Source organism: Myxine glutinosa, chromosome 1, assembly GCF_964187855.1.
Source record: "Myxine glutinosa chromosome 1, kmMyxGlut1.1, whole genome shotgun sequence".
Taxonomy (NCBI): Eukaryota; Metazoa; Chordata; class Myxini; order Myxiniformes; family Myxinidae; genus Myxine; species Myxine glutinosa.
In genome coordinates this window covers 436,942,054-437,086,232 of record NC_136261.1, presented here as the reverse complement: position 1 = coordinate 437,086,232, position 144,179 = coordinate 436,942,054, and the positions used below count along the sequence as shown (strand labels likewise).

Here is a 144,179-nt window from a genome sequence, read left to right as displayed (position 1 = left end):
ACATGCATTAATCCGCCATTGCGGACAGAGCAGGGCTCGCTCGCCCGTGGCTCATTCCTAACCCGGAAGCAGTCCCTGCTTCCTCTTTATCTTCGTTTTTATTTTCGCACTGTAATGTGGCGGCTTACAAATTGCCGACGACACAAACAATCTTCTTTAAAAGAGGAAGAGGAACGATGTGCGTAACCAGGAAGTATTTAATAATGTTGAAGAACTTCCGGGTGATCTTGCAAACCTCGTACTGGAGGCCTAATTGTGACAAAGAGGTGAACGGATCTGCAGAGGTTTGTTCAGAGATTCTCATTTTATTATTAATCCTGAGAAAGATCTGTAAAACGTTTATTTGAAGATAAAATAATTTTCTGTTCGTTGATGACGGGAATGAAGATAAGTTAAACGAGTTTTTATTAAATGTACGATGAGGTATTTGATTGTTCATTTATTTTAATGAGGTGTTTTTCACTCGTTTTGTTTTAGTCACTGCATTGTTTTATATGACGTCATCACTAAATTCATACAACGATGGTTAAACCTCATTCTTCCTTTTAACTACAAACTAGATAGAAAGTTTTTATAATTAACTTGTACAACCAATGTCACCTCCAAATGAGGAGTTATAAAGGTTGTAGATGATGGATGGATGAGGGATCTATGTAGCGTTGGTATGGAAGAAAATGTCGGCCCATCTGCGACATCCAAAACTAAAGTTGGACTATCTTCTCTAAAAAGGCGTTTAAGCCGGAGATTCTCAACCGGTGGGTCGCGGCCATCATTGGGCCGGATGGTGCAACCTTGTGGTCCGCGGACATCGTATCCACCTGAGAAGGCAGGTGATTAGTTTAACTCACAAGTGTTTGTAAAATTAACCTCACGGAAAAATAGTTATCTTCATGCTATTGAAGACTATATAATTATAACCAGGCTGTCACATTTTAGTCAATTCGAGAAAAACGTGAAAAATATTTTGAAAAACGTGAAAAATGTGCAAAACGTGCAAAACATGAAAAACGGGGAAAAAAATTAAAATGTGACTTAGCCTGGTTATAATTCTATGGTCATCTATTGTATTAACTTATGATTGCAATGATTCTGTTTAAAATGAAAATACAGAGAGGTCGAGATTAAATGTGAATTAGGAAATGACGAGGGTTTTCATCCGTAACATTCGCACATTCGGTATTTGCAGGTTCACCATTGACCGTATTTGGTTGATCGAAGGTGTTTCCGGTATGGAGAACGTCTCGGGCACCTCGTCTGCACAAGAAAAGGCAAGCTGGTGTATTTTAATTATACTGTATTTTCTTTTGACAAACATGGACCGTTAACTGAAAATATAACCCGATGATGGTGGCAAAACTTCAGGAGTTGCTAAAAGGAGGTGAAACGCATTGTCAGAAAATACAACCCCGGATATATTAAGTTCTAGTTTAGAGTGGAAGGGTATTCAGTCAGAGTGGGCAATCAAGTTCCTGTTACCTTTCACCACCACATACCTGTGTGAGTCTGGGTTTTCACTTGTGACTGGCACAAAATCAAAGACCAGGAATAAACTGAAAGCAACTTTGAATGGTACTCTGCGAGTCGGCCTCTCACCTATCCCTCCTCAGATTGATCTGATTGGTTCTTAGAAGCAAACCAAGTATCTCACGAATGTAAGCAACACACTATATTTAAGGCTTAAATGTTTGTTAGGCCAACACATCGCCTTCAAACTAGGATAGCATCCATGTTCTTCTACTCAGGTCTTTAAAGACAGCTTTTTGGTCACAAATACATGGAATTAGAGTGGCCAATCGAGCTTACACCCTTATTTTTGGCTCATCAGGATAACGTACTGGCAAATTATTTATTTGTGACCATGCTTCACAGCTTAAAGGTGAGTTTGGCTGTCTCTTACATATACTGTCAGTGTAAATGTGGTGATCAAGCTGGATACATTTACCGTTTAGCTGGATACATGATTAAATTGGATAAGATAATAGCTCATAAAACATTCCAAACTGAGTCGAGAAAATAACATGTATATATTTTCTGTGATTAACATAAGCATTGTATCTTTGGCACGTCATCGGTGAAATGGAAAACTTCTTGGAATGGCTCAAGTCCCAATAGTGGGATGTCCAGACACTCAGTCAATTCAAATTGATGCAAAAGTTTCGTTTTCAGTACCAATTTGAAGGTAAGGGCCTACAGAACAATTTTGGTTCGAGTATCAAGCACTCGTATAAATATATATTTTTGGGAGAATTTGGAGGATTTGTTTCGTCACTAATCTTCCCCATACCCACCTGCGTTGTCATCCAAAGGGTCCCTTAACTCCTGTACCAAGTCAGATTTGTTGGTATACATCGTGGAAGCCAGTACGAGTAGCGCCATTTCTGTTGACGAGGAGCTAGTTGCACCAGATGTTTATGACTTTATTGTTATTGACAGTGGAGTACTGATACACTCACTTCCTAGTACAACTGTCCAAGGAAACACCTTTGATTCATATTTTGACAAGGTATTCTGCCCAAGAGTTCGCCACGACTTGAAAAGATCGACAAGAGCACACATTGTCTGGGACCAGTATCGTGCGCTGACGATCAAAGGAGGCACAAGGGAAAAACAAGGAACGGGCATCCGACAACGCGTAGCTGGTACTGCCAAAATCCCAGGAAATTGGCAGAAGTTTCTGGTGAATGTTGATAACAAGGAACTGTTCTCATTCCTGTCAAAAAAGATAACATAAGGACAGTTACCAGATGACAAGGATGTCTCCATCACTGCAGGTGATCAAGTCCACCATGTTGGAAACATTCCACCAATGGATCAATGTAACCATGAGAAAGCTGACGCTCATGTCCTAGTACATCTCCTCCACGCCCTCCATACATTGTCACTTGGGATGGTTCATACTGAAGACACAGATGTTGTCGTAATCCTTCTGAGTAATTTTCCATCACATCAAGGCTCTGAATCCAGCCACAGAAATCTGGATCTCCTTCAAAGTGGGAAAGACAACCAGAATGATCTCCCTGAACACTATTGCCACAAACCTGGGCAGGAAAACATGCAAAGCCATGGCCTTCTTCCATGCATTCACTGGCTCAGACAGCACGTCTTCCTTCAAGTTTAAGGGTAAGCGATACTGCTGCAAGTTGATGCACGAAGTGCCATCCCTCATGGAGGAACTTGCAGCTGTCGTCGACACTCCATTCTAAACATCGCCAAGGCTGAAAGAAGTGGCAACGAACTTTGCCTATAGGCTGTGCACCAATGAGTCAAACGAGGACAATGACGTTGACCTCGTCCGAATGAGGGTGTTCTCACAGAAGACTAGGGACGAGGAGAGAAATCCCCCAATGAGTGATGCTTTAGATCAACATCTCAAAAGGAGTGTCTTCCAAGCGAGCATCCGGACAACAGCCCAAAGGTTTATGATGCCTGTCAACAACCGCACTAATCATGGGTGGAAGGTAGAGGACGGCAAGCTGATTCCCATTTGGACCTCGCTGCCCCTCGCCAAGGATGTATTCCACCTGGATGCGAAGTAGGTGCACTTGCACAAGTACCTGCGCTCTAGGCAAGTGCATGAGGGCAAAGTTGAAGTGCACACATCTGTGCAAGTGAAAATGCGAGAAGTAGCTGGACCAGAACAATTTCCATTACTGACATGTATATATGGTTGATTTGTTAGCCACTTTCTTATTAAAACTATTGTTCAAGGAGTTATTCAAGCAATTATCTAAGCAGTTACTCACCATCTTATTGTAGCACAGTTAAAAGATAAATAAAAATGTCACTATATCATTGGGTCCGAGTATAATTATCCAGTTTATTTTTTTTAAACGTGTTTCAGCTTACCGGGCCGATAACCCTTGGTCTTTTTTTGTGGATATGCGCCGATACCGGCAAAATTATTGCTTCTATTGGCAATATGCTTGAAACACAAGTTGCTACTCCTGATCCTGAATCCATACATACCTCACATGTTCAGATTGGATCATCCAATCAAAAGTTATAAACAGTTTCCATATTTCGCATGGGCCGGTGGGGGGTTGCGAAACACCCACATCCCCAGAAGCCCCATTTTTAATCTGAGTGCTTGACACTTGAATCCAAAATTGTTCTACAGGCCCTTACCTTTAAATTGGTACTGAAAATGAAACTTTTGCATCAATTTGAAATGAAAAGAAAAAATGGCCCATGCACGGCCCCCCCACGACACGGCCTGAGAGCAGAAACAGCCCAAGCAGTGATCGATATTAAAGCTTGGAATTGAGGATCAGAAAGTTATTCGAGCTCGCACTGAGTCGGATCCATGGTGGACCGAGCTCCTCTCTCTCGCCAAAGAGTAATTTGCAGTGTGTCTTGTGTAAATTTATGAATTATTTTTCGAATCCGCAATATGTCCAGATTGCATGGTCTTTTCTATTGGGAAGTATTTTTGTCAACTTAGAGAATGTTATTCGGGAACTTGCCAGTTTCTGTGAAAAGATTTTTGAATCTAAAAATGTGCACCGGGACAACCTTTTCTGGTTTCTGTGGAACCGGGCTCAGTGATTTCTGCAGTCTCCAATTTCAGAATGATGGATTAACACCCAAGTCTGGTACGTGACGTATTTTTTAAATACAACATCGCATGTCAAGAAGTAAGCTTTGTGTTCTGTGATTGATTTTTTTTATTTTTACCTTTGCCACCAAAGGTGGATGGAGGTTATATTTTCACTCATGTCTGTTTGTCTGTGAGCAGAATATCTCAAAACATTATGGATTGATTCTGACGAAACGTTTTGGAGTGACAAGGAAGGTTGCGTGTGTGACGAGGACATATTGGTTACATTTTGGTGAAGATCCGGATGCGTGTCCTATAATCAGCCCATCTGCCGCGCAAGGGAGACGTGTGTGTGTGTGTGTGTGTGTGTGTGTGTGTGTGTGTGTGTGTGTGTGTGTGTGTGTGTGTGTGTGTGTGTGTGTGTGTGTGTGTGTGTGTGTGTGTGTGTGTGTGGGTGTGTGTGTGTGGGTGTGTGTGTGTGGGTGTGTGTGTGTGGGTGTGTGTGTGTGGGTGTGTGTGTGGGGGTGTGTGTGTGGGGGTGTGTGTGTGGGGGTGTGTGTGTGGGGGTGTGTGTGTGGGGGTGTGTGTGTGTGGTGTGTGTGGTGTGTGTGGTGTGTGTGGTGTGTGTTTGGTTGTTTTTTGTCTCCATATGCGGGTTTCAGAAGGTGGAATGGAGCCTCCCAGTCTGAAAGTATCCACCACTATTTCAGTAATAGTATGAGAACCAACTACACTAAAGTGGCTTATATTGTGATTTTCATTCATGCATATGTGTACATTTATACCTTAAACCCATGTATTGTCGAGAGGGTACATTTAGCGGACAAGAAACGCCCAGTTGTCATTATCTGAAGGTTTACACAATCGAGTTGTAATCATATTCACAGGGCTCATCATGTACGTGATTCGCGATATTTCTTAATTTGTTAAATTTTACATAGTCACTCTTATTTACTCAAGATATACACAAATGGTAACAAATTGTCGACAGTCACGCCCCTATGCATAAAAAACCCATATATATGGTCACAATGCTTTGTTTTCTGTGCTCATTGGGATAATTAGGTTGTACCTGAGCCAGGGATTGCTTCATCGTTTTCCAGGATTGCATTTGGATAATGTTTCCATGAGTTTTCTGGAACTGGAATGTTGAGACTTTTGCAGATGGGTTAGTGGATTGCTCCACATTTCTTCTTTTTTGGGGGGGTGTTGCCCAAACAGCATTTTTGTTTATCAGTTGTTTTCTCGTATAGTTGTGGTCTTTCCCCAAATGGGGCAATCTCATCTCTACTTTTTTGCTTGCCAGCTCTTAAATCCAGTTTTTGCTGTTCCTCCTCGTCCTGAAACTCCTTCTTTCCTTCACCTCCCTGTTCCTTCTGTCCTGTATGTTATCATCCACCATTCTCATTTTCATCCCATTCAATTTATGTTGGTGTTTTCACTCGGTCCACAATTGAAAGTTGGGTCTGTTTCCCCTCCCCCATTGGAGTGGTTCTTTGTCTCCTCTACCTCTGTCTCACCACGCCTTTGCTGCGAGGTCCCCAGTGACGCTCCTCATTCCAAACCATTGCTTCATCGTGCAGTCCCTCCCCGTGCCATTGTGGCCACTTTTGCACCTCTCCTCTGTCCATATCTGATGACCATGTGCCTCCCATCCTCCATTTCTTGTGCATGTCTTCTGCCTTTCACCAAACCTTTTATTTTTATTTTCGGATTTATGTGCCGTCCACTCAACTTTTTCAATTTTTTTGGTTGGCACCATCCCTACTCTGGTGGATAATCTGGTGGGCTGGGCTGGTTAATCAGCTGGGCCATTAATGTCGTTCTTCTGCTGGCTAATCCCCACTGTTGATGTCTTGAATCGACGTTACAGTAGTAAATGGACTCTTTCTCCTCCTTGCTCTAAGGTTCTTTTTTTTTTTTTAGTTCTGTTTTTGAGATGGGTAGTACCTAAACAGCCTCTTGGCTTGGTGCAAATCTCGATCCAATTTTGAGTTGGCGTTTGTTCCCACTGGAGAATGTGCAGGCTTCATTCTTTGGCGTGAACTCGGTGCCGCCACATAGACTAATACCACACGGTGGTCTGTGTCCCATAATTTCATTTCTTTTCCTTTATCTCCAACACCATTTCATTTGTCGAAGTCTCTGACCTTCCCCCGGCACTTCGCCCACCCTACTTCAGCCCATTGGAAGTAGTTTCTCACCTCATGGATCTCCGAGCTGGCGACTCAACATTACGTTCGTCTATTGCTTCTCTGCATAATGTTTCCAGTACACAATCAACCGCAAGGCCTTGTTTGGGCTTCCAGACCTCCACGCCCATTGTATCTGTCAGTGAATTGCTTTTCCTTGCCATTCTGAGAATTTCCTTCCCAGCCAGGTCGTCCTCATGTTCTCTCGAGACCGGAACAGTCTGAGCATCGTCTTTGGTGGAAGCAGGCCTTCAATCCACATTTCCCTACTGTCGGGCTTCATCTCCGCTCCTTGATTATCCTCCTTGTCCCGCTCAAATTACCAGCCATGTCGTTGTCGATTCTCTCACATCAAAGCCCAGGAAACCACACAGTTCCCCAGAGACATGAACCATCTCTGATTGGGTCTGCAATCTACATTCGCCTCGTATAGTGCTTCATCTCCACTGCTTAAATACTCCCGTAGAGTACCAGTAGAAAGTGGGCATGGCGATGGGTTGCCATACCTGATCTAACCTGGCCCGCTGTATTTGTTGTACTTTCAGATGGGATGAAAGTCACTGAAAAAATTTCAGTTTAACTGTGGTGTCAGCAAGTATTTCTGCAAATTGTGACATGCAGTCCATAATATTGGCATTTCTTGTGTCTACGACAAGAAAGACTTCTAGATTCCCATGTTGTGCTTGGAGGTAGCTGTTTAATTACCCTGCAAACTCAAAGTGATCGGTGGGATTAAGCAATTGGTTCATGTCTGTCTGTTTACAAACGTGGACAACTTCTTTAAATTATTTTACATTTTGAACACGAATCGGAACATGAATCTGTGAACAAACCTGTCGTTTAACGGTACTTTGGCTGTGAATTTTTACCGACCACACATGTGCAGAGAGTGAGGTAATATTGTGATGGTTATGAAACCTCCCAAGGAGTGAGAGCATCCATGAACATGTAGAACTGTCTAGAATCGGCCATGCTGTTAGTTTACGTGCGCAGATAGACCTCCACCTGTTCAGAGGGAAATGGGACAAATGCGATGGGTGGGTTTAGTTAGGTTTTCCCCTTTCTACAATTATCTTGCACAATGCTCTCGCATCTTTTAAACAAAACCACATTGCAGACAAAAACTCTTCACTCACTCAAAAGCACTAGGAGGGAAAGATCGTTGGCTGTACGGGAAAAACCATGACAAGAAGTGCGGCCGACCCTGGGGACGAGCCGGACATTAGGAATGATTGTTGTTGCGCGAGAGTGAGCTGGTTTGTGGTGCGCCGAGTCAAGGGGCACGCCATGACCTCTCCTTCCAGGAACTCCACTTCCCAGGCACATTACTCCCTCGTATATCCGCCCAACCCATTTGGCTTAAAAAGCCGGAATGCCAGAGTTTCTGCTGTGTTACAGATTCGTCACTTCCGTCGTTGTGGTTTTCATCTACTGTAAACATTTTTAGTTCCATGTACAATTCTTGGTATAGTTTGAGTGAAATGGAAATAACTGTTTTCAAAAGGGAAAAATTAGTGTTTTAAAAGAAAAATGAAAATGGATCAGGAGAAACCGGAAGAGAAGAAGAGGAAACGAAAAGCGGAGCAAGTGAAGTCGGGGGAGAACGGCGGATTGGCTTTGAGGTCTCGAGTAGACGCTGGCGAACGTGGGTCACGAGCGAAGACTGGTTTCCCGGGAAAGGGATTCCTGTGACAGTCGTGATCGCTGTGACAGGTTTTGCGGTTGGTTCCGTGGAGAATCTTTGATGGAGAGCAGTATGCCTCCATTCCATTACGGGCCCGTCTGCCATTTCGCCTCTCTTCAGCCTTTTGACCTCGCTCCAGCCATTTCACCGCACCCAGCAGTTTGCCTGGTTTGTGTGTGTAATGTGGATTTCGATTGTGAATTTGCAGTTCTCCGTTTGGGTGCCGCTGAATGTTCATACCAGCATCGTTGTCTGGTGAAACGAGGGTGTGTATTCCCAGTCGCCTTTTGGGTGCACTTTTGCCTGACCGAGGTCGGCCTGACACCCCCCCCCCCCCCACCCCCCAGAGGCTTGTTGGCAGCGTTGACTGTCAGCCACCCGGGATTCTGGTCTCAATACGACCTGTTTCTTGTGATCACAGTAGCGTGGATCGACTTTGGCCTGGTGCCGGGACAGAGACTTTGGGGAATGTTACTTTTCGCTCACGTGGAGCACCATGAGTTAATGAGTAAGAAACTGGTGGTACCATCATAGGAATTATATGGTATTTTTGTTGTGTAATTGAAACATATTGTACTTGTGCTGTTATTATTGTGCAATACTAATACAATACTTGTTTTTTGGTAACAACTGATTGGTGTGGTTTCACCATTGGTCATTGGCACACATAATAGCACTTCTTTCTGCTGTGATTCCTTTTGGGGCTGGGAGGTACACCGTGACCGGGGTTTGGGGAGAAGCACGTAACAGAAATTGGGGGCTCGTCCGGGATAGAATTCCTTAACATTCCGAAAATTCCCAAATTTGGAATTTACTAACATTCCCAATTTTTTCTGAAAATTTGGAATTTTTTGTGTGAAGGTTAACAGGTCCTAACTAATAGTCACCATGGTGTTTGACGCAGAAATGTTTGCGACATCCCCTAATGAGGCACAGTTCCAGGCGTTAAAAAGATCGGAACTCATGATATTGGCCAAATATTGTAACTTGGAGGTCCGAGTTAGGATGAAGAAAGCAGAGATTCAGACATTGGTGATAGAATCTCCAGTGGGACAAGGAACATTGGAAGAGGTAGCCTTGGATTGGTTGCCAGAGGAAAAAGGAAATATGGAGCTCTGGAAAATGGAGATGCAACTGCAGAGCCAGGAAAGGTTAAAAGAGTTGGAATGGAAAGCGGAAAGGGAAAGAGCAGAAGGGGTATGAGAACTCGAGGAGAGAAGAGCCGAGGAAAGAGCAGAGGAAAGGAGAGTTGAAAAGGAAAGAGCAGAGGAAATGAGAGCTGAAAAGGAAAGAGCAGCGGAAAGAGCAGAACAGGAATGAGAACTAGAGGAGAGAAAACAGAGGAAAGGAAAGCTGAAAGGGAGTTAAAGGAACGGGACATGGATTATCAGAGGGAACTTAAACTCAAGGAGCTGGGCTGTGCAAATGCTGCGTAAATGGGTGTGGGTGACATGCAAGCCTTCATGGCGCAAATCAAGGCATGCTTCGTGGTGCAAAGTAAAGAAAGAGATGAAAAGATGGACAAATCCAGGAGAGAAATGAGATGGGTTAAGTAATATGGAAAACAGAATGGGGGAGCAATTGGGAAGCCAAATTGGGGGATTGAGTATGGAGATGGGAGAAATGAGGGCCAATAGTGAGTGAATGGAAAATAGAATGGTGGAGCAATTTGGAAGTCAAACTGTGGGGTTAGAAAGTAAATTGAGGAGATTCGGAAGCAAATTAGGGGTCCAGTTGGAGTACGTAAATGGCCAAGCCCGGGAAATAAATGAAGGGTTGGCGAGGGAGAAAGCCACGTATGAGATAGGGCAGATGGGGAGAGACAGAGACCACAGATCGGGCGGAAAGGTTGCGGGGGTACGCGATGAGGTAGCGTGACAAGCGGAGCGTGGGTTGAGCGAGGTTGAGCAAGGCATAGTCACATGGACAGGTGTAGAAATCGCGACTCGGGGTGTGAAAAGCCCGACGGCCGCCGAATTGGGCAGGGCAAATTCATATGTGCCGGCCGTCATCGAGGACAAAGAGAATGTAACGGTGATATTGGAAATTGGGATTGGAGAGACGGCAGGTATGGAGGATATATCGGAGATTGAGATGGAATGCAGGCAAAGTCCGTATTCGCATCGTGATGCCGTGCTGAATCACCAAAATGAAAGTTTGCCGGTGGTGGAGGAGCGAAGAAGAGGAAGCGCCAAGGTGAGTCGGGCTGTATATGGGGCGAAAAGGTTTGGCGCGAAAGGATTTTTCGCGCGCTTAGGATCCAGACGTCACCCGGGCGTTCATGGAAGGTCCTTTGTGCGCTGTGTAAAAGTTAGATGTACGAGAGAAAATGGCGCGCATGTGAGAGAAAAGTGTGCGCCGGAGCGAGAGTGTGATACCGAGTGCGAGAGCGAGTGCACATCGGAGTGTATGTGTGATGAATGCGACACAGAGAGTGCGACACAGAGAGAGTGGAGTGGGTGTGTGCAACACAGAGTGTGTGGGAGTGCACACCAGAGCGCATGAGTGGGTGTGTACCGAGAGAGTGCACACCCATGGTGAGTGTTACAGAGGATGTAACCGAGGCGTGGGTCGCGAGGTGTGCATGTGAGAATGCGACTCAGGCATCGACCCAGACCAGGGGGTTAGCGTTTCGGCCGACGCGAACCCTCAGTACGTGACGGGCTTGGTGTGCAGCGGGATCCGGCAGGGATCGTTGCTGTGGTAATCTCGCAAGGAGCGCCATGCACGATGCGGGCCGGGCCCCGCCCTGCACGGTCGCTGCCACGTTTTGCCGGGCAAGGTGACCGGCCCGGTTTGAGGGGAGGTAGGAGGGTTCGGAGCGGTGCCCCCTTGCGGTGGCGGTGCTCCGGCCGGGGAAGGCTGGGCCATCGTGCTTGGGAGTGCAAAGCGTTGCGCCGAGATGGTGCTTGGAGCCTTAGCCCTACAAAACCTCCTCCCCTGTATCCGAATGCTGGATGGACCCAACCTGCAGGAGACAGACCACCCGTATACATGGCTCGGCTTTTCAAAGCCGAGCTGTGATGAAAATGTATTCGCACCGAGAGGCTCAAGTGTAGTGAACGGATGGTGATAGTGATGAGAGATGGTATCCGATGTAGAGGGATGGTGGCTCTACCATCCCTCACATCCATTTTTGGGCAGAGGAGCAATAGATTATGGGGTGGCAGTACAAACTAGCCCGGGAGGGTTAGGATAAATGTATAGGGACCGAGAAATGACTGACCATAGGTGACCGAGATTTAAGTAGTGACATTGTACCTGTAGTGGGGACGTAGAGTAGAGTAGTTAGTTGATAATGACATGGGATGTGCAGTAGTATCCAGGGATGACGGGGAGCACCAGTATTAGAAGGGAGTAGATAGTTAAATGATGCTGTGTGAATGAGATTCCTGGTAGTGCTGGTGAAATGAGGAATTGAGAGGGTGTGTGTGTGTGTGTGTGTGTGTGTGTGTGTGTGTGTGTGTGTGTGTGTGTGTGTGTGTGTGTGTGTGTGTGTGTGTGTGTGTGTGTGTGTGTGTGTGTGTGTGTGTGTGTGTGTGTGTGTGTGTGTGTGTCAAAGTGTGTCAAAGTGTGTGTGTGTAAAAGTGTGTGTGTGTGTGTAAAAGTGTGTGTGTGTGTGTGTAAAAGTGTGTGTGTGTGTGTGTAAAAGTGTGTGTGTGTGTGTGTGTAAAAGTGTGTGTGTGTGTGTGTGTGTGTGTAAAAGTGTGTGTGTGTGTGTGTGTGTGTGTAAAAGTGTGTGTGTGTGTGTGTGTGTGTGTGTGTGTAAAAGTGTGTGTGTGTGTGTGTGTGTGTAAAAGTGTGTGTGTGTGTGTGTAAAAGTGTATGGATGGAGTATTGAGGATGTGTGTCATTGTGTTGAGTGATTGCTTGCTTTGTGTGCAAGTAGAGATTTGGTGAGTGGTAATAAATGGTGTGGAGTGCTTGTTGGGTGGAGTGAGTATTGTGGAATGAGTGGAGTGTAGTGGATGGTGCGAAGGAGTGAATGGGGGAAGGATGGACCCCTTCACGAGTACCCTGGGTGGGTAGTTTAAAGTTAGGTAGAGGGAGTAGGTAAATTGGTTGGATATTGACATCTGTGGTGCGGAAAGTAGCAGAGTACTGCTTGGATGGGTGCATTAGTGTGTGGAATGGCTGGGCGTGTGGCCTGTTATTGCGTATGGTTGGTTGAGCACTCCGCCACTGGTAGTCTGTCGGCCAGGTGAGGCCACAGGTAGGCTCTGGGAGCCAGGTTCGAGTTCAGTGGGGCCCGAGGATCCAAGGGAAGGACCCGGGTTGCCCGATGCCAAGGAGGGCAGTAGTGGGGTGAGAGAGCCAGGAGGGCCTTCCCCAAGGTAGGTCGGGGTGTGAAGGAGCTAGGCAAGCTCCAGTGGTGACGTTCAGTGGCGGAGATGCGCAGGTAAGTAGGACCTGCTAGGGGAGCCACATGACCCAGGTCCGAAATTGTGCGAGGGCACAGTATAGAAAAATCGGGGGAGTGAGACCCCAAAAATTGGGTGCGCACCACAGTATGGTCAATGGGAATTGGTTTTTAGAACCACATAGTTTAATGATGACCAATGGGATTGTCAGGGTAAGACCCTGCCAGGGTGGCAGGGTAGTTTAACTGTGTTAGTCATTTAGAAGATAGTTAGGAGAAAATCTCTTCGCACCATCCGCATCCACTCACCTGGGTGATAGAACTCCACACCATGTTTTGCAAACATTTGGAATGAAAGACGCATCTTGACGTGGGGAAGACATTGTAGTTATTCCATCTTTTCCTCCTTAGGAATGATTGATGACGAATTTGGATTAGGGGATGGGAAAGACAAGACGTAGCGACGAATTTGTAAAGTTGTAGATTGTGTAAATACGGGGAAGGGCAAGGGCAAGGGTAGGGTAGGTGACATGGGGGGTGATGAACGTTAGAGATGAGCTTTCTCGGCTCGCTCTCCCACGCCCCTCATCGTGCATTCCCTTGTTTGATGTGTACCCTTGCACCCTTGCCCCCTGCTGACTCTGCTTGTCTTCCTTCCCGACTCATGGACCATGTTCTTTTGTGTCCGAGTGAAGTGTGCAGGTGTCCGCAGTTGTGCACCCGCACCCTTGCTGCCTCCTGCCTGCACTGATGCACCATATGGACCACACATTCTGTGGCCTGGCACCTCTGCTGGGACCGACCATTGTTGCCAGCGGTATCTGGTTTGCAGACCACTGTTTAAGTGGCATCAATGCCATGCAGGTGGACCACCTGAGTTGGCCCTGATGGCCCTATAAATAATAACAAGTGGACGCGGTGTGTGCCCTTTTAATTGAAATAACATCAAGCAAGAAGACAGCCGGAAACATTGGCCCAGCAGAGCGAGCGCAAGAAGAAGACATCATTTTTATTATTTTTAAAATGTTTGTTTTTGTGCATTTTGGTGCATTTCTTTATTGGTGCATATTGGTACATATGGGTATGGTGTATCGGTGCAGTGCATGGCAGTGGCATTTCCCCTTTTCAAAAGTTCTTCGCTTTTCCTACAATAGACAGGTCCTGGGTTGCAGTGTAAATAATTAGTAGTCTTGTAAATAATGCTCCCCACCAGCTCTATGTTTAGTTTGAAGACCAATTCCGTGATTCAGTTAATTGTGGGCATGGGTCAGTTAGGTAGGATGCAATGCAGCAGGTGGGACATATCTAGTGTTAAAACTGTCGCACTCAGGGTGAGGTTAAAAGTAGAGGGTAACCACACCTAAGTGTCACATTAATTTAAAAGATAGTCCTTTTGTTTCGGCTCGGGGCGAGCCTGGAAAAAGGGGAGGTGCAGTGTTGCGGTTTTGAGAACCCACACTTGTATATAAACTCTTGTAAATATCCCATTATTAAAAGGTTAAAGGTAGCACCCCTAGTTAGGCCACCTTAGAACTTCAGTTATTTCATTAGCATGTGTTTTAGATAAAGCTGTGTTTCCAATAGTTGAATCTGCATTGCGTCAATCAAATAAGATTAGGCCCTTTCAATCATTTTGCGACCTCTCTCTCCAAGCGACGCCATTACGCGCCCCTACAGTCAGTGCCTTATGTCTCTCTCAATTTTTTACGCACCTTTGATAGCAGTGTTCGCTGCCTTGAGCTGAAGCTCGCTCAAACGCCGCCATAAGCCATACGGTAAGGCCTGAGAAAGGGGGGCGGAACGGCAAGAAGAAGGTGTGGCCACGTCATCCAGTCATCAAAGGCGTGACCGGTAAGCCCTCACCAGCCAACCAGGGCTGAGGTAACGTCACCGACGGGCGTGGCTTTGAGGAGCGTGGAGTGATCGTGTGGTGCATTATATAAGCGTGAATGCAAAGCCCTTTGACGGAATCAGAGGGACTCGTACTTACTGCGGGAGAGAGCTCACCTTCACCACGGGACTTGCATGCGCACAGCATTGATCACAGAACTAATTGGGAGAGCGCACCTTATTAAAGGAGGACTTGAGAAAGAGAGAGAGCGCTTGGCACAATTGTGCACGAATTACGTACGCAGTGTCCCAGCCTCCCCTGTGATATAAGCTGTCCACCCGCGTCCAACTACACGCAGAGCTGCCTGCCAGGTTTCGCCTGCTGGACTGGAGCTGACTGGAGCCAGGACCCCATCACCGGACCCTCTACCTGGCCATCAACCATCTACAAATCCCCTTGTGAGTGTGTGTGTTTGTCCTGGGGTATTAGAATATGACTGCTTTAAGTCTGCCTGTCAGGCAGTCATCAGCCTGTCATCCTTCTGAGGTCGGCTAATTTGAGTACCAGTTCACTGGTAATTCCCTGTTTGTCGTAAAAAGTGACCAACACGGTTTGCGGCAGGAAGGGCATCCGACCATAAAACATTGCTTCAAAAAGGGGACCACGGTTTGAGACAGCCTGTTTGAGACACAAATCCAGGATCTCCCATCTGGAACAATAACAGCCAAGCACCAGGGAAAGAAGTTCACAGAATCAGTAAATCAGTAAATCAATTTCGCCATCCACCAAGCTTCGTGGAAGGCACCAGGACGCTGAAATGTTGTAGTAGGGTAGTCAGGATCGAGATAGACTGCACACAGCTGTAGAAATTATTTGTAGTCGTCCCGTTTCTGGTCAACTTGTGGTGTCACGAGTTGCAAGGTTTCTGCACGCCATTCATCAATTAGATCTTTACCGTCCTCGGGAAATGACGCTAACTGTATTCGGTGCAGTGGCTGATCGCTCTCATGGGGAACCAAGTTCCAATTTTTCCTGAGACGAGTGAACAGCATGACATCTGGAGACTTGGATGTCTCGATCTTGAGATCCTCAAACACGTGCGTAAGAATGACTTCTCCTACGTGATGCCGACAACCAGACCACAAAAGTGGATGTTCTAGGGTTTCCTGAATCTGAATGCATGCTGTGGACACATGCCCTGTGTTGCTAGCGGTCGTATCAAACACCATGTTGCAAATGGAGTCTGTGCAGTTCCAACTGCACAGCAAATCAAATGTGAGCTTTGAAATGATTTCTCCAGATTTTTTTTTTATCAGTTCCAGGTTTGTAAGCAGGCACACCAAGGACCTTGATGTCTGTCACATCTCCAACCGCCACAGTCAGCCGCTCCTCATTTTCATATTTATTTGTGAGCGAGGGAAGCAGCTTGCCATCCCAGTGAAGAGAAGCAAACTGTGGAACATCCCACTTCTCCTGGTAACTTTCAGCTATTTGCTTTCCGATTTCTCGTCTGGATTTATCAGCCACAGCATACGATGTATATACTTTGGACACATCCCCTCCAGCTTCCTGGACGAATGCCTCAGTGAAACCAGCCTGTTGTGATGGAGTCATCTTCATTCTGGTAGCAAGTGCAACCATTTTGGGGGATTTCATGATGTTATGAGGTATGATGAAAGCCTCTGTCCCAGAATGTACCACTCATCTGTGCTTTCTTCTCGGATGTGTATCCATAGAAGTTCCTGGCAAGAGATCCACTCCATCATCGGTGTCACCAGGATCAGTATCAGAACTGCTCTCAAATGTTGCTGTAGCAGTTAACTCCGCCATCTCAGCTTCTGCCTTTTCTTGCCTTCGTCTGTCCAGAAGCTTGCGTTGTTCTGATCTCTGTTTCTGTTTCACGAGGGAAGCGTCAAAACCTCCAAAGCTAGCAATACGATCTGTCTTCATGGACTGCAGGAATTTGATGTCCTCAGGAGTTTTCATTTTCTCTTCAGCATCAAGCGGCCAGAGTGGGAATGTTTTGGAAAGATCCTGCTCATGTTCATGGACTTTGCTCAAAACAGTTGGCATGTCACGGCGACTTTTGGGGATTTGTCTTCGTTTGGAGTTCTCATCGTGCAGCTTCAAGATCTTTTCACATGCTTTGCGATCACAATATCAAAGGAACGTTTGCTTTCTCATAAAAAGGCTGAATCTTTGCAAGCACCAGCTTGGAACAATCCCACTTTGTTTTGTTGGTAGAATATCCATCCTGTATATGGAATATCAGACACCGAAGGACCTGTAGTGCTGTTAGTGGGGCGGTTTACCTCGGATATTCAAACTTATTGTGCATTTTTTTGATAAAAGCACCAATTTTGGCACAGAGGTAGACCAATATATTATGAACAAATTTGGATGTGGAGCCATCGCCCAACTGCCCCCTGGCGGCCGTGGCGGCCATTTTGGAAAATGGCCGCCATGTGGGACAGCGGACTCCTTCCTGCGGGCATCCCATGTCAGTCGAACCAGGAGGGCTCATCAAGTGACAGCAGCAGCCCTCTTCACCCTGCAGCAGCACGCCTACAACCACTACATTGACCAGCTGGGTGACACATGCAACGAGCAGCTGGAGTTCGACGATTGGTGCCAGCAAAAAGCGGAGACCTGCCCCCAGTTCGACTCCTGGGCAACTGTCCTGCAACTGGAGGTGGCGGTCCTGGTGTACGGCGCTCTCTGCGCCAAGCGTCGTTTGCGATGTACCTAGATGCCCTGCCAGAACTAGCAGTGTGGTTCCATGCCCTGGATCACACCAACTATGCGCGCTGGATTCCTGTGCATCTGCGAGACATGGTGGAACTGCCGACGACACACCCTGAAATAGCCCAGGAATTCCAAGCTGGGAACTTCACCGTCCAGAAGACGAACAGGTCGTTCTCCGCCATCCCCGACGAACAGGTCGTTCTCCGCCATCCCCGTCGATCAGGCCCACAAGCAGAACAATGCTGCCATCAAAGGAGACGGAGGTGCAGTGGGCCTGACTGACAACCCCAGCGCTCTACGATGGTGGATGGTGGCAGGACCAGAGGTTGCCACGCTCATCGAACAGTTCCACGATGAAACTGACCCGGGGAACAAACCACAAGACACAAGGCACCATGAGCAGTCAGCAAGTGTGCAGACTGCTTTCCTGAAAGATGTACAGTTGATGGTCAACATGATGGAAGACTTCGGGAATCCATTTGAAGAGGAGAGTCAAGATCTGCTGGTACTCGACACCAAGGAGATCGCGCCACCTGGAGCTGTAGATGCCCTCCGTCATGCACACGAAGTGGGTCAGCTGCAGTTTGACAACTTCGTAAGAGAACGCCTGGTGGAGAGAACGAAACCCATAGGAGATGCCATCCACAGAAACAAGCTGAAAATCTTTGGTCAGCCTGCTTCAAAACCTCCGGGAAAGGGCAAGCAGCAGATGAAATCCCTCAAGAATGACGTGGACCTGTTCTCTCGTCTGTATATCGGGTGCCAGATCCGGGATGGGAATCTAGAGGAATTCTTCCAACATGAAAACCAAGCCTGCCCCCCTGCACTATCAGCTGGCGGTGGCATCCGGCTGGGTGTCAAGAGTGATCTTCTCGCTTGTCTAGTAGACCTCAGTCAGCTGAAGTCTGAGGTTCCTCCAACCAGCTGCATTGTGCTAGATGGAGCGGTCATCCAGATGCTGAAGCCAGCTACAGCAAAAAGCTTCAACGAGTATGCACAGCAGGTCTTTGTGCCGTACATACACTCAAAACTCCATCAAGCCACGTGACTGGACCTGGTATGGGACCGCTACAATACAGACTCATTGAAATGTACAGCAAGAGCCAAGCACGGAAAAGGGGTGAGAAGACGGGTGGTGGGTGGTGCAATGATCGGCGGGAACTGGGCCAGCTTCCTCAGATTCTACGAGAACAAGACTGAGCTGTTCAGCTTCCTCTCTGGCATCCTCAACGACTTATTCCAGCTTGCAGACAAGGAGCTGGTCATCACTGAAGGAGATGATGTCTTGAGCAAGCCACCGCTCCTAGATACTGCAGCCCTGGCTCCTTGCAACCATGAAGAAGCCGACAGCCGCATGATGTTGCATGCCGCCCACGCTGCTCACAATGGCCACAAGAAGATCCTCATCCGCACAGTTGACACTGATGTTGTTGTCCTGGCAGTGGCTCTGGCACGCACCCTGGAGGAGGATGCCGAAGTGTGGGTGTCCTTCAGCACGGGCAAGGCTTTCCGGTTCTTGGCGGCCCATGAGATGGCGCGGGCTCTGGGCCCTGAGAAAGCACAGGCACTACCGATGTTTCATGCTTTGATGGGCTGCGACACGGTCTCCTGCTTTGCCGGACATGGCAAGAGGACAGCATGAGCAGTGTGGACAGCTCTACCTCAGCTGACCCAGACACTCACTGACCTCTCCACTGCACCGGATCATATTGATGAAGATGCCATGCACACCATCGAGAGGATCGTCATCCTGCTTTACGACAGAACAAGCACCACAACCGATATCGACAAGGCACGCCGCAAACTGTTTGCAAAGAAGAGCAATGTCCAGCTGATCCCACCGACAAGTGCAGCCCTGAAGCAGCACGTCCGATGAGCAATATACCAGGGCGGACATGTCTGGGGTCAGGCCCTGGTTCCTGCACCAACATTGCCATCACCAACCGACTGGGGTTGGATCAAGACCAGCGACATGTACGAACCTCTCTGGACAACGCTTGCCGAGGCATCCAAGGTCTGCCGGGAGCTTGTCTCCTGCAAATGCCAGAGGGGCTGCATCAAGAGATGCAAGTGCAAGAAGGCCAGTCTGGAATGCACACCACTGTGTGCTTGCGACGGGGAGTGCTCTCAGAACTGAACTCGCAAACTTAAGATGAAGATTATGAACTGTTCCAGACAGTACACAGGTACTGTAAAACAGTGAACTTATCTGCATATTGCATTTAGCAGATTATGTGTTAATTAACATGATAATTAAATGTAGTAGTGTCCCTTGACCACAGAAGTATAACATTTGACTTGCCCAGGATTGATCTGATGAGAGCAAGCCACCATAATTATCACTATCTGGTTCTGTTATTGTTGTTGTATTATCTATCTATAATTCCACTAATCTCTGTGTGTATGTTTGTTTGTTTGTTTGTATGTTTGTATGTTTGTATGTCTGTGACCGCTGTTTCTCGACAACTACCGGTCCGATATACTTTAAACTTGCCAGGTATATTGCTGGGGACCCGAGGATGTGCCTTTTCAAGGTTTGAAATTAATCGGACAAGTAGTTACCGAGCTATGGCGATTTAGCCGTTCGCCGTTCGCTTTGGCGTTGCGAATGGACCAAACCATTTCATGTAAATAGAGGGGGGGGGGGGGGGGGGTTCTGTGGTCGTTGCGAATGGACCAAACCATTTCATGTAAATAGAGGGGGGGGATTGTCACCGTACTCGCAAGCCGTTCGCCGTTCGCTTTGGCGTTGCGAATGGACCAAACCATTTCATGGACCAAACCATTTCATGTAAATAGAGGGGTGGGGATTGTCACCGTACTCGCACCCACGTACCCACGTACCCACGTACGGGCATTGCACCCACGTACGGGCATGCCCTAGTCTATCTATAATTCCAGTAATCTCTGTGTGTGTGTGTGTCTGTGTGTTTGTTTGTTTGTCTGTGACCGCTGTTTCTCGACAACCACGGGTCCGATATACTTGAAACTTGCCAGGTATATTGCTGGGGACCTGAGGATGTGCCTTTTCAAGGTTTCATATTAATCGGAGAAGTAGTTACCGAGCTATGTCCAAAAAACGATTCAACCAATCAGAGAGCAGCGAGCTATCACGTGTGCCGAAAGTGGCGAACAGACTCTGCCTCGGACGGCACATTTGAGAGCGTATTCATTTATTTCACGTTGGCAAACTATGTTGGCGCTATGTTGGCGTTAAACTATGTTTTAAAACTAATTAAAACTAATTTGCGATTCATCGTAACTGCGATATGCGACCTTCCGGACAGTCAAATGAGGACGTAACTTCCGGACTTACGGATAGTCATAGTGACGACGTACTGAATGCTGAACGTGGCGAGCAGACGCTGCCTCGGACGGCACATTTGAGAGCGTATTCATTTATTTCAAGTTGCAATCTGTGTTGATTGTTGTAAGGTACGATCGATTGTAGTACACGTTTATAATAACTCTGCCGATACAGGCCCGATTAACTGCAGCGCCATCCGAGCTGCGGCGTCGGGAGGATACATTCATTGTACGGTCACATCACGCACTTACGGGCACGCCCTAGGGATCCTAGGGGATATAATTTTAGATATATATATAGTACGGGCACGCCCTAGTCGATGTAATTAGCATAATTGTGTTAATAATTTTGTTAATTGGCATCTTAATTGGCATGGGCAGTGTCCATGAATAGCTATTGGCAGACAGAGGAAGAAGGTCAGATAACATTTCCACAACTTAAATGAATCTAGCCTATTCACAAGGAATGTCAGCATTTGATGCCTGATCATGGGTTTCCTTGTCACCATTTCATCTGCAATTAGCCTAAATATGTTAATTAATATCAGCAGCATCTCCCAAAATGTGACTAAGAGCTATCTGGCATGTCTTGATTCAAAACATTCAATAAACATTCACTAAAACCTTCAGCAGCAAACTTTATCTAACTTCTGTGTGTCTTTTGGGTGTCTGCTGGCGGCCATTTTGGAAAATGGCCGCCACGGCCGCCATTTTGGAAAATGGCCGCCACGGCCGCCAGGGGGCAGTTAGGCGATGGCTCCACATCCAAATTTGTTCATAATATATTGGTCTACCTCTGTGCCAAAATTGGTGCTTTTATTTAAAAAATGCACAATAGGTTAGCTTACCCGCTGTACTATGTAGGCAAGCAAGATCCAGTTATTTCTGAATCAACGTCCGTGATCGATTGACCTAGTGCAAATATCTCAGAAGAGTTTCTTGTTTTCATTCTACTAGATCCTGCTGCAGTTGCTGGTGAGCCTGGCGTAGATTCATGCTGGAGTTCATCAGTTGAGCAGATATCAAGAACACCAGCATCTTGTGATGATTTATCCTCCTCCATAATATTTCCTCTCTGCTAGTAATTCTGGCAGCGCACACAAACGTATCACAAATGTGTGTCAATATCTACAACTGGATAATAGCATCTGTGTCATGACAGGCCAAAGGCAAACATGTCAGCTACATCAGGATCAGTTCCTGCATAATGCATATACTTGCTACAGAGCAGATCAGTCAATCAGCTCATATTGTGACTGCATTGTTATGTCTAGACAATGTCTGGACTGTGCATGTCTAAAAATAGCCCAAATCTAGCAGCAGTTTCCATAGCAACTGTCTGGACATTTCATCCCTGGCATTTCTATTTACAACTTTACACAGGTAAATCAATTCACATTGAACTCTCAAGAAAAAAACAGCAAATAATGATACGAGTGCTGGAATTAAAGACAGCCTATTTACCATAATATTGTTATAATGGTGGCTTTTGGCCATTTTTGTGGAAATATTCAAGTGAATGGTGGGACACATAAATAGAGTCCAATTTTCAGAAAAAATTGACTAGGACTATTATTTTAATGAGTGGAACAAAATAGAAACAGGGACAGGGCAATATGCTCATATGGGGGCACCGTGTGCACCCTAGGGGGGGGGGGGGTTATGTCAATAACTTCCAAGTTCCAAGAATAAGAAACAAGTTCCATGGGACGAACCAAGTAATGCTCTAGAAAAGTTCATATAAAGGGCCCTACATCTGGCAAATAAAACACATTTACTTCTTCATGCAGCTCTGTGAAACAAATTGGCATTTTTCCCAAGAATGTCACTTCTTTTCTATAGTTTGCCACATGGCATATACCATATAAAGGGGGCTTTTCTCTGCCCCTGGCATTTTCCCCAAGAATGAATGCTAACAGAATGGACAGCCAGCTTAACATGCATCCCTGGGCCCAGACTAGTCAGCTCAAAAGGTGAGTGTGCATATCTATAGACAATACTACAAACCCTTACCCCATTGGACGAAATAAATAAATAACCTTCACTGTTTCTTAAAATAAACAGTTTTGTTGAAAAAAAGGAAACGGGATGACTTTTATGAAAAAGGGAATTTGTGTGTGTGTGTGTGTGTGTGTGTGTGTGTGTGTGTGTGTGTGTGTGTGTGTGTGTGTGTGCGTGCGTGCGTGTGTGTGTGTGTGTGTGTGTGTGTGTGTGTGTGTGTGTGTGTGTGTGTGTGTGCGCGTTTGTGTGCATATATATATATATATATATATATATATATATTGTTGTGGATATGAGAATGGTTTGTTTTTTTAATTGTGCTGTATTGGTTGGTATTGAAAATGTGATGATTCCTTGTAAATACCTCCGTAGTGTAAAGGTCAAAAGGGCGTCCCGGTAGTTAATTCCACAAGCATGCATTGAAGGACCCTATAATATCCCTTTGTTCAGCAGTTATATCTTTATTATGTGTTTCAGGATAAGGCCTTGTTTTCCATTAAAATGACACTCCATTGCACCAAGTTAAAGATATAGATTCCCTTCATCCTTCATCCCCATTCCCAAAAACCTCCATTTCCCCTCTCATCATTGCCAGGCCTCAAGGGCCAATTACACACACCCAGGATTGAAGTCTCCTCGCACCATCTGCATCCACTCACCTGAGGTGACAGGTACCTCCACACCATGCCATGTTTTATTATTTTATGATGCAAATGTTTTGGATTGTGAGACGCATCATGACGTGGGTGTGACATTGTGCTGAGTTTTCCATCTCTTCCTCCTTATGAGGAGTGATGATGAATTGGGTGATGGCAAATTTTGAAGAAGAGGGATTGATGACGAATTTGGTGTAGAGGGGGAATATGGGAAGACAAGACGTAGTGACGAATTTGTAAATGTGTAGATTTTGTAAATATGGGGTAAGGGCGGCAAGGATAGTGTAGGTGACGGGGGGGAGGGGGGGGGTGACGTACGGTAGGGACGAGTTTTTCTCACTTCGCTCTCCGTACGCACTTCACCTTGCATTACCTTGTTTGATGTGTACCCTTGAGACCTTACCCCTCGCTCATCTGTCTTCTCCCCTTTTGTCTCCCACATGAGGACCTGTGCGCCATTGGACGCCGAGGGGAGCATGCGTGAGGCGGCCATTGTGCGCCCGAGACTCCCAGAACCAGCTGTCTGCATCGATGCACCACATTATGGACCACGGGTCTGTGGCCGAGCACCACTTATGGACCCATGGGTTGGGGCATGGCCCCTCTGCTGGAACCGGCCATGAAGGCCCGAAACCTTGCTGGCGGACCTTGATCACAGGGCACCGATGCCCCACAGGTGAACCACACTAGTCGGCCCCTGTGGGCCATAAATAAAATGGACACGTTGGGCGCATTTTTTATTACAAATAGGCCGCCAGCAAGGGAAGATGACAACAACTGGAAGATAATAATAGCCAGCAGAGGGAGCCGAAGAGCAAGAGACCACCTGCAGGGTTAGGGGTTGTTGGTTTATTTTTATTGAACAGTGGTGACTGCACCGATTGGTGCTTGAGGGTGTTTTGGTGTGTTTATGGGTGCTTTCATGGTGCGTCGATGCAGAGCAGACTGTCTTCCCCCCCCCAGAAAGAACATTCACAGGTCCTGGGTTAGTTTTGTAAATAAAAGCAGAGTCATTGTAAATAATGCTCCCCACCGTAAATGTATAGTTTGAAGACCAATCCGCGATTCGGTTAGCTGTGGGCATGAGTCTGTTAGGTAAGGTGCAATGGAGCGGCGGGACATACTTATTTATGTTTTAAAACTGTCGCACTCAGGGTCAGGTTAAAAGTAGAGGGAACTACACTTACGTGTCACACTAAATTAAAGTTGTAGGCCCGGGACGTGCCTAAGAGGAGGAGGGTGCAGTGTTGTGGATATGAGAATGTTTTTTTTTTTTATTGTGCTGTATTGGTTGGTATTGAAAATGTGATGATTCCTTGTAAATACCTCCGTAGTGTAAAGGTCAAAAGGGCGTCCCGGTAGTTAATTCCACAAGCATGCATTGAAGGACCCTATAATATCCCTTGTTCAGCAGTTATATCTTTATTATGTGTTTCAGGATAAGGCCTTGTTTTCCATTAAAATGACACTCCATTGCACCAAGTAAAAGAAATAGATTCCCTTCATCCTTCATCCCCATTCCCAAAAACCTCCATTTCCCCTCTCATCATTGCCAGGCCTCAAGGGCCAATTACACACCCTCCAATAGCCGCCATTGGCCATGAGGCAAGGACGGGGAAGAAAGGTGTGTCTCCCCCTCATCATAGAGGGGAGGAGTAAGTCAGCCCCGCTCATCCAATCCAGAACGAGGGGTTCGGCTTGAGAGGGCGGAGAGAGAACGTTTGGGGGAGGTTCAAAAAGGGTAAGGGCGGGGCCTATATAACCCGCAGCGCGACGCTCCCCAAGGAGACGAGCTTTGAAGAAGAAAGAGATGAGTACTGAGCATTGAGATGAGAAGAGGCTGCGCTTTTAAAGAGAGGCGCTGAGAGGAGGGAATGAGCAGGCGTGACCGCAGCTAAAATCCGCAGCACGACGCTCCCAAAAGAGAAGCTGAGACAAGCTTTGGCAGAGATGAGCTTTAACTGAGACGCGCAAGAAGAGAGTTGGTTGGTTGCGAGTTGAGTCGGCAGTGGTTGCAAGAGTAGTGGTCGGTGGTGAAGAGTGTTTGGACCAAGAAAGGGAGAGGAGAGAACCCGTCACGCCAGACCTCCCCCCCCCCCCCCCCCACCAGCGCGTCGGCTCCACCAAGCAGCTCCGACCCGTGATCCCGCGCACACGACAGGATCGGTGGCATCAGCGGCCGTCGAGGTCCAGCCCGACGTCCCGTGCGGGATCAAGCTCCAGCCAGCTCTGTGCCTGCCTCCCTCCCCAGCCATCCACCTCCGCCATTCCTATCATCTGTCCCCGCGTGAGTCCGTCTGTTTGTTCTGTCCTGGGGTTTATTAATTAAGGCAGTAGTTAAGCTAAATTTGCACTGTGTCATCTTGATCCCTTCTGTATATTATTTTATTATCTTTCTCTCTCCTTGGTTATTTTGAGCCTGTAAATAGTAATAAATTATAATCGTATTTCAAACCTTTTCTGTCTTCCACTTTTTCTTCCTTTTCACATCCGTCGTCTTTGTCTTTTCCAAATTGAATATCTGTGGCGCGATCTGGCCAACGCTCGGGTGAATCGGGTAAGCTGGGGTAACTGTCACGGTCGCGGTATGACCTCCGCTCGGCCAAAGTAACATCTTGTCCATGAACCGTAACAATATATATATATATATATATATATATTGTTACGGATCGCGGTTTAGATGTTATGATGGGCCGAGCGGATGGTCCAACCGCGACCGTTACAGGATCCCCAATTGGCCCGATTCCACCCGACGTTGACCAGAGCGCACCACAGATATTCAATTGGGAAACCTCTAAAGCGACCAAAAGAGAAGGAAAAGAGAAGAAGACAGAGTACGGAGGAAGAACAGATTTATTATACACACACAAGCAATGGATGGAAGAAGCAGTCACACAGTGAATCGTTAACTTATACTATTCAATTTACTTAACCCCAGGACAACATTCAAGACAGACGACGTTCACACTTACACGGGGGAAATTGCAGGCAGGGATGGCGGAGGTGGGTTGCTGGAGAGGGAGGCAGGGTCAGGTCCCTGCAACCGGCAGGGCTGGAGGTAGCAGCTCCCAATTTTTCGCGTTTTTGGCGGGAAAACCCTTGGTCGCGTCGACACTGCTGATGCTGTAGACGTCACGCGCTGGCTCGGTCACACCTGCTCCTCTCCTTCTGGTGGAGCCGTCTCCCTCCTCTCAGCGCGTCTCTCCAAAGCTGGTTTCCTCTCCAAGTACCTCTCCTTTTTGGCTTGGAGCGTCTCTCATCTCACCGCTCACAGCTCAGCTCACAGCTCCTCTCGCATGTCACCTCTTCTCTCATCTCCCGAAGCAGTCCCTTCCAGTCGCTTTTATTACTCGGGGCGGAATCAAGCCACCGGCTGCGAGGGCACGCCTACCGGGTCGCTAACCGCGGTGCTGGTTGGCTGTTAGGGCTGTCCGATTCCTCCTTTGATCATGACGACGTGCCACGCCTGTGAGTTGGCGGCTCCTACCCCCCTCTTCTCCGAGATGAGCACATGGGCAATGGCGGCTTGCGGGATTGAACACCACTCGCACCGCTTTTGAAAGGAACTTTGGAGAGCGGAGATGATTGGGGAAATTGAAAGGGGCCTACGCTTATTTCGTTTGATACAATGCAGAGTCAATCTAGTGGGAAACACATATTTAGCCTACATGGAATAAGGAAATAAACTATTTAAAAAGATATATCGTGGCCTGTGTGTAAGTTTCATGGAATTAACTAGGAGGACGGCTGCGACCATTATTTACATTACGAGGGTGTTACACACAACAAAACCATACTTTTCACATTCGTTACACTTTCTCCAAAATTGTTACACTTCTCCAAAACCGTTACCCTTCTCAAAACTGTTACACTTCTCAAATTCGTTACAATATATATATATATATATACTAGACGACCCATGACCCGTTGGGTCAATGTTATTATATATAATTAAGGGGTTACCATGGTTACAGTGGGGGTCAATGGTCAACCTATGGTGAAGATATATAATTTTCTCACACTTTCTAATAGAGAGGCAAAATGCCATAAAAAACTAAATTTACTGGTTCTAATTGCTTTTATTTATCAATCCTCACATAGAAGAGCAGTTTTTAGTAATGAGCAGTGAGGAGAAGACCCCTCAGCCAATGATGCCACCCCGCAGCCAATGATGTGACCCCTCAGCCAATGATGATGATGATGATGCTACCCCTAGACGACCCATGACCCGTTGGGTCAATGTCAGTTTGAATAGATATGAGAATAGAACTAAAGCGAACGCTGGACATCATCAGGGAGATTATTTGGGCCAGCAAGCCATAAGGCTCACCTCTCCAGCTTTCTAAATCACTTACCTGTGACACGTGATTTCGGCCCTTATCTCCGATCACGTTGACGGAAATCACCACAGCATATCGTCAAGATCCCTCCAAAAGGCTCGTCTTTGTCACATACATCACGCAACGTGCGATCCACAGCCTCGAAACTCTCTCTCCTGATCATAGGACACTCATCCCACACGATGGGTTTTGTACTTCGAAAGAGGTCTGCGATAGTAGAATTTTTATCGATGTTGCATATGCCATCTTCCCTCGGTGTCAGAGGGATTTGGAACCTTGAGTGCGCTGTTCTTCCACCAGGCATGAGGGTAGCAGCTATGCCAGATGAGGCCACCGCAGGGGGCAACTTCTCCACTCGCTCTCACTTTAGAGAGAATCGGGTTAATAAGAAACGTCTTCCCTGTGCCTCCAGGCGCGTCAATGAAAATCATTGATGACTGATTCGTGCGGATGTTGCTATTCGCGTCCATAGACGTGAGGTGTGATTCATTGTCCGCGTCCGTAGCGCCGTCGGAGGGTTGATACGACATTCTTCCTGCAAATAGTATTGTGTTTGTGCTATCGTTTTGCCGATCATCAAATGACAAATAAATTACATTGTGAAAATTAAAGATTTCAAATAAACCTATTTAAAGTGTATGCGCATATAAGTAATTAAAAAAATCGAAGAAATATCTCTTGGTAATTTCCTGAAACATATTTTACTTCCGGGTAATAATGTTGAATGAAATAACAAAGATATATACTGTATGCCTGTTATTTTAGGCGGTGTATTTTCGTATATCAACGTGGCGCGATTTTAAAAATATATCTGCAATTTCCCGTGTGTGCGTGAATGTTCTCAATTATTTCTTTTACCGAGTCTAAAACCATCGATAAAAATGAAATCAGATGGCGACTTACATTGAAGATAAAGGCGTGAGACAGACTCAATGGACTTGAAGATACAAGCCTTTCAGAATTCATTTCGTTCTATAAACGGAAACTTTCATCGGATTTTCTTCCCGCTTTTTTTCAACCGAGTCTAAAACTATGTTAGCGACTGTGAAAAATGAAATGATATATCGAATTTGATTTGAAATAAAACTGAGAGAGAGAGCAAGACACCACGGGCCTACAAAACAGGCCTCAAAGCTATGCGAGTTAATAAAATGGTGGATATTACCACTCTCTCAAAGGGGTAAGCCACGCCCCCGGACCGATCGAATGTTACATACAAACACGCAAGATTTCAATTTTATAATTATATAGATAAATATATATATATATATATATATATATATATATATATATATATATATATATATATATATATATACAGACTTGGCATTTAATATGGAATTTTTTTTTCTTTCTTGACTTGGGTTTACTTTCTTAACTCAGTATAACAAACTGGTGAGTTTCTTTTAAACTTTGGTGATTTATTTGTTAAAAGGACCATGTCACTGATTGTCTGTCGCAGAAAGAAGTCAACAACAGGATTTTTATCTCACAGGCTGCGTGGCAAAATGTACGGACAGGTACATTTGACAATTGGCTTCACAGTCGGGTATACAAGGGTTGTTGCGTTCTGTATTAGTGGAAAACAACTGCTGCACGTCTCCAAAAGTTATTGCCGCTTCCTCTGGAGATGGTCCGTCAACTCGGCAATGCTGTTTGTCATGGAGTGGTGGCTTTACGAAATTACGGCATGAAAGAGCGTGCTATTGCTCGGCAGTATGGCATCACTCATGGTCAGGTGTCAAAGATCCTGAAACGAAATGCTCAGAGGGGTGTCCCTACTCCAATACTGAGGCCAGGACGTCCTCGCAGAACCACAAGGAGGGATGATCGCCAGCTGCACCGGTTAGTCCGCAATGGCCGTACCAAGTCAGCTAATCGGTTTAGGGCTGAGTGGCAGCAACTGACAAATGTGCCTGTATCCAGAAGGCTAGTCAACCAACGACTGGTTCAAGCAGGCTATCGTGCCAGGCGTCCCTTGAGAAAGCCACGCGTGACCAGACAACACTGCCAGCGCCGATTGCAGTGGGCCAGAGAGCACCTTCAATGGCAGCCAGGACACTGGAATCATGTGATCTTCAGTGACGAGTCTAGATTTCTGATCTATCGTCAAGATGGCCGCGTCCGAGTGCGCAGACAAGTGCATGAAGCCTACAACAAAGATTGTATAGTGCCAAGAGTCCAAGCTGGGGGTGGTGGGGTGACCGTTTGGGCTGCTTTTCATGCAGGGGGCAAAACTGACCTGGTTGTTCTGAATGGAAACCTGAACCAGTTCAAGTACAGGGCCATTCTGGAAGAAACATTGCTTCCATTTGCTCGTGCAGCCTTTCGAGGAAGCTTTGTCTTCCAAGATGACAATGCACAGCCTCATCATGCTCGCATGATCCAACACTTTCTTGCTGACCGTGGTGTAGAGCATATGGAGTGGCCTGCCATGTCCCTGGATATGAATCCGATAGAGAACTTGTGGGCAGAATTAATGCGTCAAATCGACCACTTGGACCAGCAGCCGACCTCTGTGCGTGAATTGCAGCAGGCTATTGTCACTGCATGGCAAGCGATTCCTGTCCAAACCTTGGCAAATCTCGTGAACAGCATGCCTCAACATGTACGTGCTCTCCTGAATGCTCGTGGGGGTTACACGAAGTACTGAACTGTAATTTTACTGTCGGTAATCCCAGTCGTAATTTAACTTTTGTTTTTGTTAAAAAAAATTTTGGCTAATGTGCAAAATCAAGAGATACTTCTGGAAAACGTACAGAAGTTTAACACAGTACTGTCCATGAATTGATTTCGATATCGGTTTACATCACTTTCAAGGATCAATTTATTTGTTTCGAAATGTCAAATGTGGTTTTTGTTTCTTTTAAAGGTCACATTAACAAAATCGAGAATAATTTCAACATAATTCCAATGAACTTTTGGTTGTAAGACATCTTGAAAAGTAAGTTCACCCCCACCAAAAAAATATTCCATATTAAATGCCAAGTCTGTATATGTATATATGTATATATATATATATATATATATATATATATATATATATATATATATATATATATATATATTGTTACAGATCGCGGTTTAGATGTTATGATGACCGAGCGGTGGTGTATTACCGCGACCTAACAGGATCCCCGACTCACCCGATTCCACCCAAACGTTGGCCGGATCGTACCGCAGCTAGTCAATAGGGAAAAGACAAAGGCGACGAATGCAAAGAGGAAAACGAAGGCAAAGAAAGGTTTGGAAATACTACTGAATTTATTGACTATTTACACACAAGCAAAAAGAAAGCAGTCACATTTATTTAGAAGCACATAAGACGCAGGTGACAGGGAAAATACTAGCTTACCTACAGTATTAATTAACCCAGGACAGAACAAACAAAAGACAGACTCACGCGGGGAATGACAGGAATGGCAGGAGGTGGATGGCTGGAGGTGAACGCTTGGTGGAGCCAACGCGGAGCTTGGTGGAGCTTTGGTGGAGGTGAACGCTTGGTGGAGCCAACGCGGAGCTTGGTGGAGCCTTGCTGGAGGTGAACGCTTGGTGGAGCCAACGCGGAGCTTGGTGGATTGGTGTGACGGGTTCTCTCTCCTTCCTTAGTCCCACCCAGTCCAACAACTTCCTCTCTTGCTTAGTCCAACTCAAGGCCTTCCTGTCTTCTGATCTCCTCCCTCCTCGACTCCTCACCGCAACCAATGCAACCACTGACCGCCACCACCGACTCCTCACCGCAACCAACTGACCACCGACTCCACTGACTGACTCTTCACGACTCTCTCTTGACGACCAACTCTTTGTGACCAACTCTTTGTGACCAACTCTCTCTGGCAACCGACTCACTTGCTTCCTGCGTGCACGCCTTTTTATAGCGCCTCCAGCGATTAAGCCGCCGGCGTTTTGGACACGCCCATCGGGGTGCTCACCTCGGCCCTGGTTGGTCGAGCGACCCTCGGGCTCCGCCCTGGATGACGACGGGCGGGCACGCCCCTCTTCCCCTCTATGCCGAGGTGGAGACACGCCTTTCTTCCCCGACTCGAGCCTCGTGGTCAATGGCGGTTATTGGGGGGGAGGTAATTGTGAATCGAGGGCTCAGCAATGACGAAAGGGGATGTGATAGGAAATGGAGGTTTTGGGGATGGGAATGAAAGGGGATCTATTCTCTTTCACTGGTGCAATGGAGTACTTCAATTAATGGTAGACACAGCCTTACCCTAAAACACAGAATAAGAGATAACTATCAACAGGGGTATTCTATTACCTGGCTGATGTGTATGCTTGTGGACTAATTATGGGATGCCCTTTCACCTTTACACAGCTCCGGAGGTAGGGGGGCGCAGAATAACCAATAATAATAATAGTACAGCACACAATCAAAAAATATACAGTCCTCATCTCCGCAACAATATATATGTGCATGTATGGTAATGTGTGTGTTGATGTGATGTAGATAAGATCAGGTGATGATGTCACGGCTGACACATTTTTGCATGGCTCCGGTACCTCAAAATTTGGCACAATACCACTGGACATTACTCGTAATGATGCTGAAAATCAGGTTTAAGAATGAATACGTTTTAAATACGAACAAATTGCATTTTGTTCATCGTACAAGACTTTATTCAAGACTATATCAAGACAATGATGAAAGAATCATCATTGGCCCAAAAACGCTCACCAAATCCACCCATAACTTTGCCCTCAACATCGACGGTTTCCCAGTATCCACCTCCCCTCACATCCGGAATCTTGGCATCATCTTTGACCAAACCCTCTCCTTCGACAAATCCACTAAACAGATCACAAAGACAGCCTTCTTTCACCTGAAAAACATCGCCCGTCTCCATCCATCCCTCTCCTACACGGCTGCAGAAACCCTCATCCATGCCTTCATCACCTCCCGTCTGGACTACTGCAACAGCCTCCTCTTTGGTTCACCCTCAAAAATCACCAATAAACTCCAATACTTTCAGAACTCCGCTGCCCGTCTACTCACCCATTCCCGGACCTGTGACCACATCACCCCCATCCTTTACAAGCTTCACTGGCCCCCCATCCCCCAGAGAATCCAGTACAAAATCCTCCTCTTGACCTACAAAGCCCTCCATAACCTGGCCCATCCTACTTGGCTGACCTCCTCACCAGACACACTCCCACCCGCAACCTCCGCGCTGCTGGTACCAACCTCCTGACCCTCCTCCCCCCCCCCCCATGTGGACCAAATTCAGATCCTGGGGGACGGGGCCTTCTCCATCGCTGCTCCCACCCTCTGGAACTCACTACCTCACACCATCAGAGACTCCTCCTCACTCACCACATTCAAAACATCACTCAAGACCCAACTGTTCAACACTGCATTCAACATTTAACCCACAGCATTTAACCCCTGACTATCTCTTGTCCTTCTCCTTCCTTTTGCTTTGATTATTTACCTGTTGATTTTTGTCTTTTTGCACTTGTTTTTTTGTACTCTGTCAAAGCGTCTTTGGGCTTCTTGAAAAGCGCTACATGAAATAAATGTATTATTATTATTTTTATATGAAAGATTTGAAAAAGAAAGAAGAAAAAATTATTCAAGCCAAATGGGACTTGAACCCACAATCCCCAGCTTGGAAGTCTGATGCCTCATCCATTAGGCCAATAAAGGGGTGCCATTCAATTCTCCACCACATATTTCCATAGAAGATGTTACCAAAAAGGCCCGCTTGCATGTGAAATCCCCATTTCCAAACACATCACAATAATAACTCGATCACAGTTCATTTCCAACCTCATGGCCACACAAAATCACAATACCTTTTCACTTTACACAAGAAGAAGTAAATGTGTTTTATTTGCAAGATGTAGGGTGCCCCTTTATATCAACTTTTCTGGAGCATTCCTTGCTTCCTCCTAAGAACACGAGGGCAGTCCAGCATGCACATAAACATTTTTGAATGTCCCTTATTTTCTGCTTGGCATTTTCTACGAGCTATGGAATGTCCCTTCTTTTCTATACTTTGCCACATGGCATATCTCTATCTATAAAGGAGGAGTGTCTGTCTGTCTGTCTGTCTGTCCGCTTATAACTCAAGAACTACACATCAGAGAAAAGTTTTAGACATAGATTCGGAATCGGTATAAAATGCCGGTGGTTATAGGCTACGTTTTATTTTCATATCAATGGTTGAAAAAAGCGGGCCAGCTGCAATTCCATGGTGTAGTTTGTGGCGGCGCTATTGCCCCTTTCCGATCCCATGACGCATTGCGGTTCCAATTTGCGATAAGGTCTATGCGCTATCACCGACACTTTTCCACCTTTTCCATACCTTTTAATCAGATTTAACTTATCGTCCATCGTCACCACATTATGCTTGGAAACACTAGCATTATCCTTCTTCGGACCCATGGCTAACACACACAGTAAAGGAATACTGTACGTCGCCTCTGTTTGTTTTGAATGAGAATCGGCAGTTGCGCGTACGTACAGTATAATGTACGTACATATTTATATATTTTTAATGTGCTTTTTATTGTATTTTAAATTGTTTTTTTAGCTTCTTTTATTTATTTTAAATATATATTTTAAGGAAAACAAATGTTTTCACGTCCGTAGGAGTGACGTAAAGTCGCACATAATGACAAAATGCGCGCCATTTTTTCGCGCCAAGAATGAATAAACGGTCGTTTTTTTTTTCGTTGAGCTTTTATTCGAATTCGAATTCCATTAAATTTCAACTGTTGGAAACAATAATTATTTCAACTGTTGGAAATATTTTTTTGGTTAACCAATGACGGTCGATTTAATCTCGACCTTCCCCTAGCAAAACACGCCCACTTTGCAACAGTTTCGTTCTGCCTGTGGTGATTTTTCATCACAAGTAGATCATGGCCTGCGTTAAAGTAATCGTTGCTGGAGCAAGGATCGTCTGCTGAAACGTAATTATTGTCATTGTATGTGTGCATTTTCATACGAAATGTACAAATACAGGATTTTCGTTTCTCCGTGTCGATTAGCTCAACATTTTGCGAAAGATGACAAACATTTTCATTTATGCATGTGATCTTTTCTTTTTATATAATGACATGACGATCAGGCAGTAAACCTCCCAACTGAGTTTCTCAACAGTCTTCAGCCTCAAGGACTCCCAACACACAGGTTGATTCTCAAGGTGGGAGCACCAATCATGCTTCTAAGGAAACTTCATCCACCAAAGCTGTGTAATGGAACACAATTGACAATCCAGCAAATGATGCCGCATGTCCTAGAGGTAACCATCCTCTCAGGACAATGGAGGAGAGAAAGTATTCATTCCAAGGATACCACTTATTCCACCTGACCTTCCATTCTCCTTCAAGAGGATTCAGTTCCCCATCAGGCTATGTTTTGCTATGTCCATCAACAAGGCGCAGGGGCAATCAATGAAGGTTGTAGGCCTGAACTTCACAGAACAAGTGTTTGCCCATGGCCAGCTGTACGTGGGCTGCTCGAAGGTTGGAACACCAAACAATCTTTATGTCTTGGCACCAAGTAAGAAAACCAGAAATGTTGTATACCAAGAGGTTTTGAGAAATTGAAGAATGGCAAGACGGAAGCCACTCCTGAGAAGAAGGCACATGACAGCACACCTGGAGTTTGCAAAAGGGCTTATGAAAGACTCTGGGAGCAGGAGGCAAATTATTCTGTGGTCTGATGAGACGAAAATTCAATGCTTTGGCCTGAATGCAAAGTGTCATGTCTGACGGAAGCTGAGCACAGCTCAACACCCATCCAACACCATCCCTACTGTCTGCATTGAGGGAATGGCTCAGGAGCTTCTGAGGGAAACAAACTACAACATGGAAGAGCTGACCACATTTGTAGAGCAGAATGTCCCAAGAATGGTTGAGGACCAACAGCAAGCCTTTACTTCTATCCTGAAGAGTGTTGATGATGATGCTGGCAAGATATTCTTCCTCGATGCTCTTGGCGGGACAGGAAAAACATTCTTCATTAATATCATCCTGACCAAGGTTCGTCAAAAGTCGGAAATTGCTCTGGCTGTGGCCTCAAGTGGAATTGCAGCTACACTTCTTGAAGGAGGAAGGACAGCACACTCAACTTTCAAACTGCCTTTGTATTTGACCAAGCAAGACACCCCAACCTGCAACATTAGCAAGAATTCAGCAAACGCCAAGATCCTTCAACAGTGCAAAATCATCATCTGGGATGAGGCTACTATGAACCACAAGCAGGCATTCGAAGCAGTGAACAGAACACTCCAAGATATTCGCAACAACAAGAAAATCATGGGTGGTGTGACAACTGTTGTGGCTGGAGACTTTCGTCAGACTCTCCCAGTCATCCAACAGGGCACAAGAGCAGATCAATTCAAGGCCTGTATCAAGTCTTCTTATCTCCTCTGGCCACATGTGCAAAGACTTACCCTGAATACCAACATGAGTCCACCTTCTTGGTGAGAACACTGCAGGGGAGTTCTCAAGCCAGCTTTTGAAAGTTGGCAATGGCCTATACCCTCAAGATGCAGCAGAACAAATAACTCTACCATTTGGACAGTTTGTTGAAACAAAAGATGACTTGATCAAAAGGGGTCTTTCCCAATATGGAGACCCAGTTCCAGGACTCATCATGGCTTGCCGAAAGAGCCATTTTGGCCCCCAAGAACAATGCTGTTCAAGAGGTCAACAATTTGCTGCTCCACCAACTTCCCGGTCATGAAAGAAATTATGATTCCCTTGACAAAGTGAGAGATGAAGATCAGGCAGTAAACTTCCCAACTGAGTTTCTCAACAGTCTTCAGCCTCAAGGACTACCAACACACAGGTTGATTCTCAAGGTGGGAGCACCATTCATGCTTCTAAGGAATCTTGATCCACCAAAGCTGTGTAATGGAACACGATTGACAATCCAGCAAATGATGCCGCATGTCCTAGAGGCAACCATCCTCTCAGGACAATACAGAGGAGAGAAAGTATTCATTCCAAGCATACCACTTATTACACCTGACCTTCCATTCTCCTTCAAGAGGATTCAGTTCCCCATCAGGCTATGTTTTGCTATGTCCATCAACAAGGCGCAGGGGCAATCAATGAAGGTTGTAGGCCTGAACTTCACAGAACTAGTGTTTGCCCATGGCCAGCTGTACGTGGGCTGCTCGAGGGTTGGAAAACCAAGCAATCTTTATGTCTTGGCACCTCGTAAGAAAACCAGAAATGTTGTATACCCAGAGGTTTTGAGAAATTGAAAATTGAAAAAACGTCATGTAGGAAATGTTCTGTGATATTGCTTCTGTGAATATACATGTTATTTTCATCATATATTTGTCTTATTCTTATTCAACCCGGGCGAAGCCGGGTACCTCAGCTAGTACCTTATAAAGGGGCCCTTTCTATGCCCCTGGCATTTTCCCAAAGAATGCCCCTTCTTGTAACGTGTATTATAAAGGAGGCGGTTATGATTGGATATGATATATGTTTAAGATAATGAAGGGTATAGACAAAATAAGTGCAGAATCATTATTCAGCAGAGATAGTGACAGGACCAGGGACCGTAGCCGAGTAAAGACAGGAAGAGTTAATACAGTCGTAAGGTAATACCAGGCAGCTCAGCAAATGGATGTCTATGTTCTGGACAAAAGCGCATAATTTTCCCCACATGCTGCCCACAGCTTTAGCTTTCCATTTTAGGTAGGAACCACTTCCTCTGAATTTTTTTTTTTTGCCGTATTTTCAGTGACTATGGTACATGAAAAGTATTCCTTTTTATTATTTTTTTCAAGTTTTATGTTCAGTTTAATTTTGTGTTAATAAAAATCGGCTGTTGCTTTTCTAAATGGTATAGTTGTATTCCTTGTCCCAGAAAATGTATGTTTAGACGCCAAGATTGTGATCCTAAGTGGCTTAGAAGCAGAGATATTTGTAGATATGGGGTTTTGCATGGCGGCTATCATGAAAATCCAAGATGGCCGCCATAATGAATTTGGAGGAAGTGGTTCCTATCAAAAATGGAAAGCCAAGGTAACGGGTAACATGTGGGAAAAAATTGGCGCTTTTTACCGGAACGTCCATATCCATCTCAAATCCGGTCCTAAGCTGCCTGACTATGCAGCTCTTTCACTCGGAGAGTAGTTAATGCATGGTATGGTCTCCGAGAAAGACAGTGACAACAGAACCAAGAGATAAGTTTAAATTATGATTAGATTGGTACCTGGAAGCATTAGAGATAGAAGAGTATCGGGATATTGGTAAGACGTTTGTAACTTGAGTAGGGATTGGGTGATTGTGTGCTTCTGAGTGAAGTGGAGTGACGTGTCTGTGGGAGGTCTCGTCAAGGGGTGGTGTGTGGTTGATGTTTGTTGAGGTTTGACATCCAAGAACAGCCATCGCCCAAACCTATCCCCTCCCACACTGCCCCCCATACCCACCTCTGAAAAAATAACACAAAATATTGCTTTTTCTCTTTTTATTTATTTAAACAATTAAAATAATTGTATTTCCACATTTGTATTTGACGCGCTTGGGATATCCCTGGTTGTGCCACATCATCTCAGGCACATGTCTCCCCTCATTGCCCAAATGAAATTGCATCGTTTTGGCAGATAATCTTGGTCTGTTGTTGGTGTGGTGCAGCATAATGAGCCGAATGGACTCCTAGTTTACTCTCGGTTTTTTTGTTTGTTTGTTTTTGTTTTTTTGTATACAAGATCGAGGCTCGTGAAAGAGCGAACATTAATCACACAGAAAGACAAACAGACACACAAAACAAATAACATCGGGAGCGGTAGACAAGATGGGGAGAGAGGGGGAAGGACACAAACGCAACATTTGAGAGCAGGGACCGAGAGACATGGAGACATCAAGAGAACTGTGGGAGGGAGAAGGCTTTGGGGGGAGGCATGGGAAAGGGGGGGGCGTGGGAGAGGTATAAAACATATGGACACTGCCAAGACTTCCAAGAAAGAAGTTGGAATTTCAAACAAGGTGGATCTGGGGTGAATTAGTGGGGGTAGAAAAGATCAAGGTTTTGGATGGGGGAAGATGAGAGATGGTGGTGAACAGCTGTTTTGAAGACCTGGAGGGAGGAGTGTGATTGAAGTGAGTGTGGGAGTTTGTTCCAGAGGCGGGAGAAAAGAGGAATGAAAGAGTGAAGGTGAGCAGAGAGCCGAGATTTCGGCAGTTTAACCATCAGAGGGTGGCTGGCAGATCTTATGCGACCTGTAGGAATATTTGGGGGACAGAGCACAGAGAGAGCTGGGGGAGCAAGGCCGGAGAGGAGTCGGTAGAAGACAGAAAGACCACCTACCTGCCTGCGGTGAGTGAGTGAAAGGCCCTCAGAGATAGCTTCATCGCGGGAGATTCCAATGATTCTGAAAGCTTTGGATTCAACAGCGTGAAGCCGAGCCATGTGTGAGGCAGGAGCACCGGCCCAGAGGGGGGAACAGTATTCCATTGAGCTGCGGATGAAAGCCTTGTATGTGGTGAGGAGCTCAGGTGTGCCTCGGACCTGAGCCTCGGTTTATTTTTGTCTCTGTATATAAAAACTCACAATCACTCGATGCTGATTGATAAGAAAACTTACAAAATGGGACACAGCAGTGAACAAACTGTATGCAAAAGCCCGCATTTATTGGATAATATAATTGATTGGATTGTCAATGGAAATAACTCAAAAAAAATTCCAAACAGAATAAAGAAAATAACATGTATAACTTTTCTGTGATTAACATGAGCATTGTATCCTTGGCAGGTTATCGGTGAAATGGAGAGCTTCTTGGAATGGCTCAAATCCTGAGGCCTGAGAGCAGAAACGGCCCAAGCAATGATCGATAAGCTTGGAATTGAGAATCGGAAGGTTATTCGGGCTTGTACTGAGTCGGATGCATTGCGGACCGAGATCCTCTCTCTCTCTCTCCAAAGAGAAATTACAATTTGCAATGTATGCTGATTTCTGTAAATTTATGAATTCTTTTTCAAAACTGCAAGATGTCCAGATTGCGGGTTCTTCTCTGTTGGGAAGTATTTTCTTCAACTTGGAGAATGCTATTCGGGAACTTTCCAGTTTGTGTGAAAAGATTTTCGAATCCCAAAATGTGCACCGGGACAACGTTTCTGGTTTCTCTGGAATCGAGTTCAGTGATGTCTCCAGCCTCCGCCCTCAGCATGAATCATCAAGACCCATGTCTGGTATGTGACTTTTTTAATATGACATCACATGTCAACAAATATCTTGATCTTTTTCCATTGTTTTTTGTGTTCTTTTAACTTGTATAATCTCTATTGGTACAGTTTTGTATTGTCTAATATGAATGGGTTTTTGATGTGGGATACAAGGTAACGATATACATACTTTTTAGCTCATCTGGAAACCCACAACCTCCAAACTGATGTTCAGTATGGCTTTAGACAGTCAAGGTCTACTGGTGATGTTCTATCCCGAATCACTGAATAAGTGAATGGGGCTTTGGATCATTGTGGAAAAACCAGGGCTGTTGCTCTCGACATCTCAAAGGCTAAAATAATCTGGCATTTCTTTAAAATTGCTTAATACAATCACTGACTTCATGCTAAATCGTCAAATATCTGTGGTACATGAGGGACAGTAATCCCCTTTCCGTAATACGAATGTGAGTCCTCAGGGGTCTGTCTGTGTTGGGTCCAATATTGTTCATGTTATATATCAATGATCTGCCTGATTCTGTCTTTCTCAATTAAGCATTTCCGCAGATGACTCAACAGGTGGGCCCAGATGGAATTAAAGGAAGATGGAAGAGATATATGGAAATACTGTTGAATACAGAGAATGAAAGGGATGGCAACATAGAGAGTAACCCAGTTTTAGGACCGGCAGAGAAGATAACCGAGAAGGAAGTTGAGGAAGCGATAAAAGCAATGAAGAGTCGAAAAGCGGGAGGGCCAACGAGAGTTGTGGGAGATATGTTGAAGGCAGCGGGAAATTGGGGTGTGAAGAGAATGACAGAGATCTGCAATCTGGTGGTGAAAGAAGGCCGCATTCTAGTGGATTGGGGACTGAGTACCCTCGTCCCTCTATACAAGGGGAAAGGTGACCCTCTGGTCTGTGCCTCGTATTGAGCGATAAAGTTATTGGAGCATGGAATGAAGGTATTGGAAAGGGTGTCAGAGAGGAGGATGAGGAAGAAAGTAAGATTGATGAAATGCAGTTTGGATTTATGCGAGGAAGAGGAATGACAGACGTGCTTTTTATTGTGAGGCAGTTGCAGGAGAAGTACATGGAGAAGAGGAAGAAGTTGTTTCTTGGGTTTGTTGATCTGGAGAAAGCATTCGATAGGGTTCCACGTGAAGTAGTGACATGGGCGTTGAGGAAGTTAGGAGTGGAGGAATGGTTGATCAGAGTGGTGATGGCAATGTACAAAAGAGCGCGCACATCTGTAAGGACGAAGGACGGGAACAGTGGTGAGTTTGAGGTGAAGGTGGGAGTGCATCAGGGGTCGGTACCAAGTCCACTACTATTTGTAGGTATGATGGAGGTGCTGGCTCGGAACGTAAAGGAGGGTTTACCGTCAGAGTTCTTGTTTGCAGATGATCTGGTGTTGATTGCAGAAAGTATGGTTGGACTGAAGGAGAAGATGAACAAGTGGAAGGAATGTATGCAGACAAAAGGTCTGAAGGTGAATATCGGAAAAACGAAGGTGATGGCAAGTGGTAAAGCATGTGGTGAGTTGGAAAGAACTGGGAAGTGGCCGTGTGCTGTTTACAGGAATGGTGTCAGAGTGAATTCCATTCAATGTACAATGTGCGCTGAGTGGGTTCATCAAAAATGTAGTGGTTTGAGAGGGTCATTAACAAGTGTGGCAGCTACATTCAAGTGTAAGGTGTGCACAGAGGGAGCTGCAGATGGAGGAAATGTTGTTGGATCTTGGAGATGGCATGAAGCAGGAAGGTGTGAAAACATTTTGTTACCTAGGAGACATGCTGAATGGAGAAGGTGGATCAGACTCGACAATGGTTGCTGGAGTGAGATGTGCAAGGAAGAAGTTCCGGGAACTGAGTGGCGTGCTGACGAGAAGGGGAGTGTCGTTGAAGCTGAAGGGAAAGGTGTATGCTGCATGTGTGAGAAGTGTTATGATTTATGGGAGCGAGACATGGGTAATGAACGTAGAGCAGCAACAAAGTTTGGAAAGGGTGGAAATGTGAATGGTTCAGTGGATGTGTGGAGTATCGTTGAGAGAGAGGAAGACAAATGATGAATTGCAAAAGATGATGGGAATAGAGCCTGTGATGGATGCTGTGAAGAGAAACAGTTTGAGATGGTTTGGTCATGTGTTGAGGAAGGATGAAAGTGACTGGTTGAGAAGAGTGATGGAAATGAATGTTGAAGGAAGTAGAGGACGGGGAAGACCAAGAAAGACTTGGCTGAAGATGGTCGAAGAAGAAATGCGGGCAAGGGGGTTAACAAGGGGAGATGCAGAAAATAGGGCAAAATAGAGAAGATTGTCATGGGGAGCGCAAGGCGAACCCCCGCTCTTGCAGGGAAAATGGCCTTAAAATGCCTGTTTTTGTTGTTGTTGTTGTTGTTGTACTCAACTCTATATACTACCAACACAGGAACCTTGTCTCCTCCAACCCATGACCAGTGGTGTCGAGAGCCAGCATGGGCCCCGAGGCAAATAACCTCGGTCCCCCAACCCCACCCTTTTTTTTATTTTCTTTTTTTGTATACAAGATCGATGCTCGTGAAAGAGAAGACGAATCATGCAAAAAGTCAAACCGACACATAAAACACAAAAATAAGGGGAGCGGTAGACAAGTTGGGGAGAGAGGGGGAATGACACAAACACAACATTTGAGAGCAGGGACATCGGGAGAAATGTGGGAGGGGGAGGGCTTGAGGGGAGGTGGGAGAGGAATAAAACACATGAACACTGCAAGGACTTCCAGGAGAGACGTTGGAATTTCAAAAAAAGTGTATCTGCGGTGAATTAGCGGGGGTAGAAAAGATCAAGGTTTTGGATAATAATAATAATAATAATGCATTTATTTTATATAGCGCTTTTCAGGAAGCCCAAAGACGCTTTGACAGAGTGCAAAACATAACGCATAGCAAAACATAAAGACAATTGCAAAAAAAGAAGAATCAATAGGGAAATATTCAAAGCACAAAGGAGGGAGAAGGAGAGGAGATAGTCAGGGGTTAGATGCTGTGGGTTAAATGTTGAATGCAGTGTTGAACAGGTGGGTCTTGAGTGATGTTTTGAATGTGGTGAGTGAGGAGGAGTCTCTGATGGTGTGAGGTAGCGAGTTCCAGAGGGTGGGAGCAGCGATGGAGAAGGCCCTGTCCCCCCAGGATCTAAATTTGGTCCGGATGGGGGGGGTCAGGAGGTTGGTACCAGCAGAGCGGAGGTTGCGGGTGGGAGTGTGTCTGGAGAGGAGGTCAGCCAGGTAGGATGGGGCCAGGTTATGGAGGGCTTTGTAGGTCAAGAGGAGGATTTTGTACTGGATTCTCTGGGAGATGGGGAGCCAGTGAAGCTTGTAAAGGACGGGGGTGATGTGGTCACGGGTCCGGGAATGGGTGAGTAGACGGGCAGCGGAGTTCTGAATGTATTGGAGTTTATTGGTGATTGTTGAGGGTGAACCATAAAGGAGGCTATTGCAGTAGTCCAGACGGGAAGTGATGAAGGCGTGGATGAGGGTTTCTGCAGCCACAGAGGAGAGGGATGGACGGAGACGGGCGATGTTTTTCAGGTGGAAGAAGGCTGTCTTTGTGATCTGTTTAGTGTATTTGTCGAAGGAGAGGGTTTGGTCAAAGATGATGCCAAGATTCCGGATGTGAGGGGAGGTGGACACTGGGAAACCGTCGATGTTGAGGGCAAAGTTATGGGTGGACTTGGTGAGCGTTTTTGGGCCAATGATGATTATTTCAGATTTATCACAGTTAAGTTTGAGGAAGTTGATTTGAAGCCAGGATTTTATTTCAGTGATGCAGTTTGTCAGGATAGAGTGGGTGGCGGTGGAGATGGACTTGGTGGAGATGAAAAGCTGGATGTCATCGGCGAAGCAGTGGAATTGGAGACCATGACGGCGGATTAAGTGACCGAGGGGGGACAGGTAAAGGATAAAGAGGAGGGGGCCAAGAACTGAACCTTGGGGGACACCTTGGGGGAGGGGAGCAGTGGGGGATTTGCAGTTATTGATGGAGATGAACTGACGTCTGTCAGAGAGGTATGATTTAATCCAAGAGAGGGCAGTGCCGGTAATGTTAAAGGTGGTTTCAAGTCGGGTGAGGAGGATGGTGTGATCGATGGTGTCAAAGGCAGCGCTGAGGTCGAGGAGGATGAGAATGTTGAGGTTGCCAGCATCAGAGGAGAGGAGAAGGTCGTTGGTGATTTTGAGGAGAGCAGTTTCAGTACTGTGGTTGGACCGGAATCCGGATTGGAATGTTTCATACAGGTTATTGGCAGAGAGGTGATGCTTGAGTTGAGTGGCTACAGCGCGTTCCAAAACCTTTGACAGAAAGGGTAGGTTGGAGATGGGTCTGAAGTTATTTAGGGTGTCAGGGTTTAGTCCAGGTTTTTTCAGAATGGGGGTAACAGCAGCAATTTTGAGGGATGGTGGGACGATGCCTGTAGACAGGGAGGAGTTTATTGTTGCAATGATAAGTGGAGAAAGAGCAGGAAGATAAGGGGGATGGATGGGGGAAGGTATGGATGGGGGAAGATAAGAGATGGTGGTGAACAGCTGTTTTAAAGACCTGGAGGGAGGAGTGGGATTGAAGGGAGTGTGGGAGTTTGTTACAGACGTGGGAGAAAAGGGGAATGAAAGAGTGAAGGTGAGCAGAGAGCCTAGATTTTGGCAGTTTTAACCATAAGAGGGTTGCTGGCAGATCTTGTGCGACCTGTGGGAATATTAGGGGGACAGAGCACAGAGAGAGCTGGGGGAGCAAGGCCGGAGAGGAGTCGGTAAAAGACAGAAAGACCATCAACCTGCCTACGGTGAGTGAGTGAAAGGCCCTCGGAGTTAGCTTCATCGCAGGAGATTCCAATGATTCTGAAAGCTTTGGTTTCAACAGCGTGAAGCCAGCTAGGTGTGAGGCAGGAGCAGCGGCCCAGAGGGGGAACAGTATTCCATTGAGCTGCGGATGAAAGCCTTGTATGTGGTGAGGAGCTCAGGTGTGCCAAGGAAGGACTTCGCACGATGGAGGATGCCCAGTCAGCTACTGGCTTTGGAGGCCAGCTTGGAATTGTGGTTTTCCCAAGAAAGATCATGGCAGATAGTGAGACCCAAAAGCTTGAGCGACAGAACTTCTTGGAGAGGATTGTTGAGAAAGTGGATGGGAGGGTTTTCCAGTTGGTCTTTTTGGAGAGACATAGTAAGAGTGTGAGATTTGTCAGGATTGAAAGACATGTTCCACCTGTTTGACCAGTCTGTGATTTTGTCCAGGTCTGCAGAGAGTGAGGAGGCTGCAGACTGCCAATCTGAGGGATGAGGAATGGAGGGGCAGATAGTGGAGGCATCAGCAAAGAGATAGAGGATTTTACAGAGAGTCGGAGAGATCATTGATGAAGACCAGAAATAGCACAGGGCCCAAAACACTACCGTGGGGAACTCCAACCAGAACAGGAAGGGGAGATGAGAGAAACTCATTCAGGGCCACACGTTGCCTACGACCAGAGAGGAAGTCCGCAAACCATGAGTGGAGATTTCCATGGATACCATAGGAGGAGAGTTTGGTGAGCAGAGCTGGGTGCGAGAGTGTATCGAAGGCACGTGATATGTCAAGAGAGACAGCTCTGATTTCCTGTTTGGCATTGAGGACCTCTATCCATTGTTGAGACAGCAGAAGCAACATGTCCAGAGTAAAATGACCTGGTCTGAATCCAAATTGATGATCAGAGATCAAGCCATTGGAGAAGAGGAAGGATTTGATATCCGAAGCAATGATGGATTCCATGACTTTGCTGATAATTGGAAGCAGGCTGATTGGTCTGTAGTTGCAAGTATCTGTTTTTGTACCTTTTTTGTGTAAAGTGGAAATGTTTACTAATTTCCAAGATGCTGGCAGATGACCTTGAGCAAAAGAGAGGGTGAAAAGAACAGAGAGAGGGTGAGATCGAGAGCGGCAGATCAGGATTTTAGGACCCATGGGCTGATGCCATCTGGTCCAGTTGCAGAATCAGAGTCGAGGTTTTATGAAAACTTCCCCACCTTGTCAGGAGAGATGGACAGAGTCCAGGAGCAGTTGGGTTCGCCTGGGAAGGGTGGGAACAAAGAGAGTTGGGTTTGGGACACAAGATTTAGAGGCAAACACAGAGTTGAGGCATTCGGCTTTGTCACTTGCGGTGTCAACTGTGTTGCCATTTGAGGTAAGGGAGGGGATGGAGGGGGAACAAACACCAGAAACGGATTTGACGAGACGCCACCAGGATTTGGAGGAAGGAGACAGGTTTGAGAGTTCAATCTTGAGTGTGGAGAGATAGTGTTTCCTGGCACTCCTGAATGTAGACACACACACTAGTTCCGAGCTTGGTGGAAGGAACTGAGATTGCCTTCAGTTGGATTTGCCTTCCAAGAGGCAAAGGCAATTTGTTTCAGGGAAACTGCGTCACCACAAGATTCAGTGTACCATGGACAGGAGGAAGGGTAAGACAACTGAAGACAAGATGGGATAAATCTGTGCATGAGAGAGCAGTTTGCTTTGGAAGAATTCCCATGAAGAATTTATGTCAGAGGCAGTAGAGATGGGAGACCAGTCCAGATGATTGATGGCTGCTTGCAGACAGTGCCAGTCGGCCTGAGTGAAATGCCAGATTCGTCGTCGCTGAGGAGGCGCTCTGAGAATGGCCAGAGAGATGTCCAATTTAACAAGCACATGATCAGAAGAACCGATTGGAGCAGAAGAAGAGCAGCAGTCATTTGCAGGGAAGTTTGTCATAACCAAGTCCAGAAGAGAAGATACTCCATTGACTGCGATCCAGGTCGGGAAATTGACAAAATGTGTCAGTCCCAATGAGTCACAGAAGTCCTTTGCTGAAGTGCCATGGCTGGTGAGAGAGGAACCCACACCCAGCCAGGTGGCATTGTGACAGTTTAAGTCACCACCTATGAGGAAGAGAGAGTTTGAATGTGTTTGTGGAAGTTGGTCCATGTTGTCTGACAGCGAAATGTAAATGGAGTCTTCACTGTTTAGAGGATGGTACAGAACACATATGAACAAAAGGTGGGAGCGGAGAGGAAGCCGTAGCCAGAGGTACTCCTGGGGGTGGGGTGGAGAGGGGGCAGTGCAAGGAGAGTGAGGAAGAGTTTTTGATAAAAAATAGCCACCCCACCACCAGGACGAGCCTCAGGTCTATCATGCCGGAGGAGGGAGTAACCAGGAAGAGATATTAAGGAATCAGAGACATCTTGAAGGAGGAAAGTTTCTGTTAAGCAGATCAAGTCTGTTTTGTCAGAAGCAACCTGAATGGAGAGATCAATCAGGTTTGAGCGAAGGCCCCGGACGTTTGAGGTCCATACCGTTAATGAGGAGAGAGGGGGAGCATCGGGTGCAGGACAGGGGAGGGGTGGGGTCAGATGAAGGATGAGAGGGGGAGGTAGTAAGAGCAGTTGATGGTGTGTCAGAGATTACAGAAGAGTTACAAGAAAGGGAAGGATGAGGAGGCCGAATGGTATGATGGTGATGGGATGAGGCACAGTGAGGGGTTGTTTGAGGGGTGGCAGAGTAAAGTAGAAGGTTGGGGGAGGTGGAGGTATGAAATAGAAGGGAGACGAAGTGGGCAGGATGCAGCTTAGAGAAGGAGATGGGAGGAGGGAGAATTTGGGATGGATGGTTGGGGGGGAGATTTGAAGGGGAGGGGTTGGGGGGAGTTTAGGTGGGGAGGGGCAAGGGGGGAGATTTGGAGGGGAGGGGCAAGGGGGAAGATTTGGAGGGGAGGGGCAAGGGGGCAGATTTGGAGGGGAGGGGCAAGGGGTGAGATTTGGAGGGGAGGGGCAAGGGGGGAGATTTGGAGGGGAGGGGCAAGGGGGGAGATTTGGAGGGGAGGGGCAAGGGGGTAGATTTGGAGGGGAGGGGCAAGAGGGGAGTTTCGAAAGTGGATGATTCATGAAAGATGAACATTTATAACAAATTGGTTTTATTGTGATTTTCAAGTTCGCGATTCGTTTAAGAACGATGGAGCAGGGGTGGAATGAATGAGAATTTGGAGCATGTAGTGAGAAATAATTATAAGAGATTGAATATTTTTATGAAATGGAATGAGTTGGAGAGGAAATCGAAAGGAGCCTTTTAAATAGGAAGAAAAACAGCGTGTTGTAATAAACCACTGAATAAAACACTGCGGGGGAAAGTTTAAACATATTTAAACAGAACAGTGAAGAACAATCTTATATTCACAAAGATACTAACGGGGAGAGGGCCTTGAGGGTCAACCACGAGTCACGTGAACGGGAAAAGGTGGAAGGCAAGGGGACAATGGGGGCGGGGCGAACAGCACACATGGACAGAGGTGCACAATGGGACAAAAGCACACGAGGAGAAAGGGAAATAAAAGTTTGTTTTTTTTGTTTTTGGGGGTGGGGGTGGGGTGGGGGTGGGGGTTACAACGTTAGACAAAGAGTAGATGTTCAGGGAAGGTTGGGGGAGAAGGGAAAATCTAAAAACCTCGCAAAAACAGCGAAGGAAGGAACAAACTTCGACGGGGAAAGCCTGAGGCATGGCCACAACACTCACAGCAAACAAACGATTAATTTATGAATGATTAACACCGAGAAACTTCCAAGGGACACACTATAGGTTCACACACCGAAAGATAAATGCAGTTTCGACAAAATAAAATTGTGAACAATGACTTAACTTTGAAAATGTGGAGATCGTGTCCAGCTTTGAAAATCCATGACGTCGTCTCCAAGATCTCGCGAGATCTCTCAAATCTTTATCGTTTATCTAACATTTTAAGGAACTTTCTTGAATGAAAAACAAAAAACTTTAAAAAAAACAAATGGTCACTTTTATTTTGCCGTTTGATCGAAAATAGAGGAGATAGCGGGATGTTCGGACCGATCGAGTCAATTCGCACACTCGACTATTTAACACTATTTCTCCGTAACATGAAAAGAAGATGAAAACGTGAGAAGATGATTGATAATTTTTGGACAAAGCGGATACAAATGCATTTCTTTGTAATGCTCATTTCTTGTTAATAACCATTTTCTGTAAAGTTTGAAACTGTACTATTAACAGCAACAAATGTTGTTTTGTTTCCGGCAAGAAAAAGCAAAATCAGCTTCTGGGTTTAAACGTAACGATGATGAAATGAGGATCAGCCGAAGAGGGGTTTGGTTTCATTGTACTGTTTAAAAAACATAATAGGAGAAGCTCGGGCCCCGAAGCAGTGACCTCCCCCCCCCCCCCCCCCTCCATGAGACCTCCCCTCGATGCCCCTGCCCGTGACCATGCAAGTACCACTCTCACTCAGGACCTAGAGAGAGTTATGAACTGGGGAAAAGACTGGCTTGTTGCTCTCAACCAAAAATGACCCACTTGTCTGTTTGTTCAAGATCACCTTGTTTTCCGACCCTGTCTATGGATTCTTCACCTTTGCAGGAACTCCCTGTTATCTGTCGGCTTGAATTGGATATCAGCTCAAACCTCAGCTGGGAAAAGTACATCCCAGGTAGAGCTGAAAGCACATCACAGCACCTTGGCAGCTTATTTAGTGCTCGGCGATACCTTTCTCAAGCTGCTTTGCTCCATCTATACAAGGCCACTGTACGTCCTGTCATGGAGTATCATTGCCATATTTGGGCTGGTGTGCCGGCCTGTCACCTCTCTCTTCATGACAGAATCCAGCAGCGTGCTGCCATTCTGGTGGGACAGGAGTTGGCATCATCCATGGAACCTCCCAATTTGCCGCTTTGTTGCGACAGATATTTCAACGGAATGTGCTCTGAGGGTTTATCAGATTGTTCCACCCGAGCATTCTTTCAGTCACTCAACACATCTTTTTACCATCCATACACTATATCTGTCCCAAGGAGTAAGACGATAAGGTATTCTTCTTTTTATTTTTCCCCACAAGGCATTACTCTGGAACAGCTTACCTGCATCCTGCTTTCCCCTCTATCTCAAGCTTCCTCGATTCAAGAGGAATGTCAATAGACGTCGAATATCTATCCTTTCCTCTGTGTCGGCCTCAAGTAACCTGAAAGTCTTTGTCGCAGGTGATATGTCTTAAAAATATAAATGGATGTGCATTGAGTATGTATCCCAATTGGCACCTCCAAAGCGTTTGGCACCAAAAGGAAACACGTTTGTGAAAGAGCGAGATCCCTGCTTCCGGAACAATTGATGTCAGGAGTGAGAATCAAATATGGGACGATATCGGTGGTGCCCCAAAAATTGTAAGGAGCGTCGGGTGAAATTGTACTTCAAAGAATTATACAGCTACGTCAAGCCAAGGTGACCAGGACGTGGTTGTCTAACTTGAGGAGGAAATGGAGGATCTAATCTCCCAGGACGCTGCATATCAATGTAACATTGTGGGAGATGGACCAGGAGGGGCTGCAGTGGAGGTGCCAATAGCGATCATGATCCAACCTTCTCTTCCCCTCTCTAACCTCCCCCCCCCCCCCTAACCAGCCCCTGGAAAAGGCAGCGCTAATGGCATGGAATAGTGTCCGGAAGTGACTAGGTGATGTTGTTGATTAGTCAACTAATGGCACAGATGACGATGAAAATTGAGGAGGGACAAGGTGGCTGGCATAAGGCATGACATGCATGTGGGGCAGGCAGAGGAAAAGGCTGATATAATGGCTCTGGGAATGAGATATCCGCAACGCTCGAGGCAGTGTGGGGAAAGTTGAGTCATACCAACATAGTCATAAGACTTTAAACAAACAAACAAATACCTATTTTAGTAGGGTTAATATACGAAAAAAAACTCGCCTAACCCCCCAAAAATTGATACAAAAGGTTTTTCAATGGATTCTGGTACCACTGGGCATGCTAAATAACATACTAAAAATCTAGTAACATCTGACTTCCGGAAAGGGGTCATTTTGAAGATGGCGTCCAAGATGGCCGCCGGGAGCTTAAAATGGCCATATCTCAATTATTATTCAACCTAGAAAGGTGGTTTTGGTGTCTAACCCTAGGTTTTAGGGCCCAAGGAATCCAATTGAATCAATAAAATTACCATCAGTTAATTATTTATTGACAAGTCCATGATGGCATCCCAAGGTGACATCCTGATCCACTAAACTGGCTCTGTTGAATAGTAGTCAACCTAGAGAGATTTTTTCAGTGTGTATACCTAGGTTTAAGGCACCCAGGAAATCATCAAAATTACTTAAATAAGCACAAAGTAATCAGGTAATCCAGTAAGCCAGGTTTACCAGCCCATTAGGCATTTGTTGTCTTATACAGTTAGTCGCTATTCATCGTCATCCTCCGACTCCTCTGGAAGAAACTTGTTATGTGGATTGTCACATTCTTCAAGTTGGCACGGTCCACAGGCAGTAGCACATGGTAGTCCATATCGTCTACAAGAGCAGCGGAGTGTCTTGCAGGCAGTGGAGCATTTACAATGAATGACCTTCAAGAGACTGTCTGGAGCAGCGTTCATTCTTGACATAAGTGGGACAAACTGATTATCCTGCAGGCTCCACCCCCATTTCATGGCATCCATACCCTCTTCTTTTCCCATCCACACCATGATCTGGTAGTACGCTCTACGACAGTGAAGTTTGGTCGCAGATTCAGTTGGGGGGCAGACGTTCGGGTGTTACAAAAGACGAAGCAGAGACAACCTTCTTGCTGAAGGTGTTATATCGCATTGTTGCAAGGGAATCTTTGCACTTGCCACCAAAGAGGATAGCCATTACTCGGCATACCAAGGTCATCGATCACCTCTGTGGTCTGGTTTGGGATGGTGAATGCGTTGGCACAAGACCGAAGGACAGGGTCTCCTTTTACAAGCTTCTGGAAAGCAGTCTTTTTGCCAACACCAAAAATCCGAGAAGTCGTGTCACAACCAGTCATGGCATGGTTGAATATCAACTGAGAACACGTCATGTCCGAGGATTTCTTTTAGACGGTTGATGTCATGCACTTTAAAACTGCCATCAGCTTTGGACTTGTCTGATCTGAAATGAAGGCTCTTACTGTCTCCCTGCGCATAGTAAAGGCATTTGTTGTCTGTCCCTTGCCATAACCTCTCAAGCTTTGTACAAACCTTTGTCTGTAATGATCACTGATCACTGAATACTGTGGACTGTGGAGTCACAGGTGGCAGTGGTGTAGACACATTACACTCTTATCTCCAATCTGAAACACACACTTGGTTCATTAGCTGGTGAGTCGGAGAATGACGATGAATAGCGACTAACTGTATAAGACAACAAATGCCTAATGGGCTGGTAAACCTGGCTTACTGGATTACCTGATTACTTTGTGCTTATTTAAGTAATTTTGATGATTTCCTGGGTGCCTTAAACATAAACCTAGGTATACACACTGAAAATATCTCTCTAGGTTGACTACTATTCGACAGAGCCATTTTAGTGGATCAGGATGTCACCTTGGGATGCCATCTTGGAGTTGTCAATAAATAATTAACTGATGGTAATTTTATTGATTCAATTGGATTCCTTGGGCCCTAAAACCTAGGGCTAGACACCAAAACCACCTTTCTAGGTTGAATAATAATTGAGATATGGCCATTTTAAGCTCCCGGTAGCCATCTTGGACGCCATCTTGAAAATGACCCATTTCCGGAAGTCAGCTGTTACTAGATTTTTAGTATGTTATTTAGCATGCCCAGTGGAACAAGAATCCATTGAAAAACCTTTTGTATCAATTTCGTTAGGGTTCAACCATATATCGACCCTTCGATTTGGGGTGGGAACCCACCCCCCCCCCCAATCCCTCCCCCAAACCCGTGTACCACCGCAGACCTAAATTTTTCGATTGCCTTGAACAAACATTGGTACAACACGGATGATGAAGGTTGTGGGGAAGTTTCATCTAAATAGTGTGTGTAGTTTCAGAGGAAAAAGGAAAAATCCTATTTTGGGGGGTCAAACCTGTATCCACTTTGACCACAGTAAACCCCCTTATACTCAGATTTGTTTTTAATGCCGTGAACAAACTTCACTCACAACATAACAAATATAATTTGTGCCAAGTTTGGTCACAATCCGTTCAGCGGTTTCGGAGAAGAAGTTCCAAGTGTTTACGGACTGACGGACGGACGACGCACCATCGCATAAGCTCCCATGAACTTCGTTCCAGGTGAGCTAAAATGAAATGGAATGGATAAAGGCAAAGAAGAATGATTATAGACGAGCAAGGGGGCAAAGAATGTTGAGGAGAAGATCATGAAATGTGTAGCAACAGTGTAAAGATCGGGATAACGCATGGCACGTGCAGGTGGAGAGGATATGACAGATCAAAGCGAACCACGACGAGGTGAAACTGTGTAAGCTGGAGCGAATGCATGATGTGGAAGGGTGTGTGCCGAGCTTGGGTGGAATAAAGAAATAAAAAATTTATTTTTATTTTTATACAGAATCGAGGCTCGTGAAAGAGCAAACGCATTGAATATGAAAACATGCACAGACACTTAAAACATACAATGAAGGAAGCGGGAGACAAAAGGGAGAGGGAATCGCACAAGCACAACCACAGTAGAGAACAAAGACGTCGGCAGATCTGTGGAAGGGGAAGTGCTGGGGAAGAGGGATGACTACACGGTGGAAAGCAAATAAACACGACTCGGCATTTCACTACTAGGAATTTCAGGAAAGATGTTGGGAATTCAAAGAGGTGGATTTGGGGAGTTTTTACGGGCATTGAAAGAATCAAGGTTTTGGATGGGGGACGGCAAGAGATTGTGGTGAGTAGGTGATAAATGTTGCTTCTGGGACACCTCCGTTTAACATGGGAAATCCCTATCTAATGTCATTTACCCCCCTGTCTTTTTTCAAAAACCATAAACACCTCTATTTCTCCCTCAATGAACCTGTAATCCTTCTCACCTTATGAACTTATAATCCTTCTCGCCTTATGAACCTATAATCCTTCTCGCCTTATGAACCTATGATTTTCTTCCTTTATGAACCTATAATCCTTCTAGCCTTATTAACCTATGATCCTTCTCACTTACATGTAATTTTTACCTTATTCCCCCCACTACCCCCTTAATGTAGTTCCTTAGACCACTCTACTAATGAGCCTATAAATATATTATCTCTTTCTAACTTTTTAAAGAGTTCCATTCTCCTATAGAACTCATCCCCATCAAGTATATTTATAAAGTATACAGGTTCCTTAACCTTTTGTTGTGAAAGTATAAAGTGGTATGTTTCACGGAGGGTTCTTGTTTGACCTCCTCCTCTCCCACATACCATTTTAAAATTATAATATTTATTATCCGATTGATAACCATTAAAGTTCTCACTCCACTCTAATATATTTTTCTTCCCGCCCTCCATTACCCCACTTAACAAATGAATATGTTTATCCGTCTTGAGAACCTTCTGACCAGTGATTCTCTCAACCTCTTGAATCTGATATTTTTCACATTCGTTATGTTTTCCATTTATATACCAAGGTTGATTACACCTCCACTCTATAGTCTGGTTGATACTTGGTTCTGTCATTTATATAACTAGGGCATGCCCGTACGTGGGTGCAATGCCCGTACGTGGGTACGTGGGTACGTGGGTGCGAGTACGGTGACAATCCCCCCCCCCCCTCTATTTACATGAAATGGTTTGGTCCATGAAATGTTTTGGTCCATTCGCAACGCCAAAGCGAACGGCGAACGGCGAACGGCTTGCGAGTACAGTGACAACCCCCCCCTCTATTTACATGAAATGGTTTGGTCCATTCGCAACGACCACAGAACCCCCCCCTCTATTTACATGAAATGGTTTGGTCCATTCGCAACGCCAAAGCGAACGGCGAACGGCTAAATCGCCATAGCTCGGTAACTACTTGTCCGATTAATTTCAAACCTTGAAAAGGCACATCCTCGGGTCCCCAGCAATATACCTGGCAAGTTTAAAGTATATCGGACCCGTGGTTGTCGAGAAACAGCGGGCACAGACATACAAACATACAAACATACAAACAAACAAACATACAAACATACACACAGAGATTAGTGGAATTATAGATAGATAGTAAAAAAGGCGGCGGTAGCCCGTTAAAATCCCTAACCCCCCTTTTTAACTTATCACTTATATTGTAGCGGTTACCGCTGGATGCACACAATCGCCTTGCACCGGCCAGAACACGGCCAGACGCGCCTCTCCCGGGCATGCCCGGACTCACTGTTCCCGGGCACGCCCGAACCTCCCGGGCACGCCCGGTCTCGTCTTTCCCGGGCATGCCCGATTTCGCCTTTCCAGGGCTCGCCCAGAGCATCCGGGCATGCCCGCTATCGCCTTTTCAGGGCTCGCCCAGAGCGTCCGGGCATGCCCGCTATCGCCTTTCCAGGGCTCGCCCAGAGCGTCCGGGCATGCCCGCTATCGCCTTTCCAGGGCTCGCCCAGAGCGCTCGGGCACGCCCAGCCTCGACTTGCCAGGCCGCAGCCAAACACGCCCGGGCAGGTCCAGACTCGCCTTTCCAAGGTTCGCCCTTGACACCCGGGCATGCCCGGTATAGCTTTTGCCGGGCAAACTTCCCGACATAAATGTGTATATATATTGCTTCCCGATAAACGGGCTTGTTAGAATACCTGAGCTGTTTTGTTTCAATAAAGCAACTCGGACGAATTCCGTCTTTGGTCGCGTCAATTCTTTCGACTCGCGTTGGAGCGCAGTTCCTTCATTGGTGACCTACCGACATGGATACGGCAGTGACGCTTAAACTGCCTACCTTCTGGGAGGCTCACGTGGCTGTTTGGTTCGCCCAGGCGGACTCCCAGTTCGCCCTGCGAGGCATCACCGCAGACGACACCCGCTTCCACCATGTTGTGGCGGCGCTCGGTTCTGCCACCGCGGCCCGCGCCCTGAGCCTCCTCCAGCACCCGCCGGCTGCTGACAAATACGACGCGCTGAAGACGCTCCTCCTCGGTGCTTTCGCCCTCTCACCGGCAGCACGCGCACGGCGCCTGCTTGACCTGCCCGAGCTCGGCGACACGTGCCCGTCCGAGCGCATGGACTATATGCTCTCGTTGCTCGGCGAGCACTCTCCGGCATTCCTGTTCCGGGAGCTGTTCCTCCGTCAGCTGCCTAACCCGGTACGCCTTGCCCTGGCTGGCACGTTGATCACGGATTCCCGCGCCCTCGCCAGGGAAGCCGATAAGATCTCCTCGGCGGGCCAGCACATCGGCGCGGTTACCTGGAGCCCGCCGCCGTCCGAGACAACGCCCACGACACCCGAGCGCCCTGCGCGGTTGGAGGCCGAACTGCCGGTGCAACTGGCGGCCGCCACGCCGCACCGCCCGCTTCCGACACGACGGCCGGGGCCTCCACCTGACCGGGCATGGTGTTATTACCATGCCAGGTTCGGACACAAGGCTCGGATGTGCCGGCCCCCGTGCACTTTCGGCAGGTCGGGAAACGGCCGGGCCGGCGTTCATTCCCAGCCATGGGCGCCGGCCACTCGGGCAACTTGCTGTTTATTCGGGACAAAGCATCTGGGCGGCGTTTCCTGTGCGACACCGGCGCCCAACTGAACGTCATACCCGCCTCCGAGCAGGACAGGCTCGACGCAGTTTGCGGCCCCTCTTTGGTCACTGCTAATGGCTCGGCCATACGCACTTTCGGCCCACGCGTCGTCACCCTCTGCTTTGGCAGTCAGCGTTTTCAATGGACTTTTGTGACCGCCTGCGTCCCCATGGCTTTGCTGGGCGCCGACTTCCTCTGCGCGCACGGGCTGCTGGTCGACGTCAAACGGCGTCGCCTTGTCAACGCCGAGACCTTCAGCTCCCTGGCATGCACGATGAGCAGCTCCGCGCCGACCGAACTGGCGTGCGCCCTCCCGGCAGCGAACGAGTTCGCTCGTCTGCTCGCGGAATTCCCGGCCCTCACGCGGCCGACGTTTTCGGCCGTCGCGGTGCGGCACGGGATCGAGCACCACATACCCACTACGGGCCCGCCGGTCTACGCCAGGGCCCGCCGCCTCGACCCAGCCAAGCTCGCCGTGGCGAAGGCCGAGTTCGACGCGTTGGAGCACCTCGGCATCGTGCGGCGCTCCGATAGCGCGTGGGCCTCGCCACTGCACATCGTGCCAAAGCCGGGGGGTGGATGGCGCCCGTGTGGCGACTACCACCGTCTCAACGACGCTACCACCCCCGACAGGTACCCGATCCCGCATATTCAGGACTTTTCCGCCCGTTTGGCGGGACGGGTCATCTTTTCGAAAATTGACCTGATACGGGGCTACCACCAGGTACCTGTCCGGGCGGCCGACGTCCCGAAGACGGCCGTCATCACGCCGTTCGGCCTGTTCGAATTTTTGCGGATGCCGTTTGGCCTCAAGAACGCGGCCCAGGCGTTCCAGCGCTTGATGGACGGCGTGCTGCGCGACCTGCCGTTTCTTTTCGTCTATCTGGACGATATCCTCGTCGCCAGCACGTCCCGCGCCGAGCACCTCCTCCACCTCCGAACACTGTTCGGTCGCCTCAGCGAGCACGGCTTAATTGTCAACCCGGTCAAATGCCACTTCGGCGCGACGACCGTTGACTTTTTGGGCCACGGCATCACCAAGACCGGGGCCGTGCCGCTGCCGACCAAGGTCGAGGCCATCACCACGTTCCCGCGTCCCCGTTCCATCAAGGCCCTCCAAGAGTTCCTCGGCATGGTGAATTTTTATCACCGATTCGTGCCCCGCGCTGCTCAGCTCATGCGGCCCCTTTACGAGGCCCTCCGGGGCAAGCCGGCCAAGCATGACATTGTTTGGTCCGCGGCCATGGACGCGGCCTTCGCCAGCGCCAAACGGGCCCTCGCCGACGCAACGCTGCTGGCTCACCCGGTGCTCAACGCGCCCATTGCCCTCACTACGGACGCCTCCAACTACGCGGTGGGCGCCGTCCATGAGCAATGGGTGGACGGGGTTTGGCAGCCACTCGCTTTTTTCAGCCGGCAACTCCGGCCGAACGAGTTAAACTACAGTACGTTCGACCGCGAGCTGCTCGGGCTATTCCTGGCCGTTCGCCATTTCCGACACCTCCTGGAGGGCCACCCGTTCACGGCTTTCGTCGACCACAAGCCGTTGGTCTACGCGATGGCTAAGGTCACGGAGCCGTGGTCGGCCCGCCAGCAGCGCCACCTCTCCGCCGTGTCGGAGTTCACCACGGACATCCGGCACGTCGCCGGCAAAGACAACGCCGTGGCCGACTGTCTTTCTCGGGCCAGCGCGAACGCGGTCCACCTCGGCGTGGACATCGCGCTCATGGCGGCCGACCAGACCACCGACGCCTCGGTGCAGGCACTCCGTGCGGCGGACACGGGCCTCCGCCTGGCCGACATTCCCTTCGCAGGCACCGTCCTGCTCTGCGACGTCTCCCAGGGCCAGCCTCGCCCCATCGTGCCCGTTTCCTGGCAGCGCCGCATCTTCGCCTCCATCCACGGCCTTTCTCACCCGGGCCGGAAAGCTTCTCAGAAGCTGGTGTCGGCGCGTTTCGTCTGGCACGGCCTTCGACGAAACATCCGCGACTGGGCCAACGCCTGCACGGCCTGCCAGCGGGTCAAGGTCCACCGCCACACCCAGGCCCCGCTGGCACCTTTCGCCGTGCCTGAACGGCGTTTCGACCATGTCCACGTGGACCTGGTGGGTCCCCTGCCCCCCTCGCGGGGGTTCACCCACCTGCTCACCATGGTGGACAGGACCACCAGGTGGCCGGAGGCTGTGCCCCTCGCCTCCACCACCACCGCCGACGTGGCGCAGGCGTTCATCGCCACCTGGGTCGCGCGCTTCGGCGCACCAGCGGACATCTCGTCCGACCGCGGCCCACAGTTCACGTCTGAGCTTTGGGGCGCGGTCGCACTTTCGTTGGGGGTCACGCTGCACCGCACCACGGCCTACCACCCCCAAGCCAACGGGTTGTGCGAGCGGTTTCACCGCTCCATGAAGGCCGCACTCATGGCCGGCCTTCAGGACGACGGTTGGGCCGACCGGCTGCCGTGGGTCCTTTTGGGCCTTCGCACGGCCCCCAAGGAAGACCTCCAGGCGTCCGCCGCCGAGCTCGTCTACGGCCAGCCGCTCCGCGTCCCGGGCGAATTCGTGCCCGACGCTACCAGTCCCTGGTCCGCCGCTCGCCAGCGCTCGGACCTCCAGGAGGCCGCCCGACGATTTGCCCCCGTGCCGACGTCCCGCCACGGTGGCCCCCAGTCCTACGTCCCCCCGGCGCTTCGCACAGCGGAGTACGTCTTTGTGCGTCATGACGTGCACCAGGGGCCACCCCGGCCGCCGTACGACGGGCCCTTCCGGGTCCTGCGACGGGGCGACAAGTCTTTCATCGTCGACTTCGGCGGCCTGCCGGACCGGATTTCTGTGGACCGCCTCAAACCGGCGCACATGGACGTCGACCGACCACCACGGTTGGCCCTTCCTCCGCGGCGAGGCCGCCCCCCGTCCACAGTTCCCCCCGCTCAACCACCCACCATCATGTCGGACCCCTCCCCACGACCCTCCAGGGGTCGCTTCGGCCGGGTCATCCGGACCCCCCTTAAATTGACCCTGCCGGTGCAGTTCGATTCTGGAGGGGCATGTGTAGCGGTTACCGCTGGATGCACACAATCGCCTTGCACCGGCCAGAACACGGCCAGACGCGCCTCTCCCGGGCATGCCCGGACTCACTGTTCCCGGGCACGCCCGAACCTCCCGGGCACGCCCGGTCTCGTCTTTCCCGGGCATGCCCGATCTCGCCTTTCCAGGGCTCGCCCAGAGCGTCCGGGCATGCCCGCTATCGCCTTTCCAGGGCTCGCCCAGAGCGTCCGGGCATGCCCGCTATCGCCTTTCCAGGGCTCGCCCAGAGCGCTCGGGCACGCCCAGCCTCGACTTGCCAGGCCGCAGCCAAACACGCCCGGGCAGGTCCAGACTCGCCTTTCCAAGGTTCGCCCTTGACACCCGGGCATGCCCGGTATAGCTTTTGCCGGGCAAACTTCCCGACATAAATGTGTATATATATTGCTTCCCGATAAACGGGCTTGTTAGAATACCTGAGCTGTTTTGTTTCAATAAAGCAACTCGGACGAATTCCGTCTTTGGTCGCGTCAATTCTTTCGACTCGCGTTGGAGCGCAGTTCCTTCAATATATATATATATATTATCACTTATATATTTTATCACTTATATATCTTATCACTTATATCTTATCACTTATATATCTTATCACTTATATACTGATATAACCATAAGGGAGTCTATCAATTCCATTTTCTAAAATAAACCTCTTATCATCAAAAGCCCCCAATGCTTTCTTATTCACGTCTTCTGAATATAATTGATGTTTATAACTTCTTATTCCATTAATCTTTCTAAACTCTTCTTTCTTTGTTGTTAAACAGTTATAATAATCCTTAAAGTTTATTGTTTCTTTAATGACATTTTTCTTTACACCTTTTAACTTCTTATCAGTCTTTTCAACGTTATTCACAATGTATTTATAAGCATAAGCCTTGGACCTCAATCCCACAAATTCACTCATAACATTTCCTCCCAATTCATCCTTGAACTTTCCAATCACCTTTTTATTTTTAGAAGAGAACAACTCACTCTCTGGACTGTAATTACTTGTATCATAGATATTAATGTTCTTTTTCATGTCTGAATAAACATCATCAGTATTAATTTTCAAAATAAAACTATCAGTATCCAGAACAACAATGACACATTATCCTTAAACTTTGATTTTAGATTAATATAAAAGTAATCATACATTAATGACTTTGACAAGTCAAGAATTGATGTTCCAATGTAAATAGGTTTGTCCATTTCAATACTCTCTTTAACCAAATGGATCGCACAAAAGTTCTCAGTAAAGACCTCAGCTCGAGTAAAACTCGGTCTATTAATTAATTTTGATGCTTGTTCCCAAGATGTTGCTAGTCTGATATTTTGTCTTTTCCTCACATTCTCCATGGTCTTACCAAAGACCGCATTATTCATCAATTTATAAAAGTTTTTCTCAAAATCTGTTTTTGACTCTGTTCTTCTTTGTGTATTAAAATCAATGTACCCCTTTAACCAATGGCTTTGATTGAACTTTAGAACCCTGTGGATCTTCTCTACTCTTAGACCTTTTGATAAATATTGTCGCAAATTTCTTTGGTGTAGCACATAATTTTTCTTGTTATATAATGCAGTAAGTAATTTTTCTGTTGATTCACCTATATCAAACGATCTTTGATAATCACTCAACCATTCTTTCTTTGGACTTTCTTTCTCACAAGCAAATGGAAGATCTTTATGTTTGATATGAAGTTCTTCAGGATATTTTAAATCGACCTCAAAATAATAACCAAATAATTGGATGAACTGGATAAAACTGGATAAATTGGATAAAAATAATTGGATGAATAAATAATTGGATGAACCAACCTTTGAATCATCCAATTATTTTTGTGTAGAGATACATACATCTTGCAAAACCTTTGTGTAGTCTTTTTCCTTTACCCATCTTAGTTTCCCATAAGGAAGAGCTTGAGACATTGCCCAGCCATACAAGTTGTTTGTGTCATCGTACATCAAGTAAGAACTCTCTTTCGTTGAATCATAATTTGGAAGATATTTGTTATTTGCTTTTGCGTATCTGCTCGAGTATACTTGTGAAATTCCACCTCTTTTTGCCTTTTCAATCATCAAAAGCATATCGACATCGGTTATCAAATCCAAAGCTTGTTTTGTCATTTTCAACATCGCGCTCCAAGCCAATCCAGGTGCTGTGTAGTAGTGAGCAGAATCCAATCCATATCCAGTGCGACAAACAGATCTAAAGGCTTCAAATACATCAGCCAATAAAAGCACATCAGTTTTGAGATACAAATCGTGATACTCGCCAAGATTCTTGATGTTATATTTTTCCCAAACATTTTGTGCGTGTACATAATCTTTATCAGATATATGACTGTTGTTTAATTTGTTATAGAAATTTTCTTTTAAAGGAAGTTGTGTTTCATTGAATCTCTCAAATGAGTCCATATAGTCATAGGGGTAAATTCCCTTTTGTGTTAGAAAATCTTTATCTGAAAAATACTCTGAAAGACATGGAAACTCTTTTAGATTTTGAACCAAGTTAGCCAATGGACTTGCCATGAATTTAAATGTATCAAGAAATCTGATATGAGTGAGAGGAGATTTGTGAATTGTTTTTGTGAATCAAATGTATTTCTGATCCGTGTTAGGAATTGCTGAAATGTGTCCAGATGTCTTTGAAAGTTCATTAATAAATAGATGCGTATCATAATGAGTGTTGTTATGAAGAAAGACAGGAATGAAAGAGGGGAGTTTATAATTAATATTACAACTTTGATGAGCCGGACCTCTATATTTACCAGTGAGATGTCAATGATCTCTAACCTTCAGACCTTCACCAATTTTTTCCTCACAAATATGACAAACATTGTTTTTTCTAAATTCCCTTTTCTGTTCACTCATCAAGGACATTGGTTTATTGGTTTCTCTCATTATCTTGGTTAATCGGACACAGTCTTTTTCTAGTCGTTTCACAAACTCCTCTGGGGTATTTGAGCCTCTATACTCCTCTAACTTGTTATATTTATCACCAACGGATGATTTGATATAATAACAAAAACCGCAAGGAGTATGTTTTTGATATTTATTTGTGTATGATTCTTTTGGATCTGGAGAAGCAGTATCTATTTTTTCTAGAATACTTTCAAAATCAGCATATATAACAAATGGATGTTTGATCTTTTTCTTTTCATCTTTGAATGTGATATTTGAGCCTTCTTTAGGCATATTGATTACCGTTGATTTATGTTCACCACAATAATTTGAATGTTTATCTAATCTTTCTTGTGTATGGAAGAAGTTGAGACAACGCAAACAAATATATATTTTATTTGTTCTTTTACATACTTGTGGTTTTATTAATTTAGCAATATCTTTGATGTATGTATAATGTGAATTTTCCTCTGAATTAAAATATAGAAGATTAATATGAGTTTGTTTACAATTGTCAGAAAGCTTTAAAACCTGAATGCTGTTTGTTTCTGTTAGACCATAAACATTAACTGATAAATTATTTATCTTTTCAAATGTAGGAATATCATTTAAAGCCATAGGAAACTTTAGATCTTTCGTATTTAATGTATTCTCATATTTTTTATAATGAGATACTCTTTCATCATGAAAATGTGGAGGATGCAAGTGTGCTAGAATAGACCAGAGAAAACATTTATTGTCTTTATTTTTGATATTGACAACTGCTTTTCTATTTTTGATAACACTGGGTAAATCAATGTAGGAAGAAGCTTTTAGAGGATCTGATTTAAGAATATGAATGTCTATGTAAATAATTTTTCCTATATTGAATCCACTTCCAACGATTGAATTATCCACATCTTGCTCTTGTTTAATAAGTTCATCATAGACTCCTGATGTTTTAAAATCTTGATATGAAGATATAAAGTGTGGCTCAGTTCTCATGTATGGTGTATCTATAACTCCTTCGTCCTTTGTCATTTCTAATTTTACTCCCATATAAAATTTAAGTGGTTTCATTTCTTTTAGTGTTTTTTCAATCAACATTTGAACAGCAGGTTTAACTATTTCTACAGCATCAACTATAGACTCTGGTTCAGGAGGTTTGAAGTTAAAGACTCTTATTTTAATATGTCCTTTGAATGCGCCATCAGAGTTTTTAGTTGTGATAAAATTTGATAAATGTAGAATTGTTTTAAGATGTATTTCGAAGCCTTTCTTGAGGATATTTTTATTACAGGCAGAACAGTGTTTTGTTTCCTTCTGAATAGGAGGTAGTAGGTGAAGTAGATTAAATGTGTGTTTGTTAGTTTTAAGGTGTCTTTTGTATTGTTTATATTCTTGTTCACAAACGTCGCAATACGTTGCTTTGATCATATTTATTTATATAGTAAAAACAAAGTGCCTTTTTTAGAGGCTTTTTTAAAGATGAAACTGTGCTTAAAGTAAAACACCTTTGTGCTTTTCAACTCGTTTTATGTATATAACTTTACTTAAAGTAAAACACCTTTGAGCTTTTCAACTCGTTTTATGTATATAACTTTACTTAAAGTAAAACACCTTTGAGCTTTTCAACTCGTTTTATGTATATAACTTTACTTAAAGTAAAACACCTTTGAGCTTTTCAACTCATTTTATGTATATAACTTTACTTAAAGTAAAACACCTTTGAGCTTTTCAACTCGTTTTATGTATATAACTTTACTTAAAGTAAAACACCTTTGAGCTTTTCAGCTCGTTTTATGTATATAACTTTACTTAAGGTAAAACACCTTTGAGCTTTTCAACTCGTTTTATGTGTATAACTTTACTTAATGTAAAACACCTTTGAGCTTTTCAGCTCGTTTTATGTATATAACTTTACTTGAAGTAAAACACCTTTGAGCTTTTCAACTCGTTTTATGTATATAACTTTACTTAAAGTAAAGCGTCTATGTATTGGCCAGAAAGTTTAGATACTCTAGTTCATCAATTTCAATTTCACTATCCGAGTCATCAATAAAGCTACTCTCATAACTATCATTTGAACACAAACTATTGGTATCATAACTATCTTCAGATCCTAGACTCTCAGTATCATAACTCTCAGAGTATTGACTGTTAATATCACTCATTTACATACCATTAAACTTCCATCAATATCTATATATTTACTTTCATTAGAACTAATAACCACAATATTTTTTACATTAAATGTTATTTTCAAATAATCTCTAATAATCAGAGTATGGAATGATAGTTCACCACTAATATTCATATTATTAATTTCACCCACATCTTTGGGTCTATTAAAGAATATACAAATGTTTCCTCTAGAATCGTTGATGGTCTTATCATTCATTTTCAAAGCTTCTTTATCAATGACCTTTTCAAGCTTTGAGTAAATTGTTAGTGGTAGTGGAGAAACTTTTGTCAAATTTACTTTAATAGAGTTATTAAGTAACATAGCTTGTCCCATAAATTTAATAAAAGGACACATGTTATTCTCCATTATGCCTCTAAAAAAGGCACTTTGTTTTAAGTGTAATTTTACTTTATAAATATGATAAATTCTGAAGCATATTTAGAATTTCCAGACTCTCCATATGATAAATTAGAGAATTGTCCGGCTTGTGGTAGAGTGGGGCTTAATACAGAATTAGAAGCATATAAACAATGTATTTTCTGTGATTATCTTCTAATTAATGATAATAAAAAATATAGAAAAATATATAACTCTTTTAAATTAGAACCAAAAATGAATTACTTTACAAGATTAATAAGAGAGATGAATGTTAAGTATTATGGTGATAATACACCATTTCTTACAAGGGAAGAGACTATTTGTATTGAGGAAATGTATAAGGGTTTAATGATATTTATTATTCAAAATAATTTTCATGGAAATGTTAATACAAGTTAATACAAATGTTAATGTTAATACAAATGTTAATAATACAATGTTAATACAAATGTTTATACAATATATAAACAAAATAATGGATTATTTTGAAATTAAACCTGAACTCAGGATAAAATATAGAGTTTCTCAAAAAACTCAAAAAAAGTTAGATGACTTGTTTTCCAAATATATAAATGAATGATTTTTTACCCGTTTGGGAAAATAAGATAAAATTTAATAACCATAAAAATCTTCCAAATTCATTGAGATGTCTTATAGTTGGTTCAAGCGGATGTGGAAAAACCTGTTTACTTTTAAAGATGCTCCTTAGTCCTATTTTTTAGATTATGATAATTTAATAATTTTTACAAAGTCAAGTTTTCAACCTGAGTATCAACTACTATCACAAGGTTTTAATGCGGGTCTTAAAAAGGAAGACATTATCGGTTTATTTAAACTTCAAAACAAACTAAATGATTATAATATTGAAGATATAATACAATTATTTTGTGAAACACAGAAATCAAAACCGAAACCAAAACCCATAACTTGTATTCTCAGTGATAATACGGATGATATACCTTCCCCTCAAGATTTAGATAAATCAAAAAATAACCTCGTTATCTTTGATGATTGTGTTAATGAGAGAAACCAAACAGTTCTGGATAGCTACTATACAAGAGGGAGACATTCTTCTTGTAATTGTATTTATCTTAGTCAGTCATATTTTCAACTCCCTCGACGCTCAATAAGAAACGATGCTAATACTTTTATTTTATTTAAGTTAAATTCAATAGATGTGAATAATTTTTGGAGAGATAATTGCTCTACGTTATGTAGTAAAAAAGAATTTGAAAATTATATGAAACACATGATTGGAAAATATAAATATATTGTTGTGAAACAAGATGAGATACTAACTGATATTTTTCAACAAATAAATACAGAAGATGAATACCGAAGAAAGAGCAAGAAAGTTTAAAGAACATCAAGAGTTGGTTTCAAAAGTTGTAAAGCAACAGGAAGAGATAAAGAAGAAATGGAGACAGAAACTAACTGGTGAAGAAGCCTTTGAAAGAAAACAAGAGAAATTTTTTAAACCACTTTTAATAACTCAACAAACGATTTCACCTACAGTTCCCACGGTAGAATTGACTCCAAAAAAACTTCAAATGCTCAAAGATTTTAGTCAAATGACAGAGCAAGAACTTGAGAATTAAAATATGATGATGAAGGATTATTTCGGAAACTTGAGGAGGTAAATCAACCCCCTAATTATGTTGTGGAAGCTCTTCAAAACAATGAATATTTGGCGGATTCAAAAACCAGAGCAGGTCTCATTCCAACAGAAGAACCAGCACAGTTCCATCTTGTGAAAGAAAAGTTATTGATATTTAATGATAAATTGGTGTTCTTAAGTTCTGCTCAACCAAATGTTGAATTAACTCCAAGATTAATGTTTCTTCTAACAAACTCCATAATCAAGTGCATTTAGCAACTCAATATACTCTCTATCTTCCTCTCTTTCCATATCAAGTGGTTCTTCAAAATATTTTGAACCGCTGAATCCGGAGTTTGTTAGAAGAAACATTAATCTTGGAGTTAATTCAACATTTGGTTGAGCAGAACTTAAGAACACCAATTTATCATTAAATATCAAAAACTTTTCTTTCACAAGATGGAACTGTGCTGGTTCTTCTGTTGGAATGAGACCTGCTCTGGTTTTTGAACCCGCTGAATATTCATTGTTTTGAAGAGCTTCCACAACATAATTAGGTGGTTGATTTACCTCCTCAAGTTTCCGAAATAATCCTTCATCATCATATTCTAATTCTCCAAGTTCTTGCGCCGTCATTTGACTAAAATCTTTGAGCATTTGAAGTTTTTTTGGAGTAAATTCTACCGTGGGAACTGTAGGGTGTTGAGTTTTCAAAAGTGGTTTTAAAAATTTCTCTTGTTTTCTTTCAAAGGCTTCTTCACCAGTTAGTTTCTGTCTCCGTTTCTTCTTTATCTCTTCCTGTTGCTTTACAACTTTTGAAACCAACTCTTGATGTTCTTTAAGCTTTCTTGCTCTTTCTTCGGTATTCATCTTCTGTATTTATTTGTTGAAAAATATCAGTTAGTATCTCATCTTGTTTCACAACAATATATTTATATTTTCCAATCGTGTTTCATATAATTTTCAAATTCTTTTTTACTACATAACGTAGAGCAATTATCTCTCCAAAAATTATTTACATCTATTGAATTTAACTTAAATAAAATAAAAGTATTAGCATTGTTTCTTATTGAGCGTCGAGGGAGTTGAAAATATGACTGACTAAGATAAATACAATTACAAGAAGAATGTCTCCCTCTTGTATAGTAGCTATCCATTACTGTTTGGTTTCTCTCATTAACACAATCATCAAAGATAACGAGGTTCTTTTTTGATTTATCTAAATCTTGAGGGGAAGGTATATCATCCGTATTATCACTGAGAATACAAGTTATGGGTTTTGGTTTCGGTTTTGATTTCTGTGTTTCACAAAATAATTGTATTATATCTTCAATATTACAATCATTTAGTTTGTTTTGAAGTTTAAATAAACAGATAATGTCTTCCTTTTTAAGACCCGCATTCAAACCTTGTGATAGTAGTTGATACTCACGTTGAAAACTTGACTTTGTAAAAATTATTAAATTATCATAATCTAAAAAATTAGGACTAAGGAGCATCTTTAAAAGTAAACAGGTTTTTCCACATCCGCTTGAACCGACTATTAGACATCTCAATGAATTTGGAAGATTTTTATGGTTATTAAATTTTATCTTATTTTCCCAAACGGGTAAAAAATCATTCATTTATATATTTGGAAAACAAGTCATCTAACTTTTTTTGAGAAACTATATTTTATCCTGAGTTCAGGTTTAATTACAAAATAATCCATTATTTTGTTTATATAGTATCTTGTATTAACATTTCCATGAAAATTATTTTGAATAATAAATATCATTAAACCCTTATACATTTCCTCAATACAAATAGTCTCTTCCCTTGTAAGAAATGGTGTATTATCACCATAATACTTAACATTCATCTCTCTTATTAATCTTGTAAAGTAATTCATTTTTGGTTATAATTTAAAAGTTATATATTTTTCTATATTTTTTATTATCATTAATTAGAAGATAATCACAGAAAATACATTGTTTATATGCTTCTGATTCTGTATTAAGCCCCACTCTACCACAAGCCAGACAATTCTCTAATTTATCATATGGAGAGTCTGGAAATTCTAAATATCCTTCAGAATTTATCATATTTATAAAGTAAAATTATACTTAAAACAAAGTGCCTTTTTTAGAGGCATAATGGAGAATAACATGTGTCCTTTTATTAAATTTACGGGACAAGCTATGTTAATTAATAACTCTAAAGTAAATTTGACAAAAGTTTCTCCACTACTACTAACAATTTACTCAAAGCTTGAAAAGGTCATTGATAAAGAAGCTTTGAAAATGAATGATAAGACCATCAACGATTCTAGAGGAAACATTTGTATATTCTTTAATAGACCCAAAGATGTGGGTGAAATTAATAATATGAATATTAGTGGTGAACTATCATTCCGTACTCTGATTATTAGAGATTATTTGAAAATATCATTTAATGTAAAAAATATTGTGGTTATTAGTTCTAATGAAAGAAAATATATAGATATTGATGGAAGTTTAATGGAAATTTTGATGGAAGTTTTTTATGATGGAAGTGATGATGGAAGTTTTGGAAGTATTCCATCATAAACATCATAAACATAAACAAATGATGACAATGACATAAACATAAACATAAACATAAACACATAAACATAAACAAACAAATGAAACATAAACATCATAAACATAAACTTCCATCATAAACAAATGATGGATGTTTTTGCACAATTGTATTTTGTCGAAACTGTATTTATCTTTCGGTGTGTGAAGTTATTGTGTGCAACTTTGGTTGTTTCTCGGTGTTTATCTTTCATAAATTGATCGTCTGTTTGCCGTGTCGCGAGGAAGGCCTTTGCCGCGTCGCGAACGATTTGAAATCGAAGTTAAGTGATTGTTCCCATTTGTATTTTCGTTAAAACTGTATTTATTTATGGTGTTGTACGTATATTGTGTCCCGACGAAGATTTTTCGGTGCAAATCTTTCATACCTGTATTGAAAATCGGGTTAATTCGTGTCGTGTCTTGAGGCCTTGTACAGTGTGCACTGTACAACCTTGAGGCTTTGTTTTTCTCTCAGCGGTCCGTCGTTTGTGATCCAATAACTTTCGTTCTCTGTATTCCCAGTCTTTTCACCCATAGCCTGCTTCCTTGTGTAAATCTCAACTCAAAAAAAAAAAAAAAAAAAAAAAACAACACATTTCCTTCTCTGTTCTCATTCGTTTATTCATTCTTATTCGTTCGTTCGTTCTTCGACCACGTGTTTCTCCCCCATTTCCCCAGATAGTTTTCACTCATTAACCTTCAATGTTTACACTTTCCCCTCAAGTTATGTATTCCGTCATATTTTATAACACCTTTTTCTTCTTCTTCTTTAAAAGGCTGCGTTCGACTTGCTCACCAAATCAATTCATCCCAAAAAAAATATCCATCTCCTATCGTGCCTTTTTTCTACATTCCCTAAACTCTCCTGCACTCCATCCTCCATCCAGCGTCCTTAAACGTATTTTTAACTCGAAGGTCACAAGAAACTCATTTTGCAATAAATGTTCGTTTCCCATAAATCGTACACTTTCAAAAATCCAATCTCACCCCTCCCCTCCAAATCTTCCCCATAACCCCTCCCCTCCAAATCTTCCCCATCACCCCTCCCCTCCAAATCTTCCCCATCACCCATCCCTTTCAAATCTCCCCCCTTGCCCCCTCCCTCCTAAACTACCCCTCACCCCTCCCCGTCAAGACGCCCCCTCGCCCCTCCCCTCCTAGACTCCTGCCTCACCCCTCCCCTCCAAATCTCCCCCATATCCCATCCCTTTCAAATCCCTCCCCTTGTCCCTTCCCTCCCAAACTCCCCCCTCACCCCTCCCCTTCAAATCTCCCCACCCTCATTGCTTCTCAATTTCCCCCCTCTCACTCCCTCTCCTCAAAGTGTCCTCCCTGCTTCTTCCCCCTTCAAACTCTCACCTCCATCTCCCCCAACCTTCTGCCTCGCTCTTCCCCCTCCTCAAATAACACCTCATTGTGGCTCACCCAATCACCATCAAACCTTTTGTCCGCCCCATCCTTCCCTTTCTCCGAACTATTCTGAAATCTCTGACACACCTTCAACAGCTCTCCCTACCTCTTCCACCTCTTCCACATCTTACCCTCCCCCTCCTCCCCCCTGTTCTGTATCTGATGCTCCCCCTTCCTCTTCATTAACGGTATGGACCTCAAACATCCGGGGCCTTCGTTCAAACTTAACTGATCTCTCCATACAGGTTGCTTCTGTCAAACCAGACGTGATCTGCTTAACAGAAACTTTCCTCCTTTATGATGTCTCTGATTCCATAGTATCTCTCCCGGGCTACTCCCTCCTCCGGTATGATAGACCTGAGCCTCGTCCTGGAGGCGGGGTTGCTATCTTTATCAAAAACTCTCTTCCTCACTCGCCCTGCACTGCACTCTCTCCACCTCACCCCCAGGAATACCTCTGGCTACGGCTTCCCTTTCGCTCCCACCTCTTGTTCATATGTGTGTTGTACCGTCCACCAAACAGTGATGACTCCATCTACATCTCGCTGTCTGATGATATGGACCAACTTCTATCTACTCATCCCAACACTCTCTTCCTCATATGTGGTGATTTCAACTGTCATCATGCCAGTTGGCTGGGTGTGGGTACCTCTCTCACCAGCCATGGCTCCTCAGCAAAGGACTTCTGCGACTCACTGGGACTGACACAATCTGTCAATTTCCCGACCCGGATCTCAGTCAACGGAACATCTTCTCTTCTGGACTTGGTTATGACTAACTTCCCTGAAAATGTCTGCTGCTCTTCTTCTGCTCCGATCGGATCATCTGATCATGTCCTTGTTAAAGTGGACATCTCTCTGACCATCCTCAGGGAGCCTGCTCAGCGTCGACGAATCTGGCATTTCACTCAGGCCAACTGGCACAGTCTTCAAGCAGCCATAAATCATCTGGACTGGTCTCCCATCTCTACCACCTCTGACATCAACTCATCCTGGGAATTCTTCCAAAGTAAATTGCTCTCTCTCATGCACAGATTTATCCCATCTCGTCTTCAGTTGTCATACCCTTCCTCCCGTCCATGGTACACGGAATCTTGTGGTGAGGCTGTTGCCCAGAAACAACTTGCCTTCGTCTCCTGGAAAGCAAATCCAACGGAAGGAAATCTCATTTCCTTTCACAAAGCCCGAAACAAGTGTGTGTCCACCCTCAGGAGAGCCAGGAAACAATATCTCTCCGTTCTCAAGACCGAACTCTCTTATCTGTCTCCCTCTTCCAAATCCTGGTGGCGTCTGGTCAAATCCGTTTCTGGTGTTTGTTCCCCCTCCATCCCCTCCCTTACCTCAAACGGCTACACAGCTGACTCCGCACGTGAAAAAGCTGAATGCCTCAACTCTGTGTTTGCCTCTAAATCGTGTGTCCCAAACCCATCCCTCTCTGTACCCACCATACCCAGTCGTACCCTGCTGCTCCTGGACTCCGTGTCCTTTCCTCCTGACAAGGTGGAAAAGTTTCTGTTAACCCTCGACTCTGATTCTGCAACTGGACCCGACGGCATCAGCCCACGGGTCCTAAAATCCTGCTCTGCTGCTCTATCTCACCCTCTCTATGTTCTCTTCACCCTCTCTTTTGCTCAAGGTCAACTGCCATCTGCTTGGAAATCAGCGAACATCACCGCTTTGCACAAAAAAGGTGCAAAAACAGATCCCAGCAACTACAGACCAATCAGCCTTCTCCCAATTATCAGCAAAGTCATGGAATCCATCATTGCTTCGGATATGAAATCTTTCCTCTTCTCCAATGGCTTGATCTCTGATCGTCAATTTGGTTTCAGACCAGGTCACTCTACTCTGGACATGCTGCTTCTGCTGTCTCAACAATGGATGGAGGTCCTCAATGCCAAACAGGAAATTAGAGCTGTCTCCCTCGACATATCACGTGCCTTCGACACGGTCTGGCACCCCGCTCTGCTCACCAAACTCTCCTCCTTTGGTATCCATGGAAATCTCCATGCATGGCTGGCGGACTTCCTCTCTAGTCGTCGTCAACGTGTGGCCCTGAATGGGTTTCTCTCATCTCCTCTTCCTGTTCAGGCTGGAGTTCCCCAAGGCAGTGTTCTGGGCCCCGTGCTTTTTCTGGTCTTCATCAATGATCTCTCTGACTCTCTCAAAAATCCTCTCTATCTCTTTGCTGATGACTCCACTCTCTGCTGCTCCATTCCTCTTCCCTCAGATCGGCAGTCTGCTGCCTCCTCACTCTCTGAAGACCTGGACAAAATCACAGACTGGTCAAACAAGTGGAACATGTCTTTCAATCCTGACAAATCTCACACTCTTACTATGTCTCTCCGAAAAGATCGACTGGACAACCCTCCCATCTACTTTCTCAACAATCCTCTCCAAGAAGTTCTGTCGCTCAAGATTTTGGGTCTCACTATCTGCCATGATCTTTCTTGGGAAAACCACATTTCCAAGCTGGCCTCCAAAGCCAGTCGCCGACTGGGCATCCTCCGTCGTGCGAAGTCCTTCCTCGGCACACCTGAGCTCCTCACCACATACAAGGCTTTCATCCGCAGCTCAATGGAATACTGTTCTCCCCTATGGGCCGGTGCTCCTGCCTCACACCTAGCCCGGCTTCACGCTGTTGAAACCAAACCTTTCAGAATTATTGGAATCTCCCGCGATGAAGCTATCTCTGAGGGCCTTTCACTCACTCACCGCAGGCAGGTAGGTGGTCTTTCTGTCTTGTACCGACTCCTCTCTGGCCTTGCACCCCCAGCTCTCTCTGTGCTCTGTCCCCCAAATATTCCTACAGGTCGCACAAGATCTGCCAGCAACCCTCTGATGGTTAAACTGCCGAAATCTCGGCTCTCTGCTCACCTTCACTCTTTCATTCCTCTTTTCTCCCGCCTCTGGAACAAACCCCCTCACTCCCTTCAATCCCACTCCTCCCTCCAGGTCTTTAAAACAGCTGTTCACCACCATCTCTTATCTTCCCCCATCCAAAACCTTGATCTTTTCTACCCCCGCTAATTCACCCCAGATCCACCTTGTTTGAAATTCCAACTTCTTTCCTGGAAGTCCTGGCAGTGTCCATATGTTTTATACCTCTCCCACTGCCCCCTTCCCATGCCCCCCCCCCCAAAGCCCTCACCCTCTCTCAGATCTCTCGATGTCTCCATGTCTCTCGGTCCCTGCTCTCAAATGTAGTGTTTGTGTCCTTCCCCCTCTCTCCCCATCTTGTCTACCGCTCCCGATGTTATATGTTTTATGTGTCGGTTTGTCTTTCTGTGTGATTAATGTTCGCTCTTTCACGAGCCTCGATCTTGTATACAAAAAAAAACAACAAAAAACACAACATCAATTATATTCAGAAGAGGTGAATAAGAAAGCATTGGGGGCTTTTGATGATAAGAGGTTTATTTTAGAAAATGGAATTGATAGTCTCCCTTATGGTTATATAAGTATATAAGTGATAAGATATATAAGTGATGACATATAAGTGATAAGATATATATAAGTGATAAGATATATATATATAAGTGATAAGTTAAAAAGGGGGGTTAGGGATTTTAATGGGCAACCACCGCCTTTTTTACTATTATATAAATGATAGAACCAAGTATCAACCAGACTAAAGAGTGGAGGTGTAATCAACCTTGGTATATAAATGGAAAACATAACGAATGTGAAAAATATCAGATTCAAGAGGTTGAGAGAATCACTGGTCAGAAGGTTCTGAAGACGGATAAACGTATTCATTTGTTAAGTGCGGTAATGGAGGGCGGGAAGAAAAATATATTAGAGTGGAGTGAGAACTTTAATGGTTATCAATCGGCTAATAAATATTATAATTTTAAAATGGTATGTGGGAGAGGAGGAGGTCAAACAAGAAGTCTCCGTGAAACATACCACTTTATACTTCCACAACAAAAGGTTAAGGAACCTGTATACTTTATAAATATACTTGATGGGGATGAGTTCTATAGGAGAATGGAACTCTTTAAAAAGATAGAAAGAGATAATATATTTATAGGCTCATTAGTAGAGTGGTCTATGGAACTACATTAAGGCGGTAGTGGGGGGAATAAGGTAAAAATTACATGTAAGTGAGAAGGATCATAGGTTCATGAGGCTAGTAGGAATATTGTTTCACAAAGGAAGAAAACCATAGGTTCATAAGGCGAGAAGGATTATAGGTTCATCAAGGAAGAAAATCATAGGTTCATAAGGCGAGAAGGATTATCGGTTCATAAGGTGAGAAGGATTATAGGTTCATAAGGTGAGAAGGATTATAGGTTCATAAGGCGAGAAGGATTATAAGTTCATAAGGTGAGAAGGATTATAGGTTCATAGAGGGAGAAATAGAGGTGTTTATGGTTTTTGAAAAAAGACAGGGGGGTAAATGACATTAGATAGGGATTTCCCATGTTAAACGGAGGTGTCCCAGAAGCAACATTTATCACCTACTGTGGTGAACACCTGTTTTTAAAGACCTGGAGGGAGGAGAGGGATTGAAGAGAGTGTGGGAGTTTTTTTCCAGAAGTCAGGAAAAAGAGGAATAAAAGAGTGAAGGTGAACAGAGAGTCTTGATTTTGGCAGTTTCACCAGAAGGAGGGCTGCTGGCAGATCTTGTGCGTCCTGCAAAAATATTTGGGGGACAGCAGGGGGAGCTAGGCCGGAGAGGAGTCGGTAGAAGACAGAAAGACCACCATCCTGCCTGCAGTGAGAGAGAAAGACCCTCAGAATCAGCTTCATCGCGGGAGATTCCAATGATTTGGTTTCAACCACGTGAAGCCGAGCTAGGTGTGAGGCAGGAGCACCGGCCCAGAGGGGAGAGCAGTATTCCATTGAGCCGCAGATGAAAGCTTTGTATGTGGTGAGAGCTCAGAAGTGCCCAGAAAGGACTTCACACGATGGAGGATGCCCAGTCGCGACTGCCTTTGGATCCGGGCTTCCTTGGACTGCCGAGCCTGAGTGTAACGGAGTGTGTGCCACAAGCATGCAGAGTAGAGTGTATGAGCGAGCGAGGGTAGGGGTCATGCACCAGCTCAGATGGGGGTAAACGTTACCTTGACTGAGGGGAGGGCTGAGGTTACCGAGCAGGAAATATTTTAACTGCAAGTATGCTCTGGTCCTGTGCCCGGGAGATTAAAAAGAACAGGTGTGTAATCCGTACAGGACCATGTCACTGTGTTAACAGTTCGTGTCGGGCAAAACGCCCATGTGCAGATGATTGAAAAATAATTTCCCAAGGAATGGTGTGCGGCTGAGTGTGCGTGGCATAAATGGCAAATTCAGCTGCGGGATCTCTGCGGGATGGCTCATAAGTTGTGTGTAAACTATCATGGAGTGATCCATGTTTGTGAATGGAGTGAGATTGACTGTGGAGTTTAAATTGTGTGATTAAATGGTGTGAGAGAGAGAGAGATCGTGAGATGGCCGGTGGGTGTAACTGTAAGTTGTGTGCGCTGGTCCGTGAGGCGATTTGGGGATGTACCAGATGTACCAGATGTACCACGGTGCGAGAGTGGGCGTGGTGAAAGTTATGGAGCTGTGCGTATGAGGAGTGGATGTGGAGAACACGTCGGGGTTCCTGAAGGAAATCCGCCAGTGCAAAATGTCAGTGCAAAAATGTAAATGAAGGGGCAGGTTACGGTTGTACCGCCTAATTCTTCCAGGGGGTGGAGCTTACATTGGATATAACATTTTGTGTGGAAGCGGATTAAAAGCTGGAACGCCAGAGCAGTCACTGCTGTTTGAACCCACTGATCACGCAAGGAGAAGCTGCCCACGTGTTCATGCCATGGAAGGATCAGCTGCCGCGATCAATTGTGTTGCCAGGTTTGGCACTCTCAATCGGTGTCAGTAGTTGCTTAACTTCCCATGAGGCTGCGAACCTATCCACGGCATGGCGACCTGCATGTTCAGAGGTTGGGGGGGGGGGGCGAGAAGTTGCACTCATGATGCACCCCAAACCGCAAACACAAAACCCCTCGTCTGCAACAATATTTTCACTCTGTCTGCTGCTTGGGAGTCAAACAAAATAGAAAATCATTCCGAACAGGAGAATTACTGTTTATAATGACATCATAAAGGACACAAACAACAGGCACAAATAACTAAATAGTGGGGCGGCTTAGCCCAAATATTCAAAAGAATTGTGCATTTTGTGATACAAGCACCAAATTTGGCACAAATGTACATTAATATGTTGCGAACATTTTCAGATATTGGGCCACTTGAAATTCCGTAATTTTTTTTTTCAAATTTCGTAATTTCAAATTTTCGGGTGACACCGTCACAATTTCAGTCTTCGGGGCCAGCCGATAGGCAAAGTGTGACCGGAAGGGACGAGGTTCTCCTGACCACGTGGCCCTCGATCTGGGAAGCGAGAGGCATTCCATTAGTGGACGTGCCCCTCACGCCCGACTTTTGGGCGGCCCCGGCAGGCCGTTTGTTTTGACGTTCCGTGACAGGCCCCGCACCCCCACCTCCGGGCCGACCGGAAGCTTGTGCTGAGTACATCATACCTGAACAACTCAGTGAGGCAGAACACAGCAGTGCACACCAAGGTGACCCCTTCAGTGCATAAACCAATTAACCTGTCCACTGCAGGGCATATAGAAATGAAGTTATTTTCTGCATATAATAATAATATAAGTTCAGTTCTATATAACAATTTCTGTTATCACCACTACCACTACAACTACCACTACTACAAGCTTTGTCTGGAATTTTGTGGACTAACAGACAAACAGACATACAGACTAGCTGGGATCAAAACATTACCTCCTTCCACCATTGAGTGTAGAGGTAAACATCATGGAAATTATATCATGCCCTAGATTTAATTCATGCTTACCCGTGTATTTGCTTCACTGGTTCACAAGGTCTTTTGCATACATGTAATTCAGACTCTCGTCTTCATTGCTGACCACACAATGTTCGCAACATATTAATGTACATTTGTGCCAAATTTGGTGCTTGTATCACAAAATGCACAATTCTTTTGAATATTTGGGCTAAGCCGCCCCACTATATCGGCCGGCCTCGAAGACCGAAATTGTGACGGTGTCACCCGAAAAATTTGAAATTACGAAATTTGAAAAAATTTGAAAAAAAAAATTACGGAATTTCAAGTGGCCCAATATCTGAAAATGTTCGCAACATATTAATGTACATTTGTGCCAAATTTGGTGCTTGTATCACAAAATGCACAACAGGTTTGCTATGCTGCTACACTAAAAGTAACGTGTTCGATAGAGTGGTGTAATATACACTGTGCAATGCCAGTAAATTCCTGAAATTTTTAAAAATGAATTTTCCAATCTTTATTTTATGTAAATTGAATTAAATACTTGAACACTGTTGAACACAAATCACCTTCTTGTTACTTCCATGAACTTCCAGTTTAGCATGACTTGAGCATGTTAAATAGGGTGGTGTATAAGGGTGAAGTAAAAGACTGCTTCAAAGACTGCTTCAATAGTGCTTAACATCTGGAAGTTTTCTTTTTAACAATCTTTAACTTAAATATTAACTCACCTGGAACGAAGTTCTGGGGACCTTATGTGGTGGCACGTCCATCCGTCTGTCACTCTGGAAACACTTCTCCGCAACCACTGATGGGATTGTGACCAAACTTGGCACAAATGATATTTGTTATGTTGTGACTAAGGTTTGTTCACGGCATTGAAAAAAAAATCTGCCCCTTTGGGGTTGAACGGCGGCCTGGGTGGGGGCGGGGGGGTTTAGGGGCCGCCCTCCAAAATAGGTATTTGCTTTCTTCTCAGAAACTAAACATACAATTCCAATGAAACCACAACATTCTGTTCATGACCCATGAGGTACCAACGTTTGTTCACGGCATTTACAAAATGGTAATCAATAGTGGCAGGGGTGCGGGGGGGGGGGGGGCAAGGGGATAGGTTGCCCCCCAAAATAGTTTTTTTTTGTTTCTTTGTTCAAATTCTGTGATTACGTTAGTATGATTGTACATGCTGCCGTGTCTTCTAGCATCCATTGAAATTGGTTAAAAACGCCATGATACGGTTTAAAATACCTTTAGTCAGTGTGGTATATGGCTTTGTTCTACCAGGTGAGCACACAGGGTTATTGCCCCAATGCTTATATTTAAATTTAAGAATACATTCATGACGAAACATGTTCTATGAACTCTCAAGATGGTTATCAATCCCACCATTTCCCTGCAAACGACTGATGCTGATTTGTACACAGGTGATGTCGATCCTTTAAAGGTGGAAGGCAGACAACACAACAATGATTCATCTGTCACAGAAGATTCAAAATGTGCTTCTGCAAAGGAAGGTTCAGATGATATTCACATGACAAACGGAAGTGCTTCCTGTTTTGCAACTGGTGAGTAGAAATGTAAAAAATGTAAAAAATATATATAATTTTTGGAAAAGTGTTAAATATTTTGCATTTTGATTTTGACAAAAAAAGGAAGATTTTTTTTGTTTGTTTGTTTCTGTAGAACAATCCAGAAGTAATATGGGACAAATAAGGTCCAGTCGCAGCATGACAGTGAAGAAGAAGCATTTTTTGAAGAAAGAATCACAACATCAAGGCTCACTTCCTATAAAATACAAGTGCATGTCTGGGCCTCGCAACACCAAGATCAATATTAAATTAAACAAAAACAAAAAGGTTGCAGAAAGGGGAATACGTTACAAGTGTAATGTGTGCAGAATGGATTTTGCTTCAACAAGTAACAACATCAAAATACACATGAGAATCCACACTGGAAAACACCCCCACAAGTGCTCTGTCTGTGATAAAGGTTTCTCCAGTAACAGCGATTTGAAAAGACATATGAAGATCCACACAGGAGAGCGACCCCACAAATGCTCGATATGTGATAAAGGTTTCTCTCAAAAAGGCGATTTGAAAAAACATATGAGGATCCATACAGGAGAGCGACCTCACAAATGCTCGATATGTGATAATGGTTTCTCTCGAAAAGACCATTTGAAATCACACATGAGGATCCATACAGGAGAGCATCCTCTCAAATGCTCGATATGTGATAAAGGTTTCTCTCGCAAAGGCAATTTGAAAAAACATATTAGGATCCATACAGGAGAGCAACCTCACAAATGCTCGATATGTGATAAAGGTTTCCCTAGTAACAGTGATTTGAAAAGACATATGAAGATCCACACAGGAAAGCAACCTCACAAATGCTCGATATGTGATAAAGGTTTCTCTCAAAAAGGCGATTTGAAAAAACATATGAGGATCCATACAGGAGTGTCCTCACAAATGCTCGATATGTGATAAAGGTTTCTCTCGCAAAGGCAATTTGAAAAAACATATGAGGATCCATACAGGAGAGCAACCTCACAAATGCTCGATATGTGACAAAGGTTTCTCTCAAAAAGTCAGTTTGAAAACGCATATGAAGATCCATACATGAGAATTGAAATCTTAAATACCAGGATATGACAAATGAGGTTAACAGGATTTCGAAATTGAAGAAACATGAAATTGTACCAGTGATAGTCGCAGCAACAGCGAATACGAATGATCAAGAAAACCCGGACTGAGTAGGTAATTATTCATTTTTTTGTATACAAGATCGAGGCTCGTGTAAGAACTAACATTGATCACAAAAAGACAAACTGACACATAAAACATGATAAAGGGAGCGGGAGACAAGACAGAGAGCAGGGACATCGGGAGATCTGTGGGAGGGAGAGGGCTTGGGGGCAAGCATGGGAAGGGTTGGGGGGAGAGGTAAAAAAAAAAACACATGGACACTGCAAGGACATCCAGAAAATAAGTTGGTATTTCAAAAAAGTGGATCTGGGGTGAAATTAGCGGGGGTAGAAAAGATCAAGGTTTTGGATGGGGGAAGATAAAAGATGGTGGTGAACAGCTGTTTTAAAGACCTGGAGGGAGGAGTGGGATTGAACAGAGTGAGGGAGTTTGTTCCAGAGGTGTGAGAAAAGAGGAATGAAGGAGTGAAGGTGAGCAGAGAGTCTTGGTTTTGGCAGTTTCACCAGAAGAGGGTTGCAGGCTGATCTTGTGTGACCTGCAGGAATATTTGGGGGACAGAGCCCAGAGAGCTGGGGGGGAGCAAGGCTGGAGAGGAGTCGGTAGAAGACAGAAGCACCACCAACCTGCCTGCAGTGAGTAAGTCAAAGGCCCTCCGAGTTAGCTTCATTGCGGGAGATTCCAATGATTCTGAAAGCTTTGGTTTCAACAGCGTGAAGCCGAGATAGGTGTGAAGCAGGAGCACTGGCCCAGAGGGGAGAACAGTATTCCTTTGAGCTGCGGATGAAAGCCTTGCCTTGGATGTGGTGAGGTGCTCAAGTATGCCAAGGAAGGACTTCGCATGACGGAGGATGCCCAGTCGGCGACTGGCTTTGGAGGCCAGATTTGAAATGTGGTTTTCCCAGGAAATTTCATGGCAGATAGCGAGACCCAAAAGCTTGAGTGACAGAACTTCTTGGAGAGGATTATTCAGAAAATGGATGGGAGGGTTGTCCAGTCGGTCTTTTCGGAGAGACACAGTAAGAGTGTGAGATTTGTCAGGATTGAAAGACATGTTCCACTTGTTTGACCAGTCTGTGATTTTGTCCAGGTCTGCAGAGAGCGAGGAGGCTGCAGACTGCTGATCTAAAGGGATGAGGTATGGAGTGGCAGAGAGTGGAGTCAGCAAAGAGAAAGAGAGGATTTTCCAGAGAGTCAGAGAGATCATTGATGAAGAGCAGAAAAAGCACAGGGCCCAGAACACTTCCTTGTGGAACTCCAGCCTGGACAGGGAGGGGAGATTAGACAAAACCATTCAGGGCCACACGTTGACTACGACCAGACAGGAAGTCCGCAAGCCATGCGTGGAGATTTCCATGGATACCATAGGAGGATAGTTTGGTGAGCAGGGCATTGTGCGAAACTGTATCGAAGGCACGTGATATGTCAAGGGAGCCAGCTCTGATTTCCTGTTTGGGAATAAGGACCTCCATCCATTGTTGAGACAGCAGAAGCAGCATGTCCAGAGGAGAATGACCTGGTCTGAATCCAAATTGATGATCCGAGATCAAGCCATTGGAGAAGAGAAAGGATTTAATCCCATGACTCATCCGATGATTGATTTGAGTGATGATTGTTTCCATGACCTTACTGATTATTGTGAGCAGGCTGATTGGTCTGTAGTTGCAAGGATCTGTTTTTTGCACCTTTTTTGTGTTAATCTGTAATGTTGGCTGATTTCCAAGCATATGGCAGATGACCTTGAGCAAAAAAGAGGGTGAAGAGAACAGAGAGAGGATGAGACAGAGTGGCAGAGCAGGATTGTAGAACCCATTGGCTGATGCCGTCTGGTCCAGTTGCAGAATCAGTTGCAGAATCAATTGAGGTTTGACAAAAACTTATCCACCTTGTCAGGAGAGAAAGTCACATAGTCCAGGAGCAGCTGTGTTCGACTGGGAAAGGTGGGTACAGAGAGAGATGGGTTCGGGACACAATATTTTGAGGCATTTGGCATTTTCACGTGCGGTGTCAGCTGTGTAGCTGTTTGAGATAAGGGAGGGGATGGAAGCGCAACAAACGCCAGAAACAGATTTGACCAGACACCACCAGGATTTGGAGGAGGGGGACAGGTTTGAGAGTTCACACTTTAGAGTAGAGAGATATTGTTTCCTGGCTCTCCTGAGGGTAGACACACTTGTTCCGAGCTTTGTGAAAGGAACTGAGATTACCTTCAGTTGAATTAGCCTTCCATGAGGTGAAGGCAAGTTGCTTCATGGCAACTGCCTCACCACAAGCTTCAGTGTACCATGGATGGGAGGAAGGGTATGCCAACTGAAGATGAGATGGGACAAATCTGTGCATGAGAGAGCAGTTTACTTTGGAAGAATTCACAGGAAGCATTGATGCAAGAGGCAGTAGAGATGGGAGACCAGTCCAGATGATTGGTGGCTGCGTGAATTCCGTGCCAGTCAGCCTGAGTGAAATGCCAGACTCATCTGCATGGAGGAGGCTCTTTGAGAATGGCCAGAGAGATGTCCACTTTAACAAGGAAATGATCAGAAGAACCGATTGGAACAGAAGAAGAGCAGCAGACATTTGCAGGGAAGTTAGTCATAACCAAGTTGAGAAGAGAATATTCTCCATCGACTGAGATACCGGTCGGGAAATTGACAGAATGTGTCAGTCCCAGTGAGTCGCAGAAGTCCTTTGCTGAGGTGCCATGGCTGATGTGAGAGGAACCCACACCCAGCCAGCTGGCATGATGACAGTTGAAGTCACCACATATGAGGAAGAGAGAGTTTGGATGAGTTGATAGAAGTTGGTCCATGTTGTCCAACAGCGAAATGGAAATGGAGTCTTCACTGTTTGGAGGACGGGACAGAACACATATGAACAAAAGGTGGGAGTGGAGAGGAAGCCGTAGCCAGAGGTACTCCTGGGGGTGGGGTGGAGAGAGGGCAGTGCAAGGAGAGTGAGGAAGAGTTTTTGATAAAGATAGCCACCCCACCACCAGGACTAGGCTCTGGTCTATCATACAGGAGGAGCGAGTAACTAGGAAGAGATATTAAGGAATCAGACATCTTGAAGGAGGAAAGTTTCTGTTAAGCAGATCAAGTCTGGATTGTCAGAAGCAACCTGAATGGAGAGATCAATAAGGTTTGAGCGAAGGCCCTAGATGTTTGAGGTCCATACCATTAAGGAAGAAGGACGGAAGCATGGGATACAGGGGAGGGGAGGTGCAGGGTAAGATGAGGGGTGAGAGCGGGAGGTAGGGAGAGCTGTTGATAGTGTGTCAGAGATTGCAGAATGGTTAGGAGAAAGGGAAGGATGAGGAGGACAAATGGTTTGATGGTGATGGGAAGAGGCACAGTGAGGTGTTGTTTGAGGGGGCAGAGCAAATTCAATGGTTGGAGGAGGTGGGGGTATGTGATGGAAGGGAGAGGAAGTGGGGAGGTGGCAGCTTTGAGGAGGAGGAGGTGGGTGGGGGGAGAATTGGAGAAAAATCGTAGGGGGGGGGGGGAATTCGAGAAGGGGACGTGATGGAGGTGATTTGAAGGGAATGGGTGAGGGGGGAGATTTAGATGTGAGGGGGGAGTTTAGGAGGGGAATGGTGAGGGGGGAAAATTGAAAGGGAGTGGTGAGGGGTAGTTTTGGACATGAGGACTGAGGAGGAAGTTTAGAAAGTAGATGATTCATGAAAAATGAACATTTGTAACAAACAGGGTTTATTGTGATTTTCAAGTCAGATATCTGTTTGAAAACGACAGAGGAGTAGTGGAATGAAGGTGAGTTTAGAGAATGTAGAAAGGAATAAATGTAAGAGATTGAATTTTTTTGGAAATGGAATGATTTGATGAGGAAATTGACAAAAGCCTTTTAAATAGGAAGAAAAACAGCATGTTGTAATAAACCAATGAATAAAACACTCCAGGGGAACATTTAAACATGTTGTTATGTTTGTGGAGGTAGTGATATGCTGAGTCAGGTAGATTCGTATAGGTCGGTGCTCCGGATGTCGGGTAAGAACCATCACCTGTAATAAGTTCTGTTTGGCCAAATGTCGGCGTAATGTGTATTTTCGTCCCTGTCACAAGGGGCATGGCATGTTAACTAGCTTAGGGCGTAAGAATAAATTATCCCTGTAAGTCTTACCCTAAGGGGTGTTGCAAAACATTTAACCTTTTTTTCCCCCGAGGCATGCTTCCTTTGATGCACGTTTGATGCACAACCGTAGCGGGTTCTCGGGGGAAAAAAAGGTAAATGTTTTGCAACACCCCTTATGTGATCTATCCTTTGGCTCTTTTGGCACTGCACCGTAAACACAAGTGAGAAAGGCCCATAAATTGCACTAAGTAACAACAATAAAACCAACCGGAAGCCAGTTCTGAACACTGCCGATGGACAGCACTATCTACATCGCCTCACAGAGCTCGGACAGGCTGAAGACACACCCCGGGGACTTGTGATTGGCCATGGTGGGGCAAGAAGCTACCCGCTGATTGGGGGAAGGAAGGCCGAGCATGAAGCCATGCGCCGATTGGCAAAGGCCACCGAGGACATCAGAGGCGAGCAAGAAGAAGATTGGTGGAGAAGCGCTGATTGCGTCATGACCCTGACGCTAAAGGAACTCGAGGACAGACATTTCTGTCTTCTTGCCCTCTGCTCTTACCTTGGACTCTTGCTCTCTGACCCTCCGATCTTGTGCTGTTCTTGCTCTCCTCTAGTTCCCTTGTTCTTCTCACTCGCATATTTGTTTTTGGACTGGCGGTGTACAGCCGCCACCGCGAGACGTGGAGAGTTTTGTCGTCAGTGACGACGCGTGACTGGACAGCATACAGCATGACAAGACCCCATGCGAGTGCTGCAACGTGAATGGGTGCAGCGAGGCCTGTTTCCTACCAACGTGCGCGTATTGCATGCACCAGCCGTCGGTACCTCCGGACACTTGGATTTCTGATGAGGCACCGCCCCCCCCCACCCTCCCCCCCCCCCCCCCGAGCTGATCAGAGCTAAGAGCACGATAGACACACAACCTATTTTTTTCCAGTTATTTTATTCCCTATTGTCTGTGTTATCAGTCTGGTGTGAAGGATCCTGTAGGAATTTAGTTTTACCGGCGCGTTTTTTTGTTACCAGCATTTTATTTAATAAATCTTTTCGTTATTTTCCGTACATTTTAAATCCGTTTTCGTGTGAGTTATTTTCCGCAGGCTGAAGACTGCCTGGTGGGATCGCTCAGGTAAGAGCCTCAGCCTCCTCTTCCCCTTTCTTTCCCCGCATGTATAAAATCCGCATTTGGGCATTGCCTTCAGCTCGCTATTGGATATCCGTGATTCCCCCGGTATCAACTAAGGGGAATCGCACAACAATATTTAAACAAAACCGTGAAAAACGATCTGGGAAAAGTCCCTGAAGTGAGGGCGTGGATCAGAGAAAGGCGAAAGGGTTAAATGAGATGGAGGAAACTAGAATTTGAAAGGCGAGTTTCAGCTGGAGATGGAAGGAAGAGGTGGAAGAAAAGGAGATAAAGGGGTGGGGCGAGACAACAAACACGTGTGCCCTCAAGGATATAATAAATTTTTTGGGTGTGTTCAATTAAAACGTTAGACAAAGGGTAGATGTTCGGGGAAGTTAAGGGGAGAAGATAAAATCTAAGAAATAAGCAATACAGCGAAGGAAAGAACTTGAATTCACAAAACACCGATGGGGGGAAGGAAGCCTCAAGTAACAGGCCGTGCCGAACATAAAATCATTGATTTTATTCACAAGTTTGCACGAATTGCAAACCAACACTAACTAGAAACACACAGTAATACATACACAATAAAATAACGAGTGGAAATTTGGCAAAGACACGAATGGGGAAATACTTTGGCTTTGATACCGTGCAGAGGTAAACTTAAAAAGCATTCCATGAATAAGTATGACAAACAAGCTACAGGTGGAGGCTGTCAGAGGTTCAGTGAGGATTCAAAAACGAGCCCTCAGACCAAAGCTATGAGAATGAAGTTTAACAAACTGGTGCATCAATAATGATCCTTTACTGAAAAAGGAGGTGGACATTTTGAGTTCTGGGAGCACTTCCTCCCACCTCGTAATACTCACCGATGGAGATAACCAACGAGAGCGTCCTTACAAATATTATATTTGTCACAAGGATTTTATTTCTAAATGGATCTTGAACTTCCATTGTGCAACCCACGCTGAAGTGCTCGCATAAAAGGTGCTCTGACTGTGGGAAAAGTATTGCTGATAAAGGTTTGTTAAATTCACATAGCTTCACCCACATAGGGTTGTATGTGCCCCCCTTGTAAGCGATCCTCCGCAGTAGGCAAGGTATTCAGTGAACCAGTAAGGAGAAAGCCATCATGAAAGCATACATCCCTTTAAGCATATACCTTGTTAGCACAACTTCTCAGAGTACCATCTGTAACCCCTGACAACCGGCCAGCACCCTGAACCCTTGATGAAAACCATATGGCTGGCTGTCACCAGAATGTCGACAACAATGTCTGCAAACTGGTGTCAGAAGACAACAAGAATCTCAAAATTCCAACCCCATATGCGTTCCTCAAACGAAGTTTAAAGAAAATAACATCTTTTTTTAAATGTAAACTTTATTAATTTGGTTTTCCATATTCTCATCATAGAGAACTGTTGAAACATTGATGCCAAAAACTCAAATGGTAACAGAACGTAATCTCTCAATCTGATCTTGGATCTCACCGTGCTTCTTTCAGGGTCTGCCTTCGTTTGCCAGTTTGTAATAATTCTTGTCTCTGCCCTTGCCATGTACCCAGCCAAGTTCTATTTAAGATTTTGATTGTGACCAGTGTTTAGGAATTTTGTTTTCCATCTAATTTAGTTGTTTTTCTTGTCCCTTTTTGGTTATGCTCAGATGGCATCTTTCCATGGCAGTTTGAACATCAATTTTTCCTCAATATTTGCTATAGTCCATGTTTCATTGTCATGTGTGATATGGAGAGAGCACCCTTGTTGAAAAATTGTTTAACAGAAGAAGACTGCTGCCTATGTTTTTCATGAAAATTGAATTTGTGAAGAGTTTCACAATAAAGAGAGCTCCTCAAAGCACAAAAGCACTCACTGTCTGTGTTATTGTGAATATGTAATGGCACATTATGATCAATTTATCAGTGAGGGGAGAGTTTGGAGTTGTCCATATCCTCCAGAGTAATCCTGATCAAATCCGTTTCTGGTGTTTGTTGCCCCTCCATCCCCTTCCCTTACCTCAAACAGCCACACAGCTGACTCCACACGTGAAAAAGCTGAATGCCTCAACTCTGTGTTTGCCTCTAAATCTTGTGTCCCAAACCCATCCCAGTCTGTACCCACCGTACCCAGTCGTACCCACCTGCATGTGGACTCTGTGTCCTTTCCTCCTGACAGGGTGAAAGCGTTTCTGTCAACCCGCGACTCTAATTCTGCAACTGGACCTGACAGCATCAGCGCACGGGTCCTAAAATCCTGCTCTGCCTCTCTTTCACTCCCTCTCTGTTCTCTTCATCCACTCTTTTGCTCAAGGTCATCTGCCATCAGCTTGGAAATCAGCCAACATCACCGCTTAACACAAAAAGGTGCAAAACAGAACCTTGCAACTACAAACCAATCAGCCTTCTCCCAATTATCAGCAAAGTCATGGAATCCATCATTGCTTCGGATATCAAATCGTTCCACTTATAAAATGGCTTGATCTCTGATCATCAATTTGGTTTCAGACCAGGTCACTCTACTCTGGACATGCTGCTGCTGCTGCTGTCTCAACAACGGATGGAGCTCCTCAATGCCAAACAGGAAATTAGAGCTGTCTCCCTCAACATATAACATGCCTTTGATATGGTCTGGCACCCCTCTCTGCTCACCAAACTCTCCTCCTATGGTATCCATGGAAATCTCCATGCATGGCTTGCAGACTTCCTCTCTCGTCATAGTCAACGTGTGGCCCTGAATGGGTTTCTCTCATCTCCCATTCCTGTTAAGGCTGGAGTTCCCCAAGGAAAGTGTTCTGGGCCCTGTGCTTTTTCTGGTCTTCATCAATGATCTCTCTAACTCTCTTGAAAATCCTCTCTATCTCTTTGCTGATGACTGCACTCTCTGCTGCTCCATTCCTCAGCCCTCAGATCGGCAGTCTGCAGCCTCCTCGCTCTCTGCAGACCTGGACAAAATCGCAGACTTGTAAAACAAGTGGAACATGTCTTTCAATCCTGACAAATCTTTTAGTCTTACTATGTCTCTCCAAAAAGACTGACTGGACAACCCTCCCATCCACTTTCTGAATAATCCTCTCCAAGAAGTTCTGACACAAGATTTTTGGGTCTCACTCTCTGCCATGATCTTTTCTGGGAAAACGACATTTCAAATCTGGCCTCCAAAGCCAGTCGCCGACTGGGCATCCTCCGTCGTGTGAAGTCCTTCCTTGGCACACCTGAGCTCCTCACCACATACAACGCTTTCATCCGCAGTTCAATGGGATACTGTTCATCCCTCTGGTCCGGTGCTCCTGCCTCTCACCTAGCTTGGCTTCACGCTGCAGAAACCAAAGCTTTCAGAATCGTTGGAATCTCCCGTGATGAAGCCATCTCCGAGGGCCTTTCACTTACTCACCGCACTCAGGTTGGTGATCTTTCTGTCTTCTACCGACTCCTCTCCGGCCTTGCTCCCCCAGCTCTCTCTGGGCTCTGTCCCCCTAATATTCCTGCAGGTCGCACAAGATCTGCCTGCAACCCTCTTATGGTTAAACTGCCAAAATCAAGACTCTGCTCAACTTCACTCCTTCATTCCTCTTTTCTCCCGCCTCTGGAACAAACTCCCTCACGCTCTTCAATCCCACTCCTCCCTCGACGTCTTTAAAACAGCTGTTCACCACCATCTCTTATCTTCCCCCATCCAAAACCTTGATATTTTCTACCCCCGCTACTTTCACCCCAGATTCACTTTTTTGAAATACCAACTTCCTTCCTGGAAGTCCTTGCAGTGTCCTTGTGTTTATACCTCTCCCACCTCCCCCCCAAGCCCACTCCCTCCCGCAGATCTCCCAATGTCCCTGCTCTCAAATGTTGTGTTTGTGTGCTTCCCCTTCTCTCCCCATCTTGTCTACCGCTCCCCTTATTATATACTTTGTGTGTCTGTTCGATTTTTTTGTGTTATAAATGTTAGCTCTTTCACGAACCTCGATCCTGTATTCAAAAAAAAAGAATAACCGAGAGTTATTCACCAAACTAGTTAAAAGCCTTTCATAACATTTACCATAATGACATGACTACCCTTCAAGCCATCACTGATTGCGGCCAAGCAGTTCAGTTGCACAGGTCCCAATGTGGAAGGCCACACAGCTTGTTGCTGCCACATGTTTCTCAGGATCAATGATAATGCATTGTCAATGGAGTGAATACCTCAGAACAAAGAGGGGAACTAACTCCCCTTTCTCCTCCGCCTCTCGCCCCCCGACCCCTCCCACAACGGTTGAGATTTAAGCCGATGTGGCCATTGGCCAGACCAAGAAGTAAGAATTATTCCAAAAAAACAAACCAAAAAAAACCCCAAAAACAGATCATTGCAACTACAGACCAATCAGCCTGCTCCCAATCATCAGCAAGGTCATGGAATCCATCATCACATCATTCCTTGACTGCCCCCAATCATCAGCAAGGTCATTGAATCAATCATCACATTACTCATAATCATAATCATCCCTGACTGACTGACTCACTCAATCACTAGCCGACTTACTGATTGATTCACTGAAACACACTCAACTCAATGACTCTCACTCACTCCCTCACTGATTGACTCACATAACTCACTGACTGACTCACACACATACATACACACACTCTGTCACTCCCTCACTTACTTTCCTGTGGACACTGCTCGATCGATACGTTTCCCAACCGGATTAAAGTCTAGGTGAGCGAAAAACGAGCTTTGTGATGTATTGCTGTGTTGCGTCTGCGCATGCATGAATAAACAGTTTGAAGAATGGCGACGTTGTAGCGACCCATGGGTCCCTCAAAGCTCGAGACCAGTAACATAATCTCCTTGCCCCAGCCGGTGACGTAACCGGCGGACAAACCGCGGCACCGAGGTTATAATTGCTTCCACCTGTCGGTCACATGACCACCAAAGCGTGCCTCGCCTGAGAGGTGTGGCTTTGGTTCTGACGTATGCTTTTTGGCTTGGATTATATGTATGCGAACCCGATAAACGGGCTTTCAGAGTTCCCGAGTTGATTATACATTAAACATCTTCTCGGACGAGTTTGTGTCTTGTCCGTCACTTCGTCCGTCTCAAGCAGGAGCGCTGCTCCTTCACTGGTGACCCCGAGTTTACGACACGCGATGGACATGGCAGTGTCCCTCAAATTGCCCACTTTCTGGGAAGCACATGCCGCCGTCTGGTTCACTCAGGCAGACTCCCAGTTCGCCCTGCATTGCATTACGGAGGACACCACTAAATACCATTACGGGGTCGCCGCGCTCAGCTCCGTGACCGCCGCCCGCTGCCTGAGCCTCCTCCAGAGCCCGCCCGCTGACGGCAAGTACGACGCCACCAAGGCACTTCTTCTGGGCGCTTTCGCCCTCTCCCCGGCTGAACGTGCACGACGCCTGCTCGACCTTCCTGAGCTCGGCGATACGCGCCCGTCCAAAAGTATGACTACATGCTCGCGTTGCTCGGCGAGCACCCCTCGGATTTCCTTTTCTGAGAGCTTTTTCTCCGCCAGCTCCCGACCCAGGTACGGGTCGCCTTGGCAAGCACGACCATCGCGAACCCCCGCGACCTCACCAGGGAGGCCGACAAGATATATTCAGCAAGCCAGCTCGTCGGAGCGGCGAGCCAGCTCATCTGGGTGGCTGCCGGGAGCCCGCCCATCGCCCAATCGGCGCCCGCGGTGCAGTTTCCCGCCCGCCCACCCGCCCGACGCCCGCGGTGCAGTTTCCCGCCCACCCGCCCGACGCCCACGATTCAGCTTCCTTCCCGGAGGCCGCCGGGCCGGCGTGACTGGCAGCGGCGACGCCGCGTCACCCGGTCCCGACGCATCGACCGGAGCCCCCGCCAGACCCGGCCTGGTGTTATTTCCATGCCAGGTTCGGGCGGCGGGCCCGATCATGTCGACCCCCGTGCACGTTTGGCAAGTCGGGAAACGGTCCGGCCGGCGCTCACTACCAGCCATGAGCGCCGGCCGTTGTAGAAGCCTGCTATTCATCGTGGACCAGGCGTCGGGGCGGCGTATTCTCTGCGACACCGGCGCTCAGCTGAGCGTCATTCCCGCTTCGGTGGAGGACAGGCAGGCCGCCATTTGCGCCCCTCCTTAATCACGGCCAACGGCTCCGCCATCCGCACCTTCGGCCCACGCACCGTCGCCTTCCGCTTCGGCAGCCAGCTCTTTCACTGGGAGTTCGTGACGGCGGACGTCCCCATGGCTTTGCTCAGTGCCGATTTCCTTTGCGCCCATGGGCTGCTGGTCGATGTTAAACGCCGGCGTCTCGTCAACGCCGAAACTTTCAGCTCGCTGGCGTGCGCCTTGAGCCGTTCGGCGCCCACCGAGCTTTCCTGCATCCTCCCGTTGGCAGACGACTTCGCGCGTCTCCTCGCGGAGTTCCCGGCCCTCACGCGACCGACGTTTTCGGCCGTTGCGGTGCATCATGGCATCGAGCATCATATTCCCACTACGGGCCCACCGGTGTACGCCCGACCTCGCCGTCTCGACCCATCCAAACTCGCCGTCGCCAAGGCTGAGTTCGCCACGCTGGAGCGCCTCGGCATCGTGCGGCGCTCCGACATCGCCTGGGCCTCGCCGCTGCACATCGTACCGAAGCCGGGGGGCGGAAGGCGGCCATGCGGTGACTACCCCTGCCTCAACGACACCACTACCCCCGACAGGTACCCCGTCCCGCACATCCAGGATTTTTCCAGCCGGTTGGTGGGGCGGACCATTTTTTCAAAAGTGGACCTGATTCGGGGGTACCACCAGGTGCCCGTCTGCCCAGTCGACATCCCGAAGGCGGCCGTTATTACACCCTTCGGCCTCTTCGAATTCCTCCGGATGCCCTTCGGCCTCAAAAACGCGGCACAGGCGTTCCAGTGCCTGATGGACGGCGTGCTGCGTGACTTGTCGTTCTTCTTTACCTACTTGGACGACATCCTTGTTGCCAGCACGGTCAGAGCCGAGCACCTCCTCCACCTCTGGATGCTGTTCAGCCGCCTCAGCGAGCACGGCTTGATCGTCAACCCGGCCAAATGTCACTTTGGTGCGGCGACGATCGACTTTTTGGGCCACCGCATCACCCAGAACGGCGCCGTGCCGCTACCGGCCAAAGTCGAGGCCATTGCCACTTTCCCGCGCCCCCGCTCCATCAAGGCACTGCAGGAGTTCCTCTGGATGGTGAACTTTTATCACCGCTTCGTGCCCCGAGCTGCGCAACCCATGCGGCACTTGCACACCGCCCTCCGTGGCCAGCCGGCGAAGCGCGACATCGTCTGGTCCACGGACATGGACGCTGCTTTCACCGGCGCGAAACGGGCCCTCGCCAACGCCACGCTGCTGGCCCACCCGGTACCCCATGCTCCCATCGCCCTCACCACGGACGCCTCTGACTACGCCGTGGGCGCGGTTCATGAACAATGGTAAACGGGGCCTGGCAGCCGCTCGCGTTCTTCAGCTGGCAACTCCTGCCCAACGAGTTGAAGTACAGCACTTTCAACCGCGAGCTCCTCGGGCTGTACCTGGCCATATGCCATTTTCGCCACCTCCTGGAGGGCCGCCCGTTCACGGCCTTTGTCGACCACAAGCCTTTGATTTTCGCCATGGCCAAGGCCACGGAGCCGTGGTCGGCCCGCCAGCAGCGCCACCTCTCCGCCATGTCGGAATTCACCACGGACATCCGGCACGTCGCCGGAAAGGGCAACGCCGTGGCCGACTGCCTTTCTCAAGCCGGCGCCAACGCCGTCCACCTCGGCGTCGATTTCGCCCTGATGGCGACGGACCAGGCCACCGACGGCATGGTGCAGGCGCTCCGGGTGGCGGACACGGGCCTCCGCTTGGCTGACGTCCCCTTCGCGGACACGGTCCTGCTTTGTGACATCTCCCAAGGCCGACCTCGCCCCGTTGTGCCGGTCACCTGGTGGCGTCGCATTTTTGCTTCGCTCCACGGCCTCTCTCACCCGGGCCGGAAGGCGTCCCAGAGGCTGGTGTCGGCACGTTTCGTCTGGCACGGGTTGCGACGGGACGTCTGCGACTGGGCCAACGCCTGCACACCCTGCCAGCGGGCCAAGGTCCACCGTCACACCCAGGCTCCGCTGGCTCCTTTCACCGTGCCCAAGCGACGTTTCGACCACGTCCACGTGGACCTGGTGGGTCCCCTTCCCCCATCGCAGGGGTTCACCCACCTCCTTACCATGGTGGACAGGACCACCAGGTGGCCGGAGGCCGTGCCCCTCGCCTCCACCCCCACCGCTGACGTGGCCCAGGTGTTCATCACCACCTGGGTCACGTGTTTCGGCGCACCGGCGGACATCTCGTCGGACCGCGGCCCACAGTTCACTTCCGAACTGTGGGGCGCAGTCGCCCGCATGTTGGGCGTTACCCTGCACCGCACCACGGCCTACCACCCCCAGGCCAATGGGTTGTGCAAGCGGTTCCACCGCTCCATGAAGGCCACACTCATGGCCGGCCTCCAGGACGACGGCTGTATCGACCGGCTCCCGTGGGTCCTTTTGGGCCTCCGCACGACTCCAAAGGAGGACCTCCATGCGTCCACCGCTGAGCTGGTGTACGGCCAGGCCCTCCGCGTCCCAGGCGATTTCGTGCCCGACGCCACCTGCCCCTGGTCCGCCGCGCGCCAGCGCACGGACTTCCAGGAGGCCGCCCAACGTTTCGCCCCGGTGCCCACGTCCCGCCACGGCGACCCCCAATCCTACATCCCCCAGCACTCCGCACGGCGGAGTACATCTTTGTGTGCCACGACGTGCACCGGGGGCCGCTCCGGCCACCATACGACGGACCCTTCCGGGTCCTACGACGGGACAACAAGTCCTTCGTCGTCAGCATCGGCGGCCGGGCGGACCGGATTTCGGTGGACCGCCTCAAGCCAGCCCACATGGACGTCAGCCAGCCACCACGGCTGGCTCTCCCACCACGGCGCGGCCGCCCCCCATCCAGTACACCCCCCGCCCGGCCACCCGCCACCACACCGGATCCCCCCCCCCCCTCCCCATGACCAGCCAGGGGTCGTTTTGGTCAGGTCATCCGGACCCTGCTCAGGTTGACCTTTCTGGACCAAGTCGATTCTGGGGGGGGGGGGGGGGGGTGTGTAGCGACCCATGGATCCCCCAAAGCTCGAGACCAGCAACATAATCTCCTTGCCCCAGCCGGTGACGTAACCGGTGGACAAACCGCGGCGCCGAGGTTATAATTGCTTGCACCTGTCGGTCACATGACCACCAAAGCGTGCCTCGCCTGAGACGCGTAGCTTTGGTTCTGACGTATGCTTTTTGGCTTGGATTATATGTATGCGAACCCCATAAACGGGCTTTCAGAGTTCCCGAGTTGATATTATACATTAAACATCTTCTCAGACGAGTTTGTGTCTTGTCCGTCACTTCGTCCATCTCGAGCAGGAGCGCTGCTCCTTCAACGTTCGTGTAGTTCGTTTATCTCATCGTCTCGTTAGGTTCGAGGAGAACTGAACATTGTGGTGACGAGGATAAACGGCAACATGAGTTTTGAACTGACGGACTTTTTCTTCTCTTCGTGACGTCATGGCCACGTTTGGCACAGTTGGAGAGTTTAAAGCCAAAGCGGAAGAGTGCTCCCTTTATGTGGAGTGGATGCAGCATTATGTTTCGCAGGTAACGACATCACGAGTGTGGAGAAGCGAAGATCGATAATGCTGAGTATTTGCGGGCGCCGACATAAAGTGGTTCAGGGTATTGGCACGACATTTCGTGTACCTGAGCATACCTATCGTGGTAGAATTTTTGTGAGTAGCGGTGCCCCTCCTGTTTCTCAGAGATGAGGTTGTCATCGTCATGCATGTTGGCAATTCTGGTTAGTACTAGTGATTTGATTTTTCTGTCCATTAGCAGTTGAGCAGGACTTGCCAAGTTGTAGCTCACCAGGGTAGAACGCCCAGCTAGCAGTGCAAGATGAAAATCGTTCCCCGCACTTTTTGATTTGCGGAGGATAGATTTCACGGTCTCGACTTGTTGCTCAATAAATCCATTAGATTTTGGGCATGTTGGGGATGTCGTGATGTGGTCAAAATTCCATTTCCCAGGAAATTAACGAAATTCTGCACTGCAGAAATGAGGACCATTATCACTCATAAACGTATCAGGAATTCCTAACTCAGAAAAAAAATCTGTCCCAAGGTTGTAATAATCGTGCTGTGGTGGCGGTCTTGAGCAGTTTGCGAACAATAGGAAATTTGGAATAATAATCTGCGATGACAGTCACTCAGCTGCATCAAAATAGAACAGGTCACATCCGACTTTGCTCCATGGTCTGAGCGGAATGTCATGTTGCTGTCGTGGTTCAGGCAGCTGAGATTTCCAGTGTTGCTGACAGGTAGGACAGCATTCCACTAGCCGATCAATGTCCTTGCTAATGTTATACCAATACACAGTATCCTTCGCCAGCAGTTTAGTTTTCTCGTGCCCAAAATGGCCTGAGTGGATTTTCTGTAGAATGTCGTTTCTCATACTTTTCGGGATAATGACTCTCTCACCTTTAAGAATTGCACCATTTTCAATTGTCAACTGTCCCGAAAACTCCAGTGTGTCCTCAGAGCCTCTGGGAGGTCCTCAGACGGTCTGGCCATCCATTGATAATAAAGTCTCGAAGTTGATTCAGGTTAGAATCACGAAGTGTTTCCTGTTGTGGCTGGGAAAACTTCTCAGAGGAGAAACGAACAAAGTCAACACGCAAATCCAAGTCAATTGTCGTTGTATTGAGTGGACTAGGAAGGCGGAATGGGACATCGGCAAGCTGATTGTCTGCCCCAGGGTGGGACTTCGTTGCAAAGTTATACCCTTTGAGTCTGACAAGCATTCGTTGCAATCTCGGTGTACTTCGGCAGTTAAGACCGAAAAATAGGGCGTATCGTTCATTTTTTCAGGAAAGCACCAAATTTGGCACAGATGTAGTATGGACCTATACAATTGTTTTCCTGATGGGTGCCCAAAAATTCAGAACCCCTGGTGGCCGCCATATTGAATTTCAACATGACCGCCCTCTGTGACCTATTTCCCTCAATAACTTCTATACTATGAGTGATAACACCACAGTTCCAGTGTCTTACCCCATGTTTTCATGGTCTCTGAATCCAATGGGATCAATTGCATAAAGATTGGCATCCATCATCTTTAATTTCAAGATGGCCGCCATTGTGTTTCCATTTTCCTTGAATCTCTCATCGTATTTTAGGTAAAATTTCAAGTGATACACATTGTTTTATTGGTCTCTGATCACAATGAACTGGTATTAATTAATCAAAGTTACACACAGTTGCAGTTTTAACTTAAAATATTGTGGGCACTTGAAAGGTGGAGGCTCTCACACAGATGCGTAGTACGACAAGCACTGTCCATCGCAGTCACACAGTGATGTGCAGGGAAGATTTGCCCTGGAGCATTTCCAGGCCGACTTACAATGGCAGCTTGTAAGCTCTGAACATGCCTCCTGTGTCAGTGGTATTGTGGTCCAAATTGGTGTCCAAGAAGTCCCTGTTTCCATCCAGCCCCAATCAGCTGGTGATGGAAGTTCTGGGCAGGGCACAAGTGCCTGACTCCATACGTGTCCAGCCTGAAAACATGCACGTTTTAGGTGTTGTTCGAAGGTGTCTGCTGTTGGGGGAATGTGATCAATTGTTCTTGCCTTCTTCGTGAACAAGTGTCGGCGCATGTCATTCACTGTCTTTATCTCGGTAGTCCGGTCATAGAGGATGGCAACATATATTTATATGCTCTGTAGTTCCATAGTAATAGCATCCACAGATGGCCTATAAGCGAGAGCATGAAAGGTCTGCGTGATGCTGGGGTAAGCCTTCCAGGCTGTCTTTTTCCCAATTTGGGCAAAAAATGACACTGTGTCGCAGCCAGTGAAGGCATGAAATAATGGCAAAGACTCGGACTTCCTGCGGCCAAGGCCGGTGGCAATTTTATGGATGGCAAGGTAGCAGTAGCTTTTACCAGTGCCAATGGCAATCCAGAGCATACTTACATGGCATACTATGGTATCGAAACATTACATTTGGTGCTAGATGTAGTATGGACCTGTACAATTGTTTACCTGAGGGGAGTTCCAGTGTCTTACCCGATGTAACTTTGATTAATTGATACCATTCCATTGTTATCAGAGACCAATAAAACAATGTGTATCACTTGGAATTGAAATTTTACCTAAAATACTTTGAGAGATTCAAGGAAAATGGAAACACCAAGGTGGCCATCTTGAAATTAACGATGATGGATGCCAATCTTTATGCAATTGATCCCATTGGATTCGGAGACCATGAAAACATAGGGTAAGACACTGGAACTGTGGTGTTATCGCTCATAGTATAGAGGTTATTGAGGGAAATAGGTCACAGAGGGCGGTCATGTTGAAATTCAATATGGCGGCCACCAGGGGTTCTGAATTTTTGGGCGCTCCTCAGGAAAACAATTGTATAGGTCCATACTACATCTGTGCCAAATTAGGTGCTTTCCTGAAAAAATGAACGATACGCCCTATTTTTCGGTCTTAACTGCCTAAGTATCCTGTTATCTCCCACTCCCCTTATTATATGTTCCATGTGTTCGCTCTCATCGGGGCCGAGACTAAATATACAAAAAGGTTTCACTGTCTCCCCTTCTGATCAGCACTGTTCTTGTTCAGTTTCTCGCAGTGTGGGTGTTTTCACATGCAAGTGGATGAGATTTGGCCTTGTTCTGAGCCATCACCTCTCAAATTACGTTGAAGCCAATTATTGGGTCCGTTTTTAAACTGAAACTCTGTTTCAAACCATCCTTCGATTGGAATGGGGCTTCCATTTGCAGCCCTCAAACACAATCCATCCTGTCGGATTTCTTCCACTGGTCTTACAACGGTGTCTGGCAAGTTATCTTGTGGCCAGTCTCTGCTTGCTTTGCTTGCCTGGGAACCAGTATCCCAAAGGGCCTGAACCTCAATGCCATTCAGTTTACCGTGTGTTATGAGTTAACCGTAGTTGTACACTGAGGAACATCGACATTATTTAATCCAAACAATGGACGAGTTGGTTAAATCATGCATTCGTTCAGCATTGAAGTGAATAATCGTGGAAATAAAAACGGGACTGTGGGTTCTGAAACTTCCTGGATCAGGAGCAACCTCCCCTTGGTTTGGTTTTGTGTTGCGGAAACCCCCCCCCCCCCAATATGCGCCCCCAATGAACACAGATTTTGATGCTGTGAATCAATCAACCTTTATTAGGGATCAGGTGTGCAGCTTGTTGTCAGGTTGGTCAAAATAATAATGATTGAAGTGATTGTGGACTCACTCAACTCACTCACTCACTCACTCACTGACTCCACTCACTCACTCACTCACTGACTCAACTCACTCACACACTGAATCAACTCACTCACTCACTCACTCAACTCACTCACTGACTCAACTCACTCACTCACTCACTGATTCAACTCACTCACTGACTCTCTTACTGACTCAACTCACTCACTGACTCAACTCACTCACTGACTCAACTCATCAACTCACTCACTCACTCAACTCACTCCCTGATTCAACTCACTCACTGACTCAACTCATCAACTCACTCACTGACAACTCACTCAACTCACTCACAACTCACTCACCTTACTCACTGACTCAACTCACTCACTGACTCAACTCACTCATTCACTGACAACTCACTCACTCACTCTCTCACTCACTGACTCAACTCACTCACTCACTGACTCAAATCACTCACTCACTCAATCACCTCTCACTCACTGATTCTCTGACTGACTCACTCACTCACAACTCACTCACCTTACTCACTGACTCAACTCACTCACTGACTCAACTCACTCACTCACAGACTCAAATCACTCACTCACTCACTCACCTCACTCACTCACCTCACTCACTCAGTGATTCTCTGACTGACTCACTCCCTCACTTACTTAAAAACAGACGCTGCTCTATCGATAAGTTTACCAGACTAAAGTCAAGGTGAGCGACAAACGAGTTTGTTCCCTGTTAAAAAGTCAGGAAAGTTTTCGGAATCCTTTTTAACATAACACGAATGTAAGTACACGTGGGTATGGTGGGGAGTGACACATTTATTTTATATTAATAAATTATAAAATAAAGGGGAATACAAATTAATTATTTTAATGAAAAAGGGGGAAATATCAATAAATTATCTCATCATTTCTACCTCAAAGTGAGTGCTACGTCACATAATGTCGGATATGATTTTACATTGACCATTTCACAGGGAATCACAGGATTATTGGATTCGATGAAACCTGTTATAATGCAAATATACAATGTATTCTGCAAATGTACTAGTACCGACTGCAAAGCCGCAATGAGCCGGCGAAGCCAAAACCTCTTGCCACTATTTTACCCAGAATATTTGACGCCGTTTTCACCGTCCGAAACGCGTAATAATAGCCGTTTTTTCAAATGCTCGAATCTCATTGGTTCTGGCGTTTGATGACGATTTTCGTTGAAGATAACGAGGTTGGTCTTAACGTATTTTAATTACTAATGAGAGGTTTCCTTAGATTAGGAATCAAAGAACGACGGGTGAAACAAGCTCCTATTGAACTTTTTCGCAATTATTTTATGCAAACTTCCGCATCCGGTCGATGGCTGTCTCCAGCACTCCATCCAGTGAGCGCTTTCATTTTAGACATTTTTGCAAATGCTCGACTCTCATTGGGTCCGGTGTCTGGTGACGTGTTTTGTTGAAGATAACCAGGCCCGTGCGGGCCGATGTTGGTCTTAAATAATTTTACTAGTACCGACTGCAAAGCCGCAATGAGCCGGCGAAGCCAAAACCTCTTGCCACTATTTTACCCATCACTATGGCATCAGTAGGTTAGGTAGTTGGTAGTAGGTAGGTTGGTAGTAGGTAGGTGTAGTACGTACCGTGCCTGGTAAGACTTGGTAAAAGAGAACAGCAGACAGTCCTCCCCAATACCTGCATACAATAAATGTCACAAGAAGCCTAAGGAAATAACTATACGATGTGCTAGCTTAAGGCCTATTTTAAGAAGTAGGAAAATTCTCAAGCTCAAACAGTGAAAAAAACATGACCCATCACCAGGGACATCTACTGCTGCTGCTATTTCGAGCAGCATATGCTTACGCGTGATTCGGTTGTTTTGCACCAACCTCGTTCCCGGCGTCGCAGACGTGTCGAGGGCGCTGATTGGCTGATTCGGTTCTCCGACGGCCAAGAGATTTCTAAAAAATAATTTTTCGTCAATGTGAGAATATTTGACGCCGTTTTCACCGTCCGAAACGCGTAATAATAGCTGTTTTTTCAAATGCTCGAATCTCATTGGTTCTGGTCTTTGATGACGATTTTCGTTGAAGATAGCGAGGTTGGTCTTAACTTATTTTAATTACTAATGACAGGTTTCATTAGATTATGAATCAAAGAACGACGGGTGAAACAAACTCCTAATGAACTTTTTCGCAATTGTTTTATGCAAACTTCCGCATCCGGTAGATGGCGCCCATCATTGAGTGCTTTCATTTTAGAAATATTTTTGCAAATGCTCGACTCTCATTGGGTCCGGTGTTTGATGACGCGTTTTGTAGAAGATAACCAGGCCCGTGCGGGCCGATGTTGGTCTTAAATAATTTTATTAATACATCTGAGGTGCATAAGATTGTGAATCGAACGACGACGGGTGAAAGAAACTCCTAATGAACGTTTTAAATTTGTTATGCATACTTCCGCCCACGCAAGATGGCTGCGCCCACGGCGCTTCGGATTCTCGAGCCAAGGCATTATCAGGTTTTCAACATAATACGTACTCGTTTATTGACAACACCGGCTTCGTCGGCTACAATGCAACAATACCTGATGCATGTATTCACGTCACGGGATTTTGTTACAGGTGTGAACTTGTGCATAACACATACACCGCCTAGTGGGTGATTATGGCCTGCATGGTAATACGGTGGGGATGCACTTCCGGAGTTACTTCCGGGCTGCACGTGGAACATGACTTGCTTGAACTGACATCAACTCCTTGTGTTTACACAAGCGGCTGAAATAGGTGGCGCCTCGTCCGTGATCCCGGATCAATTTTTTTCAATGTCCTCGAGAAGCCATTTTGCAATAAATGATTCCGCATCTTTTGCGAAGTAGCTTGTCGGTGCTATTGGTCTGAATTCCCACAAAGTCAGTGGTTGTGACTTTGGAATGGGCATCACTTCTACATTCTCCATACAATCCGGAAGTTTCTCTTGTTCAAATGATGCATTGAAAACATCAGTCAAGGGCAAACTTAATTCATTAGCAAATTCACTGATTACTCACACAGGTAGATCTCGAGAAATGCTTGCTTTGTGTAATTCAGGTTTACATAATTGATCATAGACCTGTTGGGGTTGGACACAAGGAGATATTAACAGGGATGGCAGGTATGCAGGTAGTTTTGTTCTATCAATTCTGGGTAAATGATCTGCTCTAGCAATAAAATGTTGTTTGATTATGTTACCTGTGTTTTTGTATTGTTGTGGATCATCAGAATCAATACCTGGTATCGATATAGATGCTGGGGCCTGTGCACCTTGAATAAATGTTTAAATCTGTATTATACAAACCTGCAGGGTTATCAGATTTTAGTTTGAGTACCTGGTATCATGATAACCTTTCTTACCTTGAGAAATAGATATTATGGTCTTATTTATTAGGTAACGCCAAAGAGCTGTATTACCTTGATACCATGCATAGTCTTTGTTTTATGATGGACTTAACTTCGGAAGTTATCCATTGTTTATCAGTCTTATGAAAACGGATAACTTGTGTTGGTAAATGCTGATCAAGTTGTTCTTTGACTATTTCACGTAAAATATCACATTTTGTACCTGGGTTGATTGATTTAAATACCTGTTCCCATGTGAATTGCGTTATCCATCGACCAACACTCCACAAACCACTGTATTTAAGTGGACGTATTGTATTTTTCTTTCCACATTACACTGCGGGGCCCAGTCTGAGGGTCTACCAAATGTAGGCGTAAGGTGTGGCCATACGGAGTTGTCGATCACGACCACATACCGTAACTGGAATGCCCCCAGCAGAATTACTTATGAAGCGAGATCTCAAAACTGCACTCTCTCTTGTTCATCCTAATGTAGGTGAAACTGTTGCTAGCAAGCGTCAGAGTCAGAAGTTCCATCATGATCGCACAGCTGTGTTGCGAGACTTTGCTGTAAACGATCCTGTTGATGTGCTAAACAATGGCCTTGGAGCGAAATGGCTGCCAGGTGTAGATCTTAACAGGGAAGGCACCCGTGTTTTTTGTGTCGAGCTGAAACATGGGCCGATGGTTAGAAACATATGGACCAAATCAAGCGGCATTATATTGAGTTGGAGGAAAATGCAAAGCCTGCGGTTCATCCAGTTATTGTTCCATTCTTCGAAAGAGCAATTGTTGTTTCCGAGGCTGCAACTGAAGCCGTCAGTGATGCGTCTCCACCCGAAGTTCCTGTACCTGTGCCGGCCGACAGTCCGGTACATTTGTCCATGTCACCTTGACCTGTGCCTGTAACAACTCCTCTGCGAACGTCCTCCCGCACATCACATCCAGACATCCAGACCGGTTGGATTTGAAATTAAGGGGAGGGGGGGGGGTGTGGTGGAGATATTGTGATGTATGTGAGTCCGGTGTGCGCATGCGCGATACCAGGGACTAGGAACGTGGAGCTGAGTGCAATGCTGATAAAGCGGATATAAAGTTGATTGCCTTCATTGGTCTGGTTGTTCGTGCTTCCAGACATCACAGCGTTGCAAGTCATTTGCATATTCATCTTTCGTCTGTTAATACTGTAGTGCTGGGCAGATTAGACATTTTGACTGCAACTGATTTTAAAAACGTTTAAAAATTTAGCCAATGATGATTATAAAGTGGTAAATAATGACTTCATTCGACACGTCTGCATATGAAGTGGATTCACAAATCTAAATGTAACTGGATCATTGGTTTGCTGAAAACACTGAAGTCATCCGCTGCCATGTTGGTAATCACCACAACATGAAAAAGCCTGATAAAAAAAAAAAAACTCACTTTATTTAAAAACATGCTCTTGGTAGTCACCACAACAAAAAAAGCCCTATAAAAATGAAAACTGACACTTTATTTAAAAACATGCTCTTGGTGGTCACCACAACAAAAAAAGCCCTATAAAATTTAAAACTCACACCTTATTTAAAAACATGCTCTTGGTGGTCAGCACAACAAAAAAAGCCCTATAAAATTTAAATCTCACACCTTATTTAAAAACATGCTCTTGGTGGTCACCACAACATAAAAAGCCCTTTAAAAATAAAAACTCACACTTTATTTAAAAACATGCTCTTGGTAGTCACCACAACATGAAAAGCCCTATAAAAATGAAAACTCACACTTTATTTAAAAACATGCTCTTGGTAGTCACCACAACACAAAAAGCCCTATAAAATTTAAAACTCACACCTTATTTAAAAACATGCTCTTGGTGGTCACCACAACATAAAAAGCCCTATAAAATTTAAAACTCACACCTTATTTAAAAACATGCTCTTGGTGGTCACCACAACATAAAAAGCCCTATAAAATTTAAAACTCACACCTTATTTAAAAACATGCTCTTGGTGATCACCACAACAAAAAAAGCCCTATACAATTTAAAACTCACACCTTATTTAAAAACATGCTCTTGGTGGTCACCACAACATAAAAAGCCCTATAAAAATGAAACTCACACTTTATTTAAAAACATTCTCTTGGTATTCACCACATCAAGAAAAGCCCTATAAAAATTAAACTCACACCTTATTTAAAAACATGCTCTTTGTGGTCACCACAACATAAAAAGCCATATATAAATGAAAACTCACACTTTAGTTAAAAACATTCTCTTGGTATTCACCACACCATGAAAAGCCCTATAAAACTTAAAACTCACACTTCATTTAAAAACATGATCTTGGTAGTCAACACAACATAAAAGCCCCATAAAAATTAAAACTCACTTTATATAATATAAACATGCTCTTCGTAGCCACCACACCATGAAAATCACTATAAAAATGAAAACTCACACTTTAGTTAAAAACATTCTCTTTGTAGTCACCACAACATGAAAAGCCCTATAAAAATGAAAACTCACACTTTATTTAAAAACATGCTCTTGGTATTCACCACACCATGAAAAGTCCTATAAAAATGAAAACTCACACTTTATTTAAAAACATTCTCTTGGTATTCACCACACCATGAAAAGTCCTACAAAAATGAAAACTCACACTTTATTTAAAAACATGCTCTTGGTGGTAACCACAACATAAAAGGCCCTATAAAAATTAAAACTCACACTTTATTTAAAAACATGCTATTGGTAGTCACCACACCATGAAAAGCCCTATAAAAATGAAAACTCACACTTTATTTTACAACCTGCTGTTCTGTGATTTTTTTCCCCAAGTTGGTAAATACTCCCACCATTGAGTAATGCATTCGATCATGTCCGTCCGTGTGTGTTCGTGTGTTTGTGAACGAGATATCTGGAAAAGTTCTGAACGGATTTGGATAAAAATTGGTGAGATGATTGCCCTTGGGATAAGGAAGAATTGATGAGTTTTTGGTGAAGCTCAGGATATTATTCCGGATCCAGGAATTTTTTTTGGGAATTTTTTACCATTGGAAGTTAGGGCTCATTTTTTTTAAACATTATCTTCTATATATTCTATATTTAACATTGTGATATGAAAATAGTTTTCATATTTGTTGTAAATGTAGTTTAAACTCGTGGTTATGCTTTAGAGTGGTGTATTGTTTAGCAGCGTCATCTTCAATGTTAATTTTTTTCTCTAATACAAACATATTCTGTCATTTTAAAACCACCAAAGTGTGTATTAGGTCTCGCTGTTTCATAAAATGTATCGGTTGATATGTATAATGCTTTAAAACTGTTTTTTTTTGGGGTTTTTTTTTTTAACCTCAGAAGAGATATCAACATTTATCTCGGCGAATGTCAATCGCGGTGTCAGTATTTGATGAACTTATAAAGACTTAGTTGACTTATAAGTGTGACCAGCATACTTCCCAGAAGAATGAGTGGTCGCATTAGCTTGTATGGCTTCAAATGAGCGAGTTTTATTTTCACGTTTGGGCCAGTTTTACATGTTGTATCCCAATGGAATGAAACTAACGATTTGCCTGGCTTACAATTTTATTTGAGGTCACACATGCCTCAAAATACACTCACTTATATTGAATTGAACACTGAATCCGAAATTGTGATTGAAATTGTATTGTTTGTTTAACATTATCTTCTATATATTCTATATATATATATATATATATATATATATATATATATATATATATATATATATATATATATATATTGTTGCGGTTCTGAGAATGTACATATTTGATTAATAAAGTTTAAAGGTTTTGCCCCCATAGTTAGTCCACATGCAACACGTAGGTCACCTTAGAATGTTAGTTATTTCTTAGTATATGTGAGATAAGGCCATTTCCAATAGTGATACCTGCGTTGTGTTAAATAAATAAATTAGACTAGGCCCCGTTCATTTTGCAGCCCTCCCTCCAATTGACTCCATTGCACACCATCCAGTCTGCGCCCCATGCCCCATTGCACCCATTCAGTCTGCACCCAATTGCCCCTCGCATTAGGATGCTCAAACCAGCCGAAATGCCACGAGGTGAGGCCCTAAAGGGGTTGGAGCGAGAGGTCGGGGGTGTGGCCACGTCAAGCAGGCATCAAGGGCGGAGCTGGTAAGTCCCCAACAACCAACCAGGGCTCAGTGGGCATGGCTTAAGGGGCGTGGTCAGTGCACGTCGGGCACATTCCAGAGGGTTCGCTAAGCGGTGCTGTATCACCGCGAGCACAAAGCCCTTCGAGAGGACTGACGCAGCTGCAATCATTGTGAGAGGGTGAGAGAACTTGCGCAACAGCGCTCATGCAGAAGGACTGACACGCTTTACCAACGAGGACTTGGGGGCTGATGCAGCGGCACTCATTGTGGAGGTCTGTGCGGAGAGGGCTGATGTGCTTTGATCAAGAGGACTGTCACGTTCGGCTTTGGGTTGCTGAGATCGCCAGTATAACCGCCAGCCGGTTCGTTTATTATGTACGCGGCTAAGCCGTGCAATAATCGCCAGCTTACCGATCCCCCCCCCCCCCCCCCATATAATTGTCCGATCCGCACCACCGACACGTGGAGATCTTGCCTGCCATCTACCACCTTCACCACCGAACGAGTCGGGGACCGGAGCGAGCTGTGGACGGGCCCGTGCCCAGGGATAAGTTAAGACTGCAATTAAGGCTGCACTGTGTGTACTTCTCTTCTTTCCCGAACAATTGTAAATAAACCAATCTGTTCTTCCTGTCTTTCCTGATTCGACCATTTTAGTGATTTCTCCATTGGGTAAGCGTGGCACGATTAGGAACCGCTCCAATCGGGATTGGGTTTAGTTCCTGTTAACGGCCCGAATCGCGGCTCGCTATCGCTCGGCGTATCCACTGAAACCGTGGTTCGGGTGGGGTTATTTCCTTGCTTCACAGCCGGTGTTAGTACTTAGGTAATAAGAATTCGGCTGACAACCCTATTTAACGCTGACCGGAAGGAACGTGATAGCCCAAGATCGCGTCAGCTAGATAACGGACAAGGGGATTAATCTCCCCTTGGTAAGGGGAAGGCCGACGTTTGAGATCCGCAACAGTATATATATATATATATATATATGTATATATATATATATATATATATGTCGGTCGAAGACCTCAAGGGAAGGAAGAAGAAGAAGAATCAGAGCAACAATGTTTAATGGAATCGATTACATACACACAGTGTGGAGCGAGGCTCGAGAATGCACCGCCTAACACGCAGCGGGCAATTCCTCAAGACACTCGCTGAAAAATAAGCAAAAAGGCATTTCATTTATAGCAAAATATCAAACAAGAATCTGCGCTAAAGACATAGCAAAACTGGGCCATAAGGACAACACCTCCCATTGTCCCGTCCTACAGAAGGCCAAATTTAGACAAAAAGATGTAAGCATAGGATTAGGCTGAGCCTTTTTGGTTCTCTATCTAAACATATCAGACCCGAGCGCAGGCCGAAGCAAATATTCTCATACACTAGGCAAAATAGTAAATTAATGATTGGATACACATGCTGAATACAATTACAATCAAGGATATGTAATGTCTATATTTCTCCCGAGGTTGGTTACGTCCTTGGTTTAGGAGACATACTGAAAACTACGAAGATATATAATTAATTATTCCCTTTGTGAAGGAGGCGTTTGGCGACATGTTTTCCCTGTACGTGGGTCGCGAGCATATTATCTACTGTTTGGCACATTCATTCAAGGACTTGTTTATTGGGCTAAGGATCCACCCTGCACCTCGAGCCTCGAAACCACATTTTGTCCACTCGCCTCTGCCTGCAGTTGAGTTCAAATCAGTTTTCAGAAGCACGATATATAATTTCAGATGTTATGATCAATTGAGTCATGGGGTTTAAACCCTAATGGCTGACAGTTCCTTCCTTTGTCTTTACAAGACAACTCCTTGGAAAGACACCGTATACCCCAGTGGTCAGCATCCCAATTAGTCACATGCCAGGCACGACATAGCGTCACGTATGCTCAAAGAGAGAGATACAGGCCCTAACTGGCCGTCTAACATTCAACGCATAAATTGTTAGCCATAATTCGCGACGACGGCGCCTGGTTAAGAGATTGCTGCCGCCCGCCAGATTCCGAATCCACCCTCGCCACGGCATAGGTGCGACCCAGTTGCCAGCCAGATTAGGGGCCCTCTTTATGCAGGCGTGGTCCTCGCGAATCAGGGCAAACAATCGACGTCCAATGCCATCAAGCCTTGTACATGTGATTGCTGGGTGAAAGAAAAGGAGGCACATTCGTCATCACCAATATCCATCTCCTCATAGTCTGTGTCAACGTCAGTATTCAAAGTGTTGGGTGTTTTAAGCTGAGACGATCCCAAAGTGGTTGTTACGGGTGGTGTAAGTGGTGGTGAAGGTGGTTCTCCCGGATATCCCAGATACATGTTTGCCATCCGCTCCTCACTGCTGGCATAATAGCAATAACTTTTAAAAGAACCTACACTTTCTAAATCACAGGTTAAATCATCCCAACTAAAATCATAATCATTATCAGAATCCCAAGCATCAATAGGTTCATCGATTTCAAGCCAGGAATCATAGATCCCTAAAGCCACATCCTCTTGCCACACAAGTATCACAGTCATCACAAACATCGATACAGGCAGCAGCCAGTTCCCACAAGGGATTTTCAACACAAGTATCACAGTCATCACAAAAATAAATACAAAATTCTGAAGCGCTGGTCACATCTGCCTTGTTGAAGGACCCATTCAGATCGACGGCCTCTGTGGTCAAGATCATGGTCTTCCGACGGCGGTTTCTTCATCGTCCATCCTGAAAAATACTTTCTTACACACACCATGATCAAATTCCTAGCCCCCCGTCCCACCAATTGGTATTTAGTTACCTTATCTCTCAGATGGTTGGCTTATTCATAGCCGCATTTCCTGTGTCGTGTCTGGAAATTCAAATGCCATATTTACTTTCACCAATTTCCGAAAATACCTTCCTTTTAATCATCTTCCCTACATCTAATAATACATGATTTACCAAATTTACCTTGGGAAAAATGTATCCCAGATAACAAGTCCCTCCCCACTGTTCGGGTAGGTATGGATATGCTTTATTTCCGCAAATAAACATTACTCCATGGGGTGGGATAAGGGCCGAGGCCATGCATTTACTGATCTCAACGCGGGTGGCGCTTGGTGTTCCCCAAGATATGGTTAGCTTGGTTACGTTATGCTGGGCTTGGTCATCTATGGTTATTACAAGGGGGCCTCCCTTTTCTCTCCCTCTGGTGTCGGATGGCAGGGTATGGGTACATTCCGAGGTTCCCATCTGAACGTGTCCCTTTCCTATAAGACACACCCGTCCCTTTTGCTCTGTCACCCAGACTGGATCAGGTGGTTTGTCTAACAAAGCCTGCTTAATGGGTGGGGTATATCGAAACTCCCGGGAACACACTGCTGGGGATTTTGGGCCTATCAGTTCCAAGGTTGTGGTCAGACATGGGGTACGCAAGGGTCCTGAGCACATATCTCGTAGGGATAGGGGCAGCACTACCATTTCTATCCCTGTCGTACTGGTGTGAGGAAAATGCATACACACCCAACAACATGATCGGTTCTGTACCTTCGCCATTGCACGGGTCACTGTCCAATACGTATTTTCCTTTGGCTTTTTCTTGCTTTCGATCCGTGGGTGCGGAATTAATATGTGTGAGATGCATGGTGGCCTATAATCGTAGGGGGAGGTCATGAATTCACATTGTAGTAATAGAGTAGTGCCGATGTTCAGTAATACATGCGTGGTTAAATTGTGCGAGTCCTTTCCCCATTTGTAACCTGGCCTGGCCATGTTTACTATTGGTGCGCCGCCTTGTCGTGGCGCTTGCTTCAAACGACTGAGGGCAGCAAAACCTGTCTTCCTTCCATGTGAGTCTGTGTACAACACCCTCCACATTATCCGTGTCCATACGTCTTCCTTTACATGGCAGCAGGGTATATTTATCCTCTGACCCCAGATAACTCTCTGCCGGTAGACCTTAATAGTTTGGTCGCCATATTCATATGTCTCCGTGTTCGCCCATGCCCTCGTGTCCCCCCATTTGAGGCGTGACACGGCAGGTGCAGTGCTGGCAAAGCGGTATATTAAACTAAGTGTGATTGCCACCCCTAACAGGCGGTGGTACAGCATCCTCGATCTGTGGTGGTGTGTTTGAGGTGTCTGTGTTTGTGGGTATGGCCAACTTACAATGTGTGGCATGTACCCAGGACGACTTGCCCTCACAAAACACCGCTGTTGGTGTGATCAGAAGAACTTGGTATGGCCCCGTCCACTTTGGTTCGAGCGCAGTCTTACGGGTGAAATGCTTCACCAGCACGTAATCTCCTGCCTCGAAGGTGTGGATAGGCTTGCTTGCTGGCTCCGGCAGGGCCTCCCGAACACGTTCATGTATGCTGCGTGCCACATGGGAGAGACCTATGCAAAACTTTAAAAACATGTCATCCATGATAGGTAATTCAAGTGCTGCCATATCCACTGGCGCCGATGCCGTTGACATATAGCGCACGAGCGACAGACCATGGTAACCACAGTCGAAAGGCCTGGTGCTGCCCAGGTGGAAGTGACCTGCCCCATCACCCCCCTATGGCACACATGGCCATTTTGATGCGCCATGCATGCCAACCATGGCAATAAAGCTCGCGGTGCCACGGGTTTGTCATTAATCGTCCACATTTGTCCTTCCGCGGGGCGCTGAGCTCCCAATTTAATCCAATCTTGATGTTCTACGTTTGAGGCCGCGGCTTGTAATTGTATTACCGTAAATTTCGGACTATTGAGCGCATCGTTATATAAGCCGCATCCCCTAATTTTTTGGTAAAACTGGAATTTAATCACACGCAAGCCGCACTGGTTTATAAGCCGCAACCATTTATTAACCACAAAAAGTGAGAAACTCGTCTGCTACATACAAGAGTTCATTAGCGTTTCATTCATCCACCCTTTGAGCAATAATTTAATTGATGTGATTCCCATATACCTGGTGGAGTTTTGTTCACCTGGTCTGCAGAGCCGTGATCCAATCTTCACCAGCCCCCAATCACCTTCTTATCACAAAACAACAGTCCATAACTAACCACTTTTCTTTATTTCCTGTCTTTTCCATACGTCTTTTATAACCTTTTCCCCTACCTTCTTAGCAAACCTTGCAAAGTCACTTGTCATTGACAAATGATCTATCTAATTCGACTTTCCTTTATCATCTTCGCACTTTCCACGACATTCTTCTCACTTCCTTTTAAACCTTTTCTTCAGACACAACCCACATGAGTTATGAATACAATTTCCCCTTTCAGGCACGTGTCTAGTCACTCACAAAGTGTCCATAAGACAACGTCATCATATTTCGCAGAACTCCACCACTCTATTAAATCCTAAACATGCCCAATGGGCAATCCACAAAAAAATCAAAGCATTTTCAGTCCCCCTTTCCCATACACTAGCCAATGTAAGTCAGCCAAACATAAACAAAGAGGTTCCAGCGAGTTGTGACCTCCATAACTCTAAACAACTCCGCTGGCACCTTTTAAAACAAACTTTCCCAGTCACTTACTAAAATAAAGTGCAGCTCTTGTCCGTAGATATACGTTAACCAAGGTTACATGAGACTTGACAACAATAGTTCTGCCCCGTGGAGCAAGGCATCAGAGACAACTCCCCTCTCCACCTGAACTTATCCCAGGTAGAATTTGGCTACCTACAGAGAAAGTACCTGCACAACACATTTACAAACCAATTCGTCCCCTCGTATTAGGGGACGTCACAAATGTTCCACCACAATTCACAGCAGGTGACCACCCACCTGCCTTCTGTCGAAGTCCAGTTCAATTTCCATTCACAGACAGACAGACAAACGAATCCCCAACGTACTAACAGGATGGTCTCACAGAGGCCATTCCATTCAAATCTGTGGGCTGCCACGATTCTTCCCGCCAGGACACACTATCATAGTCCCCATAGTCACAAGACACGTCAGCAGACACAGTGAATGACATTCAACACCATAACAGACGCCGCAGACACTGCTCCTCCTTGATCCATATCTGCAGACGCAGTCAGACACACCCAGTTGGACAGACAGACTGGCTCCACATTACAACTGCAAACATCCGAAATGACAACAGCTAACTCCAAATATTTATTATCCCCCTTTCACAAAACCTTTTCTGAGGGTCAAATGTGACAGACAGACAGACCGGCAAATAGGCAGGGGCAACTCCCGAGGCCCCAGACACCATCACCACACACATACCCCGCATCACATAGGAGTATCAACATTTGTCATAGGAGTATCAGCTTGAAATATATACCCGCTCTGATCCTCCAGAGCTGAGGAAACCAGCCGACCTGAGCCGGACAGCAAATGCCATATGTCTTCGTCCCAAATCTAGGGCAAATTTTCACAATGGCAAACAATTAATATATTGTCCACATTCATCTTGGTCACCCCAACCCATTCTGGCTCTCCCCAAGAGCTCTGTGTCCGGACAGACAGACAGATAAACGGACCGGGTGAAACCATAACCATCCATCCTTCCGATTGGACTCACGTCAGCATCACATGTCATTCTTGCCTTCATTCAACGCATTCTGCCATCCCAAGTCGGCCAAATACAAGCCCCGGCCATGCCGTTGAATAAACACCCAGTCGGTTGACAGCCTATCATTTTTGACTTTCACTCCCATTCTCCCTTGCTACATTTGGAGAGCCGTTAATGTGGGGATGTAATTGAACACTTGTTTTTTAAAGCCCTGTCTACACATGCTCTCCATAACATACTCATTATTCCCTGCCAATTTTACTCATCCGGATTGCCCAACGCCCGTAGGCAATTTGGGGAACCCCTTGTTAATCAATGACACACATCAATGACACACACAATAAACACAAATACACGCTGCAATGACAGATCATTCATTCCCTTATACACAAATACCATGTGACTGACCCTTCATTCTCCATACAATACAGTATAAATTCATGCACACTCATGCACACTCCAATCCTACTTACCTGTGAACTCAAACACATCCAGTGCGTAGCTTAACTTAAAATACTCATCGTCCTACCTTTCTTGGGCTAATCCCTCCTGGTAGTCCTAAGATCGGGTCGCCCCCCGATCCCTAGCCTTAAACGCAGTTCTCACGCCGGAGTAACTTAACACCTATTATCTATCACCCACATATGGGTCTACCTGCTTCCCACGCAGGAAGCTTACCTGAGGGATATATCCCTCCTTATCTCGGGCGCCCTGTATAATCGATTCATTACCCACTGCTGCTCTGGTTTAAACTAAATATGGTTCGGAATGCAAGCCAGGCAGTACAGCCGACAGAGGTCCACACGTCCAAAGCAAGGCAGGAGGCTTCAATTTCGATGTGCAAAAATGCGTACCCACCAAATTAGATGCCGGCAGGCCTCCTTTCCGACCTGGAACGTGAGGGTCCACCTCGTCTGCACACCGAGATGATCCCACTTCTGACACCAAAATTGTCGGTCGAAGACCTCAAGGGAAGGAAGAAGAAGAAGAATCAGAGCAACAATGTTTAATGGAATTAAATCGATTACATACACACAGTGTGGAGCGAGGCTCGAGAATGCACCGCCTAACACGCAGCGGGCAATTCCTCAAGACACTCGCTGAAAAATAAGCAAAAAGGCATTTCATTTATAGCAAAATATCAAACAAGAATCTGCGCTAAAGACATAGCAAAACTGGGCCATAAGGACAACACCTCCCATTGTCCCGTCCTACAGAAGGCCAAATTTAGACAAAAAGATGTAAGCATAGGATTAGGCTGAGCCTTTTTGGTTCTCTATCTAAACATATCAGACCCGAGCGCAGGCCGAAGCAAATATTCTCATACACTAGGCAAAATAGTAAATTAATGATTGGATACACATGCTGAATACAATTACAATCAAGGATATGTAATGTCTATATTTCTCCCGAGGTTGGTTACGTCCTTGGTTTAGGAGACATACTGAAAACTACGAAGATATATAATTAATTATTCCCTTCGTGAAGGAGGCGTTTGGCGACATGTTTTCCCTGTACGTGGGTCGCGAGCATATTATCTACTGTTTGGCACATTCATTCAAGGACTTGTTTATTGGGCTAAGGATCCACCCTGCACCTCGAGCCTCGAAACCACATTTTGTCCACTCGCCTCTGCCTGCAGTTGAGTTCAAATCAGTTTTCAGAAGCACGATATATAATTTCAGATGTTATGATCAATTGAGTCATGGGGTTTAAACCCTAATGGCTGACATATATATATATATACCAATTGCCCGCTGCCCACAGGTCCGGCCACAGATCCATCACGATAACACACCCGCCCATTCTTCACATTTGATAGAGTTTCTTGGCCAAACACAACACACCTGTGCTTCGTCAGGCTCCCTACTCTCCCGACATAGCTCCGTGTGACTTCTGGCTTTTTTCCAAGCTGAAAATGCCTCTGAAAGGGACCAGATTTCAGTCCAGAGAAGACATCATGCGGAATGTGACGGACCAGCTGCGCGCCATCCCAAAAGAGGCGTTCCAGCGCTGCTTCCGAACGTGAACCGTTGGGAGAAGTGTGTGGCAGCCCAAGGGGACTATTTTGAAGAAGATTAGTTAAGTTTGTTGTATCTGGATACGAGTATTTTTTATGAACAAAGGTCGGATACGTTTTGAACACACCTCGTATATGTATGTATATATATATATATATATATATATATATATATATATATATATATATATATATATATACACATATATATACACATGTATATATATATATATATATATATATATATATATATATATATATATATATATATATATATATATATATATAGTTGCGGTTTTAGAACCCTCACTTGTAAATAATTCTTGTAAATATTCTATTTGTTAAAAGGTCAAATTTCGCATCCTTAGTTATTCCATATGCAATCACTGCACACCTCCGTGCAGTGGCGGAGGTGTGCAGTTATTCCTTAGGCCGAGAAAGGCTGGGCCACCGCGCATGGCAGCAAAAGGCCCTGTGTAGGGATGGTTCCTTGAACCTTGGCCCGACAAAACCTCCTCCCCTGAATCGAATGCCAGACGGACCCAACCTGCAGTAGACCAAACCACCTGAATTCATTGCTCGGCTTTGTGAAGCCAAGCTTTAATGATGTCATGACGTTCCGAGAGGCTCAAGTGTAGTGGAATGATGATAATAGTGATTGGGAATTGATACCCAGTGTAGAGGGATGGAGTCCTACCATCCCTCACACTGGGGGCAAATGCGCTATAGGTTTATGGGGATTGGCAGTACCAAACTAGCCCGGGAGGGTTAGGTTATTGTTAGGGAAATAGCTGACCATAGGGATAAGATTTAAGTAGTGACATTGTACAGGTAGTGTGGATGTAGAATAGATTAGTGGTTGATAACAACGAGGGAGTGCTAAGAGTAAGGGAAGACGGGAAGCACAAGTCTTTGAAGGGCAATAGATAGGCAGATGATGCAGTATGTATGAGAATCTTCGTAAAGAGCTCATTTTTGAAGAGAGGCAATGCTCGGGAGAGATGTGTGTGATGATATTGAGTGTATTGACTTGCATGGTGGCAAGTGAGAATGGTTAGATGGAATAGGTGGTCTGGAGTGAATGGTCTGGAATGGATGGTGTGGAGTGGAAGTGTGGAATACGTGGAGTGGAGTCCATGGTGCAAGGGAGTGGATGGGGGAAGGATGGACCCATTTCATGAATACCCGGGGAGTGTAGTTTAAAAGTAGGTAGAGGGAGTAGGTAAATTGTGGTTGGATATTGACATCTGTGGTGCTGAAAGTAGCAGAGTACTGCTTGGATGGGTGCATTAGTAGAGTAAAATGGCTGGGCATGTGGCCTGTTCGTAAGAATGATTGGTTGGGCACTCCGCCACTGTTAGTCTGTTGGCCAGGTGAGGCCGCAGGCAGGCTCTGGGAGCCAGGTAGAGTTAGAGATCAATGGAACCCAAGAATCCCGGGACGGACTTGGGTAGCCCAGTGCCAGAGAGGGCACCGAGGGGGTAAGCGCCAGGGAGGGCCTTCCCCAGGTAGGTTAGGGTGAGGAGCAGGTAAGCTCGGGTGGCGACGTGCAGTGGCGGAGGTGTGCAGGCGAGCGGACTTGCTGGGGAGTCACACGACCCAACCCCGAAATTGTGCGAGGGCACGGGATGAAGAATCGGGGGAGTGAGACCCCAAATTGATGAGCACCACAGTATGATCAATGGGAATTCGGCTCTTAGAACCACATTGTGTAATATTGCCAATGGATTGGCAGGGTGAGACCCTAGGTAGAGTAACTGTGTTAATGTCATTTAGAAGGATAGATAGGAGAAAGTCTCTTCACACCATCTACATCCACTCACCGAGGTGATAGACTCCACACCAGTTTGTGCAAATGTTTGGAAATGTAAGACGCATCATGACGTGGGGGTGACATTGTTGTTATTCCATCTCTTCCTCCTTAGGAGGGATTGATGATGAATTTGGCATTAGGGGAGATATGGGGGACGAGACATAGCGACGGATTTGTAAATGTGTAAATTGTGTAAATATGGGGAGGGGCAAGGGTAGAGTAGGTGACCTGGGGGGTGACGAACTGTAGGGACGAGCTTTCCCAGCTCGCTCTCCCGCACCCTTCATGTCGCATTGCTTTGTGTTAATGTGTACCCTTGTGCCCTTGCCCACTGATTTGCTTGTCCTCCTTCCCCCACTCATGGACTTGTTTTTTTTTGGGCCCGGGGGGAGTGCGCAGGTGGCCGCAGTTGTGTGCCCGCACCTTCGCTGCCTCTGGCCTGCACTGATGGACCACACTGGCACCACTCATGGATCACACATTCTGTGGCCTAGCACCACTTATGGACCACACGTTCTGTGGCCTGGCACCTTATGGACCACACGTACTGTGGCCTGGCATTCTCCTGGGAGCGGACCATTGCTGCCAGCAGCATCTTGCTTGCGGACCATGGTTTTCAAATGGCACCTATGCCATGCAGGTGGACCACCTCAGTTGGCCCTGCTGGCCAAAAATAATAAAGCAGACGCGGTGTGTGCCCTTTTTGATAAAAAAAAATAGACGGCAAGTAAGAAGACAGCTAGAACCAGCGGCCCAGCAGCCAGCCCAGCAGAGAAGAGAGAAGACATCACAAGATGCCATTATTATTGTTTTTGAAATGTGTTTTGTGCATTTCTCTGTTTGGTGCATATGGTATGGTGTATCGGTGCAGTGCATGGCAATGGCATTTCCTCTTATCAAAACATCTTCTCTTGTTCCCACAAAAGACAGGTCCTGGGTGTAGTTGTAAATAAGTAGTGTCTTTGTAAATAATGCTCCCCACCGGCTTAATGTTTAGTTTCAAGCCCATTCCGCAATTCGGTTAGTCTGTGGGAATGAGTCTGTTAGGTAGAATGCAACGCAGCAGGCAGGACATATCTAGTGTTAAAACTGTCGCACTCAGGGTGAGGTTAACAGTAGAGAGTAACTACATCTACGTGCCACACTAATTGTTAAAGATCATTCCCTTGTGTGTCGGCCCGGAACGGTCCTGGAAAAAGGGAGGGTGCAGTGTTGCGGTTTTAGAACCCTCACTTGTAAATAATTCTTGTAAATATTCTATTTGTTAAAAGGTCAAAGGTCGCAACCTTAGTTAGTCCATATGCAACACGTAGGTCACCATAGGACTTTAGTTATTTCCTTAGTATGTGTTTAAATAAGGCCATGTTCCCAATAGTCGAATCTGCGTTGCATTAATCAAATAAGGTAGGCCCCATTCATTCAATTCGAATCTCTCTCTCTCCAAGCTACTCCATCATGCCCACCTACAGACGGGGCTTGTCCCTCCCAATGCTATCACGTGGTTTTGTTAGCAGCGTTCGCTGCCTCGCTCCAAACGCCATTAACCATGCGGTCGGCTCGAGGAAAGAAGGGGCGGAGCCACGAGAACGAGGTGTGGCCTCATCAACGAGCCGTCAAGGGCAGAGCCGGTGAACCCTCGCTAACCAATCAGGGCTGAGGTGAGCCCACTGATAGGCGTGGATCGATGAAGCGCGCATTGATCTGGAAGCGCATGATATAAGTGCAGGGCGAAGTCCTTTTACAGCAGAGTGAGTTGGAGAGCCGCGCTAAGAGAGAGAGCACAGAGAGAACGTTGAGCGGGCTCCAAGAAGCAGAGTGGGAGTTCGGAGCTGTGGTGAGAGTTGGAGAGAGAGCGAGTTGGAGTGCGAGTCCTGGAGCTGCGCTACGAGTTCAGGTCGTTGAGCTGGAGCTGGAGATGAGTGAGGAGTGCACGGACAGAGCTGCGTTGGGACAGAGCTGCGTTGGGATGGAGCTGCATTGGGACGGAGCTGCGTTGGGACAGAGCTGCATTGGGACAGAGCTGCGTTGGGACAGAGCTGCATTGGGACAGAGCTGCGTTAAGAGTTCAGGTCGTTGAGCTGGAGACGAGCTGGAAGTGCGCCACAAACTGCTGATGAGAGAACGAGCTGCGCTGGGGAACTCCTAATTCATATGAATTCATAGGAACCGCGCATACGGACTTGCGAAGGACTTCCCTGCCACCATATGTAAGGTCCGGTCGCGCGCCAACGATACGCGCTAGCTGCCTGCCCGGGTTTTCTCCACGGTACGAGTCAACACCTGGAGCCGGACCTCAATGCCTGAACCATCTACCTGGACCTTCCACCCTACCAGCTACCATCCCGTGTGAGTCTGTCTGTTTGGCCGGGGTTCATTAAGTTAAGACTGTGTAGTTAAGCCTGCCCTGTGTCCTGCTTCTTCTTCTTCCCCCTGTACATTCTTCCCTTTCGTTTCCTCTTCGGTTTTGGTTTGTACATAATTAATAAATTCACTTGTTCTTCCTACCTTTTGGTCCTCTCCATCCGATCGCATCCGTCCTTTCTTTCAATTGAGTACCTGTGGCACGATTTGGAAACCGCTCAGAATCGGGTTCGTCTTTGCTAACGGCTCGGACCGCGGATTGCTAAACCGCTCGGCAATTTCCATCTTATCTGTGGTTCGAGCGGGAGTTTTGGGACTTCATTGACCAATCACCCTAGCTGATTCCGACCGGAAGGAGCATCATAGCTTCCAGGATTGGGGGATGTCCAGCTTAAAAGACATGGGGATTAACCCCCCCCCCCCCTTGATAAGGGGAGCGCCAACCCCCGAAACCGCAACAATATATATATATATATATATATATATATATATATATATATATATATATATTGTTACGGACGCGGTTTAGATGTTATTTACCGAGCGGTGGTATTGCCGTGACCTAACAGTTCCCCCGATTCACCCAGACGTTGACCAAATCGCGCTATGCCAAATCAATGATGGAAAGGACACGACGACTGGGAAAGAGGAAACGACGCAAGGGGTACAGTTCTCAAGACCTCCGGAGGAGGGTATAATTACAGTGGTGGAGAAAAGGGGGTAGATTACACGGCAGAGTGAGGTAAAAGACACAGAAGAGATGGGCACTTAAATACAATCTTATCTATTCCCGGACAGACCACAGACAAACGGAACAAGGCTGACTTACACAGGGATTGATGGCAGGGAGGGACAGGTAGTTCGATGGCACAAGGTGCACCTTGGCTCGGGGACAGGATAAAGCACGGTCCAGTCCAGAAGATGCGGGGAGGCCTCACAGCGCTCGGAGGTGGTCTTGCTTGCTCCAAGCTCAGCGCGCATCTGACGTCACCTCCCTCTTCCTGCGCATGCTCAGCGGGGAGTGACACGCCCTCGGCTGGTTGGCTCCGCCCCACTGGGGCTGGTCCGCCGCTTCCATTGGGTGCGGGGGTTACCGGGCTCCGCCCTTGCGAGGAGCTGACAGGGAGCCCCTATTTGGCAACCCCGTCGAGCACATGTTCGATGGCGGCTCGTTGGGAAAGTCTGGTGCCCTCCCGACACCCCCTACCAACCAAGCCGGAGTGAGGACGCGCACTTCCCGTGCCCGCCGCTGCCGTTGCTGCTGTTCTTGTTGTTGTTGTTGCTGAACCATGAGGAAGAGCTGCGGGGAGGTATTGGGAGGTCCTAAACTTCCTAACGGTGCCATACAATCACATTCTGGTGCAACGAAGGGTCAGAATTAATGGAAACGAGTCCTTAACTGACATAGACTAAGAATAACTAGCAAGATGTCCTATAGTTGTCTTACATGAGATGCAGTGAACCTGGGCACGACATTTAATGGGGGAAATAGGGGGAGGTCGGGTCTACAGTGTTGTTTACAGAAAATGGGACTAGTGAATGGGGGATTGGGGATAGTTGGGAAGTATTGAGGAAATAGGGGAATATTTACAAGCGGATATGGATGGATGCAAATCCCATATCCGCAACATTGCACCCTTCTCTACCTCGGGGCGTCCCGACCCGATAAATCTTTACCTACTTTAGTGTGGCACTCAGATGTAGTTCCCTCTACTATTAACTCAACCCTGAGTGCGACAGTTTTACAGATGTTCACAAATGAGTAAATATGTCCCCCTGCGACGTTGCACCCTTCTCCTAACAGAAACACACCCACTGGATAACCGAATCGCGGAAAGCATCCTCAAACTAAACATACAGCCGGTAGGGAGCATCATTTATACAAGACTACACTGATATTTACACTACGATCCAGGACCTGTTCTTTGAGGAACACATGCAGATGTTATGCATAGGGAGAGCACGCATGCCAGCATCGATACACCAACCCACGAGTGCCCTGTGGCCCTACGGCCTTTAATAATGTGCAGAGCACCCCATCCAAGCACCAAAAGCACCACCCCATTATGCACCATCAGCACCATCCGGTGCACCAATAAAGTGTTCATAAAAATGCACAATTAAGTGTCCATGGTCACCGGTGGTGTCGCAGCCGGCCGATGTTCTGCCGCTGGTCTTGCCTTCATGGAGTGCACTTGGCCTTCTGGCTTCTTTAGAAATAAAGAAAGGCGCCAACCGCATCCATTTCTGAATTGTGGCCTTCAGGGGAGCCAACTAAAAGTGGTTCACCTGTATGGCATAGGTGCCACGTTGACCCAGAGGTCCATCCACGGGTGTGCTTGACCGCAAAAGAACTGCGGTCCATTGTGGGCGGCCACAAAAATTGTGGTCCATATGGTGTATCGATCCAGGCAGCAAGCAGCGGAAGTACAGGCCCACAACTGCGGAGCCAGCACCTCTCTCTCCTCTCTCTCTGCCCCAAAGCCAGATCCTCGGAGGTGGGTGACAAAAGAAGACAAGTGAGTAAGGTGGTAAGAGCGCAAAAGTGCACGCAATACAAGGTAATGCACACTGGGGGCACATGGGAACCAGGTGAGACAGGTACGTTCCTACCGTATGCCCCCCCCCCCACCAGGTAACCTACATTGCCCCTCCCTTACCCCTTACTGTATCCACAAAACACAACACTACCCATAAACATCTACTTTACACATCAACAAACGTCCCTACTGTCTTCCCCGTTCCTCCCATAAACCAAATTCGTCTTCTCTCCCTCCTAACCAATCAGATTTGCCATTTCCAACTCTCATCAAAATCTGCCATCTCCAACTCAACATCAAAATCTGCCATCACCAATTCATCATCAGTCCCTCCTAAGGAGGGAGAGATGGAATCACCCCAATGTCTCATCCACGTCGTGATGCGTCTCACAAATCCAAACAGCAATTCTCATTTCCTGCAACACAAAACAAAGAAAACACAGGTGTGGAGTCATCATCATCACCTCAGGTAAGTGGCTGCGTATGGTGTGACAGGTTCATCAATCCTAACTATTTCCTAAATGACTTTAACAACTTTACATTACCCGGGGTCTTTCTCCTGCCAAACCATTGGCCCTCATTACGCTATGTGGTTCGAAGAACCAAAATCCCATTGACCATCTGTGGTGCACACCATCAATTTGGGTCTCACTCCCCGATTCAACACTCGGTGCCCCCGCACAATTTCGGTGGCTGGGTCGTGTGACGCTCCCAGCTGGTCCGCCCACCTGCACACCTCCACCACTGTTGTTGCTTACCGAGCTCACCTGCTCCTCACCCTAACCTAACTAACTGGGGAAGACCCTCCTGGCTCTGTCACCCCTCGGTGCCCTCTGGCACTGAGCTACCCGGGTCCGTCCTCCGGATCCTCGGGCCCCATCCACAACTACTACCGGCTCCCAGAGCCCACCTGTGGCCTCACCTGGCCGACATCCTCACAGTGGTGGAGTGCCCAAACCAACTACACACACTAACAGGCTACACGCCCAGCCATTTCCACAACACTAATGCACCCATCCAATCATCATTCTTCCACCCGCACCACAGATGCCAATATCCAACCACAATTTACCTATACCCTCTACTTAACACTTACACTACCCGCCCCGGGTATCCGTGATGGGGGTCCACTCTTCCCCCATCCACACCTTCGCACCACGCACACCACTCCGTACCACTTACTCCAACTCTCTCCACACCACTCATTCTCTGCTCCATATATTCCACACACCTGTACTTGCACACCTGTGCTCTCATACTTGGTGCCGCCTGCACCCTTCTCTCCCCCAAGCGCATTCGCGCTGATCCACAACACTCACTACTCACCATGACACTCATCCGCAATGCTCTCTCATTCATCACTTGTACACTCACACACACCTCGGAGCATTGCCTCACCGATGCCTCATTTGAAGCTGCTCACCAGCACTTCCATTCACACTGCATCATCTGCTCTGTCTACTCCCTTCTAAAACTCACGCTCCTCCGTCTTCCCTTACACTCAGCGCTCCCACGTCATTATCAAACACTAAGCTACTACATCCCCACAACAGGAACCAAGTCTCCTATCTAACCTTAACATTGCCTAATGTCATCTTCTAGGGCCCTACACACAATATCCTAACCCACCCGGGCTAGTTTTCACTGCCATACACCCCATAATCTATAGCGCATTTGCCCCAATCATGGGAAGGGTGGCAGGGATGCCACCCTTACCCACCATCATACGGCGCGAGTGGGACCTTGTGGGACCACCTCATATGTGAGTCGTTGCCTGCCTGCCAGACCCCGTGCGTCGCCCCTTGCGGGGTCAGCGCGGGGCCGAACCGGCCGGGCCCCCACAGTACATTACCCCCAAGGGGCTCCCATGCCTCTCCTGTCCCTCTAAAAACTACCCCTGTTGGTGTCGATGCATGGGTCACGCTTCCGCAACCCGCTACCCATTCCATACCACCACAACCTTGCTCACTCACACCTCGCACCTCTCCCATCACCGGACCCTCTCGCTCGCACCCTCGTTCCATACACTCCGGAACAGCCATACACCTCACTCTTGGCCTCTCACGAACATCCGGGTCCATCTCGACCCCCAAGCTTATTAAATCACCTGGCGCATCATACGCATGACCATATTGGTCACCACTTACACCGGGTCCTCTTTCTCTTCACTTCTCCTCCATCACCTGCGAATCCCTCATCCGGTTAATAAGCACATCATCACGATCCGAACACAGACTTTGGACCAATTCTTTTACTTCCTCTTTTATCTCTTTCTTATCCCCTCTCCGTCGCTTCTTAATTTCGCTCACCCCTTCTTCCACTTCTTCTAATTTCTGCTTCACCTCTTTTATTTCCCGGTGCATCTCCTCAAGTTCGTCCTCTAAGGCTACCTTGACCGTTTCTATGTGCGTCCTCACCTGCCGGTCCTTCGTCTCCATTACCTCTGTCACCTCGTCCATTTTCCTCATCAGGTCCTCATGTACCGTCTGACACTCTTTTTTAATTACCCCTACGTCGTTTTTCATCTCCTTCTGTGTTGATTTTAAACCCTCTATTACCACTGTGTTCTTCTTTACCTGGTCCCCCAACTCCTTTTGTCCCACTGTCAGCTGTTCTACTCCCAGCGTCAACTCCTCTATACCACCTTGCAATTTTACAGTCCCCTTTCTCACCTCATTCTCCATTCGCTCCTTACAGTGCCTCACCTCCTCGCGCACTCCTCCGACCTCCTCACTCACACCTCTTCTGATCTCCTCTCCCATCACTTGCATCTCCTGCCCAGATGCCACCCTCATCTGCTCCATTTCCTCCCTGTGAGCATCCAATTTAGTTTCTACCCCCATTCTGACCCCCTCTATCTTCTGCCCCATTTGTTTAACATCCCTTTCCGCTTGGTCCCTCATGTCCCTCAATTTGCCTTCCATAGTTGGAAGTTCATTAGTTGGTGGTCATTAAAGATCCCATGGTGTCCATCACGAAGAGTAGGCGAAGAGTAGGCGAGCTAGTAGCTTGTTTAGCTTGTTTGCTTGTTTAGCTTGTAGTAGCTTGTTTCCGTTTCCGGTCTTGCTGGCGTGGGTTCGTTTTTTCGCAGCTCCACACGCTCTCCATCGAAATCGAAGTTAAGTAATTGTTCCCATTTGTATTTTCGTTATAACTGTATTTCTTTTATGGTGTATGTACGTATATTGTCCCGACAAAGATTTTCGGTGCAAATCTTTCATACCTGTATTGAAAATCGTGTTAATTCGTGTCGTCTTGAGGCCTTGTACAGTGTACACTGTACAACCTTGAGGCTTTGTTTTTCTCTCAGCGTCTGTCGTTTGTGATCCAATAACTTTCGTTCTCTGCTTTCGCAGTCTTTCCACCCCAAAGCCTACTTCCTTATGTAAATTTCAACTCAAAAAAACAAAAAAAAAAGACATTACCTTCTCTGTGCTCATTCGTTTGTTCATTCTTATTCGTTCGTTCGTTCTTCGACCACGTGTTTCTCCCCCATTTCCCCAGATAGATTGTCAAATTTCAACTCGTTATTTTATCGTCCATGCGATATTGTTTGATTTATAGTTAGTTTTGGGTTGAATTTCCTGTAACTCGTAATTAATTAATCGTGTTCTGCTCCTCGTGTGTGGCCTTGTAGTTGTACCCCCGTCGGTGTTTTGTTAACTTAAGCGTGTTTTGCTTGGCTCTTGGTTTTTTCCCTTCTACCCCGAACATAAACTGTCTAACGTTTTAAATCCCCACCCCCCACCCCCCCCAAAAAAACAAAAAAAACAAAAACATTTATTTTATTTTCTCCACGTGTACTGTTGTCTCATCCTGTATTTTCTGTCCAGGTGTGCTGTTCGCCCCACCCCTATTATCTCCTTGCCATCCACCGTTTGCCCTGTTCACGTGACTCGTGGTGGTCCCTCTCGGCTTTCCCCCCGTTGGTATTTTTGTGCATATAAGATTGTTCATAGTTCTGTTTAAATATTATTTAAATATGTTTAACCTTTCCCCTTCTGCGTTTTATTCAGTGGTATATTACAACACGCTGTTTTTCTTCCTATTTAAAAGGCTTTTCTCAATTTCCTCTCCAACTCATCCCACTTCAAAAAAAAGAAATTCAATATCTTATACGTCTCCCTCACTACATGGTCTAAATTCACATTCATTCCATCCCTCCTCCATCATCCTGAACCGGATTGCTAACTTGAAAATCACAACAAACCCAATTTGTTATCAATGTTCGTCTTTCATTAATCATCCACTTTCTAAACTCCCCTCTTGCCCCTCCCATCCAAATCCCCCCCCTTGCTCCTACACTCCGAAACTTCCCCCTTGCCCCTCCACTCTTAAACTCCCCCCTTGCCCCTCCACTCCTGAACTCCCCCCTTGCCCTTCCCCTCCTAAACTCCCCCTTTCCCCCTCCCCTCCTAATCCCCCCCCTTGCCCCTCCACTCCTGATCTCCCCCCTTGCCCCTTCCCTCCAAAACTCCCCCCTTGCCCCTCCCCTCCTAAACTCCCCCCCAATCCCTCCCATTCAATTCTCCCCCCATACCATTCCTCTCCAATTCTCTCTCCTCCCCCCTCCTCCTCCAAGCTGCCTCCTCCCCACTTCGTCTCCCTTCTATCTCATACCTCCACCCCCCCAAACCTTCTACTTTCCTCTGCCCCCCCTCAAACAACCCCTCACTGTGCCGCATCCCTTCACCATCAAACCTTTCATCCTCCTCATCCTTCCCTTTCTTGGAACTCTTCTGCAACATCTGAAACACTATCAACTGCTCTCCCTACCTCCCCCTCTCATCCTTCATCTTACCCTACTCCTCCCCTCCCCTGTCCTGTACCCGATGCTCCCCCTCTCTCTTCATTAACGGTATGGACCTCAAACATCCGGGGCCTTCGCTCAAACCTGACTGATCTCTCCATACAGGTTGCTTCTGACAATCCAGACTTGATCTGCTTAACAGAGACTTTCCTCCTTCAAGATGTCTCTGATTCCTTAATATCTCTTCCTGGTTACTCCTTCCTCCGGTATGATAGACCTGAGCCTCGGCCTGGTGGTGGGGTGGCTATCTTTGTCAAAAACTCTCTTCCTCACTCTCCTTGCACTGCTCTCTTTCCTCCTCACCCGCAGGAGTACCTCTGGTTACGGCTTCCTCTCCGCTCCCACCTTTTGTTCATATGTGTTCTGTACCGTCCCCCAAACAGTGATGACTCCATCTACATTTCAATGTCTGACAACATGGACCAACTTCTATCCACTCATCCCAACTCTCTCTTCCTCATATGTGGTGACTTCAACTGTCATCATGCCACCTGGTTGGGTGTGGGTTCCTCTCTCACCAGTCATGGCACCTCAGCAAAGGACTTCTGTGACTCACTGGGATTGACACAATCTGTCAATTTCCTGACCCGGATCTCAGCCAATGGAGTATCTTCTCTTCTAGACTTGGTTATGACAAACTTCCCTGCTAATGTCTGCTGCTCTTCTTCTGCTCCAATCGGTTCTTCTGATCATGTGCTTGTCAAAGTGGACATCTCTCTGGCCATTCTCAGAGAGCCTCCTCAGCGTCGACGAGTCTGGCATTTCACTCAGGCCGACTGGGACGGTCTTCAAGCTGCCATCAATCGTCTGGATTGGTCTCCCATCTCCACTGCCTCTGACATAAATTCTTCCTGGGAATTCTTCCAAAGCAAACTGATCTCTCTCATGCACAGATTTATCCCATCTCGCCTTCAATTGTCTTACCCTTCCTCCCGTCCATGGTACACTGAATCTTGTGGTGAGGCAGTTGCCCTGAAACAACTTGCCTTTGCCTCTTGGAAGGCTAATCCAACTGAAGGAAATCTCAGTTCCTTCCACCAAGCTCGGAACAAGTGTGTGTCTACCCTCAGGAGTGCCAGGAAGCACTATCTCTCCTCACTCAAGAATGAACTCTCAAACCTGTCTCCTTCCTCCAAATCCTGGTGGCGTCTGGTCAAATCCGTTTCTGGTGTTTGTTCCCCCTCCATCCCCTCCCTTACCTCAAATGGCCACACAGTTGACATCGCACGTGACAAAGCCGAATGCCTCAACTCTGTGTTCGCCTCGAAATCCTTAGTCCCAAACCCATCTCTCTCTGTTCCCACCTTTCCCAGTCGAACCCAACTGCTCCTGCACTCTGTGTCCTTCTCTCCTGACAAGGTGGAGGAGTTTTTGTCAAACCTCGACTCTGATTCTGCAACTGGACCAGACGGCATCAGCCGACGGGTCCTAAAATCCTGCTCTGCCGCTCTATCTCGCCCTCTCTCTGTTCTTTTCACCCTATCTTTTGCTCAAGGTCATCTGCCAGCATCCTGGAAATCAGCTAACATTACCGCTTTACACAAAAAAGGTGCAAAAACAGATCCTTGCAACTACAGACCAATCAGCCTGCTCCCAATTATCAGCAAAGTCATGGAATCCATCATTGCTTCGGATATGAAATCTTTCCTCTTCTCCAATGGCTTGATCTCTGATCATCAATTTGGTTTCAGACCAGGTCACTCGACTCTGGACATGCTGCTTCTGCTGTCTCAACAATGGATGGAGGTCCTCAATGCCAAACAGGAAATCAGAGCTGTCTCCCTTGACATATCACGGGCCTTTGATACGGTCTGGCACCCAGCTCTGCTCACCAAACTCTCCTCCTATGGTATCCATGGAAATCTCCATGCATGGCTTGTGGACTTCCTCTCTGGTCGTAGTCAACGTGTGGCCCTGAATGGATTTCTCTCATCTCCCCTTCCTGTTCAGGCTGGAGTTCCCCAAGGAAGTGTGCTGGGCCCTGTGCTTTTTCTGGTCTTTATCAATGATCTCTCCGACTCTCTGGAAAATCCTCTCTATCTCTTTGCTGATGACTCCACTCTCTGCCGCTCCATTCCTCTTCCCTCAGATCGGCAGTCTGCTGCCTCCTCACTCTCTGAAGACCTGGACAAAATCACAGACTGGTCAAACAAGTGGAACATGTCTTTCAATCCTGACAAATCTCACTCTCTTACTATGTCTCTCCGAAAAGATCGACTGGACAACCCTCCCATCTACTTTCTCAACAATCCTCTCCAAGAAGTTCTGTCACTCAAGCTTTTGGGTCTCACTATCTGCCATGATCTTTCTTGGGAAAACCACATTTCCAATCTGGCCTCCAAAGCCAGTCGCCGACTGGGCATCCTCCGTCGTGCGAAGTCCTTCCTCGGCACACCTGAGCTCCTCACCACATACAAGGCTTTCATCCGCAGCTCAATGGAATACTGTTCTCCCCTATGGGCTGGTGCTCCTGCCTCACACCTGGCTCGGCTTCACGCTGTTGAATCCAAAGCTTTCAAAATCATTGGAATCTCCCGCGATGAAGCTATCTCTGAGGGCCTTTCACTCACTCACCGCAGGCAGGTAGGTGGCCTTTCTGTCTTCTACCGACTCCTCTCCGGCCTTGCTCCCCCAGCTCTCTCTGTGCTCTGTCCCCCAAATATTCCTACAGGTCGCACAAGATCTGCCAGCAACCCTCTGATGGTTAAACTGCCGAAATCTCGGCTCTCTGCTCACCTTCACTCTTTCATTCCTCTTTTCTCCCGCCTGTGGAACAAACTCCCACACTCCCTTCAATCCCTCTCCTCCCTCCAGGCCTTTAAAACAGCTGTTCACCACCATCTCTTATCTTCCCCCATCCATAACCTTGATCTTTTCTACCCCCACTAATTCACCCCCACTAATTTCTACCCCCACTAATTCACCACTAATTCACCCCAGATCCACCTTGTTTGAAATTCCAACTTCTTTCCTGAAATCCTGGCAGTGTCCATATGTTTATACCTCTCCCACCCCCCCCCCCCCCTTCACATGCCTCCCCCCAAAGCCCTCTCCCTCCCACAGATCTCTCGATGTCTCCATGTCTCTCGGTCCCTGCTCTCAAATGTTGTGTTTGTGTCCTTCCCCATCTCTCCCCATCTTGTCTACCGCTCCCGATGTTATTTGTTTTATGTGTCTGTTTGTCTTTCTGTGTGATTAATGTTCGCTCTTTCACGAGCCTCGATCTTGTATACAAAAAAATAAAAAAAAATAAAAAATACTGTTTTCTAACCCCTCTCACCCCTTTTTCATCCCTTCCATTTGATTTTCTTGAGCGGCCATTCTGTTTTCTACCCCTGTTAACCCATGTTTCACCCCTTCTATTTGATTCTCTTGAGTGGCCATTCTGTTTTCTACCCCCTTTAACCCATGTTTCACCCCTTCTATCCCATTGTCTAACCCCTCTAATTTAGCTTCTAGCCATTCCCCCATTTCTCCCATTTTGCCCCCCATTCTGCCCCCCAATCGCTCACTATGAGCCCTCATTTGCTCACTCTGAGCATCCATCCGGTTCCCCATTACCCCCATCATTCTGCTTTCCATTTCTTCGCTATTCTTGTCCATAAGGGCCTTCATTTGTATAAAAAAAAGGTTCAAATCCACCAGCGGCGCTGCTACGGTCGCGGGCGCGGTCGCCGTAGCCATGTGTGAGGCGCCATTTTGCGCGCCCGTAACCTCGTGCGCTAGGACGCCATTTTGCGAACCTGCCGCCCTCACTGCTTCGCTCTCCTCATGTCCCTCAATTTGGTCCTGGATCGACCCTGCCTCACTCTCCTCTACCGGAACCCAGCCGTCTTGATCTCCCATAGTGCGACTTTCAAAATTCGGGTTTTTTGTAAAACAAAATCAAATTTCGGTGACTTGTAATTTTGAGCGCGTTAAGCGTGCTTCGGGTCCGTATCTCACTCCCAGACACCAATTGTTGCGGTAATAACACAATTGGTGTCCAAAATTTGGGCTAAATAAATTTAGTCCCAGGTTCGAATCCCAACTCCTGACAACAATTGTTACGGACGCGGTTAAAGATGTTATTTACCGAGCGGTGGTATTGCCGCGACCTAACAGTTTCCCCGATTCTTCCCCAACTCACCCGGTTCACCCAGACGTTGGCCAAATCGCGCTATGCCAAATCAATGATAGAAAGGACACGACGACTGGGAAAGAGGAAACGACGCAAAGGGTACAGTTCTCAAGACCTCCGGAGGAGGGTATAATTACAGTGGTGGAGAAAAGGGGTAGATTACAAGGCAGTGAGGTAAAGACACAGAAGAGATGGGCACTTAATTACCGTCTTATCTTATCCCGGACAGACCACAGACAAACGGAACAAGGCTGACGTACACAGGGATTGATGGCAGGGAGGGACAGGTAGTTCGATGGCACAAGGTGCACCTTGGCTCGGGGACAGGATAAAGCACGGTCCAGTCCAGAAGATGCGGGGAGGCCTCACAGCGCTCGGAGGTGGTCTTGCTTGCTCCAAGCTCAGCGCGCATCTGACGTCACCTCCCTCTTCCTGTGCATGCTCAGCGGGGAGTGACACGCCCTCGGCTGGTTGGCTCCGCCCCACTTGCACCGGTCCGCCGCTTCCATTGGGTGCGGGGGTTACCGGGCTCCGCCCTTGCGAGGAGCTGACAGGGAGCCCCTATTTGGCAACCCCGTCGAGCACATGTTCGATGGCGGCTCGTTGGGAAGGTCTGGTGCCCTCCCAACACCCCCTACCAACCAAGCCGGAGTGAGGACGCGCACTTCCCGCGCCCGCCGCTGCCGTTGCTGTTGTTGTTGTTGTTGTTGCTGAACCGTGAGGAAGAGCTGCGGGGAGGTATTGGGAGGTCCTAAACTTCCTAACGGTGCCATACAATCACATTCTGGTGCAACGAAGGGTCAGAATTAATGGAAACGAGTCCTTAACTGACATAGACTAATAATAACTAGCAAGATGTCCTATAGTTGTCTTACATGAGATGCGGTGAACCTGGGCACGACATTTAATGGGGGAAATAGGGGGAGGTCGGGTCTACAGTGTTGTTTACAGAAAATGGGACTAGGGAATGGGGGATTGGGGATAGTTGGGAAGTATTGAGAAAATAGGGGAATATTTACAAGCGGATATGGATGGATGCAAATCCCATATCCGCAACAATATATATATATATATATATATATATATATATATATATATATAGATATCTGTGCAGTGTCTGTCTTGTGTTATCTTGTCTTGTCCTGTGTTGTCACTGAACTACTCCCTCAAACTTTTGTGAAATCGTACTATTCCAACTTGACCCAGGGCAGGAGTATGCGCTCTACTGAGTGGCATTTTAGTTTTTTTCTGTTTTCCTTTAAAAACCATTTTCTTTACCATAAACTTTTAAAACCATAAACAAAAAACAAAAAAACCGCAGCTGTATATATATATATATATATATATATATATATATATATATATATATATATATATATATATATATATATATATATATATATATTTATATTAGGGTGGGCTTCAAAAAATCAAAATGCAGAGTTTCCCCGGGACATGGTCTATGTTTGTTCCTTTTAGTGTCAAAGGAAACCACACCAAATCTGAATGGAATCCAAAAATATTTAGGGGTGCCACATCAGTGATGAATTTTCCCCCATGCAAAAATAGGAATTCCCATTTTTTGGGCTGTATATACACAAAATAAATACATAATTATATATATCCATCTATCTATAATTCCAGTAATCTCTGTGTGTATGTGTGTGTGTATGTGTGTATGTGTGTGTGTCTGTGACCACTGTTTCTCGACAACCACGGGTCCGATATACTTGAAACTTGCCAGGTATATTGCTGGGGACCCGAGGATGTGCCTTTTCAAGGTTTCATATTAATCGGAGAAGTAGTTACCGAGCTATGTCCAAAAAACGATTCAACCAATCAGAGAGCAGCGAGCTATCACGTGTGCCGAACGTGGCGAACAGACTCTGCCTCGGACGGCACATTTGAGAGCGTATTCATTTATTTCACGTTGGCAAACTATGTTGGCGCTATGTTGGCATTAAACTATGTTTTAAAACTAATTAAAACTAATTTGCGATTCATCGTAACTGCGATATGCGACCTTCCGGACAGTCAAATGAGGACGTCACTTCCGGACTTACGGATAGTCATAGTGACGACGTACTGATGCTGAACGTGGCGAGCAGACGCTGCCTCGGACGGCACATTTGAGAGCGTATTCATTTATTTGACCTTGCAATCTGTGTTGATTGTTGTAAGGTACGATCGATTGTTGTACACGTTTATAATAACTCTGCCGATACAGGCCCGATTAACTGCAGCGCCATCCGAGCTGCGGCGTCGGGACGATACATTCATTGTACGGTCACATCACGCACTTACGGCCACGCCCATGGGCCCATGGGCACGCCCATGCATGCATGGGCGAAGACATTTTTATTTTTTTTTTGGCAAGGAATGGGCACCCACGTACGGGCACGTCCTAGTTAAATATAATATTAAAAATAAATATATAGTAAATATACATTAAATAATAATAATATATATTATATTATACATTATATATACAATTATACGATAGACAATTATACAAATATAGACAAATATAATACATTAAATAATATATTAAAAATAAATATAATATATTAAAATTTAAATATAATAAATAAATATATAGTTATACAATATATATACATTATAATTAAATATACATTAAATTTATACATAAAATATACATTAAATAATAAATATACATAAATACACATTATACATTATATATATAGTTATATACAATATATTATACATACAGTTTTGAGACTTCCTATGATCACTATCTGGGCAATTTTCATGCATGTTTTGTACAGGTTCCCGGGGTCAGGGGTACGCTTTTTTAGTGTGTAATATGGAGGCCTAACTTATTGACTGTGGCTCTTTTGTAGAGAGTGACCCTGTGGAGTAAGAATTAACAGGATTTTACCCACATTCTTGCGTATTTTGCAGATATGGCATGTGCTAGTACCAGTGTTTCATTGAAAACTCGGGCTCAGGATAATGTGTATCTCATTGGGTCCACTTCTGGAGATGCCATCAAAGGTGCCAAGCTCCCGACTGTGCATCAATCTCTTGTCCTGTTTTTCCATCACCTGAAGAAGGAGAATCGCACTGCCCGGGAGAGTGCAACCCTCACTATTGAAGAGGTTGTGAAGTTCTGGGAAAAAGCTCACCTACCTACAACGACGAAGCAGCACTGCATCCATCGTTTGGAGAGGCTATATGAAGAATGGAGGAGCCTCCAAAAAGGTGCAAAGCGGGGTGGTGCGACCCAAGAGAAAAAGGAAGCATCCTTCAAGGCCTCCTTGGAGAAGACGTTTGATCTTAGGCATGCAGATTCGGAGGCCATAATCACCAACCCCGAGGACAGGAAGTTTCTTCACGATCAATTCTCAGAGAGGAAGGCTTCAATGGGATCTGCAGACACTGTGTTGGAAGCAAAAACGAAGCGAAAGAAAGAAAGGGAAGAAAAGGAGAAGACTAAGGCAGAGAAGGAAAATAAGAGACAGGAAATGGTCATGAAGGGTGCTCTGCTATGGAAGTCACAGACTCAGACTCTGACTCTGAGACCACGGCACAGGCTGGTTCTTCATCATCTGATGGTGGGATATCTCGTCCCAAGAAAAGAAGGCCTATCAACATTGTCACTCCTGAAGTCGCAGTTTGAACAAATCAATCAGAAGATGGCTCAGGCAGCCTTGAAGGCACTTGGCCGCCACACGTGGTACATGAGCCCAGTACTAGTGGCATTTGCATTCTTTGACACCAGAATTGACAAAGAAAGCAAGATCAATATGATTGAAGCATTGAAAAATGACGGTGAAAACCCCTCTCCAAAGAGACCAGCTATCAAACGAGGAACCGCCCTGTCAATCGCTGGCCTCATAACAAAACACACCAAGCATTTCTTCAGCATCCTAGGGACCCCAACTGATTGGATGGATAAGGATCCTGGTTCATGGGAGCAAGAAACTAGCTTTCAGGAAGCAAAGAAAGCCGCCAGTGGCTTAGTCGTGGTGAACGACAGGGCAGAAAGGGGTGTCGCATTGATACAAGACTACAATAAGCTCTTTACAAAGGATGAAGAGCAAAAGCAAGCTCTGCTCCAAGTTGTTGCTGCTCACAGGAAGATGTACCCCGATGCCAGGAAGGCAACAGTGGTGAAACAGGCCCAGAAATAGGAGTTACATTTCTCATTATATTTGGGTTTTTAAATATTATGTGATATGGTGTCTCTTCAATTTATGAACTGAACATTTGGATTGTTATCATTGAATTTGAGTTTTCATAGCAATATAGTGCTATTTGTGCAGCTATTGTAACTTGTGTTTGCTAGAATACAAAGAAAGTGAGTGGAGGGTGGATTTTCATAAAACAAACTTCTGGTTTTGCTTTCGATCCATATATAGAAAAGTTTTGTAGACACCTTTAGTTTGAAGGCTGATGTGGCACCCCTAAATAAAATCAGATTGCTTTCATATTTGGTGTCTTTTCATTTTGGAACAAAAGGAACAACATAAAGCCTTGTCCCAGTAAATATTCAAAAAAAATTATTTTGAGCACCACCCTTATATATATATATATATATATATATATATATATATATATATATATATATATATATATATATATATATATATATATACATATATATGTAACGAATTTGAGAAGTGTAACGGTTTTGAGAAGGGTAACGGTTTTGAGAAGTGTAACAATTTTGGAGAAAGTGTAACGAATGTGAAAAGTATGGTTTTGTTGTGTGTAACACCCTCGTAATGTAAATAATGGTCGCAGCCGTCCTCCTAGTTAATTCCATGAAACTTACACACAGGCCACGATATATCTTTTTAAATAGTTTATTTCCTTATTCCATGTAGGCTAAATATGTGTTTCCCACTAGATTGACTCTGCATTGTATCAAACGAAATAAGCGTAGGCCCCTTTCAATTTCCCCAATCATCTCCGCTCTCCAAAGTTCCTTTCAAAAGCGGTGCGAGTGGTGTTCAATCCCGCAAGCCGCCATTGCCCATGTGCTCATCTCGGAGAAGAGGGGGGTAGGAGCCGCCAACTCACAGGCGTGGCACGTCGTCATGATCAAAGGAGGAATCGGACAGCCCTAACAGCCAACCAGCACCGCGGTTAGCGACCCGGTAGGCGTGCCCTCGCAGCCGGCGGCTTGATTCCGCCCCGAGTAATAAAAGCGACTGGAAGGGACTGCTTCGGGAGATGAGAGAAGAGGTGACATGCGAGAGGAGCTGTGAGCTGAGCTGTGAGCGGTGAGATGAGAGACGCTCCAAGCCAAAAAGGAGAGGTACTTGGAGAGGAAACCAGCTTTGGAGAGACGCGCTGAGAGGAGGGAGACGGCTCCACCAGAAGGAGAGGAGCAGGTGTGACCGAGCCAGCGCGTGACGTCTACAGCATCAGCAGCGTCGACGCGACCGAGGGTTTTCCCGCCAAAAACGTGAAGAATTGGGAGCTGCTACCTCCAGCCCTGCCGGTTGCAGGGACCTGACCCTGCCTCCCTCTCCAGCAACCCACCTCCGCCATCCCTGCCTGCAATTTCCCCCGTGTAAGTGTGAACGTCGTCTGTCTTGAATGTTGTCCTGGGGTTAAGTAAATTGAATAGTATAAGTTAACGATTCACTGTGTGACTGCTTCTTCCATCCATTGCTTGTGTGTGTATAATAAATCTGTTCTTCCTCCGTACTCTGTCTTCTTCTCTTTTCCTTCTCTTTCGGTCGCTTTAGAGGTTTCCCGATTGAATATCTGTGGTGCGATCTGGTCAACGTCGGGTGGAATCGGGCCAATTGGGGATCCTGTAACGGTCGCGGTTGGACCATCCGCTCGGCCCATCATAACATCTAAACCGCGATCTGTAACAATTGGTAGTCAGGAGTTGGGATTCGGACCTGGGACTAAATTCATTTAGCCCAAATTTTTTGGAACACCAATTGTACCATCGGCATAACAATTTTTTTTTTTTTTTTTTTTTTTTTTTTTTTTTTTTGTATACAATATCGAGGCTCGTGAAAGAGCGAACATTAATCACATGAACACACAGAAAGACAAACCGACACATAAAACATATAACATAGGGAGCGGTAGACAAGATGGGGAGAGAGGGGGAAGGACACAAACACAACATTTGAGAGCAGGGACCGAGAGACATGGAGACATCGAGAGATCTGAGAGAGGGCGAGGGCTTTGGGGGGGGGGGCGTGGGAAGGGGGCAGTGGGAGAGGTATAAAACATATGGACACTGCCAGGACTTCCAGGAAAGAAGTTGGAATTTCAAACAAGGTGGATCTGGGGTGAATTAGCGGGGGTAGAAAAGATCAAGGTTTTGGATGGGGGAAGATAAGAGATGGTGGTGAACAGCTGTTTTAAAGACCTGGAGGGAGGAGTGGGATTGAAGGGAGTGAGGGAGTTTGTTCCAGAGGCGGGAGAAAAGCGGAATGAAAGAGTGAAGGTGAGCGGAGAGCCGAGATTTCGGCAGTTTAACCATCAGAGGGTTGCTGGCAGATCTTGTGCGACCTGTAGGAATATTTGGGGGACAGAGCACAGAGAGAGCTGGGGGTGCAAGGCCGGAGAGGAGTCGGTAGAAGACAGAAAGACCACCTACCTGCCTGCGGTGAGTGAGTGAAAGGCCCTCAGAGATAGCTTCATCGCGGGAGATTCCAATAATTCTGAAAGCTTTGGTTTCAACAGCGTGAAGCCGAGCTAGGTGTGAGGCAGGAGCACCGGCCCATAGGGGAGAACAGTATTCCATTGAGCTGCGGATGAAAGCCTTGTATGTGGTGAGGAGCTCAGGTGTGCCGAGGAAGGACTTCGCACGACGGAGGATGCCCAGTCGGCGACTGGCTTTGGAGGCCAGCTTGGAAATGTGGTTTTCCCAAGAAAGATCATGGCAGATAGTGAGACCCAAAATCTTGAGCGACAGAACTTCTTGGAGAGGATTGTTGAGAAAGTAGATGGGAGGGTTGTCCAGTCGATCTTTTCGGAGAGACATAGTAAGAGTGTGAGATTTGTCAGGATTGAAAGACATGTTCCACTTGTTTGACCAGTCTGTGATTTTGTCCAGGTCTTCAGAGAGTGAGGAGGCAGCAGACTGCCGATCTGAGGGAAGAGGAATGGAGCGGCAGAGAGTGGAGTCATCAGCAAAGAGATAGAGAGGATTTTCGAGAGAGTCAGAGAGATCATTGATGAAGACCAGAAAAAGCACGGGGCCCAGAACACTGCCTTGGGGAACTCCAGCCTGAACAGGAAGAGGAGATGAGAGAAACCCATTCAGGGCCACACGTTGACGACGACTAGAGAGGAAGTCCGCCAGCCATGCGTGGAGTTGGGAGTGAGAGTAGTGTAATTGGTGTAATTTGGAGTAATTGGTGTCTGGGAGTGAGATACGAGGCCCGAACCAAATTATTTTTTTTTTAAACGTGTATAAAAAAAAAAAATTGGTCAAAATTACGAGCTGCCGAAATTGCGTTGTTTTATAAAACCTGAATTTTGAGATCGCGCCATGGACAATCAAGGCGATCGGATGTCGGTGGGGTAGATAGACGGGTTAGGGGTAACCCAGGACTTAGGGGAAGAAAGGGAGGAGGAGAGCAATGAGGAGGCGGTTGAGGGGGTATCAGACGCACAAAATGGCGTCCTCGCGCACGAGGCTTCAGGCGTGCAAAATGGCGTCCTCGCGCACGAGGTTGCGGGCGCGCAAAATGGCGCCTCGCACATGGCTACGGCGGCCGCACCCGCTGCACAAGTGGGAGGGATGGCCCAAATGCAGGCCCTCATGGAGCAATTTAAGGTACAAATGCAGGCGTCCCTCAACCTGCAGAAGGACGATATGAGGGCTAATACTGAGCAAATGAGGGCTCAGAGTGAGCAATTGGGGGTAATGAGGGATGAAGCGAGCTCTCAGAGTGAGAAATTGGGGGTAATGAGGGAGGAAGCGAGGGGTACCAGTGAGAAGTTAGACAATAATTTTGAGGGGTTAGAGAACGGGATAAAAGAGGTAAAGAATGGGTTAACGGGGTTAGAAAATAGGATGGAGGACAAATTGCGGGAAATAGGGGAACAATCTGCCAGGGAAATCAAACGAATGGGGAACCAGATAGAGGAGGTGCAAATCGGGTTAGAAAGTAAACTGGATGCTCAGAGGGATGAATTGGGACAGATGAGGGTGGCATCTACAAAAGAGATGGAGGAGATACGACGAGGTTTAAGTGAGGAGGTTTCGGGGCGACGCGAGGAGGTAAAGCGAGGTGAGAAGCGTATGGAGAAAGAGGTGAGGAATAATATGGCTAGGTTACAGGGGGGCATAGAGGGTCTGACGAAGGGAGTAGAACAGCTGACAGTCGGACAAAGGGAACTAGCGGACCAAGTGGAAAAGAACACTGCAATCATCGGGGGTTTAAAAGCGACACAAAAGGACATTAAAAACGAATTAATAGCAACACAAAAGGAATGTCAGATGGTACATGAGGGGTTGACGAAGAAGTTGGAGGAGGTGACAGAAGTAATGGAGACGAAGGACCGAGAGGTGAGGACGCACATAGAAACGGTTAAGGTGGCGTTAGAGGAAGAGATAGAGGGGGCGCACCGGGAGATGAAGGAGGTAAAGGAAAAATTAGAGGAGGTGGAAGAGGGGGTGAGTGAAATTAAGAGAGAGACGGAGGGAAACTAAGAGGGAGATAAAGGAGGAAGTCACGGAATATGTACAAGGTCTGTGTTCAAATCATGATGAGGTGCTCACTAACCAAATAAAAAGTTTGCAGGTGGCAAAAGAGGTGCGGAGACGAGGTGCCTAGGTGAGTGGCGATATAATCGGAAATGTACATGATGTGAGGAAAGCTTCAGTCGGCTTGGGGGTTGATTTAGACCCGGGTGTTCGTGAGAGGCCGTTGGTGAAGTGTGTGACCGGTCAGGTGTGCGAAAAAAGAGGTGTGCGAGAATGTCCGACCATGGGGTGTGTGAGGAAAAAGTGCACGCCGACCAGTGAGTGTGCTGTCGAGAGTGAGTCGGTCGTAGCGCGTGTGCGAGGGAGCACATGGAAGCGTGGTGTGGTAAGTGTTACGGAGGAAGTAACGAAAGAGTGTGCACAAGAGGATGCGCGAGAAAGGTGTGTAACGGACAGGTGCATGGGGAAAGAGTGCGCTGTCAAGAGTGAAGGAGAATGCACGCCTGTGGTGAGTGTTACAGAGGATGTAACGGGAGAGTGTGCGCAAGAGTGTGCGCGAGAAAGGTGTGTAACGGACAGGGGTATGAGGAAAGAGTGCGCTGTCGAGAGTAAGGGTGAGTGCACGACCGAGAGTGGAGGTGAGAGTAGTGAGAGTGGCACAGAGCGTGGGTTGGTTATGACAGGTGAGCGAGGATGTACACCTGGAATGGAAGGATGCACACCTGGAATGGTAGAGCGTGTGTGGGAATGCACACTTGAGTTGGTCGTGAGGCACGTGGATGGGTGTGCGAGTGAAAGCACACCTGTGACTGTCACAGGGGAGGTGACCGAGGAAGGGGCGCGAAGAGGTGTGTTGGTGAGGTGTGCGAGCGACGAATGTGTGCCAAGGTGTTCGGTGGTCAGGTGTGTGACCAAGTCGGTGAGCGGAATGAGTGTACCGAGGTGTGTAAGGAAAGGTACGAGGAGCATGGGAACAGCTGGAGGTATGAGCAAGAAAGGGGTAGCGTATGCGTGTAACCATGCAGGTGAGGCATCGACGGTAACCGGGTTAGCAGTTAGAGCGACTTTTAGCCGAATCGGGCCCTCGGTGCGTGCCGGGTTTCGCGTGCCGCGAGAACCCGCGGGGATCCGAGCCACGGCGGGTTCGAAAGGACCGCCGTACACGATCCATGCTGGGCCTCGCTTGGAACGGCCGCGTCCGGGCTCCACTAGGTGGAGCGGGCAGCCCGATAGGAAGGGTCGTCATGGCGACCACTTTCTATTGAGACGTTCCGGCAGGTCGAGATCGGGCAATTGGATGGCTCCGCGCCGAGGTGGTGCGTGGGATCTCGGCACGGGTAAGCCCCCGTCCCTGCACCGAGTGCCGGACGCATCCAGCCGCCGGCACCAAAGAACCCACGTTCATTGCTAGGCTGTACGAAGCCGAGCTTTAGAAGGGAATTGGCGCACCGAGAGGATCTAATAAGTAGACGGGTGATGAGGATAGTGGCTTGGACCCAAAATTAGAAAAAGGCAAAATTTGATGATTGGTACGGTGATTAGCGGTGAATGGCAAATTTTTGATTTATTGGATTTGGACGAGCGAAATTGATAGGACCTCCCCGATGTGGTGGGATGGCAAATCCACCATCCCTCACAGGGGGGGGGCAAATGCGCACTAGCTTATGGGGTGTATGGCAGTGAAAACTAGTCCGGGTGGGTTAGGATATCGTGTGTAGGGATCTAGCGAAGATGACATTAGGTAACGTTAAGATTAGTTAGTGACAAGGATACCTGTAGTGGGGACGCAGGTAGATTAGTATGGATGATAATGACGTGGGAGCGCAATAGTTTAAAGGGACGACTGGGAAGCGCAAGTTTCAGAGGGGAGTAGTTAGATGAGATGATGCCGTGTGTTTGAGGATTGAACAGGTGTGATTGCACAGGTGTGCAACTGAACAGGTGTGTGGAGCAGTGTATGAGGGAGTAGTGGTGATTGCGTGTTGTGCTGACCAAATGGTCCAGGAAGAAAGGAGGGTGCAGGTGGCACCAGGTGTGAAGGCACAGGTGTGCAACAACAGGTGTAGGTGGCTGTGTGGAATAAATGGTAGTGTGGAATAAATGGAGTATTGGAATGAATGGTCGTGGAGTGAGTATGGTGGAAATTGTGGAGTGGAGTGGATGGTGCGAAGGTGTGAATGGGGGAAGAGTGGACCCCCATCATTGATACCCGGGGCGGGTAGAGTAAGTGTTAGGTAGAGGGTATAGGTAAATTGTGGTTGGATATTGGCATCTGTGGTGCAAGTGGAAGAATGATGTTTGGATGGGTGCATTAGTGTTGTGGAAATGGATGGGCGTGTAGCCTGTTAGTGTGTGTAGTTGGTTGGGCGCTCCACCACTGTGAGGATGTCGGCCAGGTGAGGCCGCAGGTGGGCTCTGGGAGCCAGTAGTAGTTGTTGTGGATGGGGCCCGAGGATCCGGAGGACGGACCCGGGTAGCCCAGTGCCAGAGGGCACTGAGGGGTGACAGAGCCAGGAGAGGGCCTTCCCCAGTTAGTTAGTTTAGGGTGAGGAGCAGGTAAGCTCGGGTGGCAACTACAGTGGTGGAGGTGTGCAGGTGGGTAGACCTGCTGGGAGAGCTACACGCCACAGCCCAGAAATTGTGCGAGGGCACCGGGAGATGAATCAGGGGAGTGAGACCCCAAATTGAGAAGCACCACAGTTTGGGCAATGGGAATTGGTTTTTAGAACCCATAGTGTAAGTTGGCCAATGGATTGGCAGGGAAAGACCCCGGGTAGTGTAAAGTGTGTTAAAATCATTAAGAGGATAGTTAGGAAGAAGGATCTCCTCGCACCATCTGCATCCACTCACCTGAGGTGACAGGTACTCCACACCATGCCATGTTTTGATTATTTTTTATGATGCAAATGTTTGGATTGTGAGACGCATCATGACGTGGGTGTGACATTGTGCTTTGTTGTTCCATCTCTTCCTCCTTATGAGGATTGATGACGAATTGGTGATGGCAAATTTTGAAGTAGAGGGATTGGAGACGAATTTGGTGTAGAAGGGAAGATGGGGAAGACAAGACGTAGTGACGAATTTGTAAAGGTGTAAATTCTTGTAAATATGGGGTAAGGGCAAGGGTAGTGTAGGTGACAGGGGGGGGGGGGTGACATACAGTAGGGACGAGTTTTTCTCACTTCGCTCTCCGAACGCACTTCACCCTGCATTGCCTTTATTGACGTGTACCCTTGTGACCTTACCCTTCGCTCATTTGCCTTCCCCCCTTTTGTCTCCCACTTGAGGACCTGTGCGCCATTGGGTGCCGAGGTTAGCGTGCGTGAGGTGGCCATTGTGCGCAAGAGATTCCCAGAACCAGCATGCATTGCGTTGATGTACCACTTTATGGACCGCTGTTCTGCGGCCAAGTACCACTTGATGGACCCCAGGTTCTGGGGCAGGGCACCTCTGTTGGAGACCGGCCATAGTGGCCAGGGAATCTTGCTTGCGGACCTCGGTAAGGTGGCACCTATGCCAAACAGGTGGACCACCCTTAGTTGGCCCCTGAGGCCCTAAATAAAAACGAACACAAGTTGTGCTTTTTTTATTATTTCCAAGTAGGCCGCATGAAGCCAGAAGACGTCGGGAAGAACATCGGCCCAGCAGAGAAAGAGAAGACCACCACCAGTTGTTTTGTTGTGTTTATTATGAACCGTGGTGACTGTGCACCGAGTGGTGCTTTTGGTGCTTTTGGTGCTTTTGGGTGCTTTGGTGGTATTGGTACTGGTGCATCGATGCAATGCGTGCTGTCTCCTCCCTCCCAACAGGAATTTCTTTTTCTTGTTCCCTAAAAAGAAAAAAAAACACAGGTCCTGGGTTGCGTTGTAAATAAAAAATAACGTCATTGTAAATAATGCTCCCCACCGTAAATGTATAGTTTGAGAACACTTCCGTAATTCGGTTAGCTGTGGGCTTGAGTCTGTTAGACAGGGTGCAATGCAATAGGGGGACATACTTATTTGTGTTTTAAGATTGTCACACTCAGGGTCAGGTTAATTGTAGAGGGAATTACACCTACGTGTCACACTAAGTTAAAGTTTTGTAGGCCTGAGGACGGGCCTGAAGAAAGGAGGGTGCAGTGTAACGAATTTGAGAAGTGTAACGGTTTTGAGAAGGGTAACGGTTTTGAGAATTGTAACAATTTTGGAGAAAGTGTAACGAATGTGAAAAGTATGGTTTTGTTGTGTGTAACACCCTCGTAATGTAAATAATGGTCGCAGCCGTCCTCCTAGTTAATTCCATGAAACTTACACACAGGCCACGATATATCTTTTTAAATAGTTTATTTCCTTATTCCATGTAGGCTAAATATGTGTTTCCCACTAGATTGACTCTGCATTGTATCAAACGAAATAAGCGTAGGCCCCTTTCAATTTCCCCAAACATCTCCGCTCTCCAAAGTTCCTTTCAAAAGCGGTGCGAGTGGTGTTCAATCCCGCAAGCCGCCATTGCCCATGTGCTCATCTCGGAGAAGAGGGGGGTAGGAGCCGCCAACTCACAGGCGTGGCACGTCGTCATGATCAAAGGAGGAATCGGACAGCCCTAACAGCCAACCAGCACCGCGGTTAGCGACCCGGTAGGCGTGCCCTCGAAGCCGGCGGCTTGATTCCGCCCCGAGTAATAAAAGTGACTGGAAGGGACTGCTTCGGGAGATGAGAGAAGCGATGACATGCCAGAGGAGCTGTGAGCTGAGCTGTGAGCTGTGAGATGAGAGACGCTCCAAGCCAAAAAGGAGAGGTACTTGGAGAGGAAACCAGCTTTGGAGAGACGCGCTGAGAGGAGGGAGACGGGTCCACCAGAAGGAGAGGAGCAGGTGTGACCGAGCCAGCGCGTGACGTCTACAGCATCAGCAGCGTCGACGCGACCGAGGGTTTTCCCACCAAAAACGCGAAGAATTGGGAGCTGCTACCTCCAGCCCTGCCGGTTGCAGGGACCTGACCCTGCCTCCCTCTCCAGCAACCCACCTCCGCCATCCCCGCCTGCAATTTCCCCCGTGTAAGTGTGAACGTCGTCTGTCTTGAATGTTGTCCTGGGGTTAAGTAAATTGAATAGTATAAGTTAACGATTCACTGTGTGACTGCTTCTTCCATCCATTGCTTGTGTGTGTATAATAAATCTGTTCTTCCTCCGTACTCTGTCTTCTTCTCTTTTCCTTCTCTTTCAGTCGCTTTAGAGGTTTCCCGATTGAATATCTGTGGTGCGATCTGGTCAACGTCGGGTGGAATCGGGCCAATTGGGGATCCTGTAACGGTCGCGGTTGGACCATCCCCTCGGCCCATCATAACATCTAAACCGCGATCCGTAACAATATATATATATATATATATATATATATATATATATATATATATATATATATATATATATATATATATATATATATATATATATATATCTGTGCAGTGTCTGTCTTGTGTTGTTTTGTCTTGTCCTGTGTTGTCACTGAACTACTCCCTCAAACTTT

General features: G+C 46.2%; 1 protein-coding gene across 1 annotated transcript; it reads left to right on the top strand.

The window, feature by feature from the left end:
* Window positions 1–78,559: 78,559 nt before the first annotated feature.
* On the top strand, window positions 78,560–134,571 carry LOC137419601 (uncharacterized). The gene is made up of 2 exons (XM_078766358.1): window positions 78,560–78,755; window positions 132,943–134,571. Exons 1-2 carry the CDS (start codon window positions 78,560–78,562, stop codon window positions 134,172–134,174), a joined length of 1,428 nt encoding a protein of 475 aa, XP_078622484.1. The 3' UTR covers window positions 134,175–134,571.
* The last annotated feature ends 9,608 nt before the right edge of the window (window positions 134,572–144,179 follow it).

Coding starts and splice junctions, on each gene's coding strand:
- LOC137419601 (XM_078766358.1), top strand. CDS start 78,560: ATGGTTATCAATCCCACCATTTCCCTGCAAACGACTGATGCTGATTTG. Junction 78,756..132,942: donor TGCTTCCTGTTTTGCAACTG/GTGAGTAGAAAT, acceptor CGTATTTTGCAG/ATATGGCATGTGCTAGTACC.